At 34.2% G+C, this 104,855-nt stretch overlaps 6 protein-coding genes across 8 annotated transcripts; 4 read left to right on the top strand and 2 right to left on the bottom strand.

The window, feature by feature from the left end:
* Window positions 1-7,839: 7,839 nt before the first annotated feature.
* LOC132544417 (large ribosomal subunit protein uL2-like) lies at window positions 7,840-12,076 on the bottom strand. Its single transcript, XM_060208008.1, has 7 exons — window positions 12,048-12,076; window positions 10,501-10,644; window positions 9,984-10,125; window positions 9,082-9,300; window positions 8,642-8,757; window positions 8,272-8,358; window positions 7,840-7,973 (listed from the first exon to the last, which is right to left on the bottom strand). Exons 2-7 carry the CDS (start codon window positions 10,636-10,638, stop codon window positions 7,896-7,898), a joined length of 780 nt encoding a protein of 259 aa, XP_060063991.1. The 5' UTR covers window positions 10,639-10,644; window positions 12,048-12,076; the 3' UTR covers window positions 7,840-7,895.
* Window positions 12,077-12,709: 633 nt separating this feature from the next.
* On the top strand, window positions 12,710-38,453 carry LOC132544432 (ATP-dependent RNA helicase DDX3X-like). 3 transcript variants are annotated; one of them, XM_060208028.1, is made up of 18 exons: window positions 12,710-12,776; window positions 14,197-14,260; window positions 15,684-15,752; window positions 19,987-20,100; window positions 21,677-21,757; window positions 22,230-22,374; window positions 22,813-23,100; window positions 23,571-23,670; window positions 23,979-24,114; window positions 24,393-24,481; window positions 25,328-25,420; window positions 25,807-25,967; window positions 26,813-26,957; window positions 27,108-27,252; window positions 27,408-27,592; window positions 27,869-27,986; window positions 28,259-28,415; window positions 30,035-38,453. In XM_060208028.1, exons 1-18 carry the CDS (start codon window positions 12,732-12,734, stop codon window positions 30,246-30,248), a joined length of 2,349 nt encoding a protein of 782 aa, XP_060064011.1. In that variant the 5' UTR covers window positions 12,710-12,731; the 3' UTR covers window positions 30,249-38,453. The 3 variants fall into 3 exon arrangements, with proteins under 3 accessions (XP_060064011.1, XP_060064012.1, XP_060064013.1); XM_060208029.1 differs by lacking the exon at window positions 15,684-15,752; XM_060208030.1 differs by lacking the exon at window positions 19,987-20,100.
* A 3,568-nt stretch (window positions 38,454-42,021) lies between these two features.
* LOC132544411 (serine/threonine-protein kinase 25-like) lies at window positions 42,022-84,438 on the top strand. The gene is made up of 18 exons (XM_060208002.1): window positions 42,022-42,251; window positions 53,499-53,738; window positions 54,029-54,194; window positions 56,033-56,190; window positions 56,551-56,736; window positions 57,465-57,610; window positions 58,104-58,212; window positions 58,953-59,078; window positions 61,808-61,909; window positions 64,304-64,384; window positions 64,691-64,744; window positions 67,156-67,251; window positions 68,327-68,401; window positions 72,264-72,431; window positions 76,356-76,478; window positions 81,121-81,219; window positions 81,713-81,927; window positions 83,111-84,438. The coding sequence occupies exons 1-17, from the start codon at window positions 42,243-42,245 to the stop codon at window positions 81,923-81,925; spliced, it is 2,151 nt and encodes a 716-aa protein (XP_060063985.1). The 5' UTR covers window positions 42,022-42,242; the 3' UTR covers window positions 81,926-81,927; window positions 83,111-84,438.
* Window positions 84,439-92,038: 7,600 nt separating this feature from the next.
* On the top strand, window positions 92,039-94,418 carry LOC132544453 (carbohydrate sulfotransferase 13-like). Its single transcript, XM_060208052.1, has 2 exons — window positions 92,039-92,123; window positions 93,244-94,418. Exons 1-2 carry the CDS (start codon window positions 92,039-92,041, stop codon window positions 94,416-94,418), a joined length of 1,260 nt encoding a protein of 419 aa, XP_060064035.1.
* Window positions 94,419-96,779: 2,361 nt separating this feature from the next.
* Window positions 96,780-97,904, top strand: LOC132544452 (carbohydrate sulfotransferase 11-like). Its single transcript, XM_060208051.1, has one exon. It carries the CDS (start codon window positions 96,780-96,782, stop codon window positions 97,902-97,904), a length of 1,125 nt encoding a protein of 374 aa, XP_060064034.1.
* A 1,088-nt stretch (window positions 97,905-98,992) lies between these two features.
* On the bottom strand, window positions 98,993-100,102 carry LOC132544451 (uncharacterized). Its single transcript, XM_060208050.1, has one exon. The coding sequence runs from the start codon at window positions 100,100-100,102 to the stop codon at window positions 98,993-98,995; it is 1,110 nt and encodes a 369-aa protein (XP_060064033.1).
* Window positions 100,103-104,855: the final 4,753 nt, after the last annotated feature.

Raw genomic sequence — 104,855 nt, 5'->3', positions numbered from 1 at the left:
AGTAAATGTTCACGGTAATAAAATTAAATCCCTTAACTGACCTAGACGATCAACAGAAGAGGTTAAGTTCTCCATTAAATTCTGTAATTGATCAATATTTCCAATCAGTCATGAACCTGTAAAACTACTAATACTGCCAGAGTCAAATCCATACTTCATATTAACCTGAAACGTTCACTTTTTCATGACGCACGCTTTGGTTTTCTCACATTTTCCCAAATAAAATGGAAATATTCAAAACCGTGTAGATTATCAACTAAAATACAGTGCAGTTTCGATTTAAGAATGTTCCATACATTGCGTGCATGTCCACACTCAAGAAAGGTCCAATGGCGTCTGTGAGAAGTTCTGTTGTATACGATGATGTCGGTCCGGTTAAGAGATTAAAGCATTGTGACGGAAAATCATAGATCGGGCGGTTCTCTAGGTATTTGTCTATCAAAAGATTACATAGTAGAATGAAAGTGTATGGAACGAACGCATGACTCCAGTGTATAACTGAATTCTGAAATTTAAATAAATTCAATTGAGATCAATATTAACATCGAGGATAAGAGATATATAGAGAGACCAATGTTTATCTGTGTGAAGAATTCGCTCGTGTATCGTGACTTTAATTTAAAACCAGGGAAATGAGAAAAATACGGACGCTTTATATGTTAAAGCATATACGACATGTCCAATCCTTTTATCGTTTTAACATGGCGACAAAACTCATTTCAATAAAATCACAAGCAAAAAAGAGACATACAGCTAAATAGATAAAAAATATAATGAACACGAGATTTTATATCATACACAAACTTTACGTCCTAAATTCTCAGTGTGTAGTTGAAAAGATTATATCAACTCTATCAGTAGATTAAGGTGACAACGTTAGCAAAAATCTTCACTTCACCGACACCCGTCTTTAAAGACATTCTGATAAACACATGATTTTGTGTGACACAAGTCAGCAAGGCCCTCACTTCACCGACACCTGTCTTTAATGACATTCTGATAAACACATGACTTTGAGTGACATAAGTCAGCACGGCCCTCACTTCACCGACACCTGTCTTTAATGACATTCTGATAAACACGAGATCTTGTGTGACATAAGTCAGCACGGCCCTCACTTCACCGACACCTGTCTTTAATGACATTCTAATAAACACATGACTTTGTGTGACATAAGTCAGCACGGCCCTCACTTCACCGACACCTGTCTTTAATGACATTCTGATAAACACATGATTTTGACACAAGTCTGCAAGAACCACTTTTTAACGACACCTGTCTTTAATGACATTCTGATAAACACATGATTTTTGTGTAACACAAGTCAACACGGCCCACACTTCGCCGACGCCTGACTTTAATGGCATTCTGATAAACACGTGATTTTGTGTGACACAAGTCAGCAAGAACCATTTTTAACGACACCTGTCGTTAATGACATGTTGATAAACACATGATTTTGTGTGACAAGTGATTGTGGAAAAACTCGGTTCATCTATACATTACTTGAATAATATTCTGGTTTATTTACTTTTTGTCTCACACTAGTTTCTGTTGACCGACACCTGACTAAGACTGACATTACCAACGCACTAGTTCTTTGACACCCAGAATTACCTATCACTGGACGATTCATAAACTCAAGCGTCTTCTTTTATACCCTGAGATTACCGACCCATCGTCTTTTCTGATACTTCTTTTAGCTCATATTAACGTTATTTGCGTAATATCTATGTTTTTACAGGGAAAATTTCTTGTATTGTCACCAAATTTCTTAACAAACACTGATCAATGTTTTTCGGCACTGATTTTTTTTCGCGTGAATAACAGTACTATTCAGTTATCGTTCTTTCAGTTCGAGATACTGTGAGGAAACCGTTCTTTCGATAAAATTCTCGATAAAACAACAATACTGGAATTGTCTACGATATACACTGATCTAAAAAAAAAATTCCCGATACAGGACACCATAAGTAATACAGAGGATCGCCAAATTCAATGCGGTATGCTAAAGTATCCCTGTTACCTATGCACCTACTCTCTACATCACCCGAGTTATACTTAATATTGGTGGGAAATTATTTTTTGACGTTCCATAGTCTTGTTTCCTTTGAGAGTTGCATCAGTTTTTGTGGCGTAGATCACCTAGATACACTATCCCGTCACCGAATCTTCGTCTGCATCGATCGAGAAATAGGACGTCCAGCGAGGTTGTGATATAAAACCACTTCTGTCATGTATCAACCTATAAATAGTATGGCTTATTCCGAGAATTAAGTCTAGTTTAAATCCACACACGAATACAACATACGGTGTATGCAAAAATTAAATCATCGGCAGTATCTGTGTATTCTCTGAAAATATCTTATACGAACCATGTTTCTTTAAAATCCTCACAAAAGGCTGGATTGAATGGGGATTGTAATTCATGTACATCTGCGGGTATGCCACCGGGATTCCGACTGAGAATTCATTCCATTGAATCCGAGTAAATCCTATATTGATACAATTCTAACAGGATTAAATGTGCATGGCTGATTCAGAAATCAAATCTAGAGCGAGGTGATCACTGTCAACAGCTTTAACAGATATTCATCAACTCTCGTTTGACATTTGAGAAAGTGGTCGGTATTGAATTCGGAGCTCTAAAGGCCTCATTTTGACATTCGTCATAGAAATACGTTATTACATGGACATCTGCATGATATGTAAAAATATTGACATTCAAATTCACCAACACTCACGTCAGAATCATTCAACCGTGACGAACTGAAGTGTTACGAGTTTTCGGTGAAATTGAGTATTCGGTGTAGCTGTTACACAATGAACGTAGAACTCTCCAATAATGCGTTTTCAGTACTGTCATAAAATCTTATATTTAGTGTGTAAAATAAGAAAGTGCACAAAACGATTTTGTCATATCTGAGGCAGAATCATCATAGTTAATTTTTAGGATTTTTTTTTCGCATTTGAAAATGGAATTAGTGTTGAAATTTTAAAAATAGGATTGTTTTTTCAAAGTTATATTGCTTCTATATAGTATTCAAGAGCCGTGTTTGAGAAACCGATCCTCCGTTCTCTGTTAAATCTTCTTTAATCCATTCTGAAGTAGACATTAAAGCTTTTAATACCCACATATGTCCATTAAGGACGCACAACTTGAATAATTAAAGATATAGATGTTTATAATGACTTTAAGTAAAGCCCTTTAGGAGGAGTAGAATTTTAAGGAAAAAGACTAGCGAACTATGGATTTTTTTCTTGGTGCTCTGACAATCTGGTAAGAAAGTATACATGAAGTAGGTGATCTACAGAAGCCTAAGTGAGGATGTTGGTCATCTCGTGCACTTCGAGAAGTACATTTCCTAGTGCAAAACTTTCTTTGACAAACAATTCTTGATTACGCTTTAGTTCCGTGCGGGGGGTGAAATCAAACTGGCTGTGCCGCTATGGTTCCCGACCCGGCTGTCAATATATATAACTACTCTCATTGAGAATGGCATAATTTTATTATGTGGCCAATTTCATATTCTTTGCTTGGTTAGGTTGTCCCTTTAATACTAAGAAATTTAGCCAAGATCGCCTCATTTCTTTTGTCGTCAATCTAAACCAGTCAACCTCTCAGTATTATATAAGACAAATGCACTCAAATAAGAAATGTCGAACCATAGTTTACAGCTCAAATAACAGGAACACAATACCTATTATTTACATGTCGTTTGAAGATGTTCAGTTTCAATTCTTGGCCTGTAGGAAACTTATACTACTACTACATTGTGGTCAGGCCCCACTTGTATAAAACATCTGAACTTGAGATTTCCTCAAGTCGAGATTTTCCTCAGCTGATATCTCCTTAAAAACGGCTTGTATAAATTTTTCTCAAAGAACAGGAGGAAGTCATTGGCTAGGATGTCCTGAAATTCCTTGAGGAATTTTCATACAAGATATTTTCAAGGAGATATTAGCCGAGGAAAATCTGGGCTTGAGGAAATCTGAAATTGAGATATTTTATACAAGTGGGGCCAGATAGCATAACCACCTCGAGAGTTTTTTGAATTTTGCTTGTCAAGGTATTTCTTATACCAGGAACTGAGAAGTAATTCGGCGTCTTTAGTAACTTTAAAAGTCGTTTCCAAATCCTAGCGTCAGTTGTAGGTGTACTGGACTACCTTGAATGAGGTCAAGGTCATTTTCATCAACTACTGTCAGTCTTAGATCCCAACATCTGACAAGTCAAATATCATTGTTCTTAGAATTAAAGAAGCAATTCAAAAGCTGCGATACTTTTTCATTATAATGCAATATTGTTGTATAAACTGCAAACTACATGTACTTGAATTTAGAACATTGCGGTGACCATGTTGAAGTAATAAATAATAGGTAAATAAAGGACGCAGGCAAACAAATGCCTCTATATCCATATCTAAAATTATATGATGATCAGGAGATGTTTCCTAAGATTCTCAGTTATTACATATATATAGCCAATTAAAAGCTAAAAAGCATAAACAATTCACTATTTGAAACTGTTAATAATATGTTTGATAAAACAATGAGAAAGATGAGATGATTTTTTTTCTTCAAAATAAGATTAAAAAATGGAAACCATCGCATGTTATTAGCTGAAGTGGCCAGAAGAAGTAAATCTTACACTGTTTATTAGGATATCGTATTTTTGGTAGTAAGCAAAAATCATCGTCGATCAAAAAGAAATTCTTATGTCAATATTAGCCGCAAAATAACGCTCTGCTAGAAAGAACTTGTCTTACCCTCGATCAGACTAGTTCAAATCATATTGAACGCATTGAAATAAATAGACCTCTGTTACATTGTCCATTTAGGGACACGGAAATAATAGTTAGTCATGCGCCATAAGCATTGCTATAAATCCTGGAATCTGGAGGGTGAATATGTAGTACTCGCAAAACACGCATGGTTAGAGAGAACTTCTCATTGGCTCGATCGGCTGAGCGTCAGACTCAGGTCTGGTGTTCAAATCCTACCTGAGGCATTCAATATTGTAATCGCCCCGTCCGTCAAATTTCAATATTCGCATACTAATTCTGTTTGCTTCCTCAAAGAAAATGATTGCCAGGGAATGCTTTTCATGTCCATAAGTCGAAGGTTACGGCCATTGTAACTACAACTGTTGGATCGATGTCCTCACATTTGTTCTATATGGTCCTTCACTGACAGTGCTCTTAAGATATTAGTTTCAGGTCAAAGGTCACTGTTACTATAAATAGAAAATTGACTTTCACACAAAAACTTCAGTTCCATTGCGCCAAAATCACTCTTGATATTATCTATAGCGGTGTCAACAATAAAGACCGCTACTAGTTTTAAACAGCGAATCGGTTTCTACACATTGTAGAGATATATTTTGCTACTTCCATGGTCCTTGTTAATATAAAATATATTTATTGGGAAATTCTTTGCTCCAAATGGCTTTACGTGTCAATAACATATCGGGTTTCGGGTGAGCCCTTTTCGAAATTCATTCATTACTTTTTCGCTGATTGTGTTTGTTTGGGATTTGTTTTCAGGTTTGAATTTAAAAAGTAAATATCATTTCCTGTAAATTGCAAACTGTTTTTTTTCCTACAATATCCAAACTTCAGTTGGTGTGTCTCCAAATCGCGTGCTAACTGTTTGCTTTCTGGCCCGGAGGTCAATGGTCAAGGTAAATGATACTATAAATAGAAAGCGTCATTCTGTACAATATCTCGAGTTCTGTGGTGCTTAAAGGTGCTTGTTAAGGATAACTTTTTCAAGCCCTGAGGTCAGTTACACGCAAGAGAATCGGTTCCGTAAGAAATGACGAGTTCTGTTGAGCCGATTCCTTTCATATATTGCTACTTTGCAGAAAGCACTGCCGGGTACTTGGTGGTGGAAGTCCAATGATAGGCTTCACTAATCGTTTCTTCACATAAAGTATTGTCTGGGAGAGCTTTTCAGGGTCTCAAGGTCAAAGGGCATCGTTACTATGACAAAACAAGTGTATCCGTGAAACTGATAAATGCTCCACAAAAGATTACTTTATTGGAAACAAAACTTTAACAAAGGGCAATAATTCTGTAATAAGGGGCTGCAGATCCTAAAATTGGTATACTGCACATTTTCTTATTAAGACCAACGTATACACCAAGTTTGAAGCAAGCAAAGTGATGCTTATGACACACAATTATAAGGAAGGACAATATCTCTGTAATTAACGGTTGTAGATCCTTTTAACATTGGTACACTGCATATTGTCTTAGTATGATCAATTTATACAGCGAGTTTTGTGATCCCTGATTAACTTGGCAAAGTTAAGATCTGGACACCAAAACAGAGGCAAAGTCGGACGGATGGAGACAAGGCGGCAACTTCATGTTACACGGACATTTTTTGGGGAGCATAAACACAAGTTTCTGTACAATATATAGAAGACTGACTTTTCAAATTGCTTCCTCACTAAGTATTGTCTGGAATTGCTGTCCTGGTCTCGAGGTCAAATGTCAAGGTTATGATAAATAGGAAATAGGATTCTGCTTAATATCTTTTGTTATGATAATTTCATTTTTTACTTTCTGGATGAAAGCTCTTTCTTTGGATTTCTTTTCAGGATCGCAGTTAACTTTTCTGCACACCTTTCAATACAAATGACTGAAAATTGTTTACAATGCATTAAGCATAGCAAAGAGTGTAAGCATTAAATGGTTTCAGCATCATCAGGGTATTAGCATGAAAGTATTAAAACAAAGAGTTAATGAAGATAATCTGTCAATTGATTTAACCATTATCAATTAAAACAATACATTTCCTGTGAAATCTTCTATATTACAGGAGCAATCAAATGCTACAAGTTAATTAAAAAAATTGTATGATTGTCTATCAGTGGTTGATCATTTATCAAAAACTTTCCACAAACAGAACTTTTAACAAGTAAAAATAGTAATGGGGACCATTACAAATGTCCCCCAAACGACCCCTTCAGCAGTAAATGATCACAATAATCAGACCTGCAGTCATGCCAAACATGAACACACTAATTTTGAATGGAAATGAGAACGTAAATTTTTAAAACATCAGATGAGAGGAAATGATGATGCTTTTAGTTTGCTATGCCTTTTTGCTCCGATTGCCACCTAATATATATATATATACCAATTTTCAAGAAAATAAGACAATATCTAAAATTTGGCCAAATTTAGACCACAGCTGACCGCTCAGATGACTGATCGATGGCCGAATGAAAAACGGACTACACCATGTTGCTCCTATAGTGCCACCTAATACATATACACCAATTTTCACGAAAATCAGACAATATCTAAAATTTGGCAAAATTTTGACCACAGCTGACCGATAGGAAAAATTCAAGTTTTGTTAAATTCCATGCAATAGTTTTTGAGAAACGCGTTGGAAACCTCGCCGCCAGAAGAAAGTGGAAGAAATAAAAATAATATAAATAATGATAATAAGAAACGGAGCAAACACAATATGTCCCCCCCTCACTTCGTTAGGGGGACATAATAATAATAAGAATTGGAGCAAAAACAGCATGTCCCCCCACTTCGTTTGGGGGACATAATAAGACCAAATATCAAGTGGAATTGCATCAATATTATAGTAAACATGCTACTTCTGGTTATACAAGAACATAAGATTGGGCTCAGGTTAAATTCAATATTATCAGTGTTACAGTTAACATGCCACTTCTGATTATACAAGAACATAAGATTGGGCTCTGGTTAAATTCAGCTATCAATGATATGTATTTAATCTGTCACAGTGGAATTCAAATTACGCTGATCAGAAATGACAAGACTCAATTTCAAAAACAAGAAAAATCAATTTTACCATCAAGGGTTTTATTTATAGACCGATGTACACTATCACAAATTTGCACTTTAATCTTTGTCTCCTGGCTTGGTGACTTGCTTTGTACCTCGTAGACGACCAGTACGACGAGCAGCAATAAGACCGACCTGAAAATGTAAAAAACAACATTTTATCTCCATACAATGCTATACAATACAAATATATACAGTGAGAAGGGGCATAACTCTACATATAAAACACGCTTAATTCTAAGTCAACAGGATGATAATTTTGAAAGTCATAAGGGAAAAAATCTAAATTCACATACATCCCAAAGACATTATCAAAGTTTGAATCAAATCAATCATTGAATTTCCTTTGTAATCCTTAAAGAATTGGCCTCTGTTTACTTAATACTGCTTTATGCCACATAAATTGAGCTAGCAGAACCAGGGACAAACTTACCTTTCTACCTGCTGAGGTGTCTCGTCTAACTGTGGATGCTTTACCAATATGCTGATGGTTACCACCTCCGTGAGGATGTTCAACTGGCTGTAACACAAATATTTTTGTTGTACAAGTAAAGTACCCCAGATATGCACCTGTTTATAACTATAAAAAACATGGTATGTAATGGAATAGCCAACACCACTATAGTTAGATAAAACTGATTTTCCAAGAAACCAAAGTCAGGTTTGACCTGATTATTTTTAGTAAAGATACACAATTCAATTTAGATAAACTCAATGCTGCCTATTCATCATTGCCAAAATGTTGTCTTAAAAGAATTGAAAGAGAGATGAAGGGAGTTGTTCGGAGTTTGAAAAACACTTACGTTCATAGCCACACCACGAACTTTAGGCCAGCAGTTCCTCTTGACCTTGTATTTAAAGTAGGCACGACCAGCCTTCAACATGGGCTTGTCAATCCTTCCACCACCGGCAACGATACCTACAACAGAAAGCAAGGTACATGAACCATGGATCAGGTAAATAGTGTTGTCTCCTTTCTTTGACAGGTCATATAGCATTTCACTATCCCACTGCAGACAATAATATAGTAATCCCTTCACAGGCACATTGGAATTGAAAAGCCTATTCACATCTATTTTAGCTCTACAGAAATGTATTTTTTCAAACCATTTTTTACTCACTCCCTACAAATAGGGAAATATCATACCTACATATTTGGAATAGCTATATTATGAGTCTTAGGAATGCAACCAACTGTACAAATCATAGCTCTGTTGACTGATGGATAACCTTATATACTTACCAACCATAGCTCTGTTGGCTGATGGGATGACCTTCTTTGAGCCAGATGGCAGCTTTACACGGCTTTTCTTGGTGTCAGGGTTATGGGAGATAACTGTAGCATAATTTCCTGATGCACGGGCCAATTTGCCACGATCTCCTGCCTTCTCTTCAAGGCAACATACAATGGTTCCTTCAGGCATGACTCCAACAGGCAAAATGTTTCCAATTTGTAGGGATGCTAAAATACAATGAATGTATGCATGTCAAAAACCACCAAACTACTGAACAAATGCTCTTGATATACGGATCAATGCTCAGGTTTTTAAAATGCTTCACATCAACAAAATTCAGGTCAAAGTGAAGAAATTTTTAATTCATCATTGCACTGATTAGAAAATTTGAAATAATTTCAAAACAAAACAGGTAGGATTTTTTTCAGTCATTTGTTAGTATTTCTGAGTAGAAACAATGGTATTTTGTTTGAGATAAAAAAAAATATGGCAGGGGTAGAAGTCAACAGTACATTTTCTACATTGTGAAACATTATCTGATAGCTCTTAATCTAAAATCAGAACCAATTACAACCATAAAACAATCTATGGTGATCCACACTTCTGAGAAGACAACATGTAAAACCATATTGCCATAAATCTCTAAATTCTGGAAAACACTTGCAATGAGTCACATCTGAAAACTTTTCCATTTTAATGTTAAATACCTGAGGGGATGAAACAATCAGTATCAAAGTCAAACACCACAACAAAAGTAGCAAAGAAAATACCAGTAGAGACCATGGTCAGAGCCATTGTTTTTTGAACTAGTGCCATATTAGTACAAGATATAACCGTATCCAATGTAATCTTAATAGCTAGATTATTGAATTACTTCTGCCTTGCAGTAAGTTTCTAATTCGATAATTACCCTTCTTTCCACAATACACAAACTGTCCAGTGTACATTCCCTCGGCAGCAACAAATGTTTCGGTCTTATGTCTGTACTTGTAGGGATCACGGAATGCCACCTTTGCGAGAGGGGCACCTCTGCCTGGGTCATGGATGATGTCCTGTGAACAAGAGATCAACCACCATCAATAGGAGAAACAAAAGATAAAACAATTAACCAACTTCATCACCAAAACCAAAATGGATTTATCTCTTGCACTGAAATAAAGATGGCAAAATTCAACCCGTAATACTTATAGAGGTTGGATGTTAGGGGATAAATTTACATTAGACAGAATGCAAAGTTAATATCTTATTCAAAATTAAACAGTTGTTTTTTTCATTTAGATTCAGTTTTTTTTTAACAGCAAATACCTCTCTAAATTGGGATGATATATTTTCTTCATAAATAGGTAAAATATTCTTGATTTGTTTCCCTCTAAATTTTGGAAAAATACAATAGCATCATAGTTTTTATCATTCATACAAAATCTTACCCTGATCACACCCTTGATGTATCCATGACGTTCAGCAAAGTCCACAGGTCTAAGAGCGGCCTTTCCTTTCCTGGTTCTTGTGTGGGCCTTGAAGATGCCCCCAGGACCCTTTCTCTGGGATCTGATAACACGACCCATTGTGCTCTGTAATACAAAATTTTCATTGTAACTTATAATTACCAAATTTTGCATCACAGCAGATTTAATTACCAAATGTAGACCTAAGTGTTCCCAAACAAAGATAAATCTTAATAATGAAGCTTTCCCCCCAAATATCTGATATTGTTCACACACAGTTTCTAACACTTTCACACATCGTGGACAGATGTTCTTTTGATATTTATCCCTAAGTTGACTACAATTGTACTTTCGGCAGTCTGCTATCTTTAATGGATCCTGTACTTTAGGAAAAGGGAATTATTCTCCAAATGGTATCTTTTTATTCCCAATTGGTATCTTTCCCCTCCTATCACTTGACTGAAGGGAAATTACAATTAGTTAATAACAATAACATTCCCAACTTCTAAACTACTTCTGGGTTTTCCATAAGAGCCGGCCGCCGGCCAATTTGATCATTTGGCCGCCAACACCAATCCGGTTCTGTAATAATGTTCCGTACACGGCAGGCCAACCTCCTACTTTCACTACACAGCCTACTACTAACAAAATTATGGAAAACCCTGTACTTCCTTTTTCAGTCTTTGACCTCGGAGACTACAACAAACATCTCCATGTAAGCATTTAACCCTCCGATGTTTTGAACTCTTAAACACTAAATATAAAAGGAGGAGAACCTAAAAATGCCCTTCCACTGCTGTGATTTCAATTAATACCATTCGGACTCTACCCTTTGACAACTGGAATCAGTATTCTATGTGAAATGAATTGCTATTATTCTTATTAATTTCTGTTATCAAGTAGCATAGTACCTATATATTTCACATACAGAACGTCCGATTCCTGCGCTTTGACTGAGGGAACTTCCCACTAGTCATATTGGCGACAATGGAGTTGTGGGTTGTACCTTTATGCAGAAATAGCATTTTAAAACGCTAAGTTAATCAACATTTCGGGTACAAAATGCAGACCATGCAAGATCAGTTAGTTTATGTTAACTTGGTTTGCCCTAACTAACATTTGTGTTACAAATGGCAAACCTCTGAACTGCAACCCTCGTTTTCTAAACTTCTACAGAGAAGTATTGCACAATTAGCACATCCTCCCAACATGACACTATATTCGACTAATACACTGGGTTTAAACTGTAATGCCATCGTGAAAGTGACGTACATTCAGATACCCATTAGCCAGGAACGCGTAAATGTAAAGCAACTACAGACATCGTTATCATAACAATCCGCAAGCAATGGGACATGTCCGATAAAATGTACTTTTAAATATCATTTAGCTTCTTTTAAACTTAAATATCAACAGATATCTAAAGTAAAATGATTTAATAATGTGTTGAATTTGACTATTTCCTTAAACATAGCTCGATGGAGAGAATTTATATCGGATTGAAATTTCTAACTACATATGCCACTCACTCAATGATGGCCGATTTCCGGAAGAGGCCGACCGGTTGTTGGAAATAGCAAAAGTTGATAAAATATTTATTCATTAAGAAATAGTCTAAGACATGAAATTTAGTTCTTAAGCTTTAAGTCCACACATTTCTTTAGATTACTTTAAATGATGTTAATAAAAAGTATTGTCGTATATTACACATTTTGTTTACGACACTTATAGTCTGTTCCATACATAAGCGATACATCGACTTTCTTCATATATATCTGGAGCACGCATATACACATTCATATTTCAATTAATCTTTAAACACATGTAATATTTTGTCTTTTGAATTACGTTTTGAATATATGGACACACATTTAGCAACTAAAAAGACTCCGGGAACAACGAATGATCGTTCCCAACGATTTATGAAATAAACTTTAATCATTTGTTCAGCTAAATCTTATATTTTTGTATAATAAGAGAGCAATAAATGTCAACTTTTACGCTAATAGGAAAAATAAATATGTCGAGTTGCCCTTCTTGAATTAAACTACTTCAACGTGTTTTGGAAATTGAGAAAAATTAAAATAACTACTGTGTCGCCCCATCACGTGATCAATGCATGGCTATTTTTATCAGGCCTTTTGTGCATAAGCCTGTTGGCCTATAACCATCAAGCAAAGCAGCCGTCGAAAAGTGTCATCCGAATTTATAATATGTCAAATGTTCCAACTCAAAATGTGCAGGGTCTAGAACAGCAAGTAAGTTTGAGTGTGACATTAACATTTTATTTTCCAATGATTCTGACATCACGTAAGTCTCTCACAGAGAAGAAATAGAAATTTTCTCAACGGGCAACGTGCTCGCATCGTTCGGGATATCAAACAAAATGGCGACCGGCATTATTCAGAATGTTGGGTTGTGCAATTTCCTTTTAGGACGAAATTGACTTCTATAATATTAGTAGGGTTTTATCTTCTTTGATATTTCTGTTCTATTGACTTTCTGTAAGTGTGACAAAGTACATTTTCTTAAAATTTCAAGTATTATCACTACTTGGCTCGCCACCCCCTCCCCCTCCCCTTCCGACCGGCTGATCCCTTTAAGATCGAAGACAGCTTAGCAATCATGTCTGTTGAAAAGATTAAACACATTATATTCCGAAGTGACAGAGAAGATTATATTATGTTGAGAACATTCTTGGGTTTGAGAGGATGCACTGGAACTTATAAGCTCACAGTTAGTCGAGGGTTTAGACTTTAGGTTAGAACAATTCTGTGTAATAAGACACTATTGAGTTCCTTTGCATCCTCGCAAACCCGAGCTAAAGGTTGGGCCCAACCAGTTTATCCTAAATAAGTCATGACACATAAACATATTACCAGATTAAACCGGAATCATTTTTAAAGGAAATGGTAAGGAACCTTTATTTCTCTAGTTAAATGATTTGTGCTGAGAGACAAATGGAGAAAACCATGGAAAACAAACATGCCATTAGTGGAGTGATAAGTAACTTTCAGCATATCAGCTTTCATGATTATTGAATTGCTCAAAAAGTAAATGACAACTTCAATTGATATCATCTGAACCATATTTATTGATATGGGGCTGCCCATAGAGTACCTTTTGTCTATTTATAGTCTATAGGTGAATAATCTTAAGGTCTGCCAATATTTTCATAGCAGAAGCAATTAAAAAATGGGTAACACACATGCCTTTCACCAAGCCAGCTGGGTCTTGTTTCTCTGATGTGAAAAGGTATTGAGTCTTCCAAACCAGTTTTTTTCTTTGGTACTTGCACACACTTCCAGCAAGGCTGAAAACCGTGATTTATATGCAAGCTGAAGTAAAATAGATGAAGTTTATAATGGTTCATTATTGCAAAAATAATCCATAGGTGCCCATGGTTTGTTCATTCTTGGAGGAAGAACATATCATCTAGCCACTTTCTAACAACTTGACTATTGAAATTTATTTCTCAGAAATGTTTATTGCTCAAACAGAAGATGAGAGCAATGTAGTTGGATAAGGTCCTGAGTTTGATTCCAGGTATTGTTTTTTCTTTCAGTTTTTGTATAAACTTAAATTTAGATTAGAAATAACCATGAGAAACTATGCGGATGATAACAAAACTGATATAAATGGAACTTTTTACATAAAAGTTGGTGTTCTTTTTTGCAGTTTGCTGGGATAGACATCAACTCTGGTCGCCCCTACAGTGGTAATAGGGGAGATAACTTCAGTCGTAAGTAAAGTGTTTCTTAAGATTCTAATTTTTTTTTGGTTGCCACATTTATAATTTTTCATGATTGGGTGCAAAACATGCTTGCCTATCAAAAAAAATTATGATCCATTTGGATAGATTTGTGTGCTGGGAGTGTGGTGTGGATTACCGTACCTATATTTCTGATCCCCATTTTCTTTTTTTTTTTACATTCTTCATAAATTTTCAGAAAAATGAAATCAGAGTTTTATGGGATTTTTTTTTTCTTTTAAGTTCAACTAAGGCGTCTAGAAAGAAGTGGGTCAGAGACAACAAAATTATCAAGAGAAAATTAACCAAAATAACTTTTTGATGAAATTAATCCTTTGTAGATATTGTGTACATTCATGTCACGGTTGATTGGCTTCTTGTTAAGAAGCAGAGTAGGAGCATCTTGCTCATCTCAATGGAAACATTTCTGCATTTTTTGTATCAACATTTTTAGAAAAGCATTAAGATGTTTAATACATTTTTATTGCTAAAGGTACAAGTTCATTTGATTTGATTTCATTAGAAAAACAATACTTGTATTCCTCAAAGCGTCGCACTGTGTGGTGTTATGGACAAATGCACTTTGAGGAAAAAAGCCTTACTAACCAAACATATAAATGAAATTAAAACAAACCCTTAGTTATAAACATGACAATTTGTGTTGTTCATCTACCACAGCCAAAGATCTGTCAAAGGAAACACCAAGATGTATACAGAACCCTCTCTGTTGTGAATTGATGAGGTGACTCGTAGAGACTTCTGAACCAGATTTCATAGCAATATTCTATTGCATGCAGTTGGATGCTACTGTGTTCCAGCTGCTGTATAATTTATTTATTAGTACTTACCGCTTGGGAACCTAGTTCAGATGTTCCTTTTTTTCTTATTGAATCTGATTCAACACTGTTTGAGTTATCTTTTACATAAGATCTATAAATATTGTGAAGGTGTTTCATAATTTGCATAATACCTAGACACTGCAAGTTTTTAATTTTGCAGTCAGACTCATGATAATCAAACATAGTCAATGTCCACACTGTTAGTGTCTGTTTGACTCTGTTACTATAAGACAGAAATTTATAAATGGATGTTAGTAAATGCCTTTTGACTCATGTCTCAAGTAGTCAGATATTGATAAAAGAGATGATCTTATTACAGTAGTAAATTGAGAATCAAAATTCTCAAGTAGATTTTGATGTGTTCTCTCATGAAGTCTTGGTCCCATGTAGATAAATGACGGTAATCATGGTAGACTTGAGAAACAATTAAGGAGACCAGTTGATCCTTAAAAAGACTGATATATCTGGAATGAATGGTGTATGTAAGAATAGACAAGGTTTTGTTAATTTAGATATTGAAAGCCTTCATTGAGATCACATCTTTGTGATATTATCACACCTTTTGTGATTTGTAGATGGTGGACCAAAATATCGACCTAACAACGTAAACCCCAGATTTCAGGAGCAAACATTCTACCATCAAGGTGTTGTATTATCTCGCCACTTAAAGATACTATGTCCAAAATCAGAACAAGCCACTTTACTGGGTGTTGTAGAAATTCCTAATAGGTCGGGAAGTTTAGGTTTTTTGTAACTATTCCGAGCACTGACCAGTTGTTAGGATATCTCATTTATATTTTGTTTCCATATTTAATCTTCTGTGTTAAGAGATTAAAGTTGGTAAACAATTTTACTGGTCATAATAAATGACCCATTTTGAGATGGTGTCAAACATTTGATAAAACAGAATGGAAGAAGTGACAGTAACAAGTGCTGTCTTTATTTTTCATCTGAATTCTGTCTGTCCTGACAACTGCCTGTGTATTTGTCCTTCATAATTGTCGGGTCTCCATTTTCAGATTTGTGTGGTATTGCCGTAGTTCCTGGTATGAAGAAATTTTGAAATCAGGAACTTAGAATTGCAATCATTACCTCCTTTTTTTTGTTTGAGAGTGCCTTTTGTTTATTTGTTCATGGTATCTGTATGTAATTTATTTCTTCCTTACTCTATTCAGCATAGATAATGCTGTGACAAGAATTTTTGTATTTTTGCTTTTATTCCTAACTTGTTGCCAATTTGACAGTCTGTTTGAAGCAATATTATTTATGAAATTGTTAGCAAGCTTTTGTCTATTGCTCTTTTGCATTAATTTTTTACTTCTTCAGATCCAAAATTATATTTCAAGTTATTCTTTTTACCCCAGGCAGTTGAGTCGGACAACCCTAAATGTTGAAACCGGCAAAAACACACATCTGTAAACCTGGTATATTGTCACCTGACAGTTGAAGTAAGGGATTCCAAAATCTCAGTCTTACATGTTTAAGTGATAGAGTATTGTACTAATTTGGGTAATTTTGACTTTGCTTAGAAAGAATTTTTTAATTACAACCTATCCAGTGAAATTTAAGGAGGGTGGGAGGATGATACAGAACATTTTGAAATCTGGAGACATAGTAGCTTTAGGTGTTTCTATACATATGAGTGTTGTATTATTGTTCATCTTCATTTTATGTTGCCTTTATCTGTTGTGTCGGCTGCTGCATGTCTCGGCAGCTAGTTCTTTACACATCCTGCATATGAAGCTCTTTTTATTATCTCAAATACTTCAGCTTTGTTCATGTTGTGTTTTTGAACATTTCAATCATGCAAGTTTTTGTTCAGTTTTTAAAAAATAAAATCTTAACTTTCATCAATTTTGCATTTCATCTTTAGTTTAGGCTAGATGTATTAAATTTATACAGTTTAGATCTAGATATGTATTTAGACAGATCCATTATATAACATGTTTGTTTTTTTTTAATTTTTTGTAATTGATATGACTTGACAATTTGAAATAGAAGAAAAATAGGGCTGTCACAGACACAAATATTGACCCCACATAGAATGCACCTGTGATATATAATCTTACACTTTAGAAAAAATACTGCTTCAGAAAATAAGGACTATTTAGACCAAAATTCAAATAACAAACAGAATTCACTGTTTTTGATTGCGATTAGCCTTAGTGTTTTTCCACATCAAGATTTGTCTCAGCATAGTTAATGTTTTTTGTCATGAAAAATACCAACATTAAAATCTAGTAATGGTTGAGTCAGCAGACCAAGGAAATCTGATTGATTTTCTTACTTCTGCAGCTATTCTGAGAAACTTCACATAACTGTTCATGTTCTGGTCAGCAATGCAATTTTAAAAAAATCATTCCTACTGAAGCTGGACAAGCAGATAGAGAATAATGCACCAACTCCTATGCAGTTTGATTCTGCTTGTATGTATGTGATTTGTGACACTTAATTTCCCTGTAGGCCTGCTTGTGCTTATCCCAGAGTCACACCGGTTAAAATTTGTTGAAATCAACCATTTCAGAAGTCTGCTCTCTTTTCCCTTTCAAAGAAGGCTCTACTCGCATCATAGTTAGGATGTTTGCCTTTTCATGAAGACATAATTAAGAGACTAGCTGAATCAAGATTTAAGGCATTAAATGAGGTCAAGAAATTTGTGCAAGTATGCATCGTTGAACAATTTTGGAGATCGATTCAATCAGAAATATCACATGCTGAAAAAGTCCCCTCCACATGGAATATCTCTGGATTTATCCACACATTTATGGAATTGAGAGTACCACAACATCATATTGACATACAAATTGGACATGAAATGTTGTTAAAATTGGTTATTAGAGTTAAATGTTTTGAACAGGTAACAGGTTACACTTTTCTTAGCTAGTTTTCTGTCAAATCTGTCTCATTCAGATATTAGATCAGACACTTGTGACAGCCCTTGAAAATATATCACTGCATGTAGTTTAGTTCAGTTAATTTACTAAAACATGGAAATCAATTTCATGAATCAATTTTGGGAAGTTTGAATTGATGTATTGCCAATATTTCATAGCTAACCATCCATATAAAAACATACATATACTAAATGAAACGCACCACTTCTGCAAACCTTTCCATTGCCTTACTCTACAGTGTACTAGTGAAAGTTCAAATTCATTAACTTTTAGGGTATCTTAACATCTCAATCATTCATAAAAAGCAAAAAGACTTGACCTGCTTGTTGACATTCATCAAATTACATATCTCTTAAATTTAATGCAAGATGAATAAAATTTGAACTATTGAAATAGCAAAATCAGAAAATGGGTTATTGTTTTAAAAAAATGATCTGAATCCGTTAAGTGTTTGTGAGCCATAGCATCCTACTGTCAATGATGCCATTTTGTTGACACTACACTTGTAGTGTAATCTTGTAAATAGTACCAAAATATATTACATCTTATAGATGTTTATAAAAACTAAAATTGATTGTATGATTTCATATAACAGTTTTCAATATCTTTCATGCCCAGTGATTCTTTAATGGAATGTGTGTTGGATAAACTAACAACTTAATAATTAATGAGCTTGAAAGAAAAATTTGAAACCAAGTATAACAACACAGAATACATCAATTATAACAATGATATCAGAATAGATGAATGATTTATATATTATATGGTGACTAAGAATTGTGGACAAGGTTTTGGTTTGGTCATTAAGCTGGTTATCATTATTGTGGAGGGGCACTAAGGTTCAGATACTTACTAGGTCATATCACTTGCATGTGTACAAGTACCATTGCATTGATCTAAAGTGGTGGGAGGAATGACAGCTTATGTAATGAAAATCCTTTTCGCAGCTTTATGATTTAGGAGTTGAGATTATATGTCACTGTTGGTAGAAAGATGTGTGCAAGATCACGTCAATTAGTTACCACACAGTCTTGTATCTCAGGAAGGGTAAAGTCAGTGAATGTAAACCACTGTAAGAGAGAAGTGAGCAGATAGCTACTATGCATTTTTCCTTTACACCACTTGGAGAGAAAGGTGAACATGAGCTTTCCATTCTGTAGGCTACTGTTACAGATGTGCAAAATAAATATTTGGAAGGGACAGGTTTAATTAAAAAAAAAAAGCATTTTTGTGAAGGAGAGGTCTGTGAAAGATAACCATTTGAGAGGATGAGGTGTGTGTAAGTTTGTCAACAGAAAAGAGGGTAAAATGTGTGTGAGACATGTCTCCTTGTAGGTGTTAGAGAGGGAAAGATTTATAGAAAAATCTGTTGGGAGGAATACTGTTATAACTGGTAAAATAGTGTGGGTACTAGATAGGTGTAATACCTTGGGGGAGGAACAAATAATGTTATAGCTGGTAATTAAACTGACACTAGATGGCTTTAACAACTAGGAGAGGGATGGGGACTGATAAAGCTTGTGAACTGGTGTGGATACTAGCTGGCTTCAGGTGAATATAATACCTTTTGAAAGGACATGTGCTGTTATAGCTGGTAAACTGGTGTAGGTGCTAGTTAGCTGCAGATGAATATTATACCTTGGGAAAGGTTACAGTTGGTAAACTAGAGTGGGGTGCTAGCTATCGATGGCTATAATAACTCTGGGAAAGACGGGGACTGTTACAGCTGGTAAACTGGTGTGGGTGCTAGTTGTAGATGACTATATTAACTCTGGAAGGGACAAGTTCCATTTATAGCTGATGAACTGTTGTGGGTACTGGATAGCTTAAATGATTTCAGGAGGGACAGGTACTATTGTTATAGCTTGAAACTGCTGTGGGTACTAGTTGGCTGTAATAGCTTGAGGGAAAGGTGCTGTTTTAGCTGGTAAACTTTAATGGGTACTAGTTGGCCATAATAACTTGGGTTATTTCCATATGACAGGACCACCTCCCAATGTGCCTCCACCAACTGGTAGTCGTTATGTTCCCCCTCACCAGCGAGACGGTGCTCCGGTACCAGGCAACTTCCCACCCGGATCTGACAGTGGTGGTCGAGGTATGTAGGCACATGTGTATCCCCGTTAATAGATCAAAATGTAGGCAGATCCATAGCCAATAATGTGTATAAGATTGACACACTCATCAGTATAGAAGTCAGGCAATATAAGATTTAGTGTGTTGTTGATAAAAATCCTAATATCTGGGGAGAAGGATGACATTGATATAGAGATATTCTGTGAAATGAAAGTATAATAATAGACGTCAAGGATCTTGTATCAACATTGCCAGGACTTCTGATGTTGAAAACCATAGTTAGCTGAGACGTTAATGGATATACTGAAATTGTTTCCCAAGGAAATTGATAGCCTTTTTTTTTTTACTTTGAACATTCTGTTTACAAAATGGACAATTTTTCGGAAATGGTATATATCTGTAACTGATCTGTTCACATGACCACAGCATTTTAAATAGTGACGTCAAAAGTTGAAAAAAAAACCTCAAACATTGCTAAAGTGTAATGTCAAATGCAGCAGGATTGTGTTGTGAAAGAACTAATTGAAATTATGAAGATCTGAAAGTGTCACACTGGTGAAGTTATTTTTTCCTGCATGGATGGATGAATGGAATGTGTAGATATTTTAAATTAGAAAACCGTTATCTCATTTTAACATTTATAAAACATTCACTTTGGCTGTGACTTCACATTCCTTCATTTCAATGAATATGTTGAACAGCATAAAAAAACTAGTGCTTCCCAATTTCGGCAAAATTTGCTTGATCTGTTGTCATGTAAAATCAAATTTGAGTCAAATAAAAAAAATTCCTGATAGCTTTTAGCAGGATAATGAATTACTTATTGGTTCTTCTTCCAATAGGTACTGAATCATGATCAATATCTCCTGGAATCAAGTGCTAGCATTTTCCTTGGGCATCCGAACAAGCACAAGTCCTGATCGCATTGTTTATTTGGAAATATTGAATTTAGAAGAATCTCATCAGAATATCAATTCAGTTATTCATAATTTTGATTTTCAATATTTGCTTTATTCTAAAATATATTGTATGCTGTATTTTAGTTGCAAATTTTTATTTGGATTTCCATTGCTTTTAATCATTGCATGATGTACTTCAATATGTTTCATAATGTTAATTTTGATCAACAATAATGTTATATATGTAATATTATAAGGATTGATAAACAAATAATGATTAGAAATTAATTTTTTTTCTTGAGCTATTAGTGGTTTGTAAAAAACTATGTATCATGGATAATTAATTGATTGATTCAACACTTATTGATATTTACTGAATCTGATCTGTTTATAATGATGATCACTCACTTTCTTCACTCACTCTGTATGTAGTCTGTACTTTTCACGTGCCTTATAGAGAGATATCTGTTGGATTCTATGATGCTTAGAAATAGATACAAAAATATGTTTTGGACACATATACATGACGTCATGAATGAAAAGTGGGTTTTATATGTTTTTACTTCGATTTACTATTTAAAAAATTTCTGAATTTGTATCTCTGAATTCTCCATCTTTGAAGCAGTTATGTATTGACATTTGACTGGAAATGACATTTTACATGGAACATTTTATCAAGAAACCATTTGATTATCCTAGGTGGCTATGGAGGCTACAACAATCAGGGCCGTGGTGGATTCAACATGAATGGAATGCCTCCCCAGACCTTCAACCAGCCCAGTAAGCAGTTGATTTCTTATACTTTAGTAATGTTTACATACATGTTCAAATGGTAATTCCAGCATAATTTATTTTGAAACTAAAAGGATTTCCTAAGTTCAGTGATGAATTTACAATATATTTTCATAAGTCCTTTTGAACATTATTGCAAAAGAAAAATGAGTCCTGCAATGTTAGATTTAAGTATTTTCGGAAATTCCATGAGTCCCATCAAAATTATACAAGTACAGGACTCAAGACTCGCATGTAAATTGATCACTGAAAGATTGAGGTGTATTTAAGCAATTAAAATAAGTTATCAGTTTGGTATTTAATTTTAGCAAGTGTAAAACAAGTCCAGATTTGAGATCCTGATGGATATGTTTAACTTAAGGTGCTTGTAGATATGTTTAAATTGTACTGTCACGGAGAAATACATGTCATGATGATTGCTAAGGTTATCCAAATGTTGAGATTCTTTTGTGATTCATAGACATGGGTGATGGACGTGGTGGATACAACAACTACAGCCGAGGAGGTTACCAAGGTGGCAACTATGGTGGCCAAGGTGGTAACTTCAACTCCTTCAATCGTCGAGGAGGAGGACAAGGAGGCTATCAAGCCAACGGAGGTGGAAGGTAAGTTGTGCATTCAATTTTTAGCTTTATGATTTAACATTTAACACTGAAGCACATAAACTATAATAGCAAAGGGAGAAAAAAATGTAATGAGGTGTCACTATTTAGTGTGTGGTTCCTAAATTTTGATTACCAAAAAATCTTAATAGTGGATATAAGTATGAAAGTAGTTTGTGTGCAGCTCAGCTTCTCCTGCTTATGTTAGGATCTTGTTTTATGTACAAAAGCCTGGTAGTTTTATGGTAAGGCAGTTTAAAAGAGTTTTGGCAACATTGAAGTATTTTTCTCTCAAACTAAAGATTTCCATAACTGAGAAATAAGAATCTTGTCATTGCTTTGGTTAATCAGGTGCCAAAATTTATTAATTAGTTAGAGTAAGAGGCATAAAACATGTAGGTTTCTTGACGAAAATAGTATGAACGTCTTGATTTGTACCAGGTACAATGGTCGTGGCGGAGGAAGCAGTGACCGTGGCATGAGACAGGGAAGCATGCCTCCACACCAGAATCACCCACCACCAGGCAATTCTCGCTGGGATAACCTGGATGATGATCGTGCTCCACGGGAACAAAGGGCTGGCAGTGCACCTTCCCAGAATTGGAATAACCAGGGCAACCGCTGGGACAACAGGACTGAGTGTAGTGTAGTGACCAACAGTCGTTGGGCTCCAGAACCCACTAAAGAGAACTGGAATGTGGCTCTGCAGAGGAACGACCGTCTGGAATTGTATGTTTTTGAATTTCATCCTGTGAAGCAGAAGTTATATTGTTATTGGGATGTATTTTACAGCAATATTGACCAAAAACTATTACATTTTCGTTTGGGAATTAAAATTTCCTTTTTGGGGGGGAGGTATTGAGCTAAAGGTCAATCAAAATGAACTAATGAAAAATCTTAAATAACTCCAGACTTTTTTTTCTTTTCATAGTGTTGGATTTCAAGAAATATTTCAGATTTAGGAAAATCACTTTTTTTCTTTACAGTAATTGAAAAGTAGCATAGTGGCATCTTTTAAATTTCAGCTGAAAGGTAACATTTTCAAACAGATAGATTTGTAAATATGTTTTTCATTTTAGAAAGAAATTCCACAAAAGCAGTTGAGTTGCCTTTTGTCAGTACAGCTAATGAGATACTGTATATAATATTCATCAGATATATAAGATAAAAACCAGATGCTTTTAAATGTTTAATAACAGGGAGCTGTTTGGTGGCGGTAACACTGGTATCAACTTTGACAAATATGAAGACATCCCAGTGGAAGCTACTGGAGAAAGCTGCCCAAAACATATTGAATCTGTGAGTGACATTTCAGTTGTTTCTACAAGTGGTTATTTAATTGGTAAATTTGAGAATTTAATAAACTTGTTGAAAAAACATTGTGCCATGCTATTGGTAAAATCTGATTTATATAAAGGATTTTTTAGTATTTTTCATGTCTTTTTTTGCATCTGACAAACATGGAAAGTACTTTAAATGGCAAGGAGAAAACACTTCCCAGCTTTTATTTTAGTGATGGAAAAATCCAGTATTTAGTTGAATGTACAGTTACCAATGACCCTTTTCACTGTGTTTGGTCTCTTTCTAATACCTAACCGTTATTTCAGTTTGAGGAAACAGAACTTGGAGAGATCATTCGTAACAACATTATCCTTAGCAAATATGCCAAGCCAACCCCAGTACAGAAGTACTCCATCCCCATTGTTCTGGCCAAACGTGATTTGATGGCTTGTGCCCAGACTGGTAAGTAAAATACAACCCCACATATTTAGGCACATGGTTCCTGAAGTTTGGTAAAGTGATGATGCATATGTTCCATAGAATATTTATACAAGTTCTTTTCACCTATCAAGGATAACCAAGATAGATATGGTATCAAGGAATATCAAGAAAGCTTTAAAAACTTTGGAAAGAGGAATGTATTACTGGTGCTGCAACACTATCATTTGAAATTAGTAGAAAAATGTTCTATAGAAAGAGGTAGATTTTAATTATGCTTTTACATTTATCTAACTTACTAGGATCGGGAAAGACTGCTGCTTTCTTGGTGCCAGTGTTGAACCGTGTGTATGACAATGGACCAGGCGATGCCCCCGTGCAGAACAATCAGGTGAGATGAAATGAAAACATTTACCAAGTGAAATCATTTACCTTATTGTTTTTTAAAACAATTAACATCAAGCTAATTTTAGAGCAGGGTTGCGTTGTTACTCATATCAAGGCAGTCAAACAGCTTCGATTTTTTATCTTTAGTATTTTCTAGTAAAAGTCTTTTGTTCTATTCCGTTTCCAGTTATGCTATCTCCCCCTGTTTTCAATGTCTTCACAGATTTTTCTGTCTAAAATGTTAGATATTGTAAACATATATAGTCTTTTTATTACTAGGACAATGATGTATTTGCTCATACACATTACTTAAGGTGTAAACAGCAACTGCAATTAGCATAATTGTACTCTAGCAAAATACATTCAGTACAAAAAGCATTGAAGTGAGATTAATGCTTAATTATGTACAATGATAGAAATATGAATAGCTTTAATAGTTTTCAAAGTAAGATGTTAGTTGAGAATTTATAGAATTTTTTGAAACACTCAAAGCAGATTAAAATTTAACAACTTTGTGCTTCAGGCTTACAAACAAGTTTTTTTATTCTAATATCTGTTGATAATGTCCTTCATAGTTCACCATTTTCTCATTTTATCCTTTGGTGATGTTATAGTGCACTTGTTGCCATGCCACTTATTATTCACCCTTCCCAATAAAAGTCATATTTGCCCGGTGTCAAAATTTACCTGTAATAATATATCGTTTACAAATATTCACTTTTGCACTTGTTTTCCATTGTTACATTAAAAATCTAAATCCTTGAATTGTGATGGTATAATTTTTCTTCAGAATTTCTCTTTGTTTTAGAAACTGCTCATAATGTCATATGCTCTTTTTGGAAATTTTTAGGGACGCTATTCCCGAAGGAAGCAATATCCTGTTGCTTTAATCTTGGCACCTACCCGTGAGTTGGCCTCACAGATTTATGATGAAGCTCGTAAGGTAAACATTGTAATTTTGTAACCATGCTAGAAAGTGTTTGATCATTTTTAAAACAATTTTAAAGATTAAAAATGGTGTTATATTATGGAAATTGATATTAGAATTTAGTGCTCTGCGATCCCCAGAGGTGTACACTGTGACATACCCTGGGTTAAAACAAAGCTATATAAAATGTAGTGATTTGCATCGTTGGAGGTTGGGCTGTGGTGCTCAGCTATCTTGGTATTGTAGCTACTACAGATATGATGTATAAATGAAATGAATGAAAAACCATAAGAAATGAGAGACATAAAAATGAAAATGGGAGAAAGAGTTTTTTAGGCCAAATTAGATGAGATTTAACAGAACTTTTCTTTTAATTGACCTTTATTGGGTTTTTTCTCCAGTTTTCATACAGGTCTCGTGTTCGTCCCTGTGTAGTGTATGGAGGAGCTGACATTGGTGCCCAGATCCGTGACCTTGATCGTGGCTGTCACCTATTAGTTGCTACCCCTGGACGTCTTGTTGACATGATTGAACGAGGCAAGATTGGTCTTGACTACTGCAAGTAAGTTGTTAAACTGTTATTTGTAGGAATAACCTTCGTTTCTTCTTGCGTTAATTTTACAGTAAAAATAGCCACAATGAGGAGCTCTAGACTCCCACTTTTCTAATCTCACATATACTATTGAATATATATCATTATGCTTGTAGAAAACTTAGTTCCATAGCTTAGTTTTTTGCGAGAATTGCTTTCAGTAGTAAACTTGTCAGAATAAAGATTGTCAGTTTTGGTATGTGCAACATATTCATGCTTTTACACATGGCTCTGCGATCCCCAGAGGTGTACACTGTGACATACCCTGGGTTAAAACAAAGCTATATAAAATGTAGTGATTTGCATCGTTGGAGGTTGGGCTGTAGTGCTCGGCTATCTTGGTATTGTAGCTACTACAAATTCATCAAGAAAATTATAAGACTACTGATACATTTACCCTGTAAAATATTCTTGAAGTTTCTTATATAATATCGTTATTAAATGTGTGAAACATGTCTTAGAATTTTGGAAGGTTTGGTAAAATGAGAAATTCACGACAAATTTCAGTGATGCTGTTTGAAAGGGGAATAAAGATATTTTTATGTAATGCTCACTCTTTAAGTTGTCCTTTCTTGATTTCTTTATACGATATGTAAGTTTGCGACAGGATTTCTTGATCATACAAAATTATATTTAAAGTGCTCATATGCAAAATATCATGGATATATTTATTGTATAATATCAAAGTTTTATGATTTTAATATTGTAGTTCTACCTTGAAGACCTATTTTGAGTTGCAGTACTCAAAAACACTTTCAGTTTTTAAATAGTGACAATGGATTATAACTCAAATATATGTGAATTATTACCCACAGATTCTTAGTTTTGGACGAGGCTGACAGGATGTTGGACATGGGTTTTGAACCCCAGATTCGTAGAATTGTGGAGAAAGACACTATGCCTCCTTCTGGCACTAGACAGACCCTCATGTTTAGTGCTACCTTTCCAAAGGAAATCCAGGTGAGTACAGAATATGGTAATTCAGTTTATTTACAGATCATATTGATTGAGAATGCAAAACAAAAATTTAAAAATTAAGACAATGAAGTATTATGACACCATTCATGGTGACAGTGCACAAAAATCTCATCTTGACTTACAATGTTACAGATTCTGGCCCGTGACTTCTTGGACAACTACATCTTCTTGGCAGTGGGCAGAGTAGGAAGTACAAGTGAGAACATCACACAGAAGGTAGTCTGGGTCGAGGAAGGGGACAAACGCTCCTTCCTTCTTGATCTTCTTAATGCTGCAGGTTAGTGATGATGTGTAAGAATCTCATTCAATGTTTTTAAAACGGATTTATAGAATGGTAACAAAATAGAAACATGTCTCTGAAATCTTCTAGTAATTTTAGGATTTTACTCTGAGTAGAAAGTTGTCTGACACTAATTATTGTATGTTTGTTAGCTGGTCCAGAAGCTCTGACCTTGACATTTGTGGAGACCAAGAAAGGTGCTGATGCACTTGAGGACTTTCTCATCATGGAAGGCTACCCTGCCACAAGTATTCATGGTGATCGCTCACAGAAAGAGAGAGAAGAGGCTCTGCGACAGTTCAGAAATGGTGACAGGCCCATCCTTGTCGCAACTGCTGTATGTAGTCTAATTAAAATACATTACTTGTGATTGGTTCATTTCTTTTTAGCTCTCCTTTCTTTCATTTCATAGGTCATAAAAATCTAACTGGTAAAACGGGTCAGAGTTATGGAGTTATTAAGTTTCATGCCTTTCTAGTCAGTAATTACAACATAAAACTTTAATTGTTGATTTTTTTATCCCTTACTATGAGAGTTACAGCAAATTGAAAAAAAAAATTAGAAAAAATAGATATGTATGTAAGGATTTGATTAATTGTGATTTCTAAAACAGGTTGCTGCTCGTGGATTGGATATCCCTAATGTTCGTCATGTTGTTAACTTTGATCTTCCAAGTGATATTGAGGAATATGTCCACAGGATTGGAAGAACAGGACGTGTTGGAAACTTGGGTAAGTTTTCCATGCAGTACTTGACCATAAATTGTAAATAGTTGTATAAAATCAATCTTAACTATATTTCATTGGTTTCAAACTGCATCATGGGTAACTTAATATTGTGCAGCTGTCATTAACTTTGATAACTTGGGACTGGTCACATTCTTAGGACTTTGATAGATTTAGACTTTCTACATCCTCCTGTGAACAGATCATTTCATACTGTGTCTTTGGTAACTTTCTACTATAAAGATGACATTAATAACTTATGATAACTTAATGCTTAGGACTGGCCACATCCTTCTTCAATGAGAAGAACAAAAACATTATCCGTGATCTGATGGACCTGCTTGTGGAAGCCCACCAGGAAGTTCCATCTTGGCTTGAATCAATGGCCTATGAAGCACGCCCCTCTGGACCAGCTAGTCGTCGGGGAGGACGCAGGTAGATAACATATATTTCTAGCATCATAGCTTGTTTTTAGGACGCTATTGTAAAGATTGACTTAAACTACTTGTATTTGAAATGACACAATAACTTGCCAAGTATAAGCTATAATGATATAAGAAAAATGAAGGCATCTTGTCTCTAATTAGGTGTTTTGTATTGCCACATTGGGTGACATCTTATATATAGGCAATACATCTTACTGCAGGAAATGTGGAATGATGTTAATTCATATTGATACTTCATTCCCCTTAAAAATTTGTTTTCTCTACTGATGAACTGACAGGACTTGAAGAGTATCAAAATTTGGGAATGCTGCTGCTTTCTACGTAGTCGCAATCTTTAAAACTTGTTATCGCTACTTCTTTAACAGATAGAGGTATTGAAACATTACTTCCACTTAGTCCACAGATGTCTTAACTGAAATATTTCAGACCTTTGCCTTGTTCAAGGTTGTCACTATGAAAGCTTTCTTGGGATTTTCAAAATTTTGACTTAAAACTTCTGACTTTAAAATGTTATCATGACAAGACTTTGACACATGTGTTTATAAATGATCTCAACAGAGAACACCTTGAATATAAATGGTTTGATTACTATATGTGATAGTAACAATCAGGATTAAAGTTAATCCTAGTTGTAAATAGTCGTCCATGAGACTAGGTCTCCTCATATCACTTTGATATTTAGACAGAGAAGTCTAACAATCATGTAACAGTGTAGAAAAACCATGGTAGGTCTCCTCATATCACTTTGATATTTAGACAGAGAAGTCTAACAATCATGTAACAGTGTAGAAAAACCATGGTAGGTCTCCTCATATCACTTTGATATTTAGACAGAGAAGTCTAACAATCATGTAACAGTGTAGAAAAACCATGGTAGGTCTCCTCATATCACTTTGATATTTAGACAGAGAAGTCTAACAATCATGTAACAGTGTAGAAAAACCATGGTAGGTCTCCTCATATCACTTTGATATTTAGACAGAGAAGTCTAACAATCATGTAACAGTGTAGAAAAACCATGGTAGGTCTCCTCATATCACTTTGATATTTAGACAGAGAAGTCTAACAATCATGTAACAGTGTAGAAAAACCATGGTAGGTCTCCTCATATCACTTTGATATTTAGACAGAGAAGTCTAACAATCATGTAACAGTGTAGAAAAACCATGGTAGGTCTCCTCATATCACTTTGATATTTAGACAGAGAAGTCTAACAATCATGTAACAGTGTAGAAAAACCATGGTAGGTCTCCTCATATCACTTTGATATTTAGACAGAGAAGTCTAACAATCATGTAACAGTGTAGAAAAACCATGGTAGGTCTCCTCATATCACTTTGATATTTAGACAGAGAAGTCTAACAATCATGTAACAGTGTAGAAAAAAACCATCTACCATGGTTGGACTCTTATTTATCTTTTATTTATTTTGATTATTTTTATGAATGAAGCCCTTCAAAACGAAATAAAAAACATTAACTTACATTCTACTCACATTTTCGCTCTGATGTCGAGAATTATAACTCTGTGACAGTTACACTTGTAGAGAGCTCCTGTTCTAGAACTCTATTACCTTAAGTTGTAACTATACTGACATCTTCCCTGTAGGTTTGGTGGAACTGGATTTGGTGCCAGGGATTACCGTCAACAGAACAAGCCCAAGCCAGCAAATCCGGGTTATGGAAACTTTGCTGGCAGTGCTCCTCCAACAACAGGATACAATCAGTTCAACACCAACTATGGAAACTACGGTGGATCTTATGGAGGCTCGTATGGTGGGGCTCCTGCAGGCAACAGTGGCCCTGACTGGTGGGGAAACTAAGGCGGCACTTAGCAACAATTTGAATGACAACCACATTTTGTTTGTAACATGTACTCTTTATTTACACAATTGGTAACAGACGGCTAGAACCAGTGCTTGCTTATATCAGAAAAGTTTTTTTTTTGATAAAATAAAAAAAGGAACAAAGGACTAGAAAAATAACTATATTAACAAGTGTTTTTGCCCTCCTTAATATAAGTTATTGTGAAATTCTTTGGATGGGATATACCTCCCTACACACTGCACATGTGAAGTTGGTGTCCTCAAAATTTGTTAGAGGAAGTTGTCGGCATTTTTGTTTGTGAAGTCTTCTAATTTCAGACACCAGTAGAGGATGGTGGTTTACAAGTGTTATAAGAATAAAGCCACAGCTGTTTGAAATAACGGTTTACTTTTTGATAATGGTAATATTGCAACGTAATTGTTGTTTTAAGTATTTGTTTAACTCTAAATTGGAAGAAATGTTTATTATTATAGATGTGTAGTAGGTATGAAACGGTCGTGTACTTCAGTATGGATGATACCTGTTTATATCAACCATTGAAGAATTTCATCCGTCAGATTGGGGAAAAGTTTCCTACAGACATATACCATTTACCAATAGTTAGTTTCCCCTTCATTTGTTTTCCCACTAATGTTCAAGAACTTGTTCTGCTGTAATGAGAATAGGAAATCTTCTGTAGAGAAACAAATACAGCAGTTCAGCTTCATTTGGTTTACTTGACCTTGCCTAAAAGATGTGACAGTTTGTGAATTGGATGGATGTACTTTTGTATCAAATCCATTTATGGATGTGAAATGGTTTAATAGTCTGTGGTATTGGTTAGCTGTTGCTTGCATACAAAATATCACTGTTTTGTTTTTTGTCTGTGTTGCAGAAGGTTAAAGATTTGTATGGTTTTAGAAAGAATAACATTGTTGGTTTTGAACCAAGGATAGGAATGTAACTGCTAACAGTATCCATTCATAGACAAGCAACAATCTGATTCAGTTTCTAATTTTGCTGATATGAAAATGTAGTTGTTTACAAAAAAAACAATAGATATATATATATATCCCCAAATTATTTTTATATCTTCTACCAAATCTTTAAAATAAAATGGCTTTTTGCACATCTAAATATGTGCCATGTGTTACAGTATGCACTGTGAATAGGTGTGGCATAAAGATTACAATAGTCTGTCCTGTTAAGAAGAGGGTGTCATAAACAAGGTGACAAAATAATACCATGGACATTTTTGCCCACCTTTAGAACAATGATCTTTGTATATATAATTAAACCGAGTGGTATGTTGCAGTGATATATGGATTTGAAAACTGGTTCTAGTGCTGTTGCCACAATGTAGAGCCAGATATTTGTTTTCTTTTCTTGTACTTTTTTCTTTATTATTGTGTAGTATAATATAGTAGTATTGCAACACAACTTGAATATAAATGCCGTCCTGTTTTCAACTTGAAGTATATTGTTCAATACAAAACATGACTCGGTTATGACCATTGGTGGAAAGAGATTCATTTTGTCGATCTGAATTTGTGCCATCTGATACATGTCTGTCCATTTACACAGAAATGTCAGTGAGTTAGATTACAAAGCTTTCTTAATAGGAAAATATTTGCAACCTAGAGCAGTATTTTCTTCATCGCGTGGAAACTTTATTGGAAAGTTTGAACTGGACATAGAGGCTGTGAGTTTGAACTGATTTTAGGAGCAGTTCAGAAATGACAAGATTTCACTTGTCATTGTTATTTGGCATTTTTTATGATCTCTAAGAGACAGCGTGCATGCATGTATCTGACACATTTTCAGTGTCAAGAGCATATTTTGACAATTTATACAACTTTTTATTTTTAAATGTGTAATTTTACTGTCATAAGTGTGTACTCATGTGCACTAGAAAGGTGTTGCATTGATGGTAACTATACATATACATGTAACAAATATATTGATCAACAATATGTTGGTTTTAGGCAATCAGGGTTAATGTCGATGTTTACCAAGATTCTCAGTTTATTTACAATTAGAATTGTTTTACCTGCAGATGTCTTGACTGACAATCTCGTAAATTTTCCATATTTATGTAAAAGATATACATCATTCAGTGCAAGTTTCATATGTCCATATTTTATGGACTTTCTGAGGTACGATTATTGCACTTAAGGTATAACAGGATGAATCGGTATAATATTTATCATTGTGCAAGTAATGCAGTACAATTGAATAATGTACTTATATGTTCACGACTTTGAGAATACTCTTTCCCAGATATGATGTTGAGAGAGACAACCTTGTATGGTACTGAAATGTTGGAATATGGGTTTCCAAACTTTTTTTTTTCTTCAAATGAACTTTATTTTGATGATGTGAGTCTGAGTAGAAAAGATGTTCTACTTACAAAGAAAATTGCCTATTAAACATAACACACATTTTCTGTGAAAAGAAAATAGCCTTATTTATGATTTATCATGGTATTATTGCCACAGGTGCAGTTTTAACTGTACTTATGTCTAGACTCATGAGGTGTTGATTAACATTCTAGAAGTTTACCTTCCCATTATTTTGAATTAATAAACCTGCTGAGATGTGTTTTGTAAGGCAATTTTCTAGAGAAAGATTGAGGCAGTATTTCAATAGTTCATCTTTGAGCATTTCATAATTTAATATCAGGATTTATTTTATATTACCAGTACTTTCAAGGAGAAATGATGCATATTCTTTGGTATGAAGTAATATGTGCATCATATTCTATCTGAATGAATTACAGTATATTGCATATCCTCAACAGGACTTGTGAAACACGTTTTTTGTCGTAAGCTTATCTGTGATTTGTCCAAAAAAAAGAAAATGTGGATGGAACAAATCCAGACTGTTGACAAAAACAGTTTGATACTTTAGAACCTCATTATTTGCTTCAACAAAACATACTGTAGTGGTCCTTTTGCTAAATATTAGTGTAATTCCAGACACTAACTGGATGAGCATGTATTTTTGCCAATCAATCAGTCTTTCATTCGGGTCATGTATTTAAATGCACTTATTCTTGTATTTTATACCGTGATGAGAGCATATGGGATAAGATGCACCAATAATGCCGGGAATGCTAAGAATTTTCTGAAGTATATTCAGATTTCCGGAAATCTCTGGATTTGAAAATTTGTTGCATTACATTTTATCAGAGAATGTGTATGTATCATATTGTATGTATGTTTATATATATATATACGTATTTGGTATTCAAATGCAGCAAATTTAATGACTCATTCTGACATCCAATTTGTCAGAAATTTCCCGGAAATGTGAAATTTCTGATATTATTTGAAGCACAAGTTCTGCAGGACCAATGATTGAAACTGCTTTTTATGTACTTGGCTGGAGATTCCAGCTCATGAAATAGGAGGAATATCATTATTACTGAGTTTATAACGTCTCCCTGCCTCTTGTTGAACTTTATGAATGGACAATATTGGAAGATCACTGAATCAGTTTCTGAATCTCATAGTGTTTATAATGATGATACAATGTAGCTATTTTTGTGGAGGTTTTAATGACAAAGATATTTCATTGTGAAAGTAAGAAATTATAAAAAAGATATTCAAGACTTCCTAAGTATGTGCTTTATGCATACATTTCAGTGGTAGTAGACATAAATTGTTTTTAAAAGGGAATATTGATTTTGACTGAATGAACAGTTGATATCTTGCGTAATATTTGCCAAAATTCCTCGAATGTGGCGATAGCTTCAATCAAAATTTATGCCAGTTTTTGAATAGTGAATCAATGATTCCCTGTATTTTTGAAGTCGAGGTGTTTTTTTTTTCTATTGTTACGCCACTATTGTTTGATATTGCAATACTGTTATTTTGTATTTGTACATTTTTGTATTTTTAATTGTTGGAGAGATAATGAAACATTCCAGATGTGTTCAATGATGAGGTTGGTTAGTATGTAATATTGTAATCATTTGATACATTTTCATCTCTCGTGTACAACTATATAGAGGCAGGTGAGCGGGCTAGTTATCTCAGGTATTGATCAGTAGTTGTGGACCTCTTATTTCTTCTCAAGTACAAGTCCCACTCATTATTAAATTAAATATTAACTTGGAAAACTTCAGAGATAAAAATTGATAACAGAGAAATCTCACAACAGTTCATTTCTCTTTTTAAGTAGTTTTTTCAGCTATTCAGTTGCTCCTGTTTCTATGGAAGTAATTAAGACAATGATCTTATGCAGGCACGAACGATTTTATTTGTGCATCCCATTTAATTATTTAAGTTGATAAGTAATCTTGGATTATTGTATGTGTCCTTTCTGATGTTTTAGACAATAGATCTGTCAACCACGCCACATGTTGTAATTTTACAATTCTATATTTGTGTCTTTGTGCCAGACTCAAAGTAACTGTTTGTGCTTGATATCGGCAAATCTTTTTGAAATTCTCTTGATGGATTTCTGAACAAGACTTAAGTCTCATCTTTATGTGGAAAAAACTGTCTCAAGAAGGACAGGATGTTTGTTTGAGTCTCGCATAAAAGATTTAAGTTGATAGTCCTTGGCAGAAAGCACGGGGTACAGTGGATCTTTATTGACTCTGACAACCTTCTTGGCTCAATTTTTTTTATAAACATACATGCCACTTATTTATGGCAGATTAAGTCGATCACAATCAAACTTTCCTTGTTTTTGGGACATAAGTGACACTTAAAAATAGTCATTATCATGTGAAAAAAAAGATGCAAAATGAAGTCTCCACTGCATGCATGCTTTCTAATTTGTCCTTATTATAATCATCTTTATTTTATGGTAAATATGTCGGGTCTTGGAACAAATTCCACTGCACTGTGTGTGGTGCCGGGTTGATCTCCCCCTATGTAGTTGTATACTCCTACACAGTTCATGTTAAATCACCTTCATCCTCTGCCTAGCAGTCTCCTCATCAACCAGTCGCTCAGCATATTCACGAGACAGACTTAAAACGTTCTGGGTAGATAACATAGTTACGTTGTATTATTCTCAAGGGAAATTAATAACCAGGTGGTGCTTTGTTGAATTTTTATGCAACGACCGGTGATTCTCGTCGCACCGTAGGACTGCTCTTCCATGATTCTCTTTTTAAAAAAGTGATATTTAACATTATCCTCATGTATTGCTCCATGTCGATCATATCCCCAAGATGACTCTTAATAATGCATATCTGTGATCAACATTTATCAATTGCACATAATTGATGTGTATTGTGCAGTGCTGTGGAATTCACTTTTTTACAGCATAATCTTAAATTGTCTCACAATGTTAATATTTGATATGGATATGCTACCTTCTCTTATTTTGTTTTATTTAATTTTTTTCTTACTTTTTATAACGACTTTTTTTTTATCCAGACTTTGTGGAAAAAAATATCAACAATGGTGCTGTTTATGTTTTTGTTTTGTTTTCCTGCATAAAATTCGTTTAAACTTTATGTTGTGATGAACAGAAGAAATACAACTATTGATAGTAGTTTAAATACTCTAGGACCAGGATGATCTTTAGAGGATGACTATTTTCAAGCTAGACGACATCAGTTAAACAGTCATTGTTTCAGTAAGCTAGCCATACAAAAACGTTGATAAAATCTCTGATGTTGTAAACTTTCATTTATACAGAAATTTGTTCATATTGAAATAATAAGAAACAACAATAAACAAAATTAATAGCTGGTAATAGTTGCATAGTAACAAAGAACTATTTTAATACCCCTCCCCTATTACAAAAGGTTATGTCAAGTTTTGAGTTACCTCCCCTGATACAAAAGTTTACATGGTAGTGAGGTGCACGAGAACTTTGTTGAGCGGAGGAAGAATGCCTTGTGGCAGAGGATGAACAAATACCATTGGGGGCTATGTTGATATTACCTATGTTTGAATTGTATATTTGCCATTTATTCAATTAGAAAAACATGTACCTTCCTTTGATCAAACACTTTAATTTTGCTGAAGAGTATAATTGGTAAGAGAAAAAGATTTTCAAATTTTTCTGGCCAGTTTAAATGTTACTTGTTTGCAATATGTTACTCTAATGAAATCTGAATCACCTTACACTACTAAATTATTTACAGTTCATAGGTGTGACATTAGTTTAAAGCAAGAAGTATGAAAACATTGATTCAGTATTACTTACAACAGAAGTTACCTTGTCAATTATTTGTTTTAAAAGAATTTTAACCATTTCAATACATGTGTATTTATCAAAGCATTTTGATAACTTGACCTGATGTTATAGTTTTTAAAGTTGAATTCTAGTCAGTGGTAGGGTAATGTGAAGAGTCTTACTTGACCTAGAAAAAAATAAGAGGTGCTTCACATTGTTTAGATCTTTAAGGTAGAGTCCCCCTGTTTTATTGCATGAAGACCATTGAAAGTTATTTTTCTTGTTAAATGTGTTATTTTAATGTAAGTAAACCCTACCCCCACTGCATCTTCCCACCCCACCCCCCAACCCCTCCCAAGAAAATAAAGGAAAGGAGCAGTTGGAAATTATTCTGATTCAAGGGGAGAATTGCTAATACAAAGAGGTTCTGTAGATTAAATCCGAACAAACAAGACATCTAGTTTTCAAAATGCCACAATGGAGCGGTTTGTTGTGTATCATTTTGACCTCTGCTCCAGAGAAGAAATTGAAACTTTCAATGGTTGGAGATATGCATTACAGGGCACTGGGACACTACCACAAGTTTCCACTGCTAGGCATGTACTATATACAATTAAGTTACCAAAAAATCCCTAGTCAAGTTCAAGATCTTTTACTTTTGAAATGGTACTGGTGCAGTCTTTAGTCTTGAAGGTGTGGTATGTGAAAATTTGTCAATGTTTTATGGCCCTAAGCCATGTTAAACATGTAGACTGCTTTGTTGCAACATTCATTTGTGTATTTTTAATTTTTTTCTTCAAATATCATTAAAACACTTAACATCATTCTTACAACAAAAGTTATTTTTCACACAAAAAAATTAAATGAATAAATATTGGTTTTCCTGTGATGCTAAATTTTGTAGATTAAAAAAACTAATTTTGTGAAATTTGAAATGATTTCTTATTTGAATATATACACTTTTATAAACAATGGGAAAACAAAAGGCAGAATACAACACATCAATTGTCGTTAATTATCATATTCTTATCAATTCAGTCTAGTCTGCTATGAACAAATGTTTGTTAACTTCTGTTTTTTAATGAGGGAGCATGTTTGCGAATGATTATATATATGTTTATATAATAGTAACTTGTTCCAGGAATGCTTAACATAGATAAAATCTCATATCATTTGAATTTTAAAGGTTAATGACAAGAAATTTTCACTTTTTTTTTTCTTGCTTTTTTATTATGATTTCTTTTAAATAGATCTTACCATATATATTTATATATGTGTGATCTGTTAAAGTATTCACTTAGGAACGACAAACTGAAGTATGCATAAAAGTGTTTATTTGTAGATAGGTACCAGCACTGCCAAAATACTGACTTGTTTTAAGCTGCAAAGTTACTCTATAAAAGATTTACTTTGGGTATTCACTTAATATATTTGTGAACTTTTTGAATTAAAGAAGGGTTCTTAATAGGAGAAAAGTTTACACCTGGAGCAAACATTTCATTATTTTGGAGTGCCTTATCTATAAATCAGAACTATATAGCTGTGAACCAATTGTTTCTTCCAACATGCATTTTCATGTAATACAATGTATTTTAATGGGATAAATTTTTCACATTTTTGGTAGACAGCTTTTTGAATAGGTATTCTGTTGATGACTACAAATTAATGGAGTTTTACAAAATGTAGAACGAAATTCTCAAAGAACATGTGCAGCATTTTTCGTCAGTTTTATTTGAGTGTAATGAACAGATAAGAAAAAAATATTTCAAGAAAGTGGATGTTGGAAGAAATATGGCTGGGGAACAGTTGTGAAGAAATGAAAGTATGTTTATTTAGTAAAACCCAGTGAGCGAATCAAAGTGTTGGGAGAGAGAGTTGTGAACTAAATGGGGCGGCATTGATGTGTTTTTTTTTAATATAGTTTGGATGTCTGGCTTATGTACTGGTATAACATGCCATTGCATTCACATGTGATGGGATGCTAGCACCAGTGCAGATAAAATATGAAAAAAATGTATAAAAATCTAAATTTGAAATGTGGTTGTTCAATTATGAATAAAAGACATGTCAGTTTAAAATGTGTTTTCATGTTATATAATGTTCAAAAGTCTTCTTTGATTTGATGTTAATATACAGATTGATTCACTGGGCATTTCAAACTGAGCCACAGCTTTGGTAACTTTGGTACAAGATGTATCCTGAAAATAACTAATCTGTGCTCCATATCATCACTTGGTTATTTTGACCTTGGATGCTAAAAATAGATGTTTGGTTCTGTATGTAGGAACATTCCAAGGATTGTTGTTTTATATACCAAACTGAAGTGTACTCTCATTTTCCATTGAACTGTGAGGTGTTCACAAGTTTCCACAGCGTGTAAATCGAAGTAGGTCACTGTGACCTACATTTTGAATTCGGGGAGAAACACGTGGTATATCCTGTAAAAGCGAGACTGAATTTTGCTATAACTGGAATTCAGACAAACCTTTATGACCCAGATTGAAGGGCACGAGTAACCCCACTATAGTCTGCTGTTGGAGTTCAGATTATAAAGAGAGAATTAACCTTGTCGGGCAGATAACCCGTTCCTTGTCACAGTCAATTCAAGCAATGAAGGTTTGTTTGCTAGAAATCGCCATGTTAATTTTGAGTAATGGTCTCCATGTAGTAGCTGATGGTTTCTGAACAACATAACAGAGGCTAGTCGTATGCCATTCAGAGCAATTACAATAACGTGTCTTGCCCAAGCACAGAACCTGGTCAGCGCGGACGGTGGCAGTCAAGGCCGAGTTCGTTACCGACCACTTGATGCCACATTCAAGATGGCCACCATTGCAGTCATCTCTTAGTGAGGTCATGGTCCATGATTGTTGGTGGAATATAAATCATAATCATGACAGCCATTTTGAAAACCTTAATTCCATCTCCTGATCGTGGAAGGAATGCTGACGCAGTCACCGGACTTTCCATTGTAGCTTTGAGACATGTAACTTTCATCTTAATACGGTTTGTGTATGTATTGTCTATTGAAGAAATTTGAACATTCGTCATAGACCTTGGACATAGCATCTTGAAAATTAATAGATTATGATGTCTCGAATTCCATGAGTGAGTAGAGAAGAGGTCGTCAAACGAAATTCGTGCTTCATTCCACATTACAAAGACGGCCATCTTTAAAATAGTTATCGATATCTGTTCTCGCCTAATTCGGAGGGCGTAGACATTCGCATTCTGGTGCACCCATATTTATCTGTTCTGGCTTTTTAACTGTGATGAGATTGAAATTGAATTGGCATTATTGAAACTCTTGATAAATATTCCTTGCACAATGAAATCTGCTGACACTCTTCAGCACAGAAATCAAAGTTAATGCAAATTATAGACATACTCCATGTGATTCTGAAATCATTAACTGTAACAAGTTGGTGACCGACTTTAGATACTAAATCTTCAAATAATGGTGAATCTTCTTATCATGTTATAGTGCTATCAACTGAGGAACTTCTACTTCAGAACGTGTACAGAATACGACTCCGGACTGGGAAATGGGATACCCCGTGAATTCCCTGCAAGATACTAGGAGGGTCTACAAGCTGATTGAAAAAAACATTTTTGTATTTACGACCTTATTGAATAACCTTTGATAATTCAACAAAACGACACAGTTTCCATGTAAGAGAGAGAGAGAGGACGTTAGTCTGAAGGGATTGGACTATCTATCAGCGATTTTATTTTTTGCATTGATCACAGAAAATAGAATCCCTCCTTAGTTAAAAACGCTGTAACTCTAGCGACCTCAGGAAGGGTAGGCGTTCCGGCAATGTTCTGTATAGTTTACAACAGCGTGAAGCAACAAAGAAAATAATACCAATTTATACATTTACTATTTACCATTTTACGTAGTAAAAGTATTTTGTCATCCATAGTTCGCACACGATATACATCTGAGACTTTCACATTACAGTATTTAAAACTCGCATGATACATCATCCTCGATACTTCAGGATTTACGACCTTTTTACGATCACTTTCGCTCTATGCACCCCTGGAACACGTCATATGTTACTTATTCAGACTTAAGATGAATAGATTTCTGTCATGTCTATCTACACCCGTTCATGGTCTTTTGAACACTGACAGTTGGTTCAGAGCAAATGTTTTCAATAAAGCAATTGTCGATTTAATTTGATACTTTTTTTTATTTTTGGAATGCCTGTCTCCTCTCTAATCTGTCGACACTTGTCACTGTGTCAGTAGTCTTTGTGTTTATATATCTTTGTGTTCGTCTATCTGTACGTCTGACATTTCTTGCCCGAGGCTCTGTGCACGCGTCTTCTTTCTGTGTTGGTCTTGGTAATGACCTGTCTATCTCCGTTTCCATTCTTTCAAAAAAAAAAAAAAAACAAACAAACAAACAAAAACAAACAAACCAAACACATGACTATTACGACTAGTTCTAGTTCAATGTTCTAAACTGACATCTTGGATCGATTGAAATCTTTTGAATTCGTAAATAACTATCATACTAAGGTATTTGCTTTTTATATACATTATAAAAATTTCTTTACATGTTCATCGTGTATAGAGATGAATATTTTGAACAGAACTGATATGTATAAAATGTTATATCGGTAATGTTTCTACATGGGCGTATAGTTTATATAAAATCTGTAATTATAAATGCTTCTATTACAAACCTATGATGATCATGAGGTGTTTGACATGTTTTATATTAACATTAGTATTTGAAATCCTGAATTATGAATGTACGATATGTATGAAATGTTTTATATGATTGTCTTTATACAGATGCATAAATGTTTTGTATGAAAATGATTTTATTTAGGTGGGTGCGCTGTGAAATATGTTATGTGTATACATGTGCTTTGAAAAACTAAATAAAAATAGATAAGTTAAAAAAATCAGTCATCAGAAACGGCAATGATTCATTTAATCCTGTATAGTACGATCCACGTGACCTCATTTTGGTGGAGCCCGTATTTAGAGCTGTGTCGCGATGAATCAGGAAGGACGTCACCATTTTCATTGTTATCTTTATCACGACTTCTGTTCTATTTACACGTTTCTATTAAGTGTTGTTCATAAAATAATTTTAAATTCTCAAAGATAAACATTACAGTAATATTTATGTTGAATATATTTCCTTTTCACGAAAAAAAAGTTATTTGTGATACTCTCGGTCTAGACCTACTGGTCAATATTTTAATGTCTATTTAGATATGAAGATATCCTTTAACATGAAACAATTTGAAAATGGGAAATCTTTCAGCCGTTTAATATAGCAGCTGTTCATCCATTCTCACCAACTATTAGTGTCGACGACTTGTCGCACGAGTTATCTCCCTTACAACAGGATTTTTACCTGAGGGTGAAAGGTCAACATTGCTATTTTGCGCAAGGATGTAGTTTCATGATTTATTTTCGTATCGTTATTGAAGTGTTGGTAAATTTTAGAAGTTTTATGTCATTATCTCATTATAGGGCTTGTATTATAAACGCCTTTAGGTCATTTTCTGTACCGGCCGAATGTGATGTGCGAACTATATCTAAATGCTCATTTACACAATATGAAAGAAGGACACACCCTTGAAACAAGATGGCGGAATTTTTATGGCTGTCCAAGTCAGGAATCTAGTAACGATGGCGAAATGGAATGAGTTTGGAAATATAAACGGGGCTGCAAGGACTTTCCATAAATTTGAAAAGAACTGATTTATTTCCTCATATTTTGCACGAGTAGAAGCTCATGCAAATATTATAAGAATCCACAAACTTCGTCATAAGAGAAGTAAGGGAGAGGATTTGGAACACTTCTCAAACTTGCTTGGACCTATATAGAATTTAAAATGGCACAGGTAAGCATGTCTTGACGTGGGCTTAAGTTGCAAACTACTAGTCTGGAGTCATCAAATATGTTAGAAGTAATCGGTCACGATTCGATGTCCTATATCGCTGACGTGTTGACCAATCACATTTGTAAACAATTTGCCCCCCCCCCCCCTCCACTTCTTCAGAACGACAGAAGTAAACGATTTTAAATGTTTATGATATTGTCTGTGTGTATTACACACAGGATTGAAGCAATACTAAGAAACTGAATTAGTTATAACAAAAACATTCACATTAAAGCCATTCTTAATTGCAAGTATTACGTCTCGGCATGTTAAACATGTATATTTCAGTTTGTATGTAGCTACTTGTTTAGGGTAAGGGGTCACTGACACAGGCCTTCTGACAGCATCTGGTCAGAGATCTCGCGATTTTCAGAAACACATTGCTAAATTTTTTATGGGGATTATTTTGACTCCCTACTGTTTTTCATCCGGTCCAAAGAAAGATGTTTTTTGTAATTATCCTAAAACAGCATGACATCACATGAGTAAAAACTGATATATCAGATTTATCTCCTGGTATAAAACAGGCAGTGCCTGAGAGCCAATTCATTACTTAGAGATGCAAAAACACATCTTGTATTCTTGTGTTTTCTCCAACCAAGGGCAACTATTGATACCTCAATTTCATTTTGATGATACATTGAATGGAACACATACTAGGCAATGCTCACAGGGGCTAGCACTGATACTTCTACACATGAACAATAGTACAGTGCAATAGTACATTAATTTAGTATTGCTTTTTTGTTCTGTATTGTGACATGGTTTTGTGTGTTTGGTGTTTTAAAGTGGAAATTAGAGAAACAGGAAATATAATGTGCTTTGATCCTGATTGGTTAAAATCTACCTCTCAAATAAATTGTTGGCATTACAAGTTTCAAATTTTTTATGTACAAGTATGTATGTTATGCAAACTTGTTTGAATTACTTGAATCTTTTAGTATGTTTTTACTTCCTAAAGAATTTTTCTGGAAAGTCGAGAGGCCGTAATAGCAGATGTAAAACCCATTAAAGAAATCCATATGAATGCTTGAAGGAATATTATGTCGGTTAACATACTTTTTATAACCAATTGATAGGTCAGAGCTTAAGTTCTATTTCAAAACAAGGAATTTCATTCATGAGACTGTGTATGATTTAATCATATATTCATTAGATATTCATTATGTCCTAAGTCTGTAATACAGTAGCAGGTCCTGACCATTAATTCCTGAACTTTCTGTTGACAGGAGATTGTATTTTTGTTGTTGATACAGCTGATTTACTTTATACCAAATGAAGCCATGCTGAAAATAATCAAACATGATCTTCAAGATAGATTATCACAGAAAAGTTCAAAATTGGTGAAAATTGAGGAAGAATTGTAATCAAACCAGTACCTTTGTCACTAAGTAACTTAAAATCCTTTTAACCTTGTACATATAAAGAAAAATGGAGTGAATGGACTTAAAAAACTAATTCAGCCTTAAATTCTGGTGAGCTTGTTGTTATTTCTATATAACCACCTGTACAAGGACTTTTGCGATTACATTGCTGCATGTGGGTAATTGTCTTATTGGGTCAAATAAGTTGTCTTTAAGATTAAGCTATCTGTCCTTATTTTCAACGCCATTATGATCACTTGGGATTTTATGTCCAATCAGTATTATCATAATAAGTCATGTCTGACCATGATTCAGAGCAAAATTTGGAAAGAAGAAACGCCGCTGTATAATCTACTGTAGCCTATAGTTCCTATAGTAAGCTATATCTTTTTGTTAAATTTGTTTGACTATTTTAGGCCTAATATGATAAATTGCATAAATATTATATCCGGACACTAGGGTTGCATTTATACGTTGGTGAAACCAAAATATGGACAGACAAACTAACTTTGTTTGTTATCTGACTTCAAATTTTTATTGCTAAAATGCGTGCGTCAACAATAAAGGGTGATAAAGCAGGTTTTGTCTGATACAGTAACAAGTGTTTAGTGTTCCAGTGTAAGATTCATTCTGGTTACCTCTGCTGTTTTCAGAATGCTTGAGGTTGTCTGAAAAAATTGTCTCCTCGGTAAATTTCTTTGAAGTATGATAAATTGTGGATTTTAGATGTACTGTTTGTTTTGGATTGTAAACTTTATTAATAATTGTTGTGTTAGTTAAGTGTATGAAATTTCGCTGCTGATACATTCCCATATACCTTCAGAACATGATATAGTTAGCACTTGTGCTGTAGTTTATGTGAGCAATTGTCATAGTTATTGTACATGTACATCATTTTCATATTTTTTTTTCACCGGAAAGTTTGATGATATGGTGAGTACTTTTAAACTCGCTGATGCCAGACGACTGCCGCTGAGCTGGAACAAAACCTAAACGCATATTTTGCTTTAAGACTTGGGGGAACACTTGCATTCTTTACAAGAAAAAAAAATATATCACATGACCACCACTGTTGCTTGGTAAATGCAAAATACATGAATTGCATTTTTGAGTCTAGTCAGCATAAACCGATGGCCAGCTTTTAGAATTAAAGATGTGCTTGAGTTCTCACTACACCTTACGTTTTAATTGTTTATTACAGCTATATATGAGAAATTTATCAGAACTTTGAAAGTAAAGGTTAGGGTATTAATAATGACTGTAAGTATTTGTATGCTATTTCAATGCTTGTTTAATGTGCTTACATGTATGCACAATGGGCTAGAGGATTTGGGGTTGCCAAAGAAAGAATATAAATTGCGATGAGGCGAATACACAAAACAGGGGTAATTTATTTCAAATGATTTATAAATAGAAATACAGTCAGTTTCAATACAATGTAAGATATACCAATGATTGTAAGATACATACTGGCATTTTATATAAATTTATCAGTTTGTGTATGACTGGTAATGGTACTGATTTGAAAATAAACATGTACTATACATTTTATAGGCCTTTCACAAATGATTAAAGCAAGAGAAAATAGGTTGTCTATTATGTAACTATCGGTACAAGCCGAGGAGCAGGTTTTTATTAACTGTTGGTGGAGTCAATGATATCCTGTTGTAGTTTTCCATGGTTAGCAGTCTAAAGGTTCATAAACCTTCATACTGTTTTTTTCCCTAGTTATCAAAGTGATTTATTACTTGTCGAATTTGTTAGTAACTATGGTCAATGTAAAGTATATAGAAGAAAATAAAAATAATGATCAATGATGGCAGACAAAGGGAGTGTACTCCCTCCATGCTTTTATCATATTTTTTCTCTGGGGTAATTGGCTTAATTTGCATTAAAAGATGGTAGTGTAATTTTTGGACCATCTTTGCTTGGTATGTAGATGAATGAGCTTATTGAACTACAATTTTTAGAAGATATAAAACTACAAGCCATCATGAAACTATTTCTATGTTTTATGATACACCCTAAAAGGGCACTTCCTGGTCTGTATTGGGCCATGGGTGTACTTGTAAATGAGCATTCCCTTATGTGTTGTCATAGGTGGGCATTACTATCCACTACATGTGTACAGGTGTGAGCATACCAGGCAATTTTTTATCATTACACTAAAGTTTGTAAAGAGACCTGTGTGAGAGAAATTTTGGTCAAACAAGTTTATAATTTCAGAAACAGAAACAATTACATTTTAGTTGATAATTAATATGACCAATAACTGTCCTGTTTTTTCAGTAATGATTGTAGATTGCAGAGTTAAGACTACTCTATATACAGTAAAATTTACTTGGTATTTTACAAAAAACTGCACAGCTACGGTCCAGTAAGCTTATATTACGTGTGACAGAACAGATTTTAAGGTAACACAATTGTGTTGTGTAAAAAGCCAAATATAATTTCTACATCACAGGTTTGGTGACATAAACTTGTGCTGTTATAATGTTATTCCAGTTTAGTTCAGATAGTATATACAAAATAAGTAGCTCTTATAGGTATGATGATGTCAGTTTTAAAATATGTTTTCCATGCATAGATAAGTTAGATATATCAAAAAGCTTCAGCCTTGCTTAAAAACTCTTCTCCTATGTTTCTAAAACTTTTAAAGTTGCTACTCTGCATGTCATGTTTTCTGCTGTTATCTATCTACCCAGCTGGTCACTAAAGATAAAACAATCATGCTGTGTTTTTGTCTTTGCTTGTATTTTGTTGTGTTAAGATTAACAGTCTGCCGTAGAGCTCAAGGTACCTAGCCGTCAATCATTTGGTATGAGGAAGTGAGTACATGGGCATATGGTTGACCAATCCTGTTCATACTTTAGCCAAAGGAAATTTTGGTTAGTTTAAAAAACAAAAAGCAGATTTTTGTGACTTTTTATAAATTGACACTGAAGAGTTCTCGGTATCAGTTGATCAGTTGAAAAGCAGAATTATTAATTTAATTGCAAAGAATGCTGAATTTAAAAAATAGAAAAAGTTCTGTATGTGAATTTATTGCACTATTTAAGTAAATTGACATGTCACATGTGCTAGACAGATTATTGATCATGAATTTATTATGTGTCAATGTTTACATAGGAGGGTGTGTCCCGTTAAACTTATGCTTATGAATGATAAGACCAGGAACTGTTATTATCAGTAATACGAATACACTTTGCTGTACTTTATCACCATGTCATAGATAGTTGGCTCAAACTTTTTTTATTTTACACACATTTTAAGAGAGTATGTTATATGTACAGATGTTAGGATGCAATCAAATTGAAAAACTTGACTGATATCAGATTTCAACCTGATCTCCCCATCATTTTAACAAAGATTCATTGTCTTATTATGATGCAGGGGACATAGGGTCAGCAAACTTTTGGGTGGTATCACTTGAATTAGACCAGAGAAAGTTAGTGATTGTTAACATTTGTTGATTTGATATAAATGATGTAGAGTTAAAACCACTGCTTTGAGATGTCATCTTAAAATCAGAGCCTGATGTTTATAACACATCTGTTGTGGGGATAATGTAGACCTGTGTTATCTATAGTACTTTTTATTAGATGTTGCTTGTGGATAAGGGACAAATTGGGTATCTTTATTAAGATGGCTAATTCCTAGTTGATTGTCTACTGTTTTAGAAATCAGAGGATCTCTTTGTCCTTTTTATGACTATATTGATAACATTATCATTAAAGAATGTTACTTCAGGGTCAACGCTCGACAGCATTGTTGAATCTTATTCTACTATTTGTCAGAAACTTACCATCATGGTAGTATAGTTTCTAACTTGAAAAGTAGGGTACTTCTGCTATAATTCATTTGTGTAGAAAATGGTAACATCAGACCCTGCTGACGAGACCAGAAATGTTACTGAAACCCTACTGACCAGGTCAGAACTGTTACTGAAACCCCACTGACCAGATCAGAACTGTTACTGAAACCCTACTGACCAGATATGAACTGTTACTGAAACCCTACTAACCAGGTCAGAACTGTCACTGAAACCCTACTGACCAGATCAGAACTGTCACTGAAACCCTACTGACCAGATCAGAACTGTCACTGAAACCCTACTGACCAGATCAGAACTGTTACTGAAACACTACTGACCAGATCAGAACTGTTACTGAAACCCTACTGACCAGGTCAGAACTGTTACTGAAACCCTACTGACCAGATCTCAGAACTGTTACTGAAACCCTACTGACCAGATATGAACTGTTACTGAAACCCTACTAACCAGATCAGAACTGTCACTGAAACCCTACTGACCAGATCAGAACTGTCACTGAAACACCCTGTTACTGACACTAGATATAAAACCCTCTGTCAGAACTGTTACTGAAACCCTACTGACCAGATCAGAACTGTTACTGAAACCCTACTGACCAGATATAATCTGTTACTGAAACCCTACTGACCAGATCAGAACTGTTACTGAAACCCTACTGACCAGATATGATCTGTTTCTGAAACCCTACTGACCAGGTCAGAACTGTCACTGAAACCCTAGACCAGATCAGAACTGTTACTGAAACCCTACTGACCAGAACTGTTACTGAAACCCTACTGACCAGATCAGAACTGTTAGTGAAACCCTACTGACCAGATCAGAACTGTCACTGAAACCCTACTGACCAGATCAGAACTGTTACTGAAACCCTACTGACCAGATATGATCTGTTACTGAAACCCTACTGACCAGGTCAGAACTGTTAGTGAAACCCTACTGATCAGACCTTTTGGAAAGTTCTCTTTAAACTTTAATATGTAATACTGTTAATGATGTTACATAGGAATGAAATTAAGCAATTATGGCAGGCAGAAATTGCCACCTATTCTCACTGAATGTTACCTATTTATTGATGAGCTGGCTTATGCCTCCAACCTGATGCAATATAAGTTGTTATTACTCTCTGTATTCAACCACCAGATAAACCTACTCATCATCTTTGTGAAAAAGAAAATTGAAATTAGAGCCAGTGGTTAAAGGGAGTCCACAGCACATTTTCAGTGTGTATTTAAAAAGTTTTGGTTCTGTTTTTTTTTTCATTTACGGAAAAATATCATTTCAGAAGGTGAATATATTAAGTATCAGGTCTGCAGGATAAGGAATTCTTTGGTTTATTATTATCATTTTTGAATAAAATTGTCACATTATTTATGAAGTAATGTATCTAAGACTGAACACTTTTTGAATTAGTCAAAAATTACTGTTTCATCTATTACATTACAGGAAAGAACAAAGATTTATCCTTTACATGTGAAAGTCAAGAGAATATTGGGGAAAAAAAGAACACAAAAATGTATGAGATGTGCGATTCTAAATTTTCTATGGAATGACACAAAATCTAGGTTATTGGTGAATTTTCTAGTGAATTGATATTAAAACGTGATAAAGAAACTGGAACACAGGTGACCCACAAGAAACTTGAACACAAGTAAATTCACTAGAACTACACAGCATAGATATGAGGGCATGGGAGAGACTATAGCTTGGAAATGGTGAATTCGCTTATTCTACAAATACACCATGCGGGAACTAGGACAAGGGTGAAGTCACTTATTCTACAAATACACTGTGCAGGAACTAGGACAAGGGTGAATTCATTGGTAATACACAACAGAATCTAGGACATGTGTGAATTCACTGTGCTTCACAACACAGAATCTAGGACATAATATGACTTTGCTAGTATTACACATTTCAGAAACTAGGATAGGTTAGATTTATAAGTATTTACACTACACAGAAACTACATCATTGATTAATTCTCTGGTTCTGCACAGCACATAAACTAGGAGTTAAGTGAACTCACAGCAACATTGCATACTTAATTAGGAATGATGCAATAGTAGAATTGTACATAGCTGGGATGATATCTCCGTTATACAGTCCTCAACCAAAGGCCGGATAAAGGAGTGACCAAGCTACATAAAATATTGTACACATGATTTAGGTAGGCTAAATTTCAGAAGCATCTTTATTGCTATTTATATCAACTGTTTATACACCGTCCTCTTAGCCAGCCATCAGGTGTACTTATTGTTGCTGTGAAGTTTGTTAATTTTCCAGATATGATTAATTATCTAACTGTTTCAATTTGATTTAGATTATTTCTAAATTACCAACTTCTTCCTTTGTTCTACAAATTTGTTTGAGGTATGTCATGCTGATAATTGTAGAATCCTTTGATAATTTTTGGCTTGAGAAATTATAGTTCAAAATTTGTAATATAATGTATAAACCAGTATACAGTAGCCAGGGGAGCTAACTCATGATCTTTCTCAAAATAGGGCCATCCTTTTAGTATTCTGTGTTTGGCATCAACTAATCTGAGGCATCCTTCAGGAATAGATAACAAATGATAGGCATTCAATTGTTTTAGGGAAGGAATAAATAGCAAAACTTGAGATTTGAATAGAAAATACTAATATAAATGAGACCAAAGGTTCTGAAAAATAATGTCCACAACAATAAACATACATAAATATGGATTCATTGAAAAGGTCAGGTTTGGGTCAGTAAGTCATTTCCAATATTGTATTAATGGGGATGGGCTTATCACTGTACAATAACAGATATTAGATAGAATTTTACACAACATAAATAGGTATTTGTAAAAATGTTTACAAAACGATGATAAAATTTGGTGAACATATCAACCATAGGTTTATTGGTGGATAAATATGGTAGACAGGAAACTACAAAATGTTTCGTGGTAATTTTCCTTACATTATAAAAATTAATAATGGCATAAACGTTACTACATCTTACAGCTAAATGTCTATCAAGTGTAGATGATTCATATTTCCTTCCCTTTGTACTATAATAAACTACTAGGAAATCCTCCTAAAATTAAAAAAACTGTGATCACAGTTAAAACAAACATCTCTGATCATTATTTGGTGGGGGGGCGGGGGGGGGGTCCACAGTCTGTTGTTTTACTGTAGAATTTCATGTCCCTTTTGTAGATGTATGTCTTAAGCTTGCAAGTCATGATCAATGTCTACCCTCTAACAAAGCCAAGTACAATGTATACACAGCATGCATGGGTGGTGTTTACATGTGGGGCGTGTGTATTTTTATAAATACACATCTCATTTTGTTCTGGTCACAGGTGACCTGACACCCATGGGCTTCCTCAGTCACGAATTGTAGACTGTAAAGTAGATTCTCCATTGTCAAAAAGGTGTAAGCATTGTTCGTTGAGGCGAGGCTTGTGAGGTTCACTTGTGTCATTATCTGCAATAGTGAACAATAAGGTCATGTTGGTTCATTTCACTGCAGTTTCGTTTCACGGGAACTATGTGGATGTTGTTTTAAGCTTTATCGTGACAATGATCGGTGAAAATGTTGCTGGATTGATCTCCGACGTCTGTGAGTAAATTTGATCCTTAGCAGATCTTCGTACCCTGTTAATTATTAAAAGTTTCAGTATTTCTGTAACAATTCTATGATGTCAGTATTATTGTGATTAGTTTTTAAATGATTTTTTTTATATGCTATATCAGTGTAAATATTGTGCTTTATATGTTAATGTAGATTAGAAACATAGTAATTAATTTCAATTGATGGTTAAAATAATCGTGTGATTTAATGTAAAATATTTCAATCACAATTTAATGCGAAGACGCTGTTTAATTGAAAGTATTCTAGCGGTCCAGGCCAAACTAATACACTGACATTCCACCTTACTTAAATTGAAAACTCGGCACATGTCGAAAGTTATGAAAATCATCTATTGAATCATAGTGCTCCTAACTCCTTATCTCAGAGTTAACATTGTTTTTTACTGATTAAAAATTTTCAGTTATCCCTTTATTTTCAATTTAGGCCCCATGTACTTTTTATTTTACAAGTACAATATTCGGAAAATTAGAATTGAAAATTGCTTTTATACATAGTTCACTTTGAGTGTTTATAGTACAATCCTTTCTCATGATAAGAGAAAAGATGATGGTATACTATATAACCAGCTTAATGTTTACCTTACAAGCTTTTCACAGGTAATATGCATTCCATGGAACAAAGTTTATTTTAGTCTAGCTGTTACTAGTGAGAAATATTCAGGAAATTGATAGGTTATTGATTTTAGAGTTTGCTTGACACATACAAGTAAAAACTCCCCAGGTGACTACATATCTCTGTAAGGCTCTTTATTGGATTAGAAATAGGTCTTGTCAGAAGTATAGTCGTAGTGTGAGATAAAAAAAAAACCCTGAACTAACAAAGTTTGGCAAAAATTAAAAATATGACTTGTTGGGGAAACTATGTGGATGCTAGTTGTGATTTTAGGAAAAATAACTAATACATACAATTTTAAGATAAATTTGACACATGTTTTCATGTTGTACATGTATTATGGTTACTCCTATCTCCCTCTCCTTTTCTTTCAATCAAGTAATTTCTTTGTTTAAAAGGATTGAAATATTAATTTAAAACATCCATTGTCAGGGCTGCCAACTACATATACATGTAGTAGGGATTCTCTATGTACCTAGCTATTCTGTGATTTCAAAATCAAATTTTTATGGGAAACTAGATACAACATGTTTGGGTAATGAGGAATAAGTGTATCAGCCCATTCAAGAACTTATTTGATTATTTCAAATTAAGCAATCCTGTGGCTGTGTGCTATTTAATGAATGAATTTAAGACAAGTTTTGAAAGGATAATTCTAAAATCTGAATCGAGTGCTGAATCTAGTGTTTGAATTTCACCTAAAATAGAGCCATGAAAATTCTGATTATAAAAGAAATGAGGTAAGGTCAGGATTAATGTAAAGAAAGTATGTATTAAAGTTAGTGTAATTTTTTTGTACATTGTTTTACATGCTGTAACTGTATATATGATGAATCTACCATAGCTGTATTCAAGGGGATACAGTTACTGGTGGACAAATCAAATCATAACAAATCTTAGGTTTACACATAGATTGATATTATCAGTCTGTTGCCTTCTTCTACACACTCTCTTACTCGGGGAATTTGTCTAATAAACCAAAACCAAAGCAAAAATCCATGAATAAAAAAAAACGGATACATATCTTTGCAAGCTTTTAATTCCTTTTTATCAAAAATTGAAATTCACAGATCATATGAACTATAATAATAACACAATTAACATTAACGATTGGACAAAAATATACAACAAAAAAAATCATTTTTACAATCAAGTTCTGGTTGATTGTGTTTGTGTTCTTTCCTGTTTAGGTGCAGGGTGTACTTCCCAAAATATCTTGATAATTTCCTGTGTTTGTTATGTTACTTGACTGATCATTGTTAAAGGGTATCCTGTATCTATCATTGTCCATTGATAAATACTGTGACTTTTTACTTGTTGTTTTGAAACAATTATTGTTATTTCAGGACACCTTAGATTTTTTCTTCCTCAAAATCTTTTATTCTTCCTTATGACAGAGTTCCTCATCATTAATTATAAAAATCAATATAAAATATCTTTATACCTGTGTATCTTAATCATTTTGTAAGTTGATATATCAAAATAAATACTTGAGATTTTGTTTCAAATAATTTGATTTTGTTTTGGAGAAACTGAGTAGGTTTATAGTTTTACAGATTTCAGAAACACAGAGAACATTGAATGTGTCTTCAGCAGCTAAACAATGTAACGTAACCTTAATTATGTTACTTCATTCATTGATGACATTTATGTACATTAAATGCATTCTGCCACACAGTGGCAGAATTAAGTAAAGATTTCACTGTAATTGATAGATCCCACTAACAACAAACACTGATGATGTTGTTTGAAGTCTTTTTTACTTTCTGTTTGTAGAGAAGCTCAGGGATGTCTATTGACCCAGAAATGCGCTTTACTAAGCTGGACAAAATAGGAAAGGGTTCTTTTGGGGAAGTATTCAAAGGAATTGATAATTCATCACAGCAAGTTGTTGCCATCAAAATTATAGACTTAGAGGAAGCAGAGGATGAAATTGAAGATATCCAACAGGAAATTATGGTCTTATCACAGTGTGATAGTCCGTTTGTCACAAAATACTACGGGTCCTATCTCAAGGTATGTCAATCTGTACATCACAAAATACTGAAGGTCCTATCTCAGTGTATGTTAGTCTGTAAGCCACAAAATATTACAGGTCCTATTTAGAGGTATGTTAGTCTGTACGTCACGAAATACTACAGGTCCTATCTAGAGGTAGTGTTTTAATATGATTGTTTCTAATTTCTATAAAAATGAGGTTTGTAAATCGAATTCGTACTCACAGAAAAGACAGAAGTTTTTCTTGCTGTTACTGACTTTGAAAAGTCATCTATGTTATAATCATTTAAAAATGATCTACATTGCAGGGTTCAAAGTTATGGATCATTATGGAGTACTTGGGTGGGGGATCAGCACTGGACTTGATGAAGGCTGGACCATTCTCAGAGTCCGACATCGCTATTATATTAAGAGAAATCCTCAAAGGACTAGAATATTTACATTCAGAGAGGAAATTACACAGAGATATCAAAGGTGAGAATTTGAGTGTCCATCAGGTGTACAGTGACCACTTCTGTACTGATGTTGTCCTTCAGGTGTACATTGACCACTGGTGTACTGATATTGTCCATCAGGTGTACAGTGACCACTGGTGTACTGATATTGTCCATCAGGTGTACATTGGCCACTGGTGTACTGATATTGTCAGGTGTAGTGACCACTGGTGTACTGATATTGTCCATGAGGTGTACAGTGACCACTGGTGTACTGATGTTGTCCTACAGGTGTACAGTGACCACTGGTGTACTGATATTGTCATCAGGTGTACAGTGACCACTGGTGTACTGATATTGTCCATCAGGTGTACAGTGACCACTGGTGTACTGATATTGTCCATGAGGTGTACAGTGACCACTGGTGTACTGATGTTGTCCTACAGGTGTACAGTGACCACTGGTGTACTGATATTGTCATCAGGTGTACAGTGACCACTGGTGTACTGATATTGTCATCAGGTGTACAGTGACCACTTATTGTCTGTACTGATGTTGTCCTTCAGGTGTACAGTGACCACTGGTGTACTGATATTGTCCATCAGGTGTACAGTGACCACTGGTGTACTGATATTGTCCATCAGGTTTACAGTGACCACTGGTGTACTGATATTGTCATCAGGTGTACAGTGACCACTGGTGTACTGATATTGTCCATGAGGTGTACAGTGACCACTGGTGTACTGATATTGTCCATGAGGTGTACAGTGACCACTGGTGTACTGATATTGTCCATCAGGTGTACAGTGACCACTGGTGTACTGATATTGTCCATCAGGTGTACAGTGACCACTGGTGTACTGATATTGTCATCAGGTGGACAGTGACCACTGGTATACTGATATTGTCATCAGGTGGACAGTGACCACTGGTGTACTGATATTGTCATCAGGTGTACAGTGACCACTGGTGTACTGATATTGTCATCAGGTGTACAGTGACCACTGGTGGACTGATATTGTCCATCAGGTGTACAGTGACCACTGGTGTACTGATATTGTCATCAGTTGTACAGTGACCACTGGTGTACTGATATTGTTATCAGGTGTACTGTGACCACTGGTGTACTGATATTGTCAGGTTTGCAGTGACCACTGGTGTACTGATATTGTCATCAGGTGTACATGACCACTGTTGTACTGATATTGTCCATCAGGTGGACAGTGACTACTGGTGTACTGATATTGTCATCAGATGTACAGTGACCACTGGTGTACTGATATTGTCATCAGGTGTACAGTGACCACTGGTGTACTGATATTGTCCATCAGGTGTACAGTGACCACTGGTGTACTGATATTGTCATCAGGTGGACAGTGACCACTGGTGTACTGATATTGTCATCAGGTGTACAGTGACCACTGGTGTACTGATATTGTCATCAGGTGGACAGTGACCACTGGTGTACTGATATTGTCATCAGGTGTACAGTGACCACTGGCGTATTGATATTGTCCATCAGGTGGACAGTGACCGTTTAATTTCTCAAAGGGGCAGAAATTTAAGAGTACTATTTTTTGGGTACCCAAGTTTTTCTGTTGCATTTAATATTTGCGATTTTCATTCATTTAGATTATAATAGGTTGATAAAGGAAATGAGGATTGATTTTTAGAAAAATGTTTGATAAGGGATATGTATCTATCAATATTGAATGCCTTTCTGAATTTGTGTTTGTAGATGTTTCATTTGGAGAAATAAAACCCATGATAAGAAACAATTTACATTACTAAATTTTCACAATTTTTCCTTTAAGAGATATTTGTTGAAATGTTTAAATTATTATGTTTGAAATTTATGAATTTCTTTGTGTTTTCCAGCTGCCAATGTGTTATTATCAGAAAATGGGGATGTAAAACTAGCAGACTTTGGTGTAGCGGGACAGTTGACTGATACTATGGGCAAACGTAATACATTTGTAGGCACACCATTCTGGATGGCTCCTGAAGTGATAAAACAGTCAGCATATGATACTAAGGTAAGCTATATCAAACTCGCAAAGGATACAGAACATACGCTGATATATTGAACTCTAAAATGAGTTTTATCTGTTTATCATTCTGTTGACGTATGAATTCATGGATAAAGTGTAACCACAAATACAATGAAAATTAATTTCCCAGGAAAAATGGATGATTTTACAGTAAGTAATTAGCCCATCCATATCTTGCTTTTCGATGGAGTTATCACAAAATCATTTTTTGCCTTCCTGTATTAAGCCTGTTTCCCACTTGGAGGTTTGTGGTGACCCTCTAGGCTTAATGTTGGACCGATATGTCATTGAACCCTATCTTTCACATCTTGCATAATACTTGGTTACCTGTGTTTGTTGTTTTAGGCTGATATATGGAGCTTGGGCATTACTGCCATTGAATTAGCTAAAGGCGAGCCCCCAAACTCTGAGCTCCATCCCATGAGAGTTTTATTCCTAATTCCTAAAAATAACCCCCCTCAACTGACAGGAAACTACAGTAAAAGTTGCAAGGAATTTGTAGAACAGTGTCTGAATAAAGACCCAAATAATGTGAGTATGCAAGGTGTCAATCTAAATTGTTTAATGAAATTTTCCTCAAACTTGATAATAGCAGAAATCATGCTCCATTTTCAAATGAAACATCTCTCTTTTCCAAAAATTTTTGTTGAAAAAACATCTATTGTTCATGATACTCATTACATATGAATTTAAGTAAAAGTATATATTGTGTAATGAATTTCATCAAAGTACAAATATAAAAGAAAAATAACATTTTTATGAATAGAAGTCTTTGATGAGGGAAAAAAACTTGATGATCTTTAATTATCAATTTTGACAATTTGATTTTTTTTTGCTAAATTTTACAATGAAAACAACTGATCATTTCATCCATGTTGTTTTATAATTTATTTAATGATGTATTGTTTTATGTTTATTTTTACAAAAGCAGTTTGAGATGTTTCAGTTAGGATGATTATATATTAAAACATTTCTTGAGGTGTTTTTAAAAACATAAATTTTGTAAAACACTTGTGAGTATTCTGCAAGTATTTAGGTAACTGTCATTGAATTTAATTGAGACTATTTTCACAAAAACATTAAAAATCAATCAATTCCTTAATTTGTAGAATGCTAAAATATTGAATCATTCAATCCATACTATGAAGTAATAAGACTAATACGACATGATGTTTATAACTTTCCTAAGATAAGTAGCCGGTCTTTAAAACCCAAAGAATGTATGTGTAGATGTTATCAGCATCTTGAATTATTCACAGAGACCACAAGCGAGAGAATTATTACGACACCCTTTTATTCGACGAGCGAGAAAAACAACATATCTCACAGATCTTATTGACCGTTATAAACGATGGAAGATGGAGAAAGGAAATAACGTAGACAGTGATGACAGTGATAGTGAAGGGTTTGTTTTTTGATTATATACAAGATTGGAGTAATGGTATTGTAATTATGAATATCTTAATATGATTAACTAATATGATTAACATTGATATGCTTAAACAACCTGCTTCCAGCAGAACAGATTCATGCAAGACTCTTGTTTAGAACACTCGAAAGTATAATATAAATATTTTGATACCAAACCATATATCTATAGACATGTTCAATGTGAGATGTAAAATCAAGTGCTGTACTTTCCCTGCCATATGTGTAACCTGCAATTCTCCCAACAGAATTGTAGTTTGTATGCTTGTACGTTATTCCAGGAAATATTTTGAAATTATGATATTTACGCTAGAGAGGTTAAAAGAGATATTCTTAACACATGTAAACTACTCTAAAGAAGAATGGAAAAATATTGTATGACTTTTAGGACAGTCTGGCACCAAAGAGTAAAAATGAGGATAGTCTTCCTTTAAATTCCAAACATAATTGGAATTTTTTCTTTTCCTCAGAGAGATTGATGAGAATGATATGCAGGTTGATTGGATCATGACAATGAAAGAAGCTGATGTGGTCAAGCAACAGCTGATGGCGAATGTTAATGGTCAAGACAAGGGACAGGTAAGGCAGTGGTCATCTTGACCAGGTCAGCATGAGTGTCAGGATTGTGTTTACGGCATGGTCATTATACATAGGCTGGATGCTGTGGGTTGATGGGACATAACAATGGCAGTTTGTGTTGTTAAAAGTGATCAGCTAAACAGTGATATGGACAGAAATTTTTTCAAAGTGGAATACATGTCTAAAGGGATTAAGAAAAAAAAATAAAGAAAAAAAAGTTTAGATTATTTCTCACTTAAATTAGGTGTTCCTTTTTGTCTCGTTATAAGAAATTAAAAATGATATAGAATCATATGTTTATAATGCCAAGTTACTAATCTTAGCATGCTTAGTATATGATGCTGGAATGCATACATAGAGAGTATGTTATCAATGCTTGGTATGTGACGTTCAGTTGTATGGTCCTGATCTTTATTTCAGAGAAGACATTCATACACTCTGTATTCATCATCATTGTCTCGGAGAATAAAAGTTTTAGTGTTAGTAAGCAATTTGAAAACAAAACAAGGTATAAATGAAGTTAAGCTCTCAAGTTCTTTGTTAGAGTTTGATTTGATTTTAATTAGTCTTAGGATTGACCTTAAAACCTAGTTTATTTTCTGATTTAGTGTGAAAAGTATTGAAAAGCTAAAAATAAAAAGGGTTATCAAAGAAGAATAAATATAACATTATGCATGTTAGCATAAAGGGCTTAAGCTGTGAGCAGAGTTGTAGATTTTTGTGCATGTTGTTTTGTCCAGGGTAAAATGTACCCTAGCTCTGGATCGGTTCTCGCTAAGGGGGGCCAAGATATGATGCGGAGCACCACTCCGCCCTTAGACATCCCGGCGGAGGAGGCGGTGGCAGACTATCCCATCGACGATGATGTAAGTCTGGGCGTGCTGTGATTCGCTGATCCCTCTGCCTCTGTCTTGTGCTGATTGCTGGTTTGTCTCGCAGCTTGCGTGATCTACCAAACATGACATGCTTTTGAGTGGGATGCTTGTACTGTCGTAGTGTCTTTTATACATATCGAGATACTTTTTGTTTTAAATCAGATTGCACAAATCTATAGTAATGCACATTTGCATATCTATATGTGTTTAGATTTATTTTGCTAATGTAAATTATACTTTTACATATATACATGTATTTAAAAATCATCTTACAAAGTTTTTTTTATTCCCCTCCCCTCCTCCCTCACCATTAACTTGCCTCTTCTACCATTTTACATATGTATAGGCTGATGGGGGCATAGCATAAACAAAGTTGATAGATAAAAGATAAAAAGTAGATAAAAGTTGTTTGAAAATGCGTGTACTAAGTGTAATAGGACAAAAAAGGTTGATACAACTGGAAATCTGACCTGATGGTCACACTAGGATGTGATTTAAGGTTCGGCAACATTGCTTTATCCTTTGTAAAAGAGTTAGGATAAGATGAGTAAAAATACTCAAGTGATGCTTTGGGTTTGTTGAAGCTCAAAAGTACAGAGACAAAAATACAAATCTCAAATAATTTTGTACAGAATAATGAACACAGTTGATAATAAATTCATACAAAGGTTGTCAGTCTGAAAACTGCTGCCTTACATCCATGTTTAAATGATTTTTTTGGGCTCAATAGACAGAAAAAAATGCTTCTGTATATTTGGAATTTTATACTTTTTCCAAATCTTAAAAGTTCTATTTTAAAATTATTAACTCTACGATTTCAAATCTTTGAATTTTATAACTAATTATTCTGCTGTTAACACAAAATACTATTAAAATGGGTGATTTTAATGCTTTTTTTGGCAATTTATTTAATATGCATTGACTTAGCTTTTGTTTCATCATGTAGATTTTTAAAACTTTTAAATTTGCTGAAAATTTTGTGTAATTTTGTAACAGGAAATGGGAGTTGTGTTTTACTAACACATACAGTATAATTAAGCATTAATTAACAAAGATTGATATTGGTCAATATTTTTTATGATATGTAATGTGTTATCAGTGATGAAAGAGTGTTTATTTTAGAAAATGCTATGAAAATTACACTCTATGATTTGGGAGGAACATGAAGATATTCATGTCCATTTTGATTTCATTGTCCTTTAGCTGAATCAGAGTTTTCATAGAATTATAGGCATTTATAAATTGAATGAGATTAAAAGAAATCAAACCTTTAGATATGACACCAAAACTGTCTTTATAATGTGTTTGGTATAAATGGAGTTTTGTCACCAAACACAGCACAAATTCTGTTTATATTCTTTAGCTGAAAAAATAACAGTTCACAAAATCCACCTGATATACAATATGTATAATATTAGTTTCTATATCTACATGTATATGTGGAATAAGTCAGATTTCAAATCTGTGTGGTAATATATAATTATATAAATCAATTACGGTATAAGACTATGATTTATTTGGGCGTCTCTATTGGGGCTGGTGATAACCATTTTACTTATATGTATATTTTTATTGAGTGTTGTACACTGTAAAGGTTGATGAGGTATCTTTTTTACATTAAAGATTATTTCTCTTAGAAGTTATGAAGCAATGATATTGAGTTTTAAATTCTGTAAAAGTTGCCAAAGTATTTCTTTTACATGAAGGATGAATTTCTCACAAAAGTTTTGAAGCATTGGGATCTCCTAATGTGTTGGATGAATTGTTTATAGAAGTTATGAGGCCATGATATCTCTTATGTAAAAAGTGAATTTTTAGTAGAAGTTATGAAGCATTTGTATCTTTCACTTGATTTTATTTCATCATGGAGCAGGAGAATTAAGACATTGATTTATGTCAAGTTTTGGTGTTACATTGAAATTTAACATTACAACGCTAATACTAGAAGTTGAACTGCAGTCAAACTTCATACCTGAATTCGGCTTGTATACAACTATAACTGTGTGAAATGTAGGTCACAGACTTATTTTTGTTTGAATATTTCTGTCTTTGGCCTAGGACTTTTATTTACCTATATATTTTATAAAAAGGTGGGGCTAGGTCTTATATGTGTGTTTCAGCAATATATATGGCTAGATTTTACCTCTGTTTTATAACAAATACTGGCAAGCTCTGGTGTATGTATTATAGTTAGTTAATTGATGTTAATATGTAGTTAATCTGTTATGGTTATATGCTACCTGTATTAATGTTAAGTTATTCTGTTAAGGTTATATACCTGTGTTGCACATGGAGCACTGATCTCTTCACAAATTGTTCCTTTTTTAAACACCTCAGGTTCTTTTGTACATTGACATGAAGCACAAGTTTAAAATCTAATATACCTCACTGTTGCTGCTGTTATATAGAAGTTTATTAATGTTGAGACATTTAACATGGTGCGTGTTACAAATAGTTTTATAGAGGGATAGGTTGGAAATCTCTGGAATCAGTTCTAATATTTCAAGTTCTCGAGATAAAAACCTATGTTAGTAACATTATCTTAGCTGACATTTTATGCATGAATTGGTTTGAATGTTTAAACGTTTGTAACAGCTGTGTTTAAGAGTTCGAAAACTTGAATGCCTAAAAATATTAAACTTAAACCTTGTATTCCACAACACCAACTGACTGGCTCTCTGCATGTGGTTTAATGGCTAAATGCATGTTGTCTTACTTAGAACATGATACAACCCCCTCCAGTGTCGTCAGCAGTATCGTCGAGGGAGTCCGGGAAGCGACCCGCCCCTCCAGCCCCGCCCAGTGTGGGGCAGGACGACTCCGTAAGTTTAGTGGTGGTAATGTTGTACCATGGCTATATAGTCTGTAGATAAGTATTGTAATGTAGCTGTAGTCCTGTACCTTTGTGTTGTGTGTTATCATTCTAACCAAGTGAGACCAAATTCATAAAATGATGTGTTTCAGATTATCTTGTATACTGGTTCACTGCTCTGTAGGTCTTCATTGTTTTGATTCTGCAGTAAGCTTAGGAAAGAAGGAAGGTGGGGGAAGAGGGGTGGTTATATAACGGACAATGAAAATGACATACAAAATATAATGCTTTACAGTATACTTAAAGTTTGTTTATTTGTTCGGGAATTAATTGTTTTGGATAATAAAACAAAGTTTTTAACTAAAGAAGGAATAAAATTGGGTATGAATAATTGTCTGACCATCACCTGACATCTTAGCCTTAATTTTAGATTCAGATTACTGATAGAATGACGATGAAACAGTGAATAACTTGATCAGGATGTCTACTGAAACACAGTTTTCTGGTTTGGTCTTGTGTGATTTTCCAGCAGCCAGTAACATATGTGGTATATATTATATACTCTCTGTAATCTTAGTTTTCTCTTTCCCTAGATGTGTTCCTGTATACATATGTATCTTTATCCCTGTCTTTATTTTGAGAAACACTTTAGAAAAAATGTAGATATTACAATCATTCTTTGTTAATTCCTTTTTTTCCACCAAACAAATTTTTAAGCGGATAGTGTAGAGCAGTTTGGTTTTTGATTTTCAGACCTTTTTTTTTTTTTGAAAATTTACAACTAGATTATCATGTATTAAAAAAAATTGTAGATATTTACAATCAGAGAGATAATTTCTTTTGTTAATTCCTTTTTTTAATTTTGATTTCCAACTTAAATTAAATTACAGTTTTTTTAAGAAGATAAATTTACTTTGTTCTCTGCCAACAGTTTGATTAATGGTGAACCATTCAGCAAAACTTACCTCTGTATCATTGTGCTGTGGTGCTTCTCTGTTTCTATTTAGAAGTTACATTATCTCTAATATCAGTTGAATGGTAATGAGATGGATGAGGGTGTAACTTAAATTTGTTGATATTTGGATGTTGTATTATCTGTATGTATCATCTAAACGGTTATGAGGTGAATGAGAGTTTGACACACTTTTTTTAGTCTATTTATTATACAAAAATAGAAAAATACAACAACAAATTTTTAAACATTTACTTCAAGGAGAACAACATTTTACAGGTTTCTAAGCAAGCCAGAAAAATGTCAACATTTTGATATGACAACTTGAAAAAAGTGTTGTCTTGAGAGACATCATGGAAACATTCTGAAAACTGTCACTTCTGTAACTTTTTTAAAATTGCAATTTACTGGCAGCTTTTAAACTTGCAATATCAGCTTGAAGTATTGCAAGATAGTTACTGAATGATTTATTGAAAAATGAGTCACAAATCATTTTAGTTGTGGTAAACTGGTTTATATTTTTTGTTTTTTTCCCCCCCCCCCCCCCCCCCCCATACATTTTCATGTCAAATACAATGAAAAATATATAATGATTTCTTAATTTTGATACCTGTTCATCCTTATATGGTCTTTATTATTTAGATATTGATGTGATGCAATTTTGATTGATTAAAAATAAGTGTTAATCAATCATATATACGGAGATAGAATTTTGTGATCAATTAGGGAAGTGCCACCATGTTAGTGAGATTTCTCTCCCCTTGATTTCACTTTAATTTGATGGTCCATGGTTCAGGCAGGGTATTATCTAGGTTACAGTTATACACCCCACTTAGAAGTGGTGGAGGGTTTGGTAGTTGGGTGGTAGAAAATACAGTTTGTGTAAACATTCAATGGTTGTGAATATAATATCTCTTATGAACTGCATGAGAGATTTAGTTCATATTTACAACATAGCATCATGTCATTGAGTTCTAAACCTGATTCAAATTCCGATGGTCATCTTTTAAGATTAAAGGTCATTCTTGACTCTTTGAAATTAAAAGTTTGTGGAGAAGAAAATTCATGAACTGCTGGGCAAATTTAGTTCATATTGTTTACACCCTATCATCATACAACGTTCTATACCTGCTTTGATTTTGATGATCATCGGAAGATTTGTGTACAGAATATCTTATGAGCTCCTCAACAGATATAGTTAAATTAGAAATAACAGGAATTTGTGATTGAGGGTACATCTAGGTGTGACTCTGCTAATTTGATCTATTTGATAAGAAATTCATTCAGGATCGCAGATTACAAGTCACAAGGTCTTGGTCGAAAGTATTTAAAAAAAGTTATTTTATAAAGAAAATGAATGAAACCAGCATTGAAGTCTAGATAAGAAATAGAATTAAATAGAATTTTGTCAGTGGTAACATGTTTTTATGGATTATTATTGCTGTTGTGTAGAATCGGCATTCTAACTATGAGAAACGCCCCGCCCCTGCACCACCTGATAATAGGACTACAATCAATACCTCATACGATGATGTAAGTTACCAGCCGTTTCAGAACGAAAAGAATTTTTCAATTTAATTTTTTTTATCGCTTTTATCTTTTTTGCTTGAGTATTCACAGTTAGAAACTTTATTTTAAAATATTACGCTCTGCTGATAGTCTAGATCTAGTTTGATATGAAATGGTAGCTTTTTTTCACAATTAATCACAGATCAGAAATAAGGTTGTAAAAAGTTAAATTTCTTCTTGTAGAGAGGACTTGTAAATTGATGCCCATGAAATTTCATGTTTACTTAAGAGTTATATTAGTTGTAACTTACACATACAAATCACCAACAGGTAATTTTAAACAATGGAACTAAAATCGCAGCCAGCAGGGGGACTGAAGAATATGTAAGTGATTTTGCTGTGAAGTGACATTTGTACACAGACAATAACCCAGTGTTAAATGATTACAGAATTGTGTGAATACCGAAATCACTAAATCTGTTTAATTTGTTTAATCTTGTGAAATTATCATGGCTTCAAAGACACACTAACTTTTATAAACTCCTACTGGTTGTTTAGTCAGCTTATCCTTTAATCATGATTAGAAAGTGTTGCTTTTCACATGTTTGTGTATATTCCACTACTTACCTGTATTACAGGAATTTAAAGAATTTGTATGAAAGATGTTTAGATAGATGACTTTGATAAAAACATTGTTAGAAGTTGTGATTGTGATGTGAGAGATGATGAGAAGGAAATGTGTCTTTTTTTCTGCGTTTAGATAGATGACTTTGATAAAAACATTGTTAGAAGTTGTGATTGTGATGTGAGAGATGATGAGAAGGAAATGTGTCTTTTTTTTCTGCACTTGTCGTTGTATTTAGTTGTATTAAGTGTTGTATTATACTAATTTTTGTAAAATCTATGTATTAATTTATATTATTGTATAAATTCTGTTTTCTTTTGAATCTCTTGTGTTTATTAATACACTCTGTGCATGTATTTATTCAGTTATACATATTTTTAATGTACACTTGCTATGAAATAATCTGCATGTTTTAGTAATATAATAAAATCAGGTATTGTGACCTTGGAAATCCTTGGAAATGTAGCATGTTAAGTGAATTTCCACGTTGACTTTTTCAGGTCATCAGGTCATTTGTCATTTATCTGAAGAAAAAAAAGTGTCCTATGTGTTCTGGCATTTTAGATTTATGGATGTTTACTCTACATATATCTTCTTAGTTTAAGAAACTTGTGTATAGTTTTCCAGATATAATGGGTGGAGGCAATTCAATTTGTCCTTAATATCTCACGCATGATATAACTAGAGTTGTCTTTCTTGCATTGAGATGACTGCAAATGTATTCTGCTTTAACTTGTAACTGTTCTAAAATTTCCCTTATAGGTCACTTGAAGTAATGTTTACATTATTATTGGTTTTGATAGAAGGGCTAGTAAGAACAAACTTCAATTAAAAAGAAAAAAAAATGGAAAATTTTACACAATAATCCTTGATGTCACCAAAAAAAATGTCAATCTCAATATTGTATGGCCAGTTTATATTTTTTAATGCTAAATGCAACTTTGGGGACCGCTGGCATGAACCCTGTAAGGAGATCATTTCACATTTGCACAAAATCATGACAGGAGAGAGATAAAAAATGCAAATAGGAAAAATTCATGATCAGATCATCCAGGTTTCATAAAAAGAGAACATTAATTTACTGTTATATTCTTTATACTGAATATAAATTCAATTTTAAGTCTAACATTGTAGAGTTGAGGGTGATTTGTCATAATTCAGTGACCTATTCTGAGTATAGAGGATGCATGATCTTGGCTATTTCTGACTAAGACTTATCTTGTAAGTTGTTTCGTTCAAGTAAAGGGTCACGATGGCTTTAAGTTTGCTACTACGTTTCATTGATTGATTGTGAAGATCCTTTATTACGCTGCTTTGTTCTACTGAAGGATCACTAGGATCCTCCAATGTGTTGCTATGTTCTACTGAAGGATCACTAGGATCCTCCAATGTGTTGCTTTGTTCTACTGAAGGATCACTAGGATCCTCCAATGTGTTGCTGTGTTCTACTGAGGGATCACTAGGATCCTCCAATGTGTTGTTATGTTCTACTGAAGGATTGCTATGATCCTCCACTGTGTTGGTATGTTCTACTGAAGGATCACTAGGATCTTCCAATGTGTTGCTATGTTCTACTGAAGGATCGCTCGGATCCTCCAATGTGTTGCTATGTTCTACTGAAGGATCAGTAAGATCCTCCAATGTGTTGCTATGTTCTACTGAAGGATCGCTTGGATCCTCCAATGTGTTGCTATGTTCTACTGAAGGATCACAAGAATCCTCCAATGTGTTGCTATGTTCTACTGAAGGATCACAAGAATCCTCCAATGTGTTGCTATGTTCTACTGAAGGGTCGCTTGGATCCTCCAATGTGTTGCTATGTTCTACTGAAGGATCACTTAGATCCTCCAATGTGTTGCTATGTTCTACTGAAGGATCACTTAGATCCTCTAATGTGTTGCTATGTTCTACTGAAGGATCACTTAGATCCTCCAATGTGTTGCTATGTTCTACTGAAGGATCGCTTGGATCCTCCAATGTGTTGCTTTGTTCTACTGAAGGATCGCTTGGATCCTCCAATGTGTTGCTATGTTCTACTGTGAAGGATTGCTAGGATTTAAATTTTTTGCTATGACTAGCTTGTGCGTGTTGCTCTGCTCCATTGTTTGGTTTTGCTGTGCACATCAGTCTACCTCTCTCTGCATGAATATGTATCGTGTTGTTCTTTCAGAATGTTATGCACGCAGGAAATCTACGAGGGAAAAATATGGGGAGTGATCCAGATTTCACTCGAGATCGCCAAAACTCTTCTCATATGCACGCATCTGTAAGTTTGGTTGATCTGCTTTCACCCTGTAAAGGCTTGTACATGTATAAATTTCCCAAAAAGCAAACAATTTTTAAAGTGGAAATGGAGTCTTTCTTTGTGTTGCCTTCTTTTATAACATTGTATTAACTAAGGAACTTTTATAAAGAAAATATCTATATAATATTATATAACTCCAGGACGATGTTTATTTTACATAGCCTGTGTGTGAGTTTGATATGTACTTCACTATTTATTGGTTATGTCTTCCTTTACACAGGTCAAACATGTGATGTTTAGTTTGTCCTCCCATTTAGTTGAAAGATTGAAATATAAGATTTGATGGCAATGTGTGCAAGTTGTTATTTTCTGTCTTGTATTTTCATGCTGTCACTTATCAGTACATGTACCTTATGTTGATGTAGGGGAGATAACTCACTTTTATCAACACAAAATGAAATACACTTTTTTTTCACTGCTGGATAACATATGAAGTCACAATTAACATACATGGATGAAATAAATATATCACAATTTGTACAACACAAAACTCACAAGTCTTTTTTTAAAGGACACTTTTCAGTTTTAACACATTTATTAGTGAAAGCTTGCACATGCATGATCTGTATTGAATTCTTTCCTTTACAAACTGATCACACCTTATTAGACACAAAAGAATAGTTCTACACAATTTATTTGCAGCAATTTACCTAGTTAATTGAGAGGGAATATTATCTCTCCTGATTACTCAAATGTTTGGGATAAAAAATAAATATATTGCTTGCTGCATGAAGTAGAAATAGATCTATTCTGTTCATTCGTTTTGGTAGGTTCTCCTCTAAAGATGATTTAGTATGTGTTGAAAAGGATAGGTTTTCTAGTTCTGTTTCCTAGTCAAATTCACTGCAAGGAGTTGTCAGGATTTAGGACAAGAGTTGACTGTAGAAAGTGAATGAATGTATTGCATTTAATACTTGAATGATTAACACCCTGTGATAGGTGGTTAGAGTTGTGACGACTGATAGTGTAGCCTAACACAGACCTTATATGTAGACTAACAGGTGTTTTATACCTGGACTTACTCTGTGTTGTTTAGCCAGTACATAAGGGACCCATCATACATAGCCGGGCGGAGTCAGCCCCGGCCCTTAACACTGACCGGCGAGAACCTGTAAGTCTGTTGCCAGTTCTTCTTGTACTGACTTAAGCTTCAATTCCCAACAAACTGCACAAGACTGATTCAAAATCTCTAGTGTAGAATTTATTAATGCTATGTTTGACAGTTCTTATCAAAAAAAAAAAAAAGAAAAAATTGCCTGTGATTGTAGATCTGCCTCTCAGGACAAGTGTTGCATCCTTTCAATAGGTTTTAATGTATTGAAGAAAAAATCAGAAACATAAAAGAGAGAAAGGCAGATGCTTTTGCAATAGAGTTAAGTCTACTCTAAGTTCTTTTGAATCAGTCTAAAACAGAAGTAACAGTATAATGGGTAGACATGTTGCTTCATTTTGTTTCCTGTCTGTTGATAACAAGAATTCTTTAATGAAAATAAAAACAACAGGAGAGGATTGGGGGCCATTATGTAATATGCAAAATGTAAGGATGAATTTTAATCTTATTTCATTCGCATCATTATTTAAGATCAATTGTTTACATGTAAATAAGCTTTAGATGAGATTATCGTCTTGACTATGGAGATTGAAACATTCATGTACCATTTAGAAGGAATCTTTTCAAACTCTAGATTTTTCATTCGACGCCTTATTCTCTTCTGAGATGGAATTGGGTGTTTTATTTCATAAGTAAGATATACTGTTGCATTAAGGATAATATCTATCGTGTTATTCCTGTTTTAGTCTTTACAAGGGAGTGCCCATGAAAATGAAGATCATTTCTTTGAAGAAAGAATGAAAAGTTTTTAAATTGTTCAGGGTCATGTCATGTAATATCTGTTTAGGACCATGTCATGTAATACCTGTTTAGGACCATGTCATGTGATATCTAGTTACAACTGTGTCATATGACCTGTTTAGGACGGTGTTATGTGACTTTAAACTTATAGGCAACATGTCACCCATTATATTACAAATCAGAAACATTTTTGATGACACGGATCAGAGGACCCCACGCTTTGTGCATGTGTTGGGCTGGTTCACCCTGCATGCATGTCACATGTAGATAACTTAATGGCTTATTCCGAAGTTGCTGATAGAATTCTAATCTTAGATAATTTTCTAAATCACTGTAACATTAACATTTTAGATCACTGACAATTCATTAAAAGTAGGTACGTTTGACGTCGGTAGTAAAATCAAGTTTCTTCGGGTGTCTTAGGATGACCTAGTATTTGATATTCTCTGTGATTATTGCAAAGGATAAGATGTATTGACATATTTGTATAACATCTGGTCCTTTTAAACATACCGCTTAAATCTTGTGTTCTTTAAAAATGATTATTTAACACTGTTTATTTGACATGTTAGTCTTCGAGTGTATTAGACGAGCACTTAATGAGGATTGTCCTGATTCTTGATGTCACATACTTGTTCTCTTTGGAAAATGAGGCTACCTTACACCACTGATTAATGAGCAATTTCATTTCTTTTTTTTTTTTTTTTAGCAACCTTTTAACCTTAACTACAGTACATTTAACTATGAGATTTTCTGTCATTTTAACTTCAGTCTTCACACAATTTTGTCTTTTTGTTTTTTCAGTCTGAAAAAAAAATTCTTTGCTTGTTTCAATCACAAAAATGTTTTCCACTGAATGCTTTTCTTGTGTTTTCGTTTCTAGAATTGGAATTTTAGAGAACCTACACAAATCGTTTAAATGATTTTTTCAATCAATTTAAAATATTTGCACAATTAGTGGAAAACCAAAACAAATTAAAGGTAATTTCTTTAAAAGCTTGGAAGCTGTTTGAAAAGGGAAGGAACAGAAATCGTGAAAATGGTTTGGCAGTTTTGTTTAAAACCAGGAAAAACCTGTGTAAATAGGGACAGACTAGATGCAGTGGTACAATACCAGAAACTGATTGATATGAGTTTTTACAGTATTATTAATGATTTTTAGCACTATCAATGTGTAAAGCACCTTAATGCACGTTGTAGTTTAATGAATGTTCAGGCAAAGACAAAAATTCCCTCATTATAGTGACCTCATTCGTGCAACTTTATTTCAAAACCAACTTTGATGGAAGAATATTATGAGAATACCTTAAAAGTGTTTCAAGTTTGTGGTCAATATTCATTGTAATTTTAACAGTTATGTTATGCATCACTACTGACTCACTGAAAAGTCATATGATGTATAAAAATATCTTCCTTTTGATAGCTGTCCTGTTAATTGAACATTCATGCATGCTGAAACTTAACTATTGCACATTTTGATATATATATACTGTATATATATTTATGTTTGATATATATCTAAAACAAGTTAATGTGTCCTGTAGTTTTTCTGCAGTTTGTATTGAAAGGGTATATGAAGCACGTAATTTTTCCTTAAGAACAAAAGATATAGGTCAGTCAGCTCCTTGCTATAAATTGGTTTACTGGCCAATAAATTGAATAATATATACATGAGAAGACTTTCAACTGTTTCATCTTCTTTTCAAAAAGATAGTGGTTGTTTGAAGTTTGATGTTGATATTAAAGTAAAAAGCTACTGATATGTTAGGATGAATTTAAGGCTGGGGACGAATTAACAGTAAAAAGCGAAGATGAAAAGAACCCTGGGTGAATGTTTCCCCATATATGCAGTATATATATATTCATACAGTATATCATTCTGACATTGGTGTCAAACAGATAATCACATTTATTGCTATATGCCTAGATTTGCATTCTTTTTTCCACAGCATTGTTCACATCTTCAATGAAAAAAATTAGAATATGATCTGAAAGAAATTTTTCAAAAATATCCAATTTCTTCACAATTGCATCCAATTGTTAAAGGAAGATCAAACTTGTTTGAGTCAGAAAAGTTCAAGATATTGAATTTGTTGTCTGGAGAAAACCTGTTCTTGAATACAGTCTATGTGTAAACTGCATCATGTACATTAAACTCTGTAGAAGATATAAAACTAACTGTTCTTACCATATTCATTCTGCACTATAAGCCCAGTCTGTGTTATCTTTGATTCAAACTCAGACAGTGGGCTTATTTCAGGACAACAGAATACTAGGTAGTATTTTTCAGTAATTCTACTGTACAGTATAAGATAAGTGAGGGTATTTTACCAGACATGATGGATGCTTGTTGGATCAAAATTGTCTGTTGTAATAGACAGTATATATACATTGAAAGAAAGTCCTGAAATGTTAAGATATATATGTAAGTTTAAGTACAGTATTTGAGAATAAAATCGTAGAAATTCAGATCACTTGAAGCACATTTTGAAAATATATATAATAAGAAATTGTTTCTCGAGTCTTTTTCCTGTAGCTTTGCTTCTATGGTCTCAGTGCAAATTCTGCCAGACAGCGGGGGAGGGGAAATGGTGTGCTCTGTTTTGAACTATTTGTTTTCGCTCTGTTGCACCTGTCTCTGGTTTTATTTCTATGTACATCTTGTTGATAAATCTTTTTATCACAAGTTTATGTTGCATCACTTAGAAAAGAAATATTAACAGATTTTCATGTACCAATAATGTAGAAATTTTGAGCTTAAGTATTGAATGACAACAGAAACAATGCTTTTGTAGTTTGGAAACCAAAACTGAATCTTTAAAAATTTTAAAAATAAACCTGAGTAATTATTTGATAGAAATGTACAGGTTGAAAAAATAACATTGATTACACATTAGAACATTGAGACAGAATTTTTCTAAAATTTTCAGAGAATTCACAAAAAGTATATTCACTTTGTATTCAACATCTTCATTTACCTCGAAGAATATTGTACATCCAACTTTCTCCGCCCCAACTGAGTGAAGCATGCCCTGTGACTTGAAGCTGTGTGCTGCTTGTATAGAATGCAGATTGTAGAGTTGACAATTAGCGAGTGTTGTTTATCTGCTTGCCATTTCAGACGGGCGTAGTGCACCTGCGTAGTAGCTCAGATATCACGCCTCCATTAGTGTCCCCCTCCAAACCTAACTACTATGCCCAGCATCCCTCCTCCTCAAACATCGCCTCGTCTCCTGGCCATGCCCCCAACAATCATCAGTACCGTGACCAGCAACAACGCGAACAACGAGTAAGTGTCTAATTATGCGTATAGTTGGATAACATGCATGATTTATTTCCATTGTGTATTTATTACAGAATAATTTTGCTGTAATACTTTTGAACCTTGTTTTGAGAATTCCAGTTTGCCCTCTAAATGGTGTAATTGGTGAATAGTTTGTACCCAGTAGGTGACTTAGCCATGGTTAGCTTTAGTCTTAGTCATAATTCAAAGTTCTAAAAGTTCAAAATCAAATGATTTAATTCCTGTCTCCTAGAAGTGGGGATCTTATACATAAAATAAGCTTCTATAATAGTGCCTTTTCCTTTAAGGAAAGAAACATTTCTTTTGGGGCCTCATCTTTTGAAAAAGAACTCCCTTGATTACCATATCCCATAAGTGAATTTTTGTTCTGAAGGATCCATTCATTAATTCGAAGATAATGTATGACTTTGTTCTCTAGCATGTTTCATAAGGGCATAAGAGACCCCTATCCCCTCAATGGTGGTGACAGGATTTGGATTTCTGTCCAATATCCACCACTACTTACCTACAAAATTATCTCCATTGTAGTGTTTCTGCAGTTGATATTTCTAATCTGCTTTTCTTCACAACATTGCTTATAGTTTATAATTTTAGATGGAATTTCTGCTGGAAAACAAACTCGCTTACAAGCAGATTTCACTTGTGCACTAATCATTAATAGTGGAACAAAGATTCAGTCACCAAATTTTATTGTACAGCATCGTTACCAGCCAGACAGTCAACATGTCTTTCTGACAGTAACCTTGTGGTACTGTTTACATGTCTTTCTGACAGTAACCTTGTTGTACTGTTTACATGTCTGTCTGACAGTATCCTTGTGGTACTGTTAAATGTTTTTCTGACAGTAACCTTGTGGTACTGTTAAATGTCTTTCTGACAGTATCCTTGTGGTACTGTTAACATGTCTTTCTAACAGTAACCTTGTGGTACTGTTAAATGTCTTTCTGACAGTATCCTTGTGGTACTGTTAAATGTCTTTCTGACAGTATCCTTGTGGTACTGTTAACATGTCTTTCTAACAGTAACCTTGTGGTACTGTTTAGACGTCTTTCTGACAGTAACCATGAAATACTGTTTACACGTCTTTCTGACAGTAACCTTGTGATACTGTTTACACGTCTTTCTGACAGTATCCTTGTGGTCCGGTTTACATGTCCTTCTGACAGTATCCTTGTGGTACTGTTTACATGTCTTTCTGACCTAACCTTGATGTACTGTTTACATGTTTTTCTGACCTTACCTTGTGGTACTGTTTACATGTTTTTCTGACAGTATCCTTGTAGTCCTGTTTACATGTCTTTCTGACAGTATCCTTGTGGTACTGTTTACATGTCTTTCTGACAGTATCCTTGTGGTACTGTTTACATGTCTTTCTGACAGTATCCTTGTGGTACTGTTTACATGTCTTTCTGACAGTTACCTTGTGGTACTGTTTACATGTCTTTCTGACAGTATCCTTGTGGTACTGTTTACATGTCTTTCTGACAGTATCCTTGTGGTACTGTTTACATGTCTTTCTGACAGTATCCTTGTGGTACTGTTTACATGTCTTTCTGACAGTATCCTTGTGGTACTGTTTACATGTCTTTCTGACAGTATCCTTGTAGTCCTGTTTACATGTCTTTCTGACAGTAACCTTGTGGTACTGTTTACATGTCTTTCTGACAGTATCCTTGTTGTACTATTTACATGTCTTTCTGACAGTATCCTTGTGGTACTGTTTACATGTCTTTCTGACCTAACCTTTGGTACTGTTTACATGTCTTTCTGACAGTATCCTTGTGGTACTGTTTACATGTCTTTCTGACAGTATCCTTGTGGTCCTGTTTATATGTCTTTCTGACAGTATCTTTGTGGTACTGTTACATGTCTTTCTGACAGTATCCTTGTGGTACTGTTTACGTCTTTCTGACAGTATCTTTGTGGTACTGTTACATGTCTTTCTGACCTAACCTTTGGTACTGTTTACATGTCTTTCTGACAGTATCCTTGTGGTACTGTTTACATGTCTTTCTGACCTAACCTTTGGTACTGTTTACATGTCTGTCTGACAGTATCTTGTGGTACTGTTTACATGTCTGTCTGACAGTTACCTTGTGGTACTGTTTACATGTCTTTCTGACAGTATCCTTGTGGTACTGTTTACATGTCTTTCTGACAGTATCCTTGTGGTACTGTTTACATGTCTGACTGACAGTATCCTTGTGGTACTGTTTACATGTCTTTCTGACAGTATCCTTGTGGTACTGTTTACATGTCTTTCTGACAGTATCCTTGTGGTACTGTTTACATGTCTTTCTGACAGTAACCTTGTGGTACTGTTTACATGTCTTTCTGACAGTAACCTTGTGGTACTGTTTACATGTCTTTCTGACAGTAACCTTGTGGTACTGTTTACATGTCTTTCTGACCTAATGTACTGTTTACGTGTCTTTCTGACAGTATCCTTGTGGTACTGTTTACATGTCTTTCTGACAGTATCCTTGTGGTCCTGTTTATATGTCTTTCTGACAGTATCTTTGTGGTACTGTTAAATGTCTTTCTGACAGTATCCTTGTGGTACTGTTTACGTCTTTCTGACAGTATCTTTGTGGTACTGTTACATGTCTTTCTGACCTAACCTTTGGTACTGTTTACATGTCTTTCTGACAGTATCATTGTGGTACTGTTTACATGTCTTTCTGACCTAACCTTTGGTACTGTTTACATGTCTGTCTGACAGTATCTTGTGGTACTGTTTACATGTCTGTCTGACAGTATCCTTGTGGTACTGTTTACATGTCTTTCTGACAGTATCCTTGTGGTACTGTTTACATGTCTTTCTGACAGTATCCTTGTGGTACTGTTTACATGTCTTTCTGACAGTATCCTTGTGGTACTGTTTACATGTCTTTCTGACAGTATCCTTGTGGTACTGTTTACATGTCTTTCTGACAGTATCCTTGTGGTACTGTTTACATGTCTTTCTGACAGTATCCTTGTGGTACTGTTTACATGTCTTTCTGACAGTATCCTTGTGGTCCTGTTTATATGTCTTTCTGACAGTATCTTTGAGGTACTGTTACATGTCTTTCTGACAGTATCCTTGTGGTCCTGTTTATATGTCTTTCTGACAGTATCTTTGAGGTACTGTTACATGTCTTTCTGACAGTATCCTTGTGGTCCTGTTTATATGTCTTTCTGACAGTATCCTTGTGGTACTGTTTACATGTCTTTCTGACAGTAACCTTGTGGTACTGTTTACATGTCTTTCTGACAGTATCCTTGTGGTACTGTTTACATGTCTTTCTGACAGTATCCTTGTGGTCCTGTTTATATGTCTTTCTGACAGTATCTTTGTGGTACTGTTACATGTCTTTCTGACAGTATCCTTGTGGTACTGTTTACGTCTTTCTGACAGTATCTTTGTGGTACTGTTACATGTCTTTCTGACAGTATCCTTGTGGTCCTGTTTATATGTCTTTCTGACAGTATCCTTGAGGTACTGTTTACATGTCTTTCTGACCTAACCTTGTGGTCCTATAAAATTGTACTTGGAGTTTATACTGATTGATTGAATTTACCACAAAAACCTCTTTGTTTGTGCTTTGAGATGGTTTCTGCCCTGATTTTTACTAACTTCAAACCAGCTATTTAATCTACATGTTGAGTTTTGCTGTGAATTTTGCTTTGAAGATAACAATTAGTTGAATGTGTTGTATATCTTATTTTAAGCCTTTTTAGGGACAGGAGTTGGAGACTTCAATAGAACGATTACAGTCTTTGGAGAAAAATCTGAATATTTTCTTGCAGTGATGAAGGAATTTAGGGGTGATGGATATATATAAAATTTTAATCGTAATGCTACAATTACAGTTTATACAGTAGAAAGACATTCATGTGTTTATTTTTCTGTAACCACATTTGTAGCATTTATCTCGACCCAAATCCCAGTATGATGTGCCTAGTAGCACTAACCATCAATCGGACCAACATGTGGATCGGTTCATACAAGCCAAGGATATGTCACATGGACCCTATGGTGGATATTATGTGAGTTATCTCCCCTGCTCAGGGGTTCATCTTGGCAGGCCCTGTTCCAGCGCACGGGAAGAGGTGTTTTAAGTATTGTCTGGCCCCTGGGACATTGAAGTCAGGAATTCAAGGATGTGTCAGAACCTAACACTGTTATCTCATACAATGTTTTGATTGAAAAAAACCTGTTCTATAAACACTATCTCAAACTTGAAATTTTAGAAATCATACCTGTTTTGGAAAAAACTGGTCATTATTTTTTCAAGACTTATAAAAGTAAAGAAAAAAAAAGGAGAAAGTACTAGAAGAGTATTTTGACAATCTTTTTGAAATTGTTGGAAGTCCAAGATTAAAAAATTTCACAGATGAAATACAAAATAAAAATTAAAAAGTGTTACAGGAATATATTGAAACATTTGTTATTCCTTACAACATCTAAACCTTAGATATGATTTAAATATGAGAAGAAGTGTCAGTAATATGTCAGAATACATCATTTATTACGTCAATGTTATTATTCAGATATCCTCATGTTGCTTGAAAAAGCTGTTCTGTTTGCCAAAATTTTCATACTGTCTTTCCATAGCATAAACAATGATATCTTTTTGTTACAATGCCTTTGATTGACTAGTACAGATCAAAGCTGATCAGCTAGTACAGCTCAAGGTTGGATCATAACTTCTCATAGGAAAGAGTGTCTGAGAAATATTTAAAACATTTTGGTATGTTAAAGGTAGATAAAGTTTATGTGTATGATGTTACAAACATACTCATCTTCACCAATGTTAGGTTAAGATACCTTTAGAACTGAGAAGTGTCTCCCAAAATAATTCAACATTCAGATGTTATAAAGTTGGCTTAGCCCCATTAGGTTGCCAGAACACTGACGTTCAGTGATTAAACAACACTAAGTAACAGGAGTCATGGAGACAGAAAACCTGTTACTACCAACCAACCAACAATATGTGTCCACTGGAATGATGCTCTACCTTATTGAGACATACAGCTAGGATAAACCTTCAATTTATGAAGAGTTTGAAGATATAATTTGTTACATGTATTTTAAAAAATAATTAAAAAAAAAAAAATTCTTGGGAAAAAATTAGTTTATCATGACTCAGCTGCTTTACATATTGCTCGCTTAATTTCTTGACAAATATTTTAATTGAAGTTCTTTGTTTAATCTGTTTGAAATTCATTTCCTCATGATTTCATTGGAGTACCAGGCTTCAAGTTTATCACCTGATAAATGTGACTAAATGCTGTTTTTATTTCAATTTGTTCTGATTTATCAGGCAGAATATGAGCAGTATGAAAGGACTTTAAAATGTATCAAGGGAAACATAGGGCATAGTACGGGAGAAAGTGTTAACATGATCTTTGGAGGGAGGGGGAAGGTTTAATATTGATATTCATAAAAGAAAATGAGGAATAAAAGTCCTTGCTAAATGAAGTTCATTTTGCATTTTGAAAAAAAAAACTACTGGTATATTTTCGATGTTTTAAATGGAATTTACAATATTTGAATACGATAAGATGAAGTAGAATTTACTAATGAATTACAGCTCTGCATTCTGACATATTCTGACTCGACTTGTACTTGCAATTAAACCTTAATCTTGCATCTTTACCTTTTCAAATTAAATCTCAATTTTCTTCAGTTTGAATTAACCAATAAGACTGAAACTCATGTCCTGACATCTTCTTACTGACCAATCAAAACATCTGTTACATTGATTTCTGTCCAATAGGGGCCTGCCATTTGAGATTCCGCATGTTGCTGCATGTTGAAGGCTTCTTCAAGCATTGTTCTTACAGAAATGCCTAATATAAACTAACGATTGATCTTCTTTCTTCTCCAGCATGACGATAGTCCTGTTTACGTAACTCTGATGCTTCTATCATTAGTTCTAATTCTATTCCAGTTGGATGCTTAATTTAAATTTGTGCATTTACTGCAAGCTTGTTCACATGAAATAGTCTTGTTAAGAATTCTTGGTAATTTGAAAGTGAATTTGTAAGCCTTTAAAGAAATTTCATGTGAAATTAGAATTTTTGTGGTTATAAATTTTTATGTACATGAAACTGAATTTTTATAAAAGTCCCTATGATCCATTCAGTGTGCACATCATAAATATAAAATGCTTGCTCAATGTGTAACAAACATGTTGTTATACAGTTTGTATTCAAGCCAAAAATGCTTTTTTTATTTCATCTGTATCGCCAGCAAATGATCATAAGTATTAGCTATTTGGATTTTTATGATTAGCGTGTGCGATTTTTCATACCAGACAAATTCACCATAACAAAATTTGTCGAATAACGATCAATATATAATCATCAGCTGTTTAATGAAGATTTTATCATACCATTGCATTGAGAAGTAACTTTGAAATAAAAGTTTAGAGGAAAAAAAAAAATATAAAAATGTTATCAAGCTTGCGAAATTTTTCAGAGCCAGGCATGTGGAAAATTTTCCAGAAAATTCTTTTTGGATATCCTTGCATTTCTACAAATGAAGCTGACTGTCATGTCTTCCTTAGAGACGACTGATTTGCGTTGTGATTTTTGCTTGTAACAGTTAATACCTTGTATCATTGATCAGTTGAATCTCCATGTTTAGAAACAAAAGGAAGACAACACAAGATAAAACCTATACAGATTTGAGATTTGATTTCAGTGATTTGCATGCTTCATTAACAGACTTTCTAGACCTTAAGTACCTGTTTAGAGATTGATATAAGATTATCTGACATTCTTATTCACAAGTATGTGACATACATAACATCAGCATGCGGTTCTGCAGGAGATTCTATTTCATGACTTTCCTGGCGAATCTTTTTATTAGCATGGCCCAGTTCACTTCCAAGGAGACTATCGATTTGTAATCAGCTACCTGGCTATGCTATACTGAATATGTATCAAAATACTGCATTGCTGTTAAAGTTAAGCACATATAAATGCATTTGTCTTCTGATGTTAGTTTTTAGTCTACATATATCTGTACATTTACTAATGCCCATTTTGCATACAGAATTTTATAAGCTTTTGGTTATATGACACATTGATCCAAACAGAATGGTTTTGTCATTAATTTTTATTCCTTGAAGTTTTAAAGATGTAAGAAACATAAAGGCTGAATTACATATGCATGTACTAAGAAATTTGCAGATTTACAAATTTCTTCATGTGTGATGATTCATCATGAAACACTCTCCATTCCTGATTTTGTACAAAGCGAAAATGAAAAAAAGGAGCTTACCTAAACATAAGACAATCTGCAAAAATGACGATATTTTTGTCAAGTCATGGATTCATGTGCTTTGTTTTTAGGCCACCAACCACAGGTGATAGTGTTTTCATTTGGTCTTTCGTCTGTTGTCCGCGCTGCCATTTCAGTTGTCAATTCATAAACAACTTCTGTTAATGCCACTTTTCAGGAAATGCTGCAAAATGGAACTTTCTGAAATCTAATATGTTTTTTTATGATTTGGAAATAATGGAAACCAAGATGACTGGGAGGCAGCCATCATGGAGGTAGTGATTCAAGTTTAATGATCAGTAGTATTTCGCAGAAAGTACTTGAGGGACCATTCTGAATTTTTAGGTGTACGCTTCTCATGATATTAAGTTATACAATTCTCATTATTATATTCCAATACTGATTGGTACATTTACCAAGAAGTTTTCCTTTGTTATTTGCTTGATATTTATTTCAAAGGTAAATAGGAAGAACGATTAGAAAAGAAATATTATGCAATGGTGGACACAAAGATCCCTCTGAAATATGTGCAGAAATATTATACAATACAGATATTTATGATTGAATATTTTTTTGACAATTTGTTTGTTACAATTTTTTATAAGTGAAAATCACATGCAAACTGAAATGTATGTATTTTTTAAAAACATTTACTTGTACATGATATATTCGTATTGTGTGATATTTTTTTATGTATTGAGAAACAATTTAACTTCTTTTTCAGGATTTTTTCTCTACTAATATGTTTCTTAATAATGATTTTCTTGTCTAATTTTAAACCCATAGATAATTTTTCTTTGTTACATACTTAAGCACTGTTTTATTAACACCTTAGATAACTTGGTATTGGGGTGAGGTATAGTTATTTATATACATTGGTACATGTTTGAACTACATAATACTATGGAAATTGAAAAAGGCATGAAGATAAGTAAAAGTTTACATATAGATTGGTCCACAAAAGCTGCATGTTGCATGAGAGGTATATTGGATTATAATATAGTCTTGTTTATCTGTATAGTGTAGTCTTTTTACATCATGCCTGATGTTTTTTGAAGATGAATATCTTAAAAGAATTTAGGAGATAAAATATCTTAAAGAAAAACACTATGCAAAATAATTATTTATGATGTTTTATGATAACAAACTGTCTCAGAATTGAAACAGATTGTCTTCTATAATGTAATATCACAACATGGGTACTGGATTCTGAAGATTTTACCTGGTAATTAGTTTTAAATATTATGAAATATTTCAACGCTACTTTCAATAATTGCAATTCCAAGTTAAGGATTCAAGATCACAGTTTGACTTGGCAACAGCACAGAATTAATGTAATTGCTATGTGTTCAAAGGAGAATTTTTGTATTTATGAGAGTGATCTCCCCTTTGTTACAGAGGCCACAGGCCCCTCAGCCCCCGCGTCCTGTGTCGATGCCTGATATCCCTCGTCTGTCACCCAGCCTAACTTCAACAGTTGTTCCTTTGCTGTCCAAGGTTTGTATAGCATAATTACATCCAAATTTTGAGTGTTGGGATCTATCCTGTCTGTTTCATATATATTTTGAAGGAACTACTCTCATCTGAAGATATAATTAAAAACAGCACATTACTTAAGTCAGCCTATACTACTGGATGGACAGAGGCTGGCAAATTCCAATTAGACTTACTTGTTTTATTATTAAAATAAAAAATGATACATGGAAGAAGTGACATCAAACATAGCCACAATTTCTCTACTTAGTATTATAAAATAAACGTTCCACTGCTGACAGTGTTTATTGTTCAATTGATGATATATCCATTTCTAGATTTTAATCTGACCTTGATTCATTCCCATTCTCCCTTCCTTTATCAAAGATATATGACATATCCATTCTCACCTCCATTACTGAAGAGTTATGAAACACTTGTGATACATATTGTTGTTTATGTACCTAAAACACGTAACGTTACTCTCCTTTACTGAATATTCAATTTTAATGTCTAGTTAAAGGACGATTACAAGGAGGAGTACCGTCGTAATGGTCGGCCTATACAGAGAACAGAAGCTGTTGATGAACTCAGGAATGCCTTTGAGCTGGCAGAGAAATCTTGTCCAGGCATCACAGATGATTTAGTGGCAGGATTGATGGGAAGATTAGCTATGTCACACATGTCAGAGCAAGATATCAGGAGGGCAGTTGAAAAGGTCAAGAGATAAGGGTAAGCTTAAGCAGCTGTTTCACAAATTGTCTCAGAGACTGTTACATTGTTGCCTGTCAAATGTAGGAATTTATCCATAGATGAAAATCTTGTATCATCACCAGTGATGGTGTGTAACTTTTCCATTGATGACCAACCATAGTGTTACTTTCTAGTCACTCCATTGAAATTTGCCAACTTTCTTGTGTGGACACAAATGATGACAAGGTTGAATAAGTTGGTTTTCCATCAAATAGTTCTCGTGTGGAATTCTGATTTTCTCTCTTTTAGTATATAAAAAAGTATTTCCAGATAACAGCATAAAATGGTTGAATACAGCGTAAAGCAGCCTATTAAAAATGGCATCATCTTGGTATCAAGCATAACATCAAACTATCCGACATCAAAAGACGCACTTTTGTTTCCCAAACATTTTCTAACAAGTCTTTTATCATTAAATTTTGTTTTCATTTGTTTTTCATTTTTAAAATGTGATAATAAGAAAAATTAAGGGTTTCCCATTATAATCATAATATATTCCACTCGTATGTTTCTTTCAATCATGAAAAACATATTCTGACTTACTCTTTAAACATGGATGATATTAAACGGGAAACCATTAAATGTCCTTTGTATATCATTTATCACTTATCAACCCTGTTATCATTGTCATAACACACTCTATAATAGCTATGATTGGCTATCTCCCCTGTTATCATTGTAATAGCACACTGTATGATAGCTATGATTGGCTACCTCCCCTGTTATCATTGTAATAACACACTGTATGGTAGCTATGATTGACTATCTCCCCTTTTATCAGTGTAATAACACCTATTTCAGTAGCTGTGATTGGCTACAGACACTGTCATCAGTGTAGTAACACATATCACGGTAGCTGTGGTTGGCTGCCGACTCTGTCATTACATCTTGTCTAATCAAAAGAAGTTTAAACAAATGTTTATAATAGTATCTACTTCATGCAGTAAACAGCATTTTAATGTCTTAAGATCCTCTTTTTGTGAATTTTCTGATGAAACAGCTTAGTAATAATCTCCAACCAGAACTATACAAAACTTAATCATTCTACTTTGCTTGCATTATTATGAAAATTTGAAACTTTAATTTTATAATTTATTACTATTCAAAATGTGTCTTTTTAATGTTACACTACTGTTAAACACTAATTTTTGTTTTGTTGCAGACCGTCCTAGCCAGTGAAGTGCTTTTCTTTAAATATCTTTGCAAAATTGTGCGTGGTTTCCAGTGGAGTATAACAACGCTTGGTCAGCCATTACAAATTTTACGTACATCATTCCCAGCATGCAACCGGTCATGTGATTGACCTATCATATGTCTGCCTTGCAGCAGTCTATAGGCCATGTGACTTATCGTTACGTCTGCTGTATGGCATGCAACGGGTCATGTGACTAATTGTTTAAATAACTTAGAAACGTTTTTTCATTTCATTGGAAAAGAATTTTTACCAAAAAATGTGTTGTTGGTTAATTAGCGATTGACGAACAAGTCAAGTGCAAAGTTACTATGTGATACTTAATGTAGTGTGTTGGAGTGTAGAGAATGGAGATCCAGGATAGGACAACCGGGTGCTTTTATAGATGGTATAATGGATATATATATATACAGTTCATCACAGTCATATTATGATATAAAACTGAAGTAAGAATACAACTTAGGAACAGCACTGTGCCCCGACCAATTATTGCTGCTGTTACATGTCCCTCAGCCCATAGTTAGCCAATCAGTGGCAGCCTTTTGAATGAATTTGAGATCATTTCACATAATGCTGATGTAAAATGTTGGGTATTATTCCTGAGGCTAAGATTAAATCAGTAAATGATTAAATACAGTGGTTAGGTTCTAGCTTCAACGTGTACAGTGAATGTTTGTTTCAGGCTTAAGCTTTTGTGCCTCAGTGGTAAGGACAGATCATGTCTGCCAACGTTAGAAATAATCTTAGATAAATGCCATTATGGATTTCTTTGAATTTGAGATACAAGCTTTTCCATTTTATCCATAAAGAGGTAATATTTGACCAGGTTTTTGGATAGTTTTCTTGGTGAAATGAATAATGTTAACATGATATAGTAGTTGAAGAAGAGACGTCTGAACAAATCTCCAAAACATCATCATGTTAATTTTGAGGAAAATACACCATGAAATCTTGGTTCATGTACATTGAAAATTGTGCATTTTATGACTTAAGTTGTCTTCATTGAATATGTAAAATTCAAACTTGAATTAGCATCCATGAAGCCAAATGTTCTGTATACATGTTTTAACAATCTGTAGTATAACTGTATCATATTTCAACAGTTAAGGACATGATTGAGTTGGTACAGTGACTCGGAAGGTGTGTAGGAGAGTTGTCCACACATGATCAGGTCTTTGCAAACAAAGATTCTGTGTTATTGATATCACATTGCGGGGCAATGCTTAATGAGCCAAAAATTACTGGGATATAAGACTACAGCTTAATTACATCTAAAGAGTCAGTGCTGTAAAAGTATGGGGAGGGGAGAGGGTGGGGGTGATGGGTGTGTTATACAGAAAACAGCTGATCAATTAAAAAAAAAAAGGAAATATAAGGATGAATCATGAAAGAAAATAGCAATGAAAGTATTTTTCATTTCAGTGTATTTCTGATTAGTTTAGAGTGAAAACTCCTAAAAGATACCTGAATTCCTTACAGTATGAATGAAATTTCCAAGGTAATTTGTAAAGAAGGGATGGTGCACAAAAGATATACACTTAATGATGTTCTTAATTTTTGTTTTTTATTCTGATCACTTTTTTGAGTTATTTGTTAGCTATATTTGTATATTATCTGTGTATTACTTTTCCTACTATCGAAGGTTATTTTTGGTTACTGATAATATGAACTTCATTCAGTTTCATTATAGAACAATATTTAACATGTATTTATTTTTCTGAAGATTCTTAACTGTTTGCATAAAACTGAATTTTGTTCATAGTTTGATTCAGAAAACGGGGTCAAATGAGTGTTAAATTAATGGTTTTTCTCTGTTAACTTAGGTATGAAATTTTAACACAATTTGCCTAAAATAGATTAGTATGAACTTTTTCTATTCTTCATTATACCAATGGTCAATTTCATAATAAGTGCTACAATTGGATTTTTCTGAAACAGACTATACTTTAATATTTGTAATCATTTTGTTTATTGTTAATATGTAAACTTTAGGTTGAAATGAATACTTTCAAAAGAGGAAGTTAATTAGTAAAGACTCATAGTAACATATATATAGTCCTTGTATCATAAATCACATTCCCTGTCTCTAGTGTTAGCTTATAGTGTAACCAGAATTTGAACTATTTTTCTCCGCACATGGTTTTACGACCAAGAATATCATGGCAGTTTTATGAGAATGGATGTGGATGAGAATTTCACTGCAGCAGATGTTTTGGGAATGAATGGGTTCATTTGGTAATAATATCAAATGGTATTTTGTGAGAAAATAGATCCAAGTTTTTACATAATGTGGATCAGGATTCTCTTGTAAAAACTTTTCATGAAAATCTTAGTAATCAAATTTTGTCATGATTTACATAATATTATGTAACTGGTTTGTTTGATGGGATTTTACATTTCAGGATTCAGTAGCTAAGTTCTGAAATTCTTTCAGAAATTACATGTAGAAATTGTTTGATGCCTTTTTCGGAACACTTGAAGTGTTACAAAGTACTTAATATTAGATAGTCTCTCTATATAGAGTTGTTGTCTTCTGACCTCAAGAGTTTTTCATAATTGTCTCTGACAAAATGGTTTTTACATATTCATCTCTGACCATCAGAACATCTTTGAAAATGCATTCTAAATATCTTAAAATTTTTCTGCTACATAAATATTTCCTTTAGAATTTTTGATTTACTTTCCTTGACATTAGAATTGACATTTTGGAATCCTCCATCTGATGTTCTGATGATTCATCTTACTGGAAGTTCATGCTCCTGGCCATGGAGACATTGTTTTTACTGGAGATTCATTAATCTGGCCTTTAGAAGCAGTCTCTTGACCAGACTTGCTCACCTGGACTTGGAGAAATTCTCGTGACCAGATCCATTCTCCTGCATTTGAGACATTCTCTTTAACAGATTAATTCTCTTGGCCTAAGAGACATGCACCTGACCAGAGATTCATTGTCCTGGCCTTAGAGACATACACCTGACCAGAGATTCATTGTCCTGGCCTTAGAGACATACACCTGACCAGATATTTATTCTCCTGGCCTTAGAGACATGCACCTGACCAGAGATTCATTGTCCTGGCCTTAGAGACATACACCTGACCAGATATTCATTGTCCTGGCCTTAGACCAGATATTTATTCTCCTGGCCTTAGAGACATGCACCTGACCAGATATTCATTGTCCTGGCCTTAGAGACATGCACCTGACCAGAGATTCATTGTCCTGGCCTTAGAGACATACACCTGACCAGAGATTCATTGTCCTGGCCTAAGAGACATGCACCTGACCAGAGATTCATTGTCCTGGCCTTAGAGACATACACCTGACCAGATATTTATTCTCCTGGCCTTAGAGACATGCACCTGACCAGATATTCATTGTCCTGGCCTTAGAGACATGCACCTGACCAGATATTTATTCTCCTGGCCTTAGAGACATGCACCTGACCAGAGATTCATTGTCCTGGCCTTACAGACATACACCTGACCAGAGATTCATTGTCCTGGCCTAAGAAAAATTCTCTTTACCAGATATTTATTCTCCTGGCCTTAGAGACATGCACCTGACCAGAGATTCATTGTCCTGGCCTTAGAAACATTCTCTTTACCAGATATTTATTCTCCTGGCCTTAGAGACATTCTCTTGACCAGATATTTATTCTCCTGGCCTTAGGTTCTTTCTCACAACCAGAGATATGCATGCTTACTGTCTCCTTCATATTATTGAGGTTGGTCTCTGTGAACTGCTGTTGTTTGTATAATTACAAGAATCAATGTTATGTACATTACATGTTTATAGTCTGGCGGTGTTCAACAGTACTAGTTGTGTAAATGAAAAATGTTTGAATGTGCAACAAAGCTAGCAATGTAAATATCCTTACTATCCTGTATATAGCTAAAGTCACACACAATCATTCCATATTGGCAGAAGTTTTTAAATGTCTTTCAGCACTTTGTACAGTCTTTAAATGCAGGGAAGAGTTCTATATCTACTATAATAAAATACTTGTAATCTCACTATCTTAAAGCTTGCACATCTTTAAATTGGCTGTCCAGGTCGCACACTGCACTCACTCACCCCATATAGCAACCTCTGTAGTAACAGTTTTATTCCTTCCCCCTATGTAACTAGACATCAAAGTGTCGGCCTCCTTCTGAGTCTGATACACCATATTCTCCAGCATCCAGTCCTGTGTTAGGGATGTGGTTTTTCCTCATCTATGTAGCTAGCTAATGATTACAATAGCATTTTATTTTGCTCTCCTAGTTAGTTAGACCTAATGGGCGTAAATTTCACCCTTCCAAGATGTCCCGATACTAAGACCTACATTTAATGCCAGTTTTTAATGTATGTACAGATTGCATATTTGCATTCCTTGTCCCAGAGTACATGTCCGTGAGAGAAAGTACAGGAGTAGATAGAAACATACATATATGTATTTATACACAGAGAGAGAGAGAGAGCGAGAGAGAGAGAGAGAGGGAGAGGGGGAGAGAGAGAGAGAAAAGGAGAGAGAGAGAGAGCGAGAGAGAGAGTAAAATTTAGAGATATTTGTGTAATGATTAGGTATATGAAAAATAATTTGAACACAACAAATGTGGTGTTTCGCCAATGTTTTCAAGTCTAACAGTCATCTGAACACATTTCATATAACACATTTTTGGTTACCTCATTACGATGTAACTTTTAATATGCAACACTAGGGGAGATAATAACATCATTTCTTAAGGTGTGATGTCATTGATTTTGAGGGCATCACTGCGAGGTGGCCATTGGGCCTGAACACTTCTGGCAAACACAATATTTATTGTGTTATTTATTTTCAATTATATGCGGAGAGACTATATGGAATTATTAGACCTGTAAAGATTGAGACACCATCAGAGTAAGATCGAGGAAAAGGATTGGGGAAGTGATAGAAAGACAGTGGAATATTAAGACGAAATTAAGAGCGAAATCAGTTGTGAAATTGTGGGCATTTTGAAGCAGAAATTCACAAACAACAGATGTAATTACTGCTGCATAGCTATAAAGAGTAAAAGTGAAATAAAAGAAACAGAAAGATGAATGTTAAAGAGAGAAAACACATAGAGATAGAAAATTGTGTGTTAAAGAGATAAAAACAAAGAACGAAGGGATGACAGAAGTAATAAAGGAGAGTGTGATAGGATAAAATGGGAGTTTGAGAGTTTCTAGAGGGATAGTGTGGTTAGAATGCTGCCAATGATACGAATCAACTTGTACAGGTGTTTTAAATATCTCTTTCCAACAAATGCCAAAGCTGGCTTTGTTTCTATATATTTTTTCTGTTGTAGTTTATTTCAATATATATTTATTCAGGCTTGTTAACCTTGATATAAGATTTGAAGATCTTCATAGGGAAAAGTTATAAGCAAAACAGTTTTCTGACATGTAGACAAAACTTGTGATGTTATAAAAAATACAAAATTATGACACCATTATGAAAATTATCAATAAAGCAACATTTTTTTGCAAAAAACTTTTAAAGAAAATTTCAAGTTTAAAATCAGAATAGCTGAAAAGGTTAGACAATGTTTTGCTCAATTATGAACTGTTAATTTGGAAACTTGAAAGGAAAACATTTTTTTTTATTTTACATCCTACTTTCCAAAAGAGTTCAAGTAAAACAAAGGGAAGTAATTCTAGGACTCTGGCCTTGTCAGGAATTCTGATGATTGATGTGTTGCACATTTTATTTAGATTATATAGTTTGTTTTGAAATAATTTTAGACATGTAAGTGATTTTGTATAACTTTATCATTAAGATCTTCACATTGAATTATTTTTCTGCCAAGAGAATGTAAGAACAAGCTGTTTAGATTTGATCAGGTTACCTCTGCTGGCAAAATTTCTAATCTACTTTACGTAACACAATTGATTTGGTCCAATTTACATTCTCACTGACTATTTTAAGGCCTGAAATATGTTGAACAAGTGTTCTCCAGTTAAGGTTCAGTCCTGTTACCAGCTTACTTAAGTTCTGTTTTGTTCACCTAGTAACTGTATTGCTTTGTTCAAGATGTATCAAGTAAGTTTGAAGTGTTCAGAATACAGCAGGGGTATTATGCAATTTCATTTGTCCATATGTATAGCTATGGATGTGTGAGATGTACAGAATGTATCATACCATATGATTATCTATCTATTGATTATGTACAGTGTAAATGTGGTTTTGGCTTGTTAAAATCTTTGGTAGTGAGAGGATGTATGTTACAGAATCCACATGTGGATCATTTTGTTGTAGGTTTAGTATGTTAAGGAATGGAGATTGTCTTTTTATCTGTATGGCATTTTTTTTTGCACTAAGACTCAATACAGAGCATACTGCATATCAGGATTCTTAATGTGTTTATATACATAACACTGGTTTTCTCAGACAAGAGTTACTGCCCTTTGGTTTCAAAATTTATAAAACCGACCATCATGTAAATAGTCTTCAAGGTGATGTCAGTTCCATTACAGCTTCTTTGTTTTAAATGTTGATCTTTATCTGGTTTAATATTTTGATAGTCGCCATGGCTACAATTTTTTATTGCCCTGATTTCTGAGTAACTCTTTTCTTTGAAAACCATAATTAGTATGAATGACTAACCGTGATGGGTGACCTTATGATAAACTTTTTATGTATAGTTTCACTGAATATGTTGTTATTATTGCAAACTTGAATGTAAGATAAATTCAGTTGCTCTAAATTCACTATTTTTATACAGGAATCTAGGTGTGAATTAATTTCATAGCAACTTGTTTAACATGTGATATACCATGATATATGAAATTATAAAACCTATATAAGAAAATTATCATTTTGTTCTTTGTCTTTTTTAATACATAGGAAACGTTTTTCTCCTTGATAATACTGAAACCTGTTCAAATGAAATTACCCACACCAGGTGTAGTACGTGTAGGCAATTAAATATGAATGCCAATAAAATTATATATATCCTTATTCAGAGAGAGAATGAAAACAGGATCCTTCAAGAGGTACCAAGAATTTTAGCAATGTAAGCAGACTTTTCCTTATTACAAGAAAAATATGTATTAACGATGAAAAATTATAAAAAAGAAATTATTTCGTAATACTACTCCATTTTTATTCCATCATCATCATCGGTCCGTTGTCTGTCTGTCATGGGTCCTTAAACAATTATTTTATATATCTTGGACCATATTAGACGTATCTTCATTGGTCTGAATAGTGACATGTCAAAAGAAACAGGAAAAAATGAATTTTGAGGCCAACCAGAATTTTAAAAGATTTATCGCTATTTATGTTCTTCCCTGGTTATCACTTAAGTTGGAAACTGATACTGCCTTATGATAGTAAACGTTTATACATTATATCTTCTTTATTGATATTAAACAACAGAGACTTTCAGAGTGGTGGCATATTGTGGAAATTGTCATTCCAAATGTGTGCTGAATCTCTCCTACCAGAGAAAAGCTGTGGCTCGAATGACAATAAAATTGATTTCATTAACAGGGGTGTCAATCAAAGTTTGGGTGTGGTATGACTCTCCGAACGTTTCTTTAATATGCTTTCATCGCGACGTGGAAATCATATTCGTATTTACTAAATATTCTCCGTTTTCATAAAAATGAAAAAAAAAAAAAAAAAAACAACAACACCAATACCATTTTGACGCGCTATTGATATCCTAACACTTTGGTACAAATACCCCAGAAGATCCCCTTGGCTCCATGTTATATAAACGGAGAAATATAGCTACACATTGTACCATGCGTGTCAAAAGGGACCTGCTCACATTTGTCTGTTCATGAGCCATGATATCGCACTCTAAATGCATATAAGCAACACTGACTATTTTTGTAAAGAAATCTATATTTTTTTCCAATCCTTTATCTATAAACGCGGAAGAGCACGGATTCTAGCCAAAACTTTGCCGGGTAGGAAACACGTTGTGTTAATATGCTTTATACTATATCAGTGAATAATTTCAAGATTTTGATGGTCATATTGTCAAAACACCTCCAACACTTATAAAGATTAGAGGAAATCGGTTTATATTTATGATATTCTCCTGTTTACCTTATGATAAAACTGAGCACGTGCAAGTATATCGTGTATACAGAACACTTAATGTTAAACACTTGAATCCCTAACTCTGTATTTGGTGCAGTATTACTGGGCAGTGTAGGATATAACCTCGTGATATTCTATACCCATTCACAAGCCTTTGTTTAGTATCCAAATGTAGCTCGATCTTCAATACCCGCAATACAGCTTTGATCGGTATCTAGTTTTGCTGAGTCGGATTTGGTTTAAATTCTTTAAAGCTTAATTAACAGGGATATCTGCTAATAACAAAAATTAGATTTAAGACATATTGTTTTTCTTATGTAGAATGTTTTGACGATAATCATGACTATAACAATGTTTTAAAGATACAGTTAAATACTTTGTATTATACTGAATATTTGACTTTTCTATACTTACGATCGAATTAAAAATATTCTTATCTGCTGTTGTTTATAGTCAAGCTAACAAAGCTTTTGTTCATTTCGGATCTGAAGTTGTGTGTCTTTTGCCAAAACACGTCTAGCGTCAAATATATTTTACTCAAATTTTCATACACAAGTTATTTGAAATGTAATGATTTAGGACAATAATTTTTTGTCATATGAATGCTTGTTGCATTTGCAGTTGAAATGAAAACCTTCAACAATTCGCGAAGATTCAAAACAAATTTAAGTTTGGCAATGAAGAGCCCCGCTACACTGTTGAACATGTAGGCTTACTATACAATGAAGATTGGACTTGAGATAAATATGTTAGTTCAGTAGGTAATGTTTTAATGTCCGACGGGTCCAGCTTTTAACGTGTGTACCACTGACAGAGAACAGAGAGAACTTACGCCATAATGGTTAAAGTCACCATTACGTGTGTGTTGATTTCTCTTGCATGCATGACCATTCTGTTTATGTGGTATATCACTACTGCATACGGTAAGTCCATTTGATAACATTTAGGAATGTTTCGTTTTAACTGTTTATATTACCTCTGTGATGATCGGCTATTTCTAAAGCTATTGGTATGTATGTTTGGTGATTTTAATGGTGATGTTTGATAACTTCAATTCTACCAACTCCCGTCATCCTGTAATCTTGGTTATTACCAGAACGTTAAATAACTTAAAACCAAACGCAAAACTCTCTACAACGTAATCAGAGATATTTCATATACTGACATGTTTTATTGTGTACGTCCATCTCTCTTGAATTGTCAATTATATTTCCTGAAAAACAAATATTGTAACCCATACCTATCTTTTGGGCATTGAAAATAAAACACATGTTGTCAACGGCATTCTTTGTTGCTCTCATGAAAGAACTGTTTTAACTGCAAATCGTTTTTTATAATGTATCTACTGTTTACGTATAAACAGCACGCTATCTATAAAAAAAAAAAATAGAAAATAGATATAAACAAACATTATTTTTCTATTGAAGACAACTTTGTTGTATTGTGCAGCCATGTCAATGGGATAGCGGACTAATTTCTTGAAAAATGTTTATTCATTTATTATTATTATTATTTTGATGTTTTTTGTTATTGTTTTTAATTCCAATTTGTTGCTTTTTTTCAATGATTGTTTAAACGTAAGATCCTCCCAGAGTTTGGTATTTATATTTATTTTTATTACTATTATAATTGTAGTAGTCACTACCTTCTTAGAACTGAATAATGTCATCACTTTTGGCTTCATATTGATATCGTTTACATCAAATTCATCAACTTAACAAAAATTGTCTTGCAATGATATTTTATATGTTCTTTGGTTATAAATGACAATAAGAAGTTTAAGAGCATAATATGTGGCTTTAATTGACTGTGATAACCTTGTGTGGAACATGTATATAGGGAATATGAATTACACAAAAGAGATTGTAGAAAAACACAAATAAGATATATGCTAACTCCACATTGCAGGGGTTTGTACTGAATTTTTCGGGTAACACATAATGTGGTCAGTATTATAGAAATTATATGAATTTAAGAAAGGCGATGGAAACTTCGAGATAATAATAGGAAATATCAGCGGATTTCTATTTGTTGTATTGACAGATCTAAAGACACACACGGAATTTTCTATTGTCTCTCCTAGTAATTCTACAGTGACCAAACCATTGAAATCACATGCAAATTTGCTCGATTTGGACGTCAAAAGAAGCCAAGAGAAGCTGTTCAGAGAAAGGAAGAAACATTTGACTGAGAGATGTAATAGCCCACAAGTATCATCTTATTTGACAGCTAACCGACCTGTCACAAAAGCATTCTTTTATTCATCAGAGGCAAAACTCGTTGTGTGTAAAGTCCCAAAGATCGGAAGTACTTTCTGGGCGCGTATCTTCAATGCGTTGGAAGGCGAAATCTCCGTCCGGAAAGCCTTTTTGCTCGATCGATACGAAGTGCATGATGGGAAATACGAAATAGGATTTGTATTTTCTAAAGAGGCTAAAAAACGTGGATCGAAAATAGGAGTTGTTTCTAGGAACCCTTACTCAAGACTATTTTCGGCATATATTGATAAGATATATCTACTGAGTGACTTGAATCAGAAATTTGGTCGGCGTCTGAAGAAAGGTTTAGAGGATGCTGGAGATGGTAAATGTGGGTTTTCAGTCACTTTTCAAGACTTTCTTGAAACGTTGTTGAATTCAGCTCATGATGGAGGGCAGTTTGATGATCATTACGCTCCAGTCACAAGACTGTGTAACCCATGTCATCTAAACATAGACTACGTCATCAAACAGGAAACGATGTCATCAGACGCTGAATTCGTATTGGACATTGTTAAAAAGGAGAGAAACATCAGCCATATTGAGGATATAAAAATGTTGATTCGTCACATGGATATGCGTCAAGAACTGCGACAGCTAATTAAGACTATACTCAAAGATCGAAAGAAGTTTATAGTGGAATGTCCAGAAATATCGTCATTGATGCAGAAAGTTTGGACAGTCCTACAATTCCAAGGAATTATTCATTACGATTCGGAATATCCCATACAAACATTTCGTGACATAAAGAAATCCAAGAGTTACGAAAACGAAATAATTACTATTATCATGAGAGAAATTGAAAGAAAACCAGTCAGTTTGACCCAAAGAAAGTACCAAAGACAGGACGCTGTCATGCACGCTTTCCGAGGGGTGACCGAGTACAACATCGGTCGAATAAAGATGTTGTATAAACTCGACTTCCTGCTGTTTGGATACGATCTAGAACCACCTTTATGACAACTTGTATACGTTATATATATATTTCCAGTGATGTACGGGTAACTTCATCAGCATTACTGTCAATGTAGAGAAAATAATATTACATTCCATGACTTCCGTGAAAAAACGGTAAAACCGCTAAAATTTTAACCTTCGAAAATATAATATTTCCAGTACTTGTAGTGTTTATTAGTACGTAGTCCTAATTACTGTAAACTCAAATAGATAAACGTTGAGATGGATTATAGTACTTGCGGATTCTGTGAGGAAGATCTAACCACGAGATCAAGTACCAAAGAACATATACATAATTTGAAAACCGCGAAATTTGAGCGCCACGAAAATATGCTATTTTACATAACACGTATTAATTTGTCATGCTATTGGTTTGTACCAAAGGAAAATTACAACTTGAAGACAGTTTACTGTCGAAATAGTCGATACAGGCACACATTTCATCGTGTCTGGAAAAAGTCATATTGATATATGGATTCTAATGTATTTTACATACAATGATGAAAATATACACAACTATCTAAACATTTTTGTTTTTGTTAATATGCTGATGTCAAGCATTATTTTTTGTCGGCAAATGCCTCCTGGGTTGTGTTTACCAAAGTTTTATCATTATAGTTACAGTTAAACGTTTACAACAGTATGTATATAAAAAATTCGGATTTAAAACTTATAACATTTGTTTTTTCCATTGTAGATGATTTCAATTAGTTAATATATTGAATTTTGTTTATATCTTAAACGCAAATGCAAACCCATGTATTGAATTGAAATGGCAATATCTTTTGTGTGTGACTCATGGCTGGTATCTTAATTAAGGTCAAAAGATGAGAAAAATAGAACATAGCAAGGATACAGGCGAACTGTTACATAATATACAATCAAGGTACAAGTGAGGAAGAGGGAAGCTTATCAAAATCAATAAAACTACCGCTGTTTTAACAAGTGGCATTCAAATAGCTGAAATTATTTTGTATTCACAGTTGGGTTGGTGTTACAATAGAATAATTCAGCTACCTACTAATACACAAAGTACAGTTGGATATTTATTCAAATTACAGTTACTATTTAGATATAGAACGTTAAAATCAAATATCTGAAATTCGATATTAGTGGTAATGAATACTCGACTTGATAGTTATCGAGAATATGAAATATACATTAGAGGCACAGGGTACAATGAATAAACTTTGTTATATTGTTTATGAGCAAATATACCTCTAGTCGATAAGTACGGAGTTTACCTCTAATACAATGTCAAAAATACCAATAAGTCTTTTTATCCCATCTAGTCAAAAAAAAAAAAAAAAATAGTAATATATATATATATGGAAAACTCTACGAAGGACATGCTTTAGACATACATCACAGATAGCTAGTAGTTAATATCTTGTAAACATGTGTTTGTATTCCTATCCTTACTATTGTCCACATAACAATTATTATATTGTTTATAAATCTACATTGTTAATTCAGAAATGTTTGTTATTTGTACATATTGTTCTTTTTTCCTTGTGTTAAAACGCACCAAGAAAATACCGACATAGTAACATAATCATAATTCAAACTCATATTCTATAAAACTAGGTTAAATAGGAACAACAGAAATATTTACAAAGAGACTCCTGAAAAAAGTTTAAGGACAATAAGACCAGGTGTTCCGGAAGAGTAAGCGTCATCGCCATGTTAACCTTGGTCAATCCAAGTAAGTAGTGTCACATTCTTAAATGAGAACAAGATATATAACAACGGAACCAACAGGCAAACTACCGAGCATCAAATACGTCCAGCTTCATGTCAAACAAAGAAACAAAATATTTCTCAATGAGATCACTATGGCGACCATAAAATTTCCCAATACTGTTTAACATCCTGCATCTTGTGTTACAAATTCGTCAGTAAGTTGCCGACTTCCTGCACGAAAATCGTGATAATGGGAACAGGGCCTTGGATATCGAATCAGTTTTGACATGTGCATTCCATAGGTTGGATATACAGGGATATTGCTATCCAGAAATGGAAAATTCACAATTGGGAAATTGAAATCGTCACGTTTATCATACAGCTTGATGGAAAGCTGTCCATGTTGGTTTTGTTGCGGAAAAAGACCGAGAACACTCCTGTTTCCTTGACGCCCGTTATATTACTGTATTCAGAATGTTCTGCCAAGTTTTGTGTCGTTTGTACTAATCTTTAAACCTGACTTCACGTTGACATTTTATTCTTGAAAATAAGTTGCATTCATATTATTGCCATATATCATGCACATATTCATGATCCAGTAAAATGTCTCTTTTTTCTATTTCAGATCTAAAAATATCCCATGATTCTCGCAAATTGTACGATTCTAATAATGTATATAAGATGTTTGGTGGAGGCAACATACAAGTACGTCAACCGGAAGCTGATGTTGCTGTCGAGAAAGCTATACCACAACGGTTGTCAAGGATACGTGCTGTGTGTAAATCAAAGATAGGGAAACAATACCTATCGAAATATAAAACGCATACAAAAACATTTTTCTATTCGAGAAAACTTCGATTTGCATGCTGTAAAGCACCCAAAACCGGGTCGACATTATGGGGTGCTATCTTCACAGCTTTAGAATCTCCCTTGGATGTGGACGCCATCTTCCAGCTTAGCAGGATAGAACTTCATTATGGTACATATGAATATGGCGCTGCCTTGATTGCAGGGCGGATGAGAAAACAAGGCGCACCACCTCTTCTTACTTCCATGGTAGCGAGAAATCCTTACACCCGATTATTCTCAACATATATCGATAAGGTGTACCTTCTGGGAGCGATTAATCGGATGTTTGGCTTGAAATTGAAAACGGGATTTGCAAGGATTGACCATCATCACTGTGGGTACGAGGTTTCCTTTGTAGAATTTCTCAGCCGACTGGCAGAGTTAGGAACCAAACATGGCCAGTTTGATGACCACTGGTCACCTGTTTATCGCATGTGTGATCCATGTTCTTTCCAATACAATGTAGTATTAAAGCAGGAGACATTGACACGAGACGCTGACTTCACTCTAAATAAAATTCAGATGGAAACAGACAGAAAAGAAAGTATAAAGAAAATCCTTCATTCTGACGGATTGTATGCAAACACGATATTTTCTCTGATATCGTCTTTACTAGCGGAATATCGCTTATACTCCAGCGATTGTCCTGATCGATTTATATTTCTCAAGAAAGTCTGGAAATCATTGCAAATGCAAGGACACGTTCATGAGTCATCAGAATTTCCTTTCGGAGCTTTTAAAAATATAACCGATTTGAAGGATCCAGAAATGGTTACTTCCGTCATTATGCAGAATTTAGATAATAATCCGGTGACTGAAGAGCAGCGAGTTTTACAGAGACGAAAAGTGCTTGTGAACGAATATAGAACTGTGTCACCTGATGTTCTTAATGACATTAAAGATATTTACAAATTAGATTTTTTAATGTTTGGATACAGTGAAAATCCGCCTTCTTAAATCTCTCTTTGTTGACTTTTTAATACGAAGGATTGCCATCACCATTGATAGATAAGAGCAAACAGCTTCCTACGCCAGGGTGTGGATAAAATCAACGATAAAATTATTTAAAGTAAAAATAACTGAATCATTACATCGAATTGAGAATGCAATGGAATAAGCACTCTTTAAATAATACAGAATCGATATTACTATATCAGAGGTTAAATTGAATCAAATGTGTCTGGAAGAGCTGTATGCTTGGAAGTATATTTGCTGTTTTGTTATTGAAAATATATAATACAACATACAGTACACCGATATTATATTTTTAATATTTCTCGCAATAAATATGGACTTTTTATAAGATGAATGAATGAGATACACGTAGCATCTGACGTCATTATGTAAGATCTCATACATATATTACATAGCTCGCGTAAATATAATTGAAAATAAAGTGCTGCAATATCACAACGAAATATTCTTGTATGTGATACGGGGTTTGGGTGTGGGGGCAAAGTTGGTTTTTGGGTTGGAGAATGTCCATATATAGATAAAAACAGGTGCATTGCCTAAACATTAAATGTTATGCAAAATTTAATTTAAAATTTGCAGATAGCAAAACGTGATGTTATAGGTCCTCTGTTTTGAATCTTTTGTATTTCTCATTTTGTTTTACCATATTTCACTCACATCTGGAGGAACTCCTTTCTGCTCTCAATTTCTTGACCAAAACCACGATTAAAGTTCTGCAGGATATTAACGAAAGGCAAGACAATTGCATGATTAAATTTGACTTATTCCTGTCTGTCGATATGGTAATATACTGCAGAGTATTAATGAAAGGCAAGACAAAGAAATGATGAAATTTGATTTATTTCTGTCTGTCGATATGGTAATATACTGCAGAGTATTTACGAAAGGCCAGACAAAGAAATGATGAACTCGATAGATTTTGTCCTGTTTGCCAATATCACAATTTATCAAATTACTTAAAAATAATTAATGTCCTGTCTTGAAATATTTTGTATTCATAGAGCAATGCGTTAATTGATCGTGTATATGCCTCCATGAACTTAATTCCGTGCTCGCTGTTTGTTTTCTGGTTACTTTGGTGTCCTGTGTCTAAGTTCACCAGATGGAGACGAAGAATCATACCCAAACATTAAGAAATCAACTTTATAAGCCACCCTTATCTTATCAATTGTAATCTGGTCAAGACCATTGTACAATTTATATTTTGCTTGTCTCTGAAGAGTCCTCTGTTCCGGAGTCACTGGGTTCTTCTTCATTTCTTCACGTATAAGGCCGATGGTATCTGCAATTATTGTAGATTTGTGTTTCACCTTGACGAATGCCTCGTAAGGAAATTTGGAATCGACATGGAGAAGACCCTGGTCTTTTATAGATTCCCATGTTTTGAACAACAATGCTAGAATTTCGGGACAGTCTTCTTTGTGATGTCGCTGATTTGCTATGATTTCTGTGACATATTCTTCAAGATAAAGTCGACGTTCGTCATATTCATGTGACAGTAGTTGATTTATAACTTTTCTATGAGCAGGAGTCATTTGCGTAGAATTCAAAACATGGAAAATGTCATACCTTAGTGTTTCCTGTTTGAACATGTAAGTATATTTGATATTACAAGGCGCACATTGACGCGCAATCGGAGATTCTAATACTGGATTATATTGTCCGGATTTTAGAACATGTTTCAGTAAGTAATCTACATATTCTTGAAAATCCACTTGGAAACCACAATCGAAAGATTTTCCATCGACAATCACGGTATCTAATGGTTTGCGAAACGTCCTGCCAATTTGACGGTTTAGTTCACTTACTACAGTCACTCCTTCTAGGAAATGATCTAAAATACGATCATACGGGTTCTTGCCAATAATTATATAAACAATGTCTGCTTCATTTCGTTCCTTTAAAACATCAATGTTGATATTAAATTTCAGGTCATTTATCGAGTATTGGGTCAAATTAAATTTTCTTCTTCCTTTTAATAATTTTGTATCAAGAATGTTAACTATCTTCGGTAAAATCACAGTTCCGGTTTTATGTGTTTTGCACACGGCAATTTTTAACTTCCGGTAGAAATGGAAAATGTCTGGAAACGGAGGAAATTCTTTGTTGTAGGATTGCACACTCTGCATTTCACAAACGCGATCGATTTGGTTTCGACGTTCCTTCAGCAAGACTTTCATTTCATTATAAGTCAATGAACTCATATCATCATCATCATGGGCCACCCATCGTAAAATAGCTAAAACGATAAGAAAAAAGTTTAATTATTTCCATCGCACATCTATAATATGTTTCTTTTCTGAAAGCATTTTTACAGATTCATGCAAAGAATTCAATGAAAGAAGGATGACCTCTGTTACTGAAGTATGGTACATGTAAAACAAATTACAGTCTACTTTTGTAATTATAGTTATCACTTACCTGTGAACACAGAGTTTCTACTTAAGACTTACATGTTAAATAAAATACTTTACATGGACTATTATGTTTTAAATATACAAACAAATACAGTCATCACTTGCCTGTAACCCGACTTACATGTTATCATGTTACAATTCACCTTTACCTTTAAAGGTAACACTTAAATGTGTACCTACATATTTTTTTTTACAAATGACTCGTACTTTTGCAACAAATTAAAATCTACCTGTATATATTTAGTTATCATTAACCTGTAAACCTACTTACCTGTAAAACTGTAAGCATACAAGTTACAGCTATCATCTAGCTATGGAACTAAAGTTTTCATTTATAATTTACTTGTGAGAAAAGTTGAGATTTACCTAAAAAACGCTATAGTTCTCACTTATAACTTACCTGAAGCAAGGCACAATTCACCGATAAAACTGCAGCATTCATGTACGAATTACTCGTTAAGCAAGGTAAAGTAAATTCAATATTCAATATTTCAGTTATAACTAACATTTACAATTATTTGATTTATCTAGCATACCTGGAAATTGACTTGAACTGATGAATCCGATTGTCGAGATCGAAGATATCAGCGCCAGAAGAAATAATAATTGTTTAATGCTAAACTTCTTAAATAAGAACATAGTTAGTCTGTCCATCCTCAAGTGTCTTTGAGCGATATGGCCGTGTTCTATTAATGGCGGTTCTAAGGCACAGATGGTGTGATACTGCAGTTTTATATGTCAACTGGAATTAACATTTAACATTAGCTGAGCACGTCATTGTTGTGATCTTTCCACCCCACTGCCAGGTCAACTGATTGACAACTAAAGGTAGGTACACATGTACACATTATTTCCGCCATTTTGTTGTTCAGAATAAATTAGTATCAGCACTATTTGTGGAAAGAGGGGGTCGTCTGACAATTATATCTCAATAAAATACTTACTGGTCTGGTAAGTATATACACAGTACTTAGTAGACAATTATGACAGATGGACATATTCTTGATCCAATGCCACTCTGTGACGTAATATACACGATGACCTAACAAAAGGGTAGAGCATGTTGCCAGTTAGCGTCAATCATCAGTTCAATATGGTATATCAACAGGTTATTTTATGTCCGCGTGTGTCATACATATTTTAAAATAAAATGGAAATACTGCGTTTTATCAGATGAATATTTTGACAGCGTACAACATTCATGATTTGGGCGTTATTATTATTCCATGCGTATACTATCGGTTCAATACACAATATGAAGCCCGTATATTAACCTTGCCCTCCTGTCTTTCTACTGGGTCTCTTGGACTGTTTTATATTTAGGAACACAATATCTACGTTTAGAACAGACGTTAATGGTATTCACATTGTTATCAACTTTGTAAGATCTGTAATTCATTTTTCAACTTTAACGATGCGGAACAGAAATTCGTCCATAGTATATCCGTGGGATCAAAGTGCGTGTATACCCGGGTTGTATTGATCACAGATGTTATATATAGGTGGTACTTTAAAATATAGGACAGACAGGCCGGCCGGCAGGCAGGCAGACAGACACACAGAAACACAGACAGAGACAGACAAACAGACAGACAGACATATTAGACATTCAAAACATGCTGACGAAAATAAATTTTAACCCAAATACAAAAAAATGGTTAAATAAAAATACCAGCAAGCGTCGACACATCTGTAGTTCTTGTCCTACAGCAAGTCTAAGAGAAGACAAATAATAGTTTAATAATTGAACTAATAATATTTGCTTATACATGTATGACATGGTTTTACTATTAGAATGAGATGACTTAATATGGCACACTTTTCACATTATGGCCAAAGGCCTTGAATAGAATGGAACATGGATACAGTAAAGTGAAAAGATTGTAGCTACCGACATCTGTACATTACACTTCAAGGACATACCGTTCCATCCTCCTCAATGTCAATATATTGAAACTGTCGATGGACAATGCAGTGAATAGGAACACACGTATCACCGTATACTGGCTACAAGCCTCACAAGTTTTTGTAAATAATTTGTCATCAAAATGCTCGAATTCCTGGATGAAATATCTTCATCGGTTTTAATGGTCAGTTTTTCCAACAGACTATTGGTACACATAACCGCTAACCTTGATCTTTTCCAGAAAAAACAGGGACGGCTTTCCACCAAATGGTATGATAAACGTGATGATTTCATTGTATTTTCTATATAAGGTTAACAACATCCCTTCATCTCCAACCCGTGGTGTTAATATGTTGAGTTGATGATTCGATATTCATTGGTCTGTTCCCAATATCGCGATTTTCGTGCAATATGGCAAACTCAGCACAAGGTTTGAAAACTTGCAGGTTGATGAAAATTAAGGGGACGATTCACGGTCGTCGTAGAGATCTCATTAGCAAATAAACCATTTCTTTGTGTGATGTGAAGCTGGGCGTGTTTGATGCTCGTTAGTTTGTCTATTGGTTTCGTTGTTGTATATCTCGTTCTCATTTGACAACGTGACATTACTCAGTTGGATTGACCACGATTTATATGGCGGGCGTCGATGAAGAAATAGAAGACACTTACTTTTCTGGAACGCCTGGTCTTATTCTCCTTGTATCTTTCTATTGCTCATATTTTGCACTAGTTGTATTGGATTTGAGTTTGAATTTTGAGTCTGTTAACATGTAAGAAAGTCTTGCTTTTTTGTACTGATACATCTGATACTGTCGGTAACTAAGAAATAGAGGCGGTCGGAAAAACCTGAAACACATGTTTCTATTTACCTTAACATTAGACAATAAATACATAGTATCCTTTTGTGTTGGGTTAGGGTTCTCACGTTTACACTTACGATAGTGGTTCTTTGATATATTTACGCACAATATAAAAGTGTAAATCCTGCTTGTATACTTTGTACAAATAAAATATGTTTAAATCAAAAAATCCTTTGAGTTTTATCGTTTCTAAAATTGACTAGATGATACAGTTGGGTCATGTGTTTTCAAAGCAAAGGAAAGCAATTATAACAAGAAATTGCAGTTAAATATAAAATTCAGCTTCTGGTGAGTATTTCACTGCTGAGATGTTACAATCTTGCATTTTTGATAAAATCCTTTAGTAGCTGTACGTAAATGTTGTGGTCATCCCTAAGAACATCGGAACAGTGTCTTTTTAGAAATACATTGAAAAAGTGCCTTGTAGAAGTACATTGGAATAGGGACTTGTAGAAGTATATTGGAACAGTGTCTTATTAGAAGTACATTGGAATACTGACTTTTTTAGAAGTACATTAAAGCAGTGTCGTTTTAGAAGTACATTGAAGCAGTGTCGTTTTAGAAGTACATTGAAGCAGTGTCGTTTTAGAAGTACATTGAAGCAGTGTCGTTTTAGATGTACATTGAAGCAGTGTCGTTTTAGAAGTACATTGAAGCAGTGTCGTTTTAGAAGTACATTGAAGCAGTGTCGTTTTAGAAGTACATTGAAGCAGTGTCGTTTTAGAAGTACATTGAAGCAGTGTCTTTTTATAAATACATTGAAACAGTGCCTTGTGAAAGTATACTTAAATAGTGACTTGTAGAAGTACATTAGCACAGTGACTTGTAGAAGTACATTGGTACAGTGACTTGTAGAAGTACATTGGTACAGTGACATGTAGAAGTACATTAGCATATATTAGTAAAAAAGTAGGTTTTTTTTCTAAAATCAATGAACACCAAGCTAGAAATATGCTAAAAGGGTATTTCAAGTGTTCATATATGGCATTTTCCAATGATTTCAATGATGGACACTTTGCGTTTTTAAAGTCTTCAATTTTGAAGGATTCTTGTATATATTTCAGTTGTAATTATACATTTGTATCTTTTACAAACTATTTCGGAACATTTACTGATCTCACGTGAGTAAAACGCAGTATTGTTGTAGCTAATCTGTTTCTGTGATCTTGGTGGTGTTAAAGATGAGATATGTCAAAGTACATTAAATTTAATGTAATTTAATATCCTGTCACAACTTTGTGAGTTTTGTTGTGAATATTAACACGTGAAAGGTGGCAGGGCTAAAGTAATTGCCATAGTAATTTTAATATCGTTATCAAATGCCATTACCGTTAGTTTTAAAATTTATCTATTTACAAAGCAGAACACGATTTATTTTAAAACAAAATATGTATGCAGGCCTCAGGCCACTTTACATTATACTTCCAGGTCGTTGTACACGAGTGAGGCCCACAAGGAAATTTCAGGTCAGTTAATAAACATTTTTTCCAGACTAATATATGTCTACTTATTTCGTACAGAAATAATATATACAATATTCGTTATAGTAATAAGAAATGTCCATGTTTCATGTCTATGTGTACGGAAGGACACACTGTGTAATGAAGCTTGTTTGTTAATTTCATGGAATTTTCTTTATTTCACAATAGTTAATGAGCGTATTGACATTAAAATGTAAACTTATTTATTACATGAGGTACTTTCCAGCTCACCGTTGATTCAGCTTGAGTAAATTTACAAGAAAGTGAAG

The sequence above is a fragment of the Ylistrum balloti genome, unplaced genomic scaffold (assembly GCF_031769215.1).
Source record: "Ylistrum balloti isolate Yb309-2 unplaced genomic scaffold, AGI_CSIRO_Ybal_v1 Utg369798, whole genome shotgun sequence".
Lineage (NCBI taxonomy): Eukaryota > Metazoa > Mollusca > Bivalvia > Pectinida > Pectinidae > Ylistrum > Ylistrum balloti.
Note: the sequence above shows the minus strand (reverse complement) of the source record. Positions and strands in the feature narration are given on the sequence as shown.

What these genes read in the sequence shown, in the direction of transcription:
- LOC132544417 (XM_060208008.1), bottom strand. Translation starts at nt 10,638, where the DNA reads ATGGGTCGTGTTATCAGATCCCAGAGAAAGGGTCCTGGGGGCATCTTC. An exon ending in TGTGTATTGTGGAAAGAAGG is followed by an intron (nt 9,301 to 9,983) that starts GTAATTATCGAA and finishes ATTGTATTTTAG; the next exon opens with CATCCCTACAAATTGGAAAC. An exon ending in TTCGTGGTGTGGCTATGAAC is followed by an intron (nt 8,359 to 8,641) that starts GTAAGTGTTTTT and finishes TTTGTGTTACAG; the next exon opens with CCAGTTGAACATCCTCACGG.
- LOC132544432 (XM_060208028.1), top strand. Translation starts at nt 12,732, where the DNA reads ATGTCAAATGTTCCAACTCAAAATGTGCAGGGTCTAGAACAGCAA. An exon ending in ATCTGACAGTGGTGGTCGAG is followed by an intron (nt 20,101 to 21,676) that starts GTATGTAGGCAC and finishes TGATTATCCTAG; the next exon opens with GTGGCTATGGAGGCTACAAC. An exon ending in GATGGCTTGTGCCCAGACTG is followed by an intron (nt 24,115 to 24,392) that starts GTAAGTAAAATA and finishes CTAACTTACTAG; the next exon opens with GATCGGGAAAGACTGCTGCT.
- LOC132544411 (XM_060208002.1), top strand. An exon ending in TCAATACCTCATACGATGAT is followed by an intron (nt 64,385 to 64,690) that starts GTAAGTTACCAG and finishes AATCACCAACAG; the next exon opens with GTAATTTTAAACAATGGAAC. An exon ending in AGCAACAACGCGAACAACGA is followed by an intron (nt 72,432 to 76,355) that starts GTAAGTGTCTAA and finishes CCACATTTGTAG; the next exon opens with CATTTATCTCGACCCAAATC.
- LOC132544453 (XM_060208052.1), top strand. Translation starts at nt 92,039, where the DNA reads ATGGTTAAAGTCACCATTACGTGTGTGTTGATTTCTCTTGCATGCATG. An exon ending in GTATATCACTACTGCATACG is followed by an intron (nt 92,124 to 93,243) that starts GTAAGTCCATTT and finishes TTGTATTGACAG; the next exon opens with ATCTAAAGACACACACGGAA.
- LOC132544452 (XM_060208051.1), top strand. Translation starts at nt 96,780, where the DNA reads ATGTTTGGTGGAGGCAACATACAAGTACGTCAACCGGAAGCTGATGTT.
- LOC132544451 (XM_060208050.1), bottom strand. Translation starts at nt 100,102, where the DNA reads ATGAAAGTCTTGCTGAAGGAACGTCGAAACCAAATCGATCGCGTTTGT.